Raw genomic sequence first — 144,179 nt, forward strand, 5'->3', positions numbered from 1 at the left:
GAACCACCATCATAGACCCAGACCCAAACCCAACCACCATCTCCCATCACCCATGGCGACCAGATCTGAGTCAGCTTCAATTGCCTCTGTACCCGCTAGATCTTAACAACCCAGATCAGAGCCTACCAGATTTTGACCCAGATGGACAATTCGGAGCTTAGTATGATCTCAGAGAAGCAACTGTGGCAATCTCATCAACTCCAGAAACCGAATGTGTATGTGTTTTAGAGAGAGAGAGACAGAGAGAGACATTTGAGAAAGCATTAAAAATGATTTAATTTGGTTTGTTGATGAACAATATCCTCAATCTATATATATATGGGCAAAACTGAGAGAAAATTCAATTATATTTCGAATTGGAATATAATTAGAGTCTAATTTTGCGCCACGTGTCGCATCTAATCTAAGTTTTTAAATTTTTGTACCAAGTTAGCTAATTCAGAATAAAAATTAGAATTTAATTAAAGTTTAATTTTGTACTATGTGTCTCATCAAATTTAAGTTTTTAAATTTTTGTACCTAGTTTTTTTTTTTTTTTTTTTTTTTTTTGTGCCAAGTGAGTTAATTCAATGTAGAAAACAAAGAGTTCAATATAAATAAACCATAAAAAAACCTAATCATATATATAACCAACACATAGAGAAAATTGAATTAAATTCAAAATTAAATTTTTGCTTTTGTTAGCTTTCCATACAAATTAAATTGTTTAGATTTTTGCTGTTATTTTCTTTTTGAACTAATGAACATATTTTTTTATACTATTTTTATTTAGATATTTTGTATACCAGGATCTTGAACGTAATAAATTGTAATTGAGCTGAACGATCCTATGCACCTATCCCTATTCAATTTAGAATATATTATTAGACCAATTTATTCTTTATTTTGTATTGTATTTAATAGAATTTCATGGACAATGATTGTTGTGGGGGGTAAAAGACTCGGAGGCCCATGCGAATGTCTACATTTGGGCCAAGGGCCTAGCCCAAGGAAAGACCCCTCCTCGGCCATGAGGAAAATCCTTCTCGGCATGGATATAGCCGAGGATAAAGGAGACAACCTGCCACTAGTAGTGACACTCTATATCGTACCACGAAGCAGGAAAAGTATTATAGCAGAAAATGACAACGGAGAAAAGGGAGGTGTCTAGGGAAAAGGCTGCCATTATTGTGTTTATGACCTTGTGCCTGACATGGCCATACTTCCCTGTCCTTACAACCACTCCCAACAACTGGAGGGAAGGACGGATGGGACAAGCACCTACCCTTGAGACCCCATTCAGGAGGAAGAAATCTACTATAAAAAGGGAGTAAAGAGAGACAGAGAGGAGGGGACCCCCCAACACACGAGAGGGACCAGAAAGGGCTCCCAGAATCATGTCGAGGACCAATTCTCCCAGATGAACTCAGTCCATCTCATCCTAATCGAGTAAAACACCATGGTAACTTTTGTTCATATACCAAAACCTAGCTCTTTGGCCCACTCTCTACAAATTCATTGTACCGGGCTCGCTGGTCTAAGGTCCCACGCATCTTGGGCCAAACCAGAAAAATCGGACCCTACAATTGTGAATTAATATTGTATATGTAGTATCTAATAGTGATTTTAAAAATTATAAACATAATAGCAGAGTAATGAGAAACTTGGTGTAATTAATATAATGAAAATTACAAGAAAAAACTATTTTAATACCTCTAACTAATATCTTATATGTTTTATAACTTAACCTAACATCAATAGCACCACTATAATTCATCATTTTCGTACGTAAGCACGGGTTACATATTAGTACTCAATAAAATATTGAGACTGATGCACACTCATTTTAGTAGTTATAATTTTTTTAAAGACGATATTTTCACTATGCTGATGCTAATCCTTACTTTGTCATTGGACAAAAAATAAAAAGAGACCTATCTATTTAAAATCATGCTATTTTCTAAATAAATAAATAAACAAAAAATCATGCTATTTTGTTTACTTACAAGTTATTGCCAAAATTCAAAATCCTGCGAGTTCCATAATTTGAATGCCAATGTTAGTAGACATTTATATTGGCAAAAATATGCTATAACGTTTGTTCTATTTTAATTCGTCACCTTATATTACACGTGGAGTGTGGGAAAAAAACAAAACCAAAATGTTCTGCCTCCTCCCCTCCACCAGCCAGCTTTTATAGCCCAACGAACAATACAAGTCTAATATAGAGGTCCAAATGTACCAAGTTTCCTATGTTACTAGCAATTTAAATTGCTAGTAAGAGAAGGAATTTGGTCCATTTGGACATCCATATGAAAATAATTGTCTGTGTATAGAAATTTAGAGTGTGTGTGAAACAGGGAGTGAGAGTGGATTTATTAATTATTATTTGAATCTGAGAGTGAGTCTTTGGTGCAAGAAGTGGAGTTAAAAGAGTTGTAAGAAAAGGAATACGAAGAAAGTGACAATTTTGCAAGGATTTTTTAGTAGTAGTTTGTGAACTTGTTCAACTAGATGATGACGTTAACTAAATGCTAAGACCAATTGAAAATTCATGGCCGTTTCATCTTTTGATCAAACAAGAAACAACGCCACCATCTATTACAATGTAGAGCAGTACTTTTAACATTACTTAGAAACAAGAAACAAACCCACTATCTTTTGTTGGATTTTTTTTCAAAAAAACACAAATTTTCAAACAATTTCGTTTGTTAGCATCTTTTTCAAACTATTTAGGAAACTAACATCTTGAGTCTATGAGATTCGAGTTCATTGTAGTAACTCGAGTATCAAAAACTCGATTTCTATGAAAATTCATGTGGAACTCGAGTCTCTAAGACTCAAGTTCCATAGAGCTGAAGGAAGGAGTGTAAAAACTAGAGAGTGAAAGAAAGAGTGAACAAAGAGTGAAGAAGTGAAGAAGAATGAGTGAACAGAGAGTGAAGAGCAGAGTGAAGAAGAAGAAGAAAGAAGAAGGATCTAACCGAAGAAGAAGAAGAATCTGACTGATATACTTGAGCAAACTTGATCTTCCTCTACGACCATGCGTTGCTGGGTTTTTCTTTGCTCTTCTTCTCCGTATCCAAGTGCATTGCTGGGTTTTTTTCTTTGCTTGCTGGGCTTTTCTTTGCTCTTCTCTCTCCGTTCTTGCTGGGTTTTTTTCTTTGTGCTTGCTAGGTTTCTTTGCTCCTCTCTCAGTATGGAACTCGAGTCTCTAAGACTCGATTTGCTACAATAAACTTGAGTCTATAGGATTCGAGATGTTAGTTTTCTAAATAGTTTGGAACGTTGTTAACTAACAAAATTGTTTGAAAATTGGTGTTATTTTGAAGGAAAAAAAAACCATCTTTTGTTCCATTTTTTGTATTCATAATTTGAGCTTTGGATCAGAGTTGAGTCTCATAATAAACTAAAATTGCACTAATATGAGATTTAAATTAGCAATCGTGTCAAGGGTTCTTTGAGCATGTGAACTATGAGGCATTCATCCGTGCATCTAAAGTTTTTTTTGTCCATTTTAGCATAAGAACCCACTTAAAAAAAAAAAAAAAAAAAATACATAGACACTTTACAAAAACACCTATATCAATTTATCTATTACATACACTCTTTTATTTAAATAATATTTTTCCTCACTTTTTATTATTATTTCACACCTACTCCCACCTAACACTCTTTCACCTTTTTTTTTTTTTTTCCTCTCTTAACGTGCCTCTCTTTCTTCTTCTTCTTCTTTTGCAATTTGGGTTTGATTATAGATGATGATTTTGGGTTTGCAATCTGGGTTTGATTTTGGGTAGAGAAAACAAAAATTTTGGGCGGAGAAAATGGTGATTTTGGGCAAATTTGCAATTGTTGCTTATTCTTTCGCATCTTCTTTTTTCTTTCTTCTTCTTCTCCTTTGATTATTTATATGAATTTGTATACGTGTTTGATGATTTTGGATCTAAATTTAGAACGAGTTTGATGATTTGTATAGATTTGTAAAGCATGTTGCTGGATTGAAGAGAAGGTAAAGGAGGAAGAGGGTAGAGGAAGAGAGAGCATCAGACGGGAGAGAAAACAAAATAAAATAATCATTTAGAAAGCTACAATAACTGTGTATATTTGCACGGTTACTGTAGCAATATTGGATATAAATAATAATATAAATGGACTGATGTGGCTAGATCAATTTTTTCTATTTTACACACACTAGGGCAAAATTGCAAATGCTCACTTTTCCAAATTTTGCACTAAATTACAGTAAAATTAATGGGATCTTCTCAAAAAAAAAAAATTTTCGAGTTTCAATCTATAGTGTCTACTCTTGAAAATTGATCTTTATCATCAAACTGATACCAAATGGTTTTTGGAGTAAGCGTGAATTAAATCTTAGATATCTTATTTGACTATAAAAGATTTTACCAATTGAGTTAACTTGGACTCACGTAATCTTCTCAACTATTACATAAGAGAGATTCCTTGGGCTTATCTGCTGTATTAAAAGCATTAAAAATGTATTCCTAAAATTTAAAAAAAGAAAAAAAAAGAAAAAAAGAAAAGAAAAAAGAAGGATGGGACGTTCTTCAACCCTCACTTGGATATTTTCCGGAGCACATGCATGCATAATGGGCAAGGGGCTTGGCTGATTTATTAACAGATCTGGATTAGTTTCCTAAAAAATATAAAAATCGAGTTGAGTTATATATTATATATAGATTACATTAATAAACAAAATTTCAGCTTCTGGAAGTATAGCTGGATGATTTGCGAGGAGAATTTGCATTCCCACCCAAAAAAAAAAAAGCACAAACTAAAGTATTATTCAAGTGCACTAGAAATTAGAAAATGTTGAATAGTCGTTTAAGAAATGAAAATTTACTAAACCTTTCTCCCTAGTTATCTATTACCAATCAGTAAGTAAACATGAAATATATATATATATATATATATTTTTTTTTTTTTTGATGAGAAGACTGCAAAAACTTTTATTAAGAACTAGCCTTATCACACACGCTTTACGCGTGAGATGAAACTCTTTTTTTTTGGTTTATTATTATAATTTTTCATTCATCACAATTTGAGGTATACACATTTAATATTATACATTTGGGTTTAGTGTCATAATTTTTCATTCATAACCAAATTTTCTATAACACCTTTCATATAGTTCAAGTATCACAAAAGATCAAAGAGTATATAAATTTTGTTCAAAGACTTACCAATTTTGACAGAAAAAAGTCTTAACTTTGAGAAGCATTCGGCATATGAAACAGTGAGTATGAAAGAAGATAGTGTCAATTAGAAATAGGATGAAATAATGAAGAAGAAATTGAAAGAATATTATGGATTTGAAGTTTATATATAGAATCTAATGTTTTTAGAATTTTTCCTTATGCATTCCACAATCTTGAAAAGGGGAAGAGAGCAACAAAAAAAGGAGAATTTTTTTATTTCTATTTTTATTTTTCATGGAAGTTTTTTTATTTGTTTTTTTGGGGAACTGAGGGTATTTTTTTTTTTTTTGGCTTTGTCCGTGGGTAGTTTTAGTTTTAGTTATAATTTTTTTTCAAAGAACGTGGGGTAGTGGGAAGTTCTGGCCCTTCTTGGAGCTGTGAAGTGGGAAGTTTTTATTTTTTTATTTTTAATGAATGTTGGTTAGATTTACAGTTTAACCTTATTTTATATCTTAAGAATAAAGATAAGTTAATTAAATTAGGGGTATTTTTGAAAGTAAAAAAAATATAATAACTAACTTTCTGAATCCTTTTAATGTATAGAGATGAAAAGCTACGAGTACATCGTGGTTAAGAGCTTGTTCAATAAAACAAGGATTTCTCTTCAACCTATTCAGAGAAATTAGCAATGCCTAGAGCATGAAATATTTTATTTGGTAAAAAAATATATTTTATTGTTTAATAGGAACAAAACAATCATAGAGTTTTCTTTTATGTGTAATGTGAAAAGCAATTTAATAGTTACTAAACTTATCACACTTGCTTAGTGTGTGATGAGGCTTTTCTTTAGCAAAAATAAAATAAAAACTTGTAATTTGAAAATCAATAGGAGAGTGACCTTATTTTTTAGGCAATATTTTAGTGAGACTTAGAGTTGTATTTTTACTATCGCTTAGTTTTGTCTCTACTTAAACATAGTTGGAGCATTTCAAATACCTGAATATAGAGTGTTCCTATTTTGTAGGTAATTTTTTAGTACAAATTAGACATGTATTTTTACCTGATTATCCTTTAGTTTTATCTCTACTTAACCCTAGGATTGTTGGGGGGTATTTTGTAACCAAAAAAAAATGTCTAGTCCAAACAGTGGCAACTCCAAGATTATTTTTTAGAGGGGTTAATAGTGTTGGAACTAGAAATTTGTTGTGGGAGTAAAAAATAAATTGATTTTTTTTTTTTTTTTGTATATACAACTTTCATATTATATACAATAATCTAAAATAGTATTCTAAATATTACATACAATATAGTCTAAAAAAATTATTAATAGTTTAAAGATTGGTAAGACAACTACCATTAAATGCATAAATAAATATAATTAACTAACTAATAATATATTTTTGTCAAATTAATAATAATTTATTATATTTAATATCAATTATATAAAAATATATGATAAAAAAGAATAGTAAAACACCTGGAAGTAGAACTGGGAGTAAACATAAAACTAAGAAAAAATAATAAATGATATAAGTTTTTACTTTTGAAGTGTATTTATTTATTTTCTAGAGAGAATGTTTATTTATTTATTTATTTTTAATGAATGAGCAATTTTAAGAGTATTGCTACTAACACAACACTTTCATAGCAAAATTTAGGTGGCAAGTTATTAAAGGTATGTAAAAAAATGATGTAAGTTGTGGGCCTAGATAAAAATCAATTACAACTTGCCACTTAACCTTTATTGTAAATTTATTGTGAAAAATAATGTGAAAACAGTATTAAGATGATCATATTCAAGCTCATTTCAGCAAGGCTTAAACAAAACTTAAAGTTAGGGAGTTCAAAATTTTATTTTTGGAGGTAAAAAAAAAGTTTTATATATACTAAAATTAAAAATTGGCTAGGGGGTTTATTTGAACCACTGGGTTGGCTGTAGTGCCGCCCTTGAGTCTAAACAAGTCTCTTAAATATTAGTGTAGATAATATAAGTGGAATAATTTTCTTTCCAAATTTGGAAAATTAAAAATTAGGCTTCCCTTCATGTTCAAATTCTCTTCTCTCCCTGTAAATGTAATTATCGATTTTTTTTTTTAAATTTAATTTTTTAAAATGGGTCCCCTAAAATCTTTTCCCTCCTCCTTTAAAAGAAAACAAAAAAACACAAGGTTATTTAAATACCACAATCCCCTTTCCACTCTTCACAAATACACGGTTGAGCAAAATTATTGAGCACTGTGGGAGCAATAGTATCTCATTTCACATAGATGATGTGTTTTATCATGACATTTTATATTGGGAGCTCAAGGCATTAAGGTTAGCCACGTTCAAATTCCTTTCTCTGTATTCATCCCTGTAAATGTAAAATACAAATCTGCTTATACGCATTTCTTTAGAAAACAATCTGGCTAAATTCTGTGTTTCTGTTGCAAAGAGAAATTCAAAGGAAATACCCACTAATTTCAAGTCACTATATAACACATTGAAAATTACTTTTCATCTTCCTTTATAATAGACCCATGTGCAGACTTGTAACACCCTTCATTTGAAACAGTTAAAATGTTAACAAACCCTTTTTTTTTTTTCATGAATTGGAAACTATAAGATCATGAGCACTCAACTGAGACTTCTTGGGAAACAAATTAATATGAAAATCACAAGATTAAGGTGCATGATGTTGGCAACTAGAAACAATAGCAAGCTTTGGAGTACCCATATTTTGTATGTTCAGAACTTCGTTGTTATGTCAAGACGTTTATAGCTCAACCAGTATCTCCTGGTGTTTCTAACAAAGACATATAGGATTTAAATCCTCCCTCCCTATCGAATAATCAACAAAAGAAAAAAGAAAGGAAAAGAAAAAAAGAGAGCTTTTTATTTTTTTTATAGGTATTTAGTGGAGGAAGGGGAGGCAGGTTCCGACTTCCGAATCCTTGATTTTGGGAACCACAAAGGACACCAATAATTCTGGACAATCACTTGAACCCCAACTTTGTTGTTATCTTGGGAGAAAAAGAAAAAATGTTTAATCTCTCCCTGAGCTATTTGTGGTTTATATGTTTGTTGAAATTAATAATCAACATGGTCATTGGTTTGTGAGCCACTTAGCATTTCCAGCCTCCCATAAACAAGGGATATATGGTGAAGATGTAGCTCTAATCCTGTGTGGGTATGTGATTTGTAATTACCTATCAAAACAAAGTGAGATATATAACTAATCAGTGTCATAGGCTAATTCTTTGACGAGAGAGCTTTAGCAGAGATATAGTTTATTTTATGAACAATGTGATGGTTGAATTATGTTTATGAAGCAAGGGATGGGGAAACTACCGTAAGTTTGCTTTGTGCTTTGCTGGTTACTTATTTATTGTGATGTATTGCCAGGAATGAGTAATGCAAAGCGCTTTGTATGGGCCTTTATTCGATCCAATGTGTGTTTGGCTAGCTTATTTGCTTTCACACAAAAAGTAACTTTAAGCAAATAAGTTGACTTATTATGAAAAGATAACTTATTTGCTTAAATTCACATTTTGTCTTACATTTAAGCAAATAAACTTAGCCAAATATTATGTATGCTTTTCTTTTTTTCTTGTTCTTGAGTCATCCTACAGCTTTTAGACCTTGATCCTCTTTGAAAATAGGCTATGAAGTAATGTTACTCATCTTTTATTCATAAAATGCAAAGAAAGAATGAAAAAAGTGCTACAATTTTGGTAGTGTCAATAAACTCTTAGTCTGGGCCCTTCTTCATATCAGAATTTTGTCTTCACAATAATTTTACTAGTATTCTTTTCTTGTCCTTGAGTCATTCAGCTACTTATCAATATAATTGTGTACTTTTTTAAACCTTGATCCCAAAAGTAAAAGGGAAAAAATGGACAAAAAAGTATTGTTGAACATCTATTCTTCTTGAAATTCTGGGGAAAAAAAAAAAACTAACAGTACTAGTTACTAAAAACTTGTTTGCCTGAGTCCATGTAAGACAATGGTTTGATTGCAGACCTGGTTTGAAGATGATTGTTGGATCTCTGCATCATAAATGCTTTGAAGTCAAGGATGGGCAGCTGGTTCTCCATTTGTTGCTACATTCTGTTGGTACCTAAATTGTTAGAGGCTTTTACTCAAAAGTTAGAGGCTGCCCCGTGTGCAAATTCTTTTATTTTTCCATCTCATGAGTTTATCTGGAAGAAAGTGTAATTGTCACAGTTTTCTCTATTGTTTGTTTAGGTGAATCTTTTTCTTCGACGAATGCTATTATTCTTATGTCTATGTTGTTGGGGTATTCCACTCCTAAAGATTTAATTTTTTTAAGGCTTGTATTATATATATTTACTAGATTATGCGTGCAGGTTCTGTGTTTTAACTGCTTACCATCATTATAATGATCTAAGCTACATTACTTTTTAGTACTTGAAGCTCTTTTCACGTGTTTTTTTACTTGAATTGTGCCTCAGATTGATGCACAACCTTTTAGATTAATATGCATGGAAGGCTACAGAAAGTTTTTTGAATTGTCCTGTCCCAGGCTAGTCCTCAGGAAATCAAGATCATCTGTCACAAATTGTTTCTAGGAAAGCAGATTTCTTAGTGAAATATGGAAAATGATTCATTGAGCTCTCATGATATGTAGTTCAGTATAATTTTCTTTTTATTCTTAGAACAAAACATCTGCTGAATATGAAATATTGGAGTTTGGCTATAATATGTTTTGTTTTCTTTACAAAAACATCATTACTTTTTTGAGTTAACGTTTTTTGTGACCCTTTAAGAAGATTGGATTCTAATGCAGCTAGAATGGTTCCAAGCAGTCTAGACTTGCATTCTCTTAAGCACAGTGTCTAATAGTTTTGTTACATATCCACATAGTGAACATCCACATATTTTGAAACACATGAAAAGAACCAAGAGATATACTTCAATTCAAGAACCTAAGATTTATGTCTTAGCTATTTACAACAGAACCTAAAATCAGAGAACTCATCATGAAATTATTAATAGAATTGAAGGATGAAGTGGTAAAAAAACTGAATTATTCTGGTATCCTATTTTGTAATTAACTATGCTTAAGAATTATTCATAACTGCTAGCAGGAAATGCAATGCTCCAAATAAGCAAATTCTTTGGACAAAGCATCAATACCAATACAATCCCTTCATTGGCCTTGCTTCAGCAACTCAGTATTGGCAGAGGTATGTTACTTAGGATTCCTTTATATACGTTACCATATTTTTTTTTTTTTTCAATTAAGCTAACGAAAACTTGTGGATGGTCAAAGCTATTGATAATAGTGGTATTCTTAACCTTCTTGTATGTCGAAGGTAAAACCTCCTCTAAACTTTAGGGTTGATGAAATGGTCACCAGATATAAGCCTTGTTAATGGGATTTGTCAACATGACAATGGCAAAAAGAAGCTTTGCATGGACATGTAGGTGGTGACGAGAATTAGTTTGGAGGAACCCCATTGACAAGACTTATAACTGGAGGAACCAAATTTAAATTACTTTTTTAAAGGAATATATTTAATTCTTGGCCCCTTAAATTTAATTATAAGTGCATTATGATCTCAAGGAGAATAGGAAGAAGAAATTCGAACTATTAACCGCTGCTTCATGAGGAGTAGTCCCCAATGTTGTTAAAGAAGTGTGCTTAAGAGCTCAAAGTTCAAAGCTCCAAGGTCTAAACGCTTCATTTGGTTGAAGAAAAGTCAATTAATAAAGCATGCCTCAGGCACACTTTTCTAATGCTTTTTGAAGGTATGATATTTATTTATTTATTATTATTCTAAAAAAAAAATATGAATCACTAAATTAATTTCTCAAAAAAGGAAATGACACGGAGTCATGGACCATTGACTTGTTAGAAAAATACTATTCTTAAGGTGCTGTATTACACACACACATACACAAAAGTCTATATATCAAAAGATATGAAGAATAATTTACAATTCTTGTGCTTTTTGGCCTTTGCCTTTTGGAAGTTTTTGATTGAACCATATACTTCCTTTAATCATAGCTATCGTAGTTGGTTTTCTTAAGCACAAGACCATTATATAAAATGTTACATATAAACTTTCTATAACTAGTTTATGTAAAATTTGAACTTACAAACTTTGTACAATTGTACTATCTAAATAAGCTCATAGGAAAATATATTACTATTTTGGTTATTTATTTATTTTTTATATATTATTGCTATTAATATTTTTATTAGAGGTTATTTATATAATATTTGAAAAATGTGTGTTTTACTTCAATCAGGTGTGCTCTTGCGCATTTTGTCTAAGATCCAAGAAGTGTATGCACTTGATTCTTTTACCAACATTGGTGGTCCCTAACACGTTATGCTACCTCTCGGGGTAAATGAAAATTTTCTTGCAGTGATATATGTTTGAAAAATTAACATTAGATACAAAATAACTTCTGACTCTAGCCACGTTTGGGAGGTTGCTGAGTAGCAATGTAGGATTACAAAGGAATCCATTATGAGTGTCTCTCTCAGCTGCTCTAGGTTGGCCTTCATCAAAATAAATTGGACATTGACTATGAGATGAAAATGGACAACTTTTGAATGATTTTTTTTGCTGGCATAGTACACTGTACACACATCTTTAAAATCTTAAGACATATGTAGGTTTGTCATCTAAGAGCTAAATGAACTCACCTTAGTCACTCTAGGATATATTTAGATATCGTTTATTTTGTTGAAATTGAAAAATTACTACTGAAAATACTGTAAATAAAGGTAAAAGTTAGTTAAAATAATATAATGGAGCCCATAAATAGTACCAAAAAATGTAATAAAGTCTATAAATAATATAAAAAATAAGTTAAATAATGAAATAATTTTAATTTTTAATTCTAACACAAACGCAGCATCGATCCTTAATTTTGTCGGGTGCACTGCACCATGTGGGTCCAGCCCATTCTTTTGCTTAGCTTATTAAAAGGGCTTGTTGGACAAGCTGCTGAGAAGTCAGCAAATAAATTGAGCTTGCTGAAGAAGCTTGCCAAAAAGGAAGAATAGAAGTCATCTTTTTCTTTTCTCTAATATCAAGTACAAAAGTCAAGGCAAGGAATTAATCTTTTTGCTCTGCTCTTCAGACAAGCAATTTCTGAATTTAATATGCCCATTTCTGCTTCATCATCTAAATTCATATTAGACATGATGTTCTTCAAGGTAATCATGAATCTGCTTTTTTCCTCACAGAGTTCGTTCAACCTCCCTTTTGAAGCTCCACATAGTTGTCATTTGATCCTGTGTGTAAAGCATGAGGTAAAATAAGGTGAAGATTGGCTCTTTAAATTTGTCATATAAGATATAACCGTATGTAGATTTCCAGGTTTTGAATTCTGTTCCTTTTTAGTACTGGCACTTGAAACCGTATTATTATCCTTGTTGTTTTTGTTGTTCTTGGAGGTTCAAAAACCCATTGAATTGCAGATTTTTATCGGGCTTGGCATTGCTTTTGTAGGAAATAGGCATTGCATGGTATGTGTATGTTGATGTATTTTTTTTCCCATAATTTCAAATATATATTGACATATGTTGACATATTTATTTTATTTTTAAATATATACAACGTACATAATAAACACACATGATAAAGGGAAATTGCTGACACAACCAAGCAAAAGAGGATGGCATCATAGTTCCTTTCCCAAAAGCTAATTCAGTATGTTTGAAGGTTTTCCCAGAATCTGGAATTTTGATGAGGAAGCCACTATCCTATTGTAACTATAAAATAATTCCAAGGTTCAAAAGACTTTAAAAAAATAATAATAAATAAATAGGCCCTTCCAAATCTCTAGACAAGTAATCAGAGAATCTTTAGGGCATATCATAGGTCACATCTATGTGGAGCTTCAATCTTTAGTCTGACTGATTATTGCCAATAAAATAATTTATTAAAATTTAAAAAGAAGGACTAAATATTGGAATACACAAGGTGAGTAACCACTTTTGATGGTGTTGAGGTCCTATTTCACATTATCAAGCAGTTTTTGTTATGATTTTTGTATGATTGGATGAATGCCTTGGGTAAAATTGCAAGTGTATTTTGTCTTAGTTTTCCTACTTTTGAATTTCAGCCATAGATAAAAAAAATAACAAAATAAAAATTTAAAGGTACATATACACACATTGACACGCACACACTACCACAGGGGTCCACGAGGCCAGAGTGGGCTCAGTAGTATGGCTGTAAACAGACTGAGCCAAGTCAAAATTAAAAATTCAGACTTGTTAATTTTATTTTATTTTGAACACAAGTCAAGCTTGAGCTTGTCACCAAACAATATTACATGTTCAATCTTGATTCATTTTCTTGTCGAACTAGTTTAAGGTGTTTATGAGTTACTTGATTAACTTTTTATTTTCCATATATAGTAAAACAATGACTAAATTGTTTTATTCCTTCACAAACTTATGAATTTTTACTACATATGGACCGTTTTTATAATCAAATAAACTACAAATAATACTTTGATGTCATATGAACTTATTTACAAACTTATACAATCTAATTTCAAGTCGTATATTTTTACAACAACATACATATAAAAATATAATATTAGATATAGTTATTTTTTTTTTTTGGGTGAGGAAAAGATATATTTAAATTGAGTTTCATGTTCATGAGCTTGTTCAAGAACACATTATTATGATTCAGATTGGCTTGTTTAATAGTCATGTTTATACTTGGGCTTGACCTTGGGATGTTTGCTAGACAAATGAACATAAACTAGCCTTTTTCCAAGTGAAGCTCGAGTTGTTTATAAATAGCTTTGTTTGTTTACCGCCCTTCTCAAGTTAGGTTAGCCCCGGAATAGGATTAAAAAAAAAAAGTTCACTTTTAATCTCAATACTAGGATCACAAATTTTTTTAATCTTTTAACTTTTTAGCTTTTCTCTCTTACATTTAAGTGCTATTCCACAGTGCAATAGCCCTTGTTATTGGCTATTGCACCAATTTTAAATTTTAAATCCAGTTAAGCCCCCATTAGAATTAAGTTAGGAGCTCTTTTGCTTTTGCCAAATCTAGGGAGACTCTTTTCTATTGGCTTGCAATGCTATACCTATGAAACTTTGCAAATGCTTTTGTATACACATAATGCATAAATATAATAAATTGACTTAAAATTTCTTTTACCATGCCTCAATAAGCAAACCCAGCTCTTGTTCTTTATCATGTAGTTTTACTCAAAACATGTCAAAGAGTAAACCTATCATGAGGTTAAAGTGCCCATAATTTCATGCAAGGCATTGGGTCCATATTATTATAAATTTTTCTTATATTTATGTGTGTGCACGTGCACTCTTGCATTTTCATTTTTATTTTTTTATTCAATGACTTGCGTTACTGCTAAAATTTCTTTCTTTCTTCAACTGTAACTCTTAGAAATGACCTGTGTGAATACATTCTTCTGGAATCTTTTCCTTATTTCCCCCCCTCTCCTGTATACCTACCGAGTTAGCCACATCCTGGAGCTGTTTATTAATTACTTTTATATGGGAAAATAGGTTGCATCTAAGTGTACCCTAGTTTGAGAAACCTTATACAAAATTCTGTTAGTGCAAAAAGAGAACTAGTTATTTACTTATATGATATATATCGCTACCTTGGAAAATGACTTTTTTCAATCTTCATCCACAAGGTAGTTTACTGGTTGCATCTTAAGCAGTTACTTTATATATCAACTTGAGAGCAGTATGAATTCTAAATTGAAAATAATAGCAAATCTCCATAGGCATATTGAATGAATATCTTTCATCTTCTATTCAAGAAAATTCCATTCATGACATGATGAGGCAAACAGCTAGAATCAAATTGAATATTTACATAAACTTGATTTGAGAAACAAATGAAAGCTAAGTACTTAAAACATTCCTGTCATTAGGTTAAGGGCTGATATTGGCTGGTCTCTCGGGATACAGAAGCTCTTTGGTTTCCCAACTGCTTGCCTGAAACTGGGATGCACTTTACAAGCCAACCAATTGGCCATGACAAAGCTGCAATTCCAATGCAAACACCCCATTGCCCCCAATCCAGTCTCTCAGTATTGGCAAACCTCTTCAAAAACTCCACCATCACCAGTTGAAGAACTATGGTGATCCCAACAATTGCCATAAATAGCTTGTTCGTAAGTATCCCTTTGAATATATTCTTCTTCTCCAGTTTCCTTGCGTTAAATTCATTAAATACTTGGCAAAGGACAAAAGTATTGAAAATGAGGGTGCTCTTAATGCTCTCCTTTACACCAAAGATGGATTTTCCCTTAAATTGTAAAACCAATAAGATGGTTACTTGATACACAGCCTGTGCTATGAGATTCCTCCACATGATTCTGGTTATAAGTGGCTCCGATCGACCAACAGGTGGCTTTGCCATAAGATCATTAGTGGGTTTCTCAGTTGCCAAGGCTAAAGCTCCCAATGTATCCATTATCAGATTCACCCATAATAGTTGGACTGCAGTTAAAGGGACCTTACCAGAAGAAACAGCTGCAACAAAGTTGATAACAAGGGCAGCAACATTCACTGTGAGCTGAAACTGAAGAAATTTTTGAATATTAGTGTATACACACCTTCCCCACCTCAATACTGTCACCACAGAGGTAAAATTGTCATCCAAGATGACTATATCTGAGCTCTCTTTTGCCACTTCAGTTCCTTGGATCCCCATTGAAAGCCCAATGTCTGCTTCCTTTAGTGCAGGTGCATCATTAGTTCCATCACCTGTGACTGCAACCACATGACCTTTATGCTTCAAGCATTGTACCATAAGAAGTTTGTCAAAAGGAGATGACCTGGCCATTACAAGGATTTTGTCAACTTTTTCCATTCTCTCTTCAGGTGAGTAATTTCTAAATTGCACCCCTTCAACTACAGCTTCATCATCCAAATCCTCATAAGGATTGAGAATCTTGCATTCAAGGGCAATAGCCCTTGCTGTATGCACATTGTCACCAGTGATCATTTTGATATTCACTCCAGCAGCCCTGCAAGACTCCACAGCTGCACTGACTCCTGGCCGACATGGATCCTTCAAGCCAAGTAACCCTAATAATGTCAGCCCATTTTCTTCAAGCTTCTCAAGTACTTGTCCACTTTCTTCTTCAGCTTCTTTGTAGGCAAATGCAATGCATCTTAGGCTTTTTTGTGCCATATTCTTAATAATAGTCTCAAGCTGCAACTTTTCTTCCTCATCCATTACTTTCAGCACCCCTTCTCTATCATAATACGTAGAACACATGGCTAATGTCATTTCAGCAGCTCCCTTCCAATGAGTATGAATGGTCTTCTCATTGTTCCTCTTCACCAAAACCCCACTTCTCTTTTTCTCTGAATTGAAGGCCTCTACCTGGATTATGTTATAATTCTGCTTTACTGCTTCAACACTTGTATTTAAATTAAACACAGCCCAAGAAAGAATTGCTTTCTCAGTTGGACTACCAGAAATTTCAGGAACTGATGTAGAATGTGGTTTGTATACTGTACCAGTTGTGTTTAAGCTAACTGCTTGTTGTAGTAGTTTGAGAATATTACCTGCCAAACCCGCAAAAGTGTCATCTTTCACTGCTTCCTTTCCAAGCCAAAACTCTGTAACTTTCATTTCATTTAGTGTAAGAGTGCCTGTTTTGTCTGTGCAGATTATTGTAGCCGAGCCCATTGTCTCGCAAGAAGATAGTTTTCTGACCATAGCATTATCAGCCATCATGCATTTCATTGAATAAGCCAGAGTTAGAGTAACAGCCAGAGGTAAGCCTTCTGGAATAGCCACCACAATGATAGTAACGGCAGCAGAGACAATACTCACTACTACATTCATCACATCATTAAACTTTGTCTTTCTGCCAATGAATTCCTTGTTTCCTTTGTCATCTCTAGTGTTCCCTGTGAAGTACCGAATCAACATAACAAGAAGAACAAGTGCTGCCACCAACAGACCAATCTTCCCTATATAAGAAGTTAGCTTGTTGAGGCGTGCTTGCAATGGCGTCTCCTCATTCAAGTCACGATTTATAGAACTCATCATCTCACCCCATGCAGTGTTCATGCCCACAGAAGTGACGAGCATGAAACCATAGCCATCCGTGACCTTTGTGCCTGATAACATAAAGGGATTCCCTTGATTGATCTCAATGTGGTCACTTTCACCAGTCATGCTAGACTCATCCACCTTCAAAGAATGCCCTTCCAAGAATAACCCATCAGAGGGAACTTGATCACCAATCTTTAAGCACACAATATCACCCACAACAACATCAAATATCGATATAGGTTGGCGCCTCCTATCTCTCACAACTTCCACTGTTATATCACTACTCTTTGTTGAAAGCTTCTGAAATTGCTTTGATTGTTTAAAGTCACTCACTGCAGACACAGCAACCACCAAAAAGACAGCAAGAATAATACTCCCACCATCATACCACCCATCTTCCCAGCCATCTTGCTTGATCCCAAAGCCAAGAGAGAGCACAGCACATGCCAATAATATTAAAATAGTCGTATCTTTAAATGCATCGAACACAAATCTTAGAAACATTTTTGGTGGTGGTTTTTGGTATTTGTTGGCACCAAAGACATCCTGTCTATGAATAAGATCAGCCTCACAGCCATTGATACCGTTTTTTACATCAGTTTCAAGAATTAAAGCAAGTTCTTTAACCCCGCCAAACTCACTCAAAGACTCAAAGTTTTTGTCCCTTACCGTATCGCGGAGCTTCTTTGGATCAACAGTAAGCAAAGAAACGGGTTTGTTGTCACGTGGGGAGTCCTCGTTGATACGCTGCACGTCAATGGCAACGTAGGAAAGGGTGCGCAAGAGAGAGCCATCCTTGTCAAGGACTTTCTTGGACAAAGAAAAAAGGAGCCTGGTGAAAGATATGGCCGTGAAAGCCATCCTCCATCTCCGTTTGTGGGTCTTGGAGACTGACCACAAGTCTTCTTGTCCTTCATCACCTATCTCGCTAGGCTTTCGAAACCTCAAAGTAGACATAACAATGAAACCTAATAGATATTAGAGAGTGAGTTTGTTACTGTGTACTCGTAGTCCAAGAAGAACAAATAAGGTTTTTTTTTTTTTTTTTTAATGAAAATACAAATAGAGCTTGGGATAATAAAAGGGTTTGAGAGAGAGAGAGAGAGAGAGAGAGAGAGCCAATGCTAAGAGCTTATGGTGAATTGTACGGTGTGTGACAATTTTCTTTGTTTATATATAGCGTAAGCTAAGAAGTTTCACTGTAGGTTCTTAATAATTTCTGTGATAGATCTTACTACGCGTTATATGGTTATATGTAACTTTCATGAAATTTACAAGATAAGATTACTCTGTGTAATATGTAACTTTCCTGGAATTTACAGGATAAAATTACTCTGTGTAATATGTAATTTTTTGTAATATAAGCTCTTTAATAATTGAGTTAGATTTTTTTTTTTTTTTTTCATTTTATAAATGATTATTGATTTTTTATTTTTGTAGATAAGGTTTACGTGGTGTGTGTGACTCTTTGTTATTTTATTATAGGAAAATAAGGATGTATTCAATATTTTTACCATTTATGGTTTTGTAAAACATAACTGTATTTTGAAAATAGAATCTTAATTGATTGAAACTTTTTTTTTGTAATTTTCCGAGTAATTATAGCATTCACGCCTTCCTTGCGTAGCATTAAAGGAGAAAAAGTGAGTCGTTGGACTACGTATTGGGTCACGGGCAATGGGTGCACATTAAAATATCTATGTATATTGAATGCTTTCTATTTAATTAATACGATCAAATTTGAGTGAACTTTTTACTTTTATGGAAAATTGGTACACAGCCGGGTTTTTTTTTTTTTTTAATGAAAATACAAATATAGCTTGGGATAATAAAAGGGTTCCAGAGAGAGAGAGAGAGCCAATGCTAAGAGCTCATGGTGAATTGTACTACGTGTGCCAATTTTCTTTGTTTATATAACGTAAGCTAAGAAGGTTCACTGTAGCTTCTTAATAATTTTTGTGACAGATTCTACTACACATTATACGGATATATGTAACTTTTCTGAAATTTACAAGATATGATTACTCTGTGTAACTCTTTGTAATATAAGCTCTTTAATAATTGAGATAGATTTTTTTTTTTTATATTTATTTTATAAATGATTATTGATTTTTTATTTTTGTAGATGAGGTTTACACTGTGTGTGATTCTTTGTTATTTTATTATAGGAAAATAAGGATGTATTCAATATTTTTACCATTTATGCTTTTGTAAAACTATAACTGTATTTTGAAAATAGAATCTTAATTGATTGAATATATATATATATATATATATTTTTTTTTTTTGGTAATTTTCCGAGTAATTGTAGCATTCACGCCTTCCTTGCCAAAGAGAAAAAAGTGTGAGTAGTTGGACTACCTATTGGGTCATGGGCAATGGGTGCACATTAAAATATCTATGAATATTGAATGCTTTCAATTTAATTAATACAATCAAATTTGAGTGAACTTTTTACTTTTATGGAAAATTGGTAACACACCCGGTTTTTTTTTTTTTTTTTTTTTTTTTTTTTTTTTTTTTGCGCTGGTTATATTGATTTGCCCTATTTAGTTGTTATTCTTGGTTTTCAAATTGGAACATTTCTTTCTTTCTTATTTTTTTTTATTATAATTCAATAGCTATAATACTAGGAATGAATGATTTAAACCTTGGTTTTGTTCGAAAAAGAGAACAAGCAATACTACTGATTTACAAAGCTCTTAGCATTAAAAAATTTCTTCCAAGAAAATTTCTGAATATACCTTTGAAGACTTCTAATTAATTCTGAATTGTTCGGACTTTTCATCAATTGAATTGTTCGGACTATGAATATAAATATGTTAAGCGCTCTATTTTGGCATATATATTATTAATAAGATTCTACCCCCACCCACTGCGAACCAGATCGTGACCTAGATGGACTAGTCAGAGCTCAGTACAATCTCAAAGAAGCAGTAGTGGCGACCTCAGCAACTTTGGAATTCAATGTGTGTATTTGAGAGAGAGAGATTCAGATGAGAAAGTATTAGCAATAATTAAATTTAGTTTTTTTTTTTTTTTTTTGGGAGAAAGTAATTAAATTTAGTTTGTTGATGAATAGTATCTGAGAGATTCATATGAGAAAGCATTAACAATAATCAAAGTTTTTTTTTTTTTTTGAGAAAGAAGTTAACTAATTTATTAATCAAAATTGGCTAAATCAGCCTGAATACAATGGTGAATGTCTGGTGGTACATCTTCCATCCAGACAGTTAAATCAACTTCCCTAACAGCCCTTCTAGCCAAAGCATGCGCTACACTGTTCCCTTGGCGACGTACATGAGAAAAGCCAATAAATGAAAGATTACTTGACAGAAGCTTAATGTCTTGAAGGATATGCCCGTGTAAAGCTAGAGACGGGTTTGGTTCATTTAGCTCTCTGCAAATCACTTTTGAGTCTCCCTCCAAAATTACTTTAGTTAAGCCAAGGTCCAGTGCAAAGGCCAGAGCTCTCCTCGCCACCAATGCTTCAACTTGGGCCACCGTCGTTGGGAGTGGCAGTTGCTGTGTCATCGACGCCATAACAGCGCCGTCTTCATTCCTGATGACAACGCCGATACCAGCTCTTGCTTGCTGGGGAAATATTGCTCCGTCGTAGTTGATTTTGTAGAGGCCTTGGTCTGGTGGCTTCCATCTGACATGGTTCCTATGCTGAGGCGTTCCAGCCGATTTATGGACGAGTTGGAACTCGTTCTTCCTATCTTTGGATAAGGCGTGAATCTGCTCCAGAGGACATGTCGTTTCATTGAGTCGAACTTGGTTTCTCCTGTTCCACACAGCCCAGCTCGTGAAGGCCAGCAGCGCCACATCCATCTTCTCTTCAAAGGCTCGTGTAAAGATTTCTTTTACACTTCTTCCTGACATCTCTGAGAGCCACCGCCATTGAGAATCTGCATTCCACATCACCTGCACATCACCACAAAAGAAAATAGCATGTGAGCAAAACTCCTCCCCTGTTCTGCATATTTCACACCGACCCTCAGGGATGATCCGTCGACGGCATAAATTTGCTTTCACCGGTAGCGCTTCTCTGCAGGCTCGCCAAACAAAGTTTTTGATCTTGCTTGGGACCTCCAATCTCCAGATTTTCTTCCACAATCCATCGGCTTGCTCTGTTCTCTGAGGTTGTGTAGAATTCTCAAAAAGAAACCTGTAGCCTGACTTGACCGAGTAGTTGCCGGATGGTGTAAAAGGCTATATCAGCACATCCGATTGGTTTGTGGCACATAGGGGAATATTTTTGATGGTTTCAGCTTCTTGTTCATTGAAAACATGGTCAATGATCTCAGTTCTCCACCTTTTTGTTACCGGATTTATAAGCACCTCCACATTCGAATTTTCCTGTCCATAAATAACCGGTGTAGTAACCTTGGCTGAAGATTTTGATGGCAACCAATTGTCCCCCCAAATCCTTATCTTCTTCCTGTCTCCCACTCTCCAAATAGCCCCTTTTTGAATAACTTTCCTTCCTTTTAGAATACTTTTCCAAGCATAAGAAGCGGACGGGGAGTCCTTGGCTTCTAGGATGGAACATCTTGGAAAGAACCTAGCCTTAAAGACTCGGTAAAATAGGGATTTATCATCATGGAGAAGGCGCCAAGCTAACTTGGCAAGCATCGCCTCGTTGAACATTGTCACATCTTTAAAACCCACTCCCCCTTGATCTTTATGTAGGCACAAATCCTCCCATTTAATCCAGTGTATCTTTCTCCTATCTCCCCTTTGCCCCCACCAAAACTTCCTGATGAGAGTCTCAATTTCGTGGCACAAAGTAATGGGTAGTTTAAAGCAACTCATCGTGTAGGTAGGGATAGCTTGGATAACTGATTTGATGAGTACTTCCCTTCCAGCTTGTGATAAAAGCTTACCCTCCCATCCTTGTAATCTCTTCCAAATCCTCTGCTTCAATTGGTCAAAACTAGCTCTTTTATTTCTCCCTACCAAGGCCGGCAATCCCAAGTAATCTTCATATTGCTTCAACTCATGAACCCCAAGAGTTTCCATTATTTGCCTTTGCGTGTCGGGAGGGGTAGACTTACTAAAAAAGAGTGCAGTTTTGTCTTTATTCAATTTTTGCCCCGACACTTTTTCATAAGAGGAGAGAATATCCATCACCTTTTCACACTCCTGGGTGGTAGCCCTACAGAATAAGAGGCTATCGTCTGCAAAGAACAGGTGAGTTAATTTAGGGCCATTGCGACAGATAGACACCCCCTGAATGTCACCCTTATCTGTTGCTTGTTGAATCAATCGATGTAGTCCTTCCGAGCAGAGCAGAAATAAGTAGGGTGATAGGGGGTCACCTTGGCGAATACCCCTACTTGGTCTGATATCACCACTAGGTTCTCCATTGATCAAGATTGAGTATGTGACTGAGGTGATACACTCCATGATCAAGTCTATCCACCGATCATTAAACCCCATCTGAGCCATCACCGCCTTCAGGAAAGACCACTCCACTCGATCATATGCTTTGCTCATATCAAGTTTGAGCGCCATGTACCCTGAACTTCCGGAGTTGTGATTTTTCATATAATGCAATGTTTCGAAGGCTACCAAGATATTATCTGTGATCAAACGCCCTTTGAGAAAAGCGCTTTGATGTTCTGAGATAATGTTGGGGAGGACTCTTTTCAACCTGTTGGCAAGAACTTTGGAAAAAATCTTGTAAAGCACGTTACACAAGCTAATAGGTCTAAACTGAGTAACATACTCTGGATTCTTAATTTTAGGAATTAAAGTGATGAAAGTATGGTTTATAGAGTTAGGAAGGGAACCTGAATTCAAAAAACCAAGCACATCATGGATTACATCACCTCTTACCAACTCCCAAAAATTCTGATAAAATAGTGGCGGCATCTCGTCCGGTCCAGGTGCTTTAAGTGGAGCCATCTGCTTCAAAGCCAACTCAACTTCCCAAGGTTGAAAATTTTCAGTCAAACTTTCATTCATTTCAGCTGTAACTACCCGTGGAATGGAGTTTAAATCAGACCCTTCAATTTCTGGATTGGTGGATGAGAATAGTTGCTGAAAATAGTCCATGAACATGCCTGAAACTTCCTCTGGTTTTGTACACCAGATGTTTGACTGGTTTTTGATTCCTGTGATGAGATTCTTGCGCCTTCTTTGAGTTGCCCGACAATGGAAATATCGAGTGTTTCGATCACCATCTTTGATGTGCAAGGTGCGTGATCTCTGTCGCCACATTCTTTCCTCTTTACCCATTAAAGAATTGATCTCTTTCTTTAGCTCAATTAATTTGCTTGAATTTCCACCCTGGAGGACCACTTTTTCTGCCTTCATTAGTTCTCTTCTTTTTTTTTCCAACTGCTTTCTTACATTACCGAAGCTATCCTTGCTCCAATCTGTCAGTGCCGTCCCACATTTCTCAACCTTTCGGATCACCCTAGTGTTCCCTGCCTCCTCAAAGTTAATCTGCCATACCCCTTCCACTGTTTCGCCACACCCCTTATCACCTAGCCACATTTCCTCGAATCGGAAGAGCTTTTTCCTCAGTGAGCAATCCAAGACCGACTACTCAATCCAAAGAATTTTATGGTCTGAAGTTGTGCTGTCAATATGATGAACTTGAGTACCTAGGTGTTTGCAGAACCATTCATAAGACACCACAGCTCTATCTAGCCTCTCCCAAATCGAAATTCCGTTGTTGCAAAGTTTACTCCATGTAAAGGGAGAACCCTTAAAGCCAATGTCCATCAGTCCGCATTCATCTAGTGTGTCACGGAAGAGCTGCATCTGTCCTGGTGGTCTAGTCCGCCCCCCTAGCTTCTCACTCTGCTTTAGGATCTCATTGAAATCCCTGGCGCACAGCTAAGGCAGTGAGTTTTGGCTATGAAGATTGCGGAGTAGCTCCCATGTTTCCTGTCGTTTGTGAGTTTCCGGTTCGCCGTAGAATCCGGTAAAGCGCCATGCTTCCACTGTGTCCTTGTTGATGATAACGTCTATATGATTCAAAGAAGAAGAAACAACATCAATTAACAAGTCATTCTTCCAATAAAGAACCAAACCTCCACCTCTGTTAACCCTCTGAACAACAAATTTTTTGTCAAAACGGATCTGGTCTTTTACAAAATCGAGCCTAGCTTCATCTGCCAGTGTTTCGGCCAAGAACACGACAGTGGGAGCTTTTGCGGTCACTACCTCCGCGAGTTCTTGAACTGCTAGTTGGTTCCCGAGCCCCCTGCAGTTCCACACGACGCAACTCATTGCGCTTGGCGGGGCTGAAAATCAGCCTCCGCCATAACCGGGTAATTTTCTGCAACTCCATAAGAGACCAAGATTTTCTTGCGAGGTGACTCACTGATATCAATGGCCATGTCAATGGGGCGTTTAGAGCCAATCGGATCTTCTGTGGTGGCAGCATTACCAGAAAACTCACGGACCAGTCGCTTCCATTTTGTCTGAGATGGTTTCTCCACAGACAGGGGAGCTTGGCTGTAATTAGTGGCATCTTGGGGTGAACGTGCATGGGCCCTGTGACGTGGCATGTCTCTTGGTGGGGTCTCAGCATGCCCCTGGTTGAGTGCCAGCTCAGACTTAAGATTTTCAGAGTTGGAAGGCTGGGTGTGTACGTGAATAGGTGCAACATTTTCGGTATAACCCGAACTATTTTGCTGCTCGTAAATCCCCAGTTCTGCGTCAATCTCATTTAATTGCTCCTCAAAATCAATTCCCTGATTTCCGTGGACCTGGGCATCAGGAATGGAAGTTACCGTTACTGACTCTTGATTATGGGGATTTGAATCTTTGATATATATATATATATATATATATAGAGGTATTGTTCACATGTTAACTTTGAACCGTAAAGTATTGAGTTTGATGCATGCTTGTATTAGAAGACTAGCTATTATCTTATTGAAACATTATTTTCACTAGATTGATGTTAATGCTTACTCTATCATTGGACAAAAAATAGAAAGAGATCAATCTATTTAAAATCACGCAATTTTGTTTAGTTATTAGTTAATTACTGTACTAAAAATGCAAAAATCCTGCGAGATCCATAATTTGAATGCCAAGTTCCAACCCATACATTTATGTTGGCAAAAATATGCTATAACGTTTGTTGTATTTTAAAATTTTAATTATTCACCTTATAATTCCGGAAAATTACATATTGGAAGGAAAAAAAAATTCTGGCTACCCCTCTCCCCCAGCCAGCTTTTTATAGCTTATCGAACAACACAAGTCCAACATAGATGTCCAAGCAGTTGTGGAGTCAAAAAATTTTCTCAAGGGGGCCAAATCAAATGTATCATTATATTCTAGTAGTTTTAATTCTCTATATAAGTGTGTATGACTTTATTTTTAGAAAACAACAAAAATCTTTTGTTAAAGACTAAAGAGATTTACTTATATATTTTTACTAGGGTAAATTGCAAATTACACCCCTAAAGTTTGGGGGTGATTGGATTTTATACCCTGAAGTTTTAGAATTTAGATTTTACCCCCTGAAGTTTGGGGTGTTTGGATTTTACACCATGACGTTTCAAAACTTAGATTTTACCCCCTAAAGTTAAGGGTTGTTTGGATTTTACACCTCCAAATTTTGAAACTTTAGGGTGTGAAATCTAAACATCCCAAAACCTTAGGGAGTAAAATCCAAATACTCCAAAATTATAGGCGGTAAAATCCAAATTCTGAAATATCGGGGTGTAAAATCCAAATATCACCAAACTTCAGGGAGTAAAATCTAAATTCTAAAACTTCAAGGTGTAAAATCCAATCACCCCTAAACTTCAGAGGTGTAATTTGCAATTTACCCTTTTTATTAACTTTTTTTTGAGAGAGAGTTTCAACCTATAGCGTCCACTCATGATGATAACTCTTTATCATTAGACCAAAACACCAATCAGTTTTTGGTGTAGACAGAGATTGAACTCCAGATCTCTTATACAACTATCAGAAACTTTACCAGTTGAGCTAACTGGAATCCACTCATTTTTATTAACTTATACTTTAAATGCTCATAAAATTAATGACTTATATATGACAAAAAAGTCAATATTAAAAGGAAAAAATAAAAGAGATAACAATAAATTAAAAAGCATATATATATATGTAGGGATGTTGGGCTTGGTAGTCCATCATTTGTATATACTTTGGGCATGAGGCCCAAACCGAGGACAAGGGGTCGCCCGAGGAAGGAGAAATCTTTGTTAAACAAGACCAAGTTAATGGATATAGGTTAGTTTTGATTATAATGGCCCCAGGGGATGGGTCGAGGATAAATACATCCTTGGCCTACTAATTCTAATGTCCGAAGAAGTTGTATGTTGCTTAGGGTAGCATCACAAGAAATCTCGTTGATGTTGATAAGCATTGCAGAGATGTCAAACAGGGAGGTGTCCTAAAATATCTGAGGAGAAAGCTGCTACCTCCACATTAAATGTACTACAGCTAACTTCTTGACCGCATTAATGTGGAGGTGATATCTGAACAGTGTATTTCAGCTTTACAGCTACTACACGAAGACTTATAGGAGCAGCTGATAGGATAAGTATCAACACCAACTATCTGGTACGCACATGGAAGGTAGGGATCAAAGAGAGAAACAATATAAAAGGAGGGGAAAAAGAAAGAGAGGGGGATAGGAACATTCAGGAGTTAAACTTGTAACCAGACTTGAGAAAGATATATATAAACAGAAATCCTCGGACTTTGCCAAGGACGATTTTTTCTTCATGAACTTATTTTTTCTTTTCATTCTCTAATCATTTGAATCCCTTCTAATGTTTGTTTGATACACTAAAACCCAGTTTTCCAACCCATTCTCTACAAATTCATTGTTTTGGGCTTTTTGAGCCTTAGTCCATTCACATAGTGGGCAGAGAATTCAAATCTGGTCCTTACAATATATATATTTAATGAAAGGGGCCCATCACCTAAAATTTACTTAATATTTTAAAATTTTAACATTAAATAGAGGGGGGAAGGGGCATTTTTGGAAAATCAAGGGTACCTTTTATTTATTGTATTAGTATAAGTGTTAGCATATATAAATATTAGGATAAATACTATTACACACACTCTTTAATAAACATGACTTTATGTATTAAACAATAGAAAACATAAAATGAGATCAAACCAAACTGGTGTACTAAATGGAAGAAAGAAAGAGAAGGAAAAAAGGGTTAGCTCAAACAAATTACAAAGCTAGCATGAAATAGTGAGTTTTTGCCTCACCAAATTGATCAAACCAAAGACACTATACGTAAATAGAGATCCTCGCTCTTTTATATAGATAATAGATTTTGTGAACTTGTTCAACTAGATGATGGCATGATGCTAAGTAAATGGCAATAACTAAATGCTAATGCTAATTATTGTTTTACATGCTAAGTTACATTCCGTTGTACTTGTACATACTCCAACTAAAATCGTGTTTTCAAAACACGATTTCAACTTTGTGCCACTTACACACAGTGTGTAATTATCACCACTTCTAATTAAATGTTGAGACTAATTGAAAATTCATTGCCTTATCTCTGATCAAACAAGAAACAACCCCCATCTATAATAATTTACACTAGTACTTTTAACATTACTCGAATATGAGGTATTCATTGTTGTACAATCATGTAATTGACCCACCACTTACAAATCATTTGTTCCATTTTTTTGTATTCATATTATGAGCTCTAGATTAGAGTTGCTCTTGTAATAAACTAAAATTGCACCTTAAATTAGCGACCATCTGTCATAGGTTTTCTAAGCATGTGATCTATAATAAGTTTCCAAATTTTGTGCCAAATTACAGTAAAATGAGTCAGCATCTAAAATATTTTATGGGAAAAATTAATAGATATCCTAAGAACATTGATTTATGATATATTTGTAGAAATTCTTTTATCAGGAAAGAAAAAAGCAAATAATTTTTTTGACAGTTTTTTATATTTTCCATAAAAAATGGTATTTAAACTTTTTAAAAATGATTTATTAACAATTGCTTTAAGAGCACCTGTTAATATAACCCACATTTTATTTTTAGAAAACCCCCATATTTTATTTGGTAACAAAATATAATCACTAATTGTGAAAAATAAAATTATATTATTTCCATGACCTTATTGTTTAATAAGAAAAATGATAGATTTTTTCTTTTCATGTGTAATGTGAAAAGCAATTTAATAGTTTTAAACACTCCAAATTCGGGAAATAAAAATTAAGGTTTCCCTCCATGAACAACACCCCCCCCCCCCCCCCCCCCCCAAATCTCCCATTAAAACAAGATTATTTAAAATTTTAAAGTTTAAAAAACACTCCATTCCCTTTCCTCCCCTCCCACATTTTTTTTTTGAACGTGGCTAACCTTTATGCTTTGTGAATGAAAAATAGAAATCTGCTTATTTGCATTTCTATAGAAAACAAGTTTGCTAAATTCTGTGTTTCTGTTGCAAAGAGAAATTTATAAGAAAGGCCCACTACTTTCAAGTCACTGTGTAAACACATTGAAAATGAATTTTCATCTTCCTGTGTAATGGACCCATGTGCAGACTTGTAACACCCTTCATTTGAAACAGTTAAATTGTTAACAAACATCCCTCCTGTTGAACACAGTTCCAGTTCCAGGCCTGTGAAGAAGAAGAAGAAGTATATGTGAAGAAAACGCACCGTTTCATTTTACATAATCAAACGCACCGTTTTCACTTATGTGTTGACTCTCTCAGCCTTCAGGTGCTTTAATGAAACGGTGCGCATCACTCTAATCTGTGTCAACTGGCAGTTCAGTCTTGGCGCGAAACTCAGTTAGAGCAGTGAAACTAATTCAGCTAGTGCAGTGTAAACTAACTCCCCAAATATCAGGAGCTTAACTTAATGGCTTAGCTTAATCCTGTTGTATATAAACCACTCTGTGGGCATCAATGTAATGTATGCAAGAATTCTTTGGAATTGAATAGAAGTTTCTACATTCTTCTCTCTCTCGTTCCTTAACTTTCTTGCACTTTCTCTTCCTTGTGATTGTTCATATACACTTGTTCTCTCTGTGATCTTTACAGAAGCTTAGTTCTTTGTTATTGAATCTTTCATCATGGTATCAGAGCACGCAACTATTGCCGCGAATCAATCTTCAACAACGGCTTCGTCCTCATCTACTTCTTCAATGTCATCTGGTACACCAATGAATCTGGTAAATCAGCCTATCTTACTTCTGTCTAATATGTTAAATATGATGACAGTGAAGTTAGATAATGCCAATTATATAGTTTGGAAGCATCAGATTACCATGGTTCTTGAAACTTATCTAATTCCTGAGAAATTTATTAAGGATCTGTCTGGATCATATACTACAATTGTGAATCCAGATTTCTTGATCTGGAAATCAAAGGAAAAAGCTTTGCTTACCTTTATAAGTTCAACTTTGTCTCCATCTGTACTAGCAATCACTGTTGGATGTGCTTCTGCTGTTCAAGTATGGAAGGTGCTTGAAAATAGGTTTTCCTCAGTGTCAAGGTCTCACATCATGAATCTTAAATAGTGAGCTTCATAATTTGAGGAAAGGAAACGATACTGTTGATGTTTATCTTCAGAAAATAAAAGTTGTTAGGGATAAATTGCTTGCTGTTGGAGTATAATGCATTCTGATCTGCAATCAGAACTAGGAGCACTCAGCTTGGGTTTGATGAACTTTCTACTATGCTAAATGCAGAAGAAGAGTCTCTCAATAAAGGATTAGATGTTAAAGACTCAATCTTTGCCTTAGCTGCATTGACTAATCAGAAATCTAATGGCAATGGCTATAATCAAAATCAGAATAGAGGAAGAGGCAGGGGAAACTTCAATAATAGAGGAGGCAGAGGTGGTAGAGGATCAAATGGTCAATCTCAACAATTCAGTCCATTCAATCATTTCCAACAAGGTTAATCCAATTCTGGTGGTGCAAAATCAGATAGGCCTATTTGTCAAATTTGTGGAAAACTTGGTCATTTGGCTGTGAACTGCTATCATATGATGGACTATGCCTATCAAGGCAAGCACCCACCTGCAAAGCTTGTAGCAATGGCTACTGCCTCAAATGCCTGCTTCACTCAAGATCAACCTTGGCTTGCTGACAGTGCAGCCACCGATCATGTGATTGCTAGTCTCAACCAGCTTAGCTTCCCTAAGCCATACACCACTCAGGATCATTTTACTGTTGCTAATGGTCAGACATTACCTATTACACATATAGGTACAGCCCTTATTCCCTCTTCTTCTTCTGGTCTTCAGCTTCATAATGTACTTAGAGTTCCACCCATTGCCTCTAATCTTGCATCTGTTCAAAAACTATGTCATGACAATAATTGCTGGTGCTATTTTGATGAAAATATTCTTTCAATCCAGGCCCTGGACACGGGGAAAATTCTCTACCAGGGTAGGAGTGAAGGTGGTGTTTACCCCATCTATCCTCATCAGGCTTCTCAACTTTTCTTGTCACCTAAGGCCTGTAATACCCCTTCTAGATCATCTGTTTTTAATAAGACTCTTTGGCATAAGAGACTTGGTCATCCTAATGATCAAGCTCTCCATTGCTTATTTCCTAATATTAGATCTGTACAGAATAATAATGTCAAGGATCACACTTGTACTCACTGCTTGTATGGTAAAATGCACAATCTTTCATTTCCACATTCTGATTTTAAAGCTTCTTCTCCCTTTGAACTTGTGCACTCTGACTTGTGGGGTCCTACACCTGTTGTTTCTGTCAATGGTTATAAGTATTACATTTTATTTGTTGATCATTACTCTAGGTTTAGTTGGCTTTATATGCTTAAATCCAAATCTGAAGCTTTTACTAAATTTGTTCATTTCAATGCTATGGTTGCCAATCAATTCTCCTTGAAAATCAAGACCTTTAGGTCTGATGGAGGAGGAGAATTTCCTTCTAAAGAGTTTAAAGCTTATCTGTCCAACCATGGTATTGCTCATCATATATCATGTCCTTATACACCTCAACAAAATAGGGTTGTAGAGAGGAAACACAGGCATATCATAGAGATTGCCATTACTCTTTTATCTCAGGCTTCTTTATCATACTCCTTTTGGACTTTTGCAGCGTAGACTGCTATTTCTTTGATTAATGTGCTTCCCACCTCTGTTCTTGATTGGCAATCTCCTTGGTCTACCCTTTACTCCACCTCACCTGACCTGTCTCAATTTAAAGTCTTTGGTTGTGCTTGTTATCCCAATCTTAGACCTTACATTGATCACAAGCTTGAACCTAGGACTAGGGAATGTATCTTCATTGGATATCCTACTCACTCTAAAGGCCATCTTTGTCTTGATCCTCACACAAAACATGTTTACACAATTCCAGTTCCAAGCCTGTGAAGAAGAAGATTATATGTGAAGAAAACGCACCATTTCATTTTACATAATATTGGGTAATCAAATGCACCGTTTTCACTTATGTGTTGACTCTCTCAGGTGCTTTAATGAAACAGTGCACATCACTCTAATCTGTGTCAATTGGCAGTTCAATCTTGGCGCAAAACTCAGTTAGAGCAGCGTAACTAATTTAGCTAGTGCAGTGTAACTAACTCCCCAAATATCAGGAGCTTAACTTAATGGCTTAGCTTATTTTCTACATTCTTCTCTCTCTCTCTCTCTCTCTCTCTCTCTCGTTCCTTAATGGCCTGTTTGGAAGTTTAGAGAGGGAGGAGAGTAGAGGGGAGTAGAGGGGAGGAGAGTAGAAGGGAATGGTTCCCCTCCACCTTGTTTGGATATTTTTAAAATTAGTAAAGGGGAAGGAAGTAATTAGCCCTTCCCCTTATTTGGATGTTTTAAAAATTAGGATGGAGAGGAGAGGAGAGGAAATGATTAAAATAGACAAATTTACCCTTATTTGAAAATGACCTTGCAACATTGGTCCATTATTAATTTAGAAAGTGTAAATTGGGAAATTTATCTAGTCAATAATTTATCTATTCTACTCTCCCTCCAAATCTCTCCAATTTGGGGGAATTAAAAAAGAGGGGTTAGAGGTGGTTGAAACCCCTCCAAACCTCTCCAAACTCCTTCCCCTCATTCCTTAAAAAACTTCGAAATAATGTAATTGAATTACTCTCCCTCCCTCTAATCTACTTCCCCTCTTTTAAAACTTCCAAACAGGCCATAACTTTCTTGCACTTTCTCTTCCTTGTGATTGTTCATATACACTTGTTCTCTTTGTGATCTTTACAGAAACTTAGTTCTCTATTATTGAATCTTTCATCACCTCTCCCCCCCCCCCCCCCCCCCCAACCCCCCTTTTTTTTTTCATGAATTGGGAACTTTAAGATCATGAGCTCTCAACTGAGACTTTTTGAGGAATGAATTACATGCAGAACACAAGATTTAGGTGGATGATATAGGTAGTCAGCAACATTATCAGGCTTTGGAATACCCATATTTTGTATGTTCAGAACATTGTTGTTATGCCTATAAGTTTGTAGCTTAACCAGTACCTCGTGTTAACAACGAAGACATTCAGAATTTAAATTCTCCCTTCCTAACTAATGAATAATTTTTTTTTTTTTTAAAATAACTTTGTTATCTTTTTTTTTTAGGTAAATAGTGGAGAGATAATTAGGGTTTGAATCCTTGATTTTGGGTACCATAAAGGACACCAATAATGCTAGGCAATCACTCGAACCCCAACTTAGTCAATATCTTAGGAGAAAAAGAAAAATGTTAAATCACTCCCTAATTGTGATTTATATGTTTGTTAAAATTAATAATCAACATGATCATTGGTTTGTGGGCCACATAGAATTTCCTGCCTCCCTTAAACAAGGGATACATGATGAAGATGTGGGTTTAATCCTGAATGGATACGTGATTTGTATTTACCTACAAAGTGAGATAGATTTAATCAGCATCATAGGCCAATTCTCCGAAGAGAGAGCTTTAGCTGGGATATAGTTAATTTTATGAACAATTTGATGGTTGAATTCTGTTTATGAAGCAAGGGATGGGGAACCTACCATAAGTTTGCTTTGTGCTTTGCTGGTTACTTATTTATTGTGATTTTTAGCTAGGGATGAGTAATGCAAAATGTTTTTTATGGGCCTTTATTCGATCCAATGTGTGTTTGGCTAGCTTATTTGCTTTCACACAAAAAGTAACTTTAAGCAAATAAGTTGACTTATTAAGAAAAGATAACTAATTTGTTTAAATTACATTTTGTCTCACATTTAAGCAAATAAACTTAGCCAAACTTATGTATGCTTTTCTTTTTTTCTTGTTATTGAGTCATCGAGCTGCTTTTATACCTTGATCCTATATGAAAATAGGCTATGAAGTAATGTTACTCATCTTTTATTCATAAAATGCAAAGAAAAAATGAAAAAGTGCTACAATGTAGGTAGTGTCAATAAACTCTTAGTCTGGGCCCTTCTTCATATCAGAATTTTGGCTTCACAACAATTTTACTAGAATTCTTTTCTTGCCCTTGAGTCATTCAGCTACTTATCAAACTAATTGTGTACTTTTGTAAACCTTGATCCCAAAAGAAAAAGGGAAAAAAAGGACAAAGAAGTATGTTGAACATCTATTCTTCTTGAAATTCCACGGAAAAAAAAAAAAAAAAACTAACAAATTGACAGTACTAGATACTAAAAACTTTTTTGCCTAAGTCCATGTAAGACAATGGTTTGATTGCTGGCCTGGTTTGAAGATGATTGTTGGAGCTCTGCATCATAAATGCTTTGAAGCCAAGGATAAGTAGCAGGTTCTCCATGTGTTGCTATATTCCTTATTCAGCTTGTTGCATTGTGGTCTGTTGCTACCTAAATTGTTAGAGGCCTTTTCTAAATAAAAAAAATAGAAAATTGTTAGAGACTGCTTCATGTGCAAATTCTTTTATTTTTCCATCCGGTGAGTTTATCTAGAAGAAAGTGTAATCATCACATTTTTCTCTATTGTTTGTTTATGTGAATCTTTTTCTTTGACGAAAGCTATTATTCTCATGTCTACGCTGTTGGGGTATTCCACTCTTAAAGATTTAATTTTTTTAAGGCTTGTATTATGTTTATTTACTTGATTAAGCATGCAGGTTCTGTGTTTTAACTGCTTACTAGTGGCTCAGATTGATGCACAATCTTTTGGATTAATATTCATGGAAGGCTACAAAAAGTTGTTTGAATTGTCCTGTCCCAGACTAGTCCTCGGGAGATCAAGATCATCAGTCACAGATTGTTTCTAGGAAAGCAGATTTCTTAGTGAAATATGTAAAATGATGCATCAAGCTCTCATAATATGTATTCAGTATAATTTTCTTTTTATTCTTAGAACAATACATCTGTGGAATATGAAATATTGGAGTTTGGCTATAATATGTTTTGTATTATTTACAAAAACATCAATACTTCTTTGAGTTCGCATTTGTTGTGACCTTTTATGAAGATTGAATTCTAATGTAGCTAGAATGGTTCCTAGCAGTCTAGACTTGCATTCTCAAATCACAGTGTCTAATAGTTTTGTTACATAACCACATAGTGAACACCCACATATTTTAAAACGCATGAAAAGAATCAATACATATACTTCAATTCATGAACCTAAGATGTAGGTCTTAGCTATTTTGATTCAGTTCTCAAAAGAACCTAAAATCAGAGAACTCATCAGGAAATTATGAACAGAGTTGAAGGACGAAGTGGTAAAAGAACTGAACCTTTTATTCTAGTATCCTATTTTGTAATTAACTATGCTTAAGAAATATTCATAACTGCTAGCAGGAAATGCAATGCTCCTAATAAGCCTTCCATTGCCCTTATTTCAGCAACTCAGTATCGGCAGAGGTATGTTTCTTAGTATTCCTTTATATATGTTAGTATGTTACCTTTTTCTGCCTTTTTCTTTTCAATTAAGCTAACAAAAACTTGTGGATGGTCACAGCTATTGATAGTGGTTTTCTTAAACTTATTGTATGACAAAGATAAAACCTCATCTAAACTTTATGGTTGATGAAATGGTCACCAGATACAATGGGGTTTGTCAACATGACAATGGCAAAAAGTAGCTTTGCATGGACATGTAAAAAGTCATGAGAATTATTTTGGAGGAATCCCATTGAATTGTCTTATAACTGGAGGAACCAAATTATAACTACTTTTTTGAAGGAATATATTTACTTCTTGGACCCTAGAATTCAATAAGTGAATTATGACCCATGGAGAATGGGAAGAAGACATTTGAATTGGTAACCTCTGCTTCACGAGAAGAAGTCCCCAGTGTTGCTAAAAAATGTGTGCTTAGAGTTCAAAGTTCAAAGCCCCAAGGTCTAAGCGCTTCATTTGGTTAAAGAATCTTCATTTAATATAGCATGCCTTAGGCACACTTTTCTAATGCTTTTTGAAGAAGCACAAAGGAATGCTTTAAAAAAAATATATGAATTACTAAATTAATTTCTAAAACTTAAAGGAAATGGCACGGAGTTGTGGACCATTCACTTCTTAGAAAAAAATATATTCTTAAGGTTCTTTATTGAGCACACACTCAAAAATGTCTACATAAAGATACAAAGAATAATTTACTATTTTGGTGCTATTTGGCCTTTTCCTTTTGCATTTTTTTTTATTTATCAAACCATACACTTCATTTGATCATAGCTATCATAGTTGGTCTTCATAAGTACCAGATGATTATATTAAATGTTATATTTAAAGTTTAAACTTTCTATAACTTGTTTATGTAAAATTTGAACTTACAGACTTCGTACAATTGTACAATCTAATTAGCTCACAGGCAATATACCATTTTGGTTTATTAATTTTGTTTTTAAATTGTATGCTAATGTTTTTATTAGAGGTTAATTTATATAATATTTGAAAAATGTATGTTTTACTTCAATTTGGTGTGCGCCTGCGCTTTGTGTCTAAGCTTCAAGAGGCTTATGCGCTTAAGTGCACTTGATGCTTATAACAACAATGGTGGTCCCTAACACACATTATGCTACCTCTTGGGGTAAATGAAGAATTTAAATTGTAATGATATATGTTTAAAAAATTCACATTAGATATAAAATAACTTCTGACTCTTGCTGTGTTTGGAAGGTTGCTGAATGGCAGTGGATTACAAAGAGTCCATTATGAGTGTCTCTCTCAAGTGTTTTCAATCTGCTCTTCAGGCAAGCAATTTCTGAATTTACAATACTCATTTCTACTTCACTATTTAAATTCATATTAGACATGATGTTTGAGAATCATGCACTAAATAGTCATAGCTTTGGAGTGTATCTCTAGTGATCATCTTGATATTGACTCTGGCACTTTTACCTTATGCTTTACACAAACCATTTATCATGTTGCAGCCAAGATGCTTCTGTTGCTGATAACTGTTTGACACAGGTCATTCAACAACACTAGCCTTGATAGGCAGAATATGTTTGCAAGGTTTTTTTTAAAGGTAATCATGAACCTGTTCTTTTCCTCAAAGAGATCATTCAACCTCCCTTTTGAAACTCCACATAGTTGCCATTTGATCCTCTGTAAAGCATAAGGTAAAATAAATGAAGATTGGCCCTTTAATTTTGTTGTATAAGATATATCCATATGTAGATTTTCATGTTTTCAATTCTGTTCCTTTTACTACTGGCACTTGAAAGTGTGTTATTATCCTTTTTATTTTTGTTGTTCTTGGAGGTTCAAAAATCCATTGAATTGCAGATTTTTGTCATCTTGGCATTGCTCATTGTCGCCATTGTCCTTATATTTAAAGCTGGAATGGACAGCTTTTCTAGGAAATGGGCATTCCATGGTATGTATATGTTGAAGTATTTTTTTTCCCTTAAATGTTAAATTCAAATGAGCATATCCAGTTTCTCAAAAGAAAAAAGAGCATATCCAGACATTTTCTTTTTCTTTTTCTTTTTTTCCATTTTTTCTGAAATATATACAACATACACGTCATAAAGGGTAATTGCAGACACAATTACGTAAAAGAGGATGGCATCATAGTTCCTTTCCCAAAAGCTAATTCAGTAGGCCCTTCCATTTCTCTAGACAAGTCACAAGTGGATAGAGAATCTTTAAGCCATATTGTGGGTCCCATCTATGTGGAGCTTCACAAGGGTGGTTAAATAGGGTTTCAAATGATAGTCCAAACATTTTTTGTAGTACCCTCCCCCATTATCTATCTATCAAAAAAAAAAAAAAAAAAATTTAGACATTCTATATTAATAGTTTTAGATATCAAAGTTATTTTCATTCACCATCCTCACCTTCTTTCTCTTTTTTACTATTTTTGATAATTTGATTGTTGGGGGTTAAATCCAAGATGGCTTCGTTGGAAACACCAAGAACTATTAATCAATTGAGCTACAAGTCTCTTGGTTCTCTCTTTTCGTCATTTTCACAAATTCACATTAGCATGATAGTATTCCTACGTATATAAATCTGGTTTATAATTTTTCCCCCTTTTAATAATGGTTATACTTATACCATGAATCTGATTGATTTTGTGTATAAAATAATTTACTAAAAGTTAAAACAAAGGTACTAATTGGAATACACATTGTGTGTAATTACTTTTGATGGTGTTGAGCATCTTATTTCACATTAAAACAAAGAAGTTTTTGTTAAGATCTTCTTATGATTAGATGAATGGCTTAGGTAAAATTGCAAATATGTATCTTTTTTTAGTATGTTCCTAATGTTTGAATGTCAGCCAAAGACCCAAAAAAAAGGGAGAATAAAATGAAGGTGCACAAGGGATTGAAAGTTAAAAAGTTCACTATTAATCTCAATACTTAGATCAGAAATTTAAATTTTTATCTTTTTAACTTTTCTCTCACATTAAAAGTGCTATCGCACCATGCAATAGCCCTTGCTATTGGCTATTGCACCGATTCACATCTAGTTAGCCCCCATTCGAATTATGTTAGGAGGTCTTTTGCTTTTGCCAAATCTAGGGAGACTCTTTTCTATTGTCTTGCAATGCTATAACTATGAAAGTTTGCAAATGCTTGTGTATATATGTTACACATAATGACCAACTTATTCAAATTAAATACAATAAATTGACTTCAAATTTCTTTTACTATGCCCCAATAATCAGACCCAGAAATTGTTTCTTATTCTTTAGGTTTTTACTCAAAACATGTCAGAGAGTAAATTCTTCATGAGGTTAAAGTGCCCAGAATCAAAGCAGGGCGTTGGGGGCCATCTTTGTAGAATCAATTTCTATATCTTCCTTTATATGCATGGTTTTGAGATCTGAGACCATCCTGTCTAGAAAGAATAATTCAGAACAGTTTTGAAATGCTTACCCTTTATCTTTTTACAGTGAGGAGTGTAAATGATTCATTATGTGGGATCTTTTTTATTAGAACAATGCCAAACTTAATGTATCTTCATCTTGAATGACCTTCTCAGAGGATTAGTCTCATCACTTTCCTTAGTAGGACAATGCACATCATGGTCATCTTAATTTTAGGCTGTGCACTTCAATGATGGTTTTCTCTCATTCTTTTAATGGCTATGAAGTTCACACTGGACATGACAACATTTATCTGTCAAGCTACTAATAAAAGGAACAATCATTCTTCTATTATAATGATGGTTTTCTCTCATTATTTTAAGCTTTTTCTTTTTTCTTTTTCCTTTTCTCCTTTCAGTGGGATAGGGAAGTTTGGAAAAAAATATAGTAACACAAATTTAGCCATAACTTTTGTTACAACTCTCTGGTTATGCGTGTTTGAGAAAAAGTGATGGGTTTATGTAAAATCGGCAGGTAGTCAATCACAAACTATCATGTAAGAAAGTTGTGGCAAAGTTTGTGGTACTACAACTCAAAGTTTGGGAGTGCAACACAAAATAATGTCATAACAGTGGCTAAACAGTAAGTATTCAGTCAAATTACATGCATTAGCACTATAATTCATCTCTACTATATATTACAAACAATTTGATCTCATTGACTAATCTTTCATATTATTACAAATGTTTTGCTTGTATTTTTAATTTTTTGATTCAATGTCCTGTGTTACTACTAAAATTTATTTCCTTCTTTCACTGTAACCTGTCTGCCTGCCTAGTTGGCCACATACTGTAGCAGTTTATTTATTTATTATTTACTTTTATATGGGAATATAGGTTGCATCAAAGTATGCCCTAATTTGAGAAACCTTATACAGAATTCTGGTAATGCAAAAAGAGTACTTAAAACATACTTGTCACTTGATTAAGGGCTAATATTGGCTGGTGCTTCAGAACATAGAAGCTCTTTGGTTTCCCAACTGCTTGCCTGAAACTGGGATGCACTTTACAAGCCAACCAATTGGCCATGACAAAGCTGCAAGTCCAATGCAAACACCCCATTGCCCCCAATCCAGTCTCTCAGTATTGGCAAACCTCTTCAGAAACTCCACCATCACCAGCTGAAGAACTATGGTGATCCCAACAATTGCCATAAACAGCTTGTTCGTAAGTATCCCTTTGAATATATTCATCTTCTCCAGTTTCCTTGCATTAAATTCATTGAATACTTGGCAGAGGACAAAAGTATTGAAAATGAGGGTGCTCTTAATGCTCTCCTTTACACCAAAGATGGATTTTCCCTTAAATTGTAAAACCAATAAGATGGTTACTTGATACATAGCCTGTGCTATGAGATTCCTCCACATGATTCTGGTTATAAGTGGCTCCGATCGACCAACAGGTGGCTTTGCCATAAGATCATTAGTGGGTTTCTCAGTAGCCAAGGCTAAAGCTCCCAATGTATCCATTATCAGATTCACCCATAATAGTTGGACTGCAGTCAAAGGGACCTTACCAGAAGAAACAGCTGCAACAAAGTTGATAACAAGGGCAGCAACATTCACGGTGAGCTGAAACTGAAGAAACTTTTGTATGTTAGTGTATACACACCTTCCCCACCTCAATACTGTTACCACAGTGGTAAAATTGTCATCCAGGATAACTATATCTGAGCTCTCTTTTGCCACTTCAGTTCCTTGGATACCCATGGAAAGCCCAATGTCAGCTTCCTTTAGTGCAGGTGCATCATTGGTTCCATCACCTGTGACTGCAACAACATGGCCTTTCTGCTTCAAGCACTGTACCATAAGAAGCTTGTCAAAAGGAGATGACCTGGCCATTACAAGGATTTTATCAATCTTTTCCATTCTCTCTTCAGGTGAGTAATTTCTAAAATGCACCCCTTCAACTACAGCTTCATTACCCAAATCATCATCAGGATTGAGAATCTTGCATTCAAGAGCTATAGCCTTTGCTGTATGCACATTGTCACCAGTGATCATTTTGATATTCACTCCAGCAGCTCTGCAAGACTCCACAGCTGCACTGACTCCTGGCCGACATGGATCCTTCAAGCCAACTAACCCTAATAATGTCAGCCCATTTTCGTCAAGCTTCTCAAGAACTTGTCCACTTTCTTCTTCAACTTCTTTGTAGGCAAATGCAATGCATCTCAAGCTTTTTTGTGCCATATTCTTAATAATAGACTCAAACTGCAACCTTTCATCCTCATCCATTACTTTCAGCACCCCTTCTCTGTCATAATAAGATGAACACATTGCCAGTATCATTTCAGCAGCTCCCTTCCAATGAGTATGAATGGTTTTCTCATTGTTCCTCTTCACCAAAACCCCACTTCTCTTTTTCTCTGAATTGAAGGCCTCTACATGGATTGTGTGATAATTCTGCTTTATGTCATCAATACTCGTATCCAAATTTAATACAGCCCAAGAAAGAATTGCTTTCTCAGTTGGGCTACCTGAAATCTCAGGAGCTGATGTAGAATGTGATTTGTAAACTGTACCAGTTGTGTTAAAGCTAACTGCTTGTTGTAGTAGTTTGAGAATATTACCTGCCAAACCTGCAGAACTGTCATCTTTCATTGTTTCCTTTCCAAGCCAAAACTCTGTAACTTTCATTTCATTTAGTGTGAGAGTGCCTGTTTTGTCTGTGCAGATTATTGTAGCTGAGCCCATTGTCTCACAAGATGATAGTTTCCGGACCATAGCATGATCAGCCATCATGCATTTCATAGAATAAGCCAGAGTTAAAGTAACAGCCAGTGGCAAGCCTTCTGGAATAGCCACTACAATGATAGTGACAGCAGCAGATACAATGCTCACTACTACATTCATCACATCATCAAACTTTGTCTTGCTGCCATTGAATTCCTTGTTTCCCTTGTCATCTCTTGTGTTCCCTGTGAAATACCGAATCAACATAACAAGAAGAACAAGTGCAGCCACCAACAGTCCAATCTTCCCAATATAAGAAGTTAGCTTGTTGAGGCGTGCTTGTAATGGCGTCTCCTCATTCAAATCACGGTTTATTGAACTCATCATCTCGCCCCACGCTGTGTTCATGCCCACAGAAGTGACAAGCATGAAACCGAAGCCATCCGTGACCTTTGTGCCTGATAACATAAAGGGATTCCCTTCCTTGATTTCAATGTGATCACTTTCACCCGTCATGCTAGACTCATCCACCTTCAAGGAATGCCCTTCCACGAATAACCCATCAGAGGGTATCTGATCACCAATCTTTAAGCACACAATATCTCCCACAACAACATCAAATATTGATATAGGTTGGCGCCTCCCTCCTCTCACAACTTCGACTCTTATATCACTACTCTTTGTTGAAAGCTTCTGAAATTGCTTTGATTGTTTAAAGTCACTCACTGCGGACACAACAACAACCAAAACGACAGCAAGAATGATACTCCCACCATCATACCACCCATCTTTCCAGCCATGTTGCTTGATACCAAAGCCTAGAGAGAGTACAGCACATGCCAATAATATTATAATAGTTATATCTTTTAATGCATCAAACACAAATTTTAGAAACCCTTTTGGTGGTGGTTTTTGATATTTATTGGCACCAAAAACATTCTGTCTATGAATAAGATCAGCCTCACCACCATTGATACCATTTTTTACATCAGTTTCAAGAATTAAAGCAAGTTCTTGAACTCCTCCAAACTCACTTAGAGACTGAAAGTTTTTATCCCTTACCATGTCACGAAGCTTTGTTGGATCAACAGTAAGTAATGTAACAGCTTTGTTGTCAAGTGGGGAGTCCTCGTTGATACGCGGCACGTCAATGGCAACGTAGGAAAGGGTGCGCAAGAGAGAGCCATCCTTGTCGAGGACTTTCTTGGACAAGGAAAAAAGGAGCCTGGTGAAAGATATGGCCGTGAAAGCCATTCTCCATCTCCGCTTGTGGGTCTTGGAGGCAGACCACCAGTCTTCTTGTGTTTCATCACATATATCAATCTCGCTAGGCTTTCGAAACCTCAACGTAGACATGACAATGGAGCCTAATGGAGAGAAAAGAGAGTGTTTGAACTGGAAGACTAAAAAACAGAGTTTTTTTGTTTATTTAGTTATTTTGTGAAAACACAAAGAGAGTTTAGGGTTGTTGCAAAGAGAGGCAGAGTAATGCTAAACGCTAATGGAGAATATGCAATGCTTGTAACAATTTCATTCGTGTATGTATAGTACTTGTTACGAGAAGTTTCTCTGCATATTATTTTAGAGATATTGGGGGGAAAAAGGAACGGATTCATGATAACTTCTTAGTAATTGGGACAGAGATTCCACTATTTGTTGACTGATATTTAGGTGGAGTTGGAATAACGTTTTTGAGCTTGCATTACCCGTTTGTGTAATTTTTTTGTAAGTTTCGTATACTGTTCATGGAACCTGTAAGTATTTTTTTAAATAAAAATATCTAAATAAATAAAGAAATTCTATGTGTTTTTAAGTATTTAGAAATTTTGTCAAAATTTACAAAATTACCTAAGGTAACTCTTTGTAATGTAATTTCCTTAATAATTGGGATAAAAAGTAGTAATTAGGATTTATTTATTCAATAATTTTACCTTTTTTATTCTCAAAAAAAAAATTATATATATATATATATACATATATATATATATACATATATATATATATATATATACCTTTACACTTTTGCAATGCATGAATTTATTTCTAAAATATATAGAATCCAAATTGATTGAGACTTTTGTATTTCTCTTTTTGACGGCATTTAAAAAAATAATAATAATAATTTGGTTTGTGGTTGTATTACGTTTATGGTGATTATATGGTTGTACTATTTTTTCTTTTTAATAATTGTTTGTACTACTTATTTGGTCATTCGCAATCGGTGCATGCCTTAAAATATATTTATTATAAGTATATTGATTATTGAATGCTTTCAAATTAATTAATACAATCCTTTCTAAAAAAATAATAATAATTACTACGATCAAATTTGAGTGAACTTTACTTCTTTTTTTCCCTTCAGAATCAAGGGAACCTTAATTACTTCTTGCTCAAGCAAAAAAAAAAAAAAAAAGTAAAAAGTGAACCTTACCTTTTTTTTTTTTTTTTTTTTTGAGAATAAAAAAATGAACCTTACCTGTATGGAGATATTGCAAGTGTAACACCCCACTTTTTTTTTTTTGCTGGTTATTGATTTGCCCTTATACTTAAAAAGTTTTTTTTTTTTTTTTTAAGAATATAGTTATACTTAGTTTTTAAATTGGAACATTTATTTTTTATTTTTGATAATTCAATAGTTATGACAATGGGTCCAATTTTTTATTTTTGATAATTCAATAGTTATGACAATGGGATAAAAGTGATTTAACCCTAATTCAACTAAGTTACAAATTTCCTAGTATTAGATTTTTTTTTTTTTTTTTTGAATGAGAGAAACTTTCTTAATATAGCGTTGAATGACTTTTGATTTTTTTGAGAAACAAGTGGCTTTTTATTAATTTTGAATTGTTCAATTGTGCCCACTATAAATATCTATATATAAAAAGTGCAAAGGTGTAAAAGCTATAATATTAGCTACAGTACCTTTTGGTTTGTTCAATATGTACTGTTCATAACATAATTGGCCTTTTTTTAAGTATAAAATAATAATATATTAATACAACAAATTGTTACAATATTTTTATAATTGTTGAAGTTTTAATTTCTTATAGATCAAAATAAAATATCATATTGGAACCAATCACAACTAAAAATAAAGATATTGTTAAAAAAGAAGTGTCACATCTACAATATTTCTTATAACACTTTCATAACAAATCATTTGCGGTAAATTGTTATTGGTTCTAATTTAGACTTACCAATGAAATTACCTTTTTTTTTTTTTTTTCCCCTACCAATAACAACTCGTAACAACCTATTACTTATAATTTGTTGTGAAAATATTGTAAATATAGCATTTCTCTTTTGAAAATTTTAAGACATTTTGTTGTCATCATAATATATTCACAACTGTTGAAGTGACAATTCTTTACAAGTCAAAATAAAATATAACAAAATTATAAAAGTATTAGGAAAATGTTGTACCATTTTGTTATGTTTCTAGGATTTTTAATTTTTAATTTTTTTTTTTTTTAAGTTTAGTTTTGTTGAGCTAAAATTCACTAGTTTACATGTAGTTTTCTTGGGTTGTTATTTATATTTTTTATTGTATTTTTATCTTTATGCATCATTTTAAGTGAAAACACATAGTTTTAAACCAAAAAAATAAAAAATAAAAAACTTAGGATAAAAACACTTTTCTTCCTTTATGTTTGGGGTAATTTACAATTCCTCCTTAAACTTTAAAATCAAGTAATTTTTCCATTAATATTTTGGAAAAGATAAAATAATATGTCATATTGTTATTCTCTCAATTAAACCCTAATGAAATCTTATGATTTTTAAAATATATCCATTGTGTAGTGTCTAAAATATTCTCACTAAATTTTAACATTCCAAAAATTTTCTTCATGTATTTTGAGTTTTAGATGGTAATAATACTTAGAAAGTATGAATTGTGATATAAGGTGTTTTATTTATTACCTAGAGAACATTGATTTTCTAGGTTTAAATCTTCGAAACTTATAATTTATCTAATGGAAAATTCGATGACACATGCCTTTTGTTATTTTTTTTTCTTGCCTAAAATGGGTATTTATTAAAAACTAAGTAAGCTAAACCTTGCACCTAGACTAATGTAAAATGATAAAGAAAAAAGTATGAATGACAAAATTTTCATTGTGTATATTTGAAGGTATTTGATGAGAAGTTTCAATTGTAGCCTATAACATCATTTATTACGAAAATTTAAATATTGTGACAATGTCTTAGCAAAAATTAGTCGCCTATTTTTAGAAAATGATGATATTCGTTATTACTCTTAGAAGTTTTTAGTAAATGGAGATTACCTTTAACAAATAAGTTCTCATAAACTATTATTAGTAAAATATATATATATATATATATATATATTTATATGTTAAATAGCTACCATAACTTTATGTGTGATTAACTATCAAAATTATTACACGAATAATATTAACTTTGTATGACATACATTTTTTTTTTTTTTTATGCATATAGTTTCATACTTCTTCAAATAGAAAATTTATTTTATATATATTGAGTCCAAATTTGGTAAGGGTGAGATATAAAACTTGTGTTTACATCATATAATAAGAGATTACTACATTAGTTTTTTACTTACTCAATACATCTTATCACATCTAATAACATTTCTTAAAACTCCCAATTTGGTTGGATTTTCAAATAGATGTTAGAATTGATTAAGTGTGGTTGTTTCTATTTTTTAATCTATAATATGGTGATATGACATGTTAGGATTGGAAGGTGTAAAACTTGAATTTACACCACATTTTTATTGAATTTAATCTCATATATATATATATATATATATATATATTATATTATAATAAGGTGTGACCTCAATAATTTGATAGAGTATTATTACTTTTTATATTTGAATTATCTCTAAAAATATAAACTTTTTTTTTTTATAGTCATTGACTTTTTTTTTTTTTTTCATAAATACTATATAATTTTGACTTATAGTATCTGTTTTATGATGATTACTTTTTATATCATCAGATCAAGACATTAATTGATATTTATTTTCTCACAAACAAATATATATGACATCAATTTCTCTTTATTAGTTTAATTCAATAATTTGTTATTTTAGATGAATGAGGTGAAAATCTAATTCTCTTTTTATATATATATATATATATATGTATTATAAATAAATGGAAACTAATCCCTCAAGTTCGAAAGTTAGCCTTGCATCATGTATCACAATATAAAATCAGATTATTTTCCCCTTATAAAAAAAAAATAAAGAAATGGTGCGGTTTCTTTTAAAAAAATTAACCAAAAAAACAATGGGGTTTTGAGTCTTTTGACTTTTTTACCCCAAAGATGATGGAAACGATGTTATTTTACTTACATGGCTAACAGTTTTTGTGGGGTGGGAGGCAAAGACCGATATTTAAGTTTCCAAGAAAGTGCTTCACACATTGACACACGTATATTTTTAGATTAGGCTAAAATGGAATTTTTATATTGTATATAAAAAAAAAAAAGGTTTTACCTCCCTTTTTTCTTAATAATAGGTATTAAATGGTTTTTTTTAAAGGTATTAAATTATATTTTCATATATAGTTGGTGTTTTTTTGGGGGGGGGGGGGGGGGGGGTTATGGTTTTAATAATTTTTCACCTCCATTTTTATCAAATTCTCAATTTCAATAAATATGCAAAAATTTTCATTTCATTTCTTGCCACGTCCCGTTTTATTTAAATTTTTTTAAAAAAAAATTTTAACTTTAAACTCAAATGAATTTTTCACTCTTTTTGTCCCAATTTTACTTTTGAGTTTTAGTGGTTTAAAAAGAAAGAAAAATTAAAAAGGAGAAAAACTAGTGGTGAGGTGAGGCGTGCACTTGTATTAACAGTGTGCTAAACCCTACAATTTCAGACAAAAATTATTAATATAATTTACTTTATAGATTATAAATTTTTTAGTAAATTTAAAAAACTATCTCAGTTAAAAGATTATTATAAAACTTTCACAAAATTTAATAGAAGTTTCATTATTTATTTTTAAAAAATTATTTTGAGAAAACTTATGTTACTACTTAATATGGTTAGCCTCCATTACTTTGATCTTTGGGAATTACATACTCCTATGGTTTTTTTTTTTTTCAGGTGTCGCAGGTGATTTTTAATTATAATCCTTTTTAATGAGCAATTTCAATAATATTGGTCATATTTATATTTTATTTTACACTCATTTATTGATTAACATTTGCATTACAAGGACATACTCTTAGAATTATATTTAATGTATATCAATACTTTATAACATATTGTGGGGCCCGACAACAGATGGACCAAATCCACCTGTTCACAAGAAGGCTTAAGACCCAAGCCGAAGAAGATAGTAGTCCAAGCCCAATAACGCAAAGCATCAATATGCCAGAGAAGCCGCCGAGGAGGGTATAGCCCTCGGCTGGCCCAGAACTACACTAAGGAAAGGGGCAAAAGTGGCATAAGGATAATCTTGTAAGAAATCTGAAATATCTAGGAAAGGCTGCCCATACTACCTGCCCTAGACAGAGTTTTGCCTCTCACAGAGTCGTGTTACTTTAGCCTACTCAACCACTCCCCAACAACTCGGGTCTAAAACTGACGGGACAAGTATCAGTCTTGAAAGGGTCGACCCTACACGTGGACGAAGGAAATTGAACACATGCGAGTATAAAAGAAAAAATATGTAACCTAAAGGAGGGGCTTCTCCAGTCCCACGAAAAGGAGAAAAGGCTTCAGAGGCAAAGATATTGGAACCATGCATAAATATCTTAACAAAACCTCAGCCGGGGAAACACGACTTAGCCTTTCGATCCCACTCTCTACAAATGATATTGTATGGGCCCATTTACGTGCGAACCCAACTCAACTGCGGTTTAACGCAAATCGTGTGCTTACAATTGGCGCCCACCGTGGGGCAGCTTGCGTGTTAGCTCGAGCGGTGACGAGGTTGAGTTTCTGTCGAACAAGGGACTATGAGGACGCCTGTATCACCGGCGACACATTGTTGCTATTCCAACATAGGCTCCCACTAGGGGCTATGTTCCACGGTGTCAACGACATGGGCAAGCCTAGGGGCTTCAAACATCAGGCCGACTTCCTCCACCTTATTCGAGGAGCAAAACCTTCGGAAGAATAAGCAAGTAAAGAAGCATACAAGTTTTGGACAGAACCAAGGCCTTGTATGGTCCTCAGACCCAAGCCTCTGGGAAAACCAACTACTTAAAAAGAATCATACAAGTTTTGGACAGAACCAAGGCCTTGCATGGTCCTCGGACCCAAGCCTCTGGGGAAACCAACTACTTAAAAAGAAGCATACAAGTTTTGGACAGAACCAAGGCCTTGCATGGTCCTCGGACCCAAGCCTCTGGGGAAACCAACTACTTAAAAAGAATCATACAAGTTTTGGACAGAACCAAGGCCTTGCATGGTCCTCGGACCCAAGCCTCTGGGGAAACCAACTACTTAAAAAGAAGCATACAAGTTTTGGACAGAACCAAGGCCTTGCATGGTCCTCGGACCCAAGCCTCTGGGGAAACCAACTACTTAAAAAGAAGCATACAAGTTTTGGACAGAACCAAGGCCTTGCATGGTCCTCGGACCCAAGCCTCTGGGGAAACCAACTACTTAAAAAGAATCATACAAGTTTTGGACAGAACCAAGGCCTTGCATGGTCCTCGGACCCAAGCCTCTGGGGAAACCAACTACTTAAAAAGAAGCATACAAGTTTTGGACAGAACCAAGGCCTTGCATGGTCCTCGGACCCAAGCCTCTGGGGAAACCAACTACTTAAAAAGAATCATACAAGTTTTGGACAGAACCAAGGCCTTGCATGGTCCTCGGACCCAAGCCTCTGGGGAAACCAACTACTTAAAAAGAAGCATACAAGTTTTGGACAGAACCAAGGCCTTGCATGGTCCTCGGACCCAAGCCTCTGGGGAAACCAACTACTTAAAAAGAAGCATACAAGTTTTGGACAGAACCAAGGCCTTGCATGGTCCTCGGACCCAAGCCTCTGGGGAAACCAACTACTTAAAAAGAATCATACGAGTTTTGGACAGAATCAAGGCCTTGCATGGTCCTCGGACCCAAGCCTCTGGGGAAACCAACTACTTAAAAAGAATCATACGAGTTTTGGACAGAACCAAGGCCTTGCATGGTCCTCGGACCCAAGCCTCTGGGGAAACCAACTACTTAAAAAGAATCATACGAGTTTTGGACAGAACCAAGGCCTTGCATGGTCCTCGGACCCAAGCCTCTGGGGAAACCAACTACTTAAAAAGAATCATACGAGTTTTGGACAGAACCAAGGCCTTGCATGGTCCTCGGACCCAAGCCTCTGGGGAAACCAAGTACACAAAAGCGCCATCGGAGCTCCCTAACTCCTAGTCGACTGCTCGGATGGATTATTTATAAATCATCAGCCTTGGACGACATTCACGCGCTTATCACAGAATGTCCAACTGATATCCCGGTTAGTTTCTTAAGTTTGATTTATTACAAATCATCGGTATAATGCCTGATAGTGCTGACAGATGAGATTTGATTAGATTATGCTTCAAAGTAGCTTTATCACAAATATTCTCAAAGCAACACATACATAGAGCATATTCGTTCATAAAGTTGTGTTGCCCATTAGATCAACGCTTAAAACATGTAAATCAATTTCCATTTTTATTACGATGAAGAAATAGTACAGTGTACAAATGAAAAGCTGGAATCAGCCCACGTCAAAGCTTACTACATAAGCAAGAAAAGAAAATACAAGAAAGCTGGAGAAAGCCGAGGAGGTATGTCGGAGGAAAGGTTGGCTACAGCTCCGAGACCTTATTCTTCCCCCGCACCCTTACATGCCCATAACTCAGGCAGCCAAAGAGACCCAACTTGAACCTGACACCGTTGAAGAAAAGGTGCAGGGAGTCGGAGGTGATGGGGCTTTCTCTAAATATACACCTGCCGCAAAGCAGAGGCGCTGATGGAGGAAAACCCTTCTTCTGCCATACCAAAGTGCTGGCATGAACAGAGCCTGCTTCGGATTTTGGCTAAAAGAGGGAGAGACGCCGTCCTCCCTCGGTGGAGATGGAGTATTCTCCTGAACTTGTGCTTCCTGTGTCCATACCTTACTGTTATAAGCCTCATGAAGACATGGCGCTTCTGCGGCGGAGACATTTCTTTCTTCCCAACCCTCACTTTCAACATGTTATGCCAATAAGGGAGAACTCCGGATATGGAAGCTGTGATGTGGGAGAAAATCTGAAGGATTTGTGCGTATATAAAGCAACTTTCTCTCCTTCCCATTTATTGGAAAAGACAAGGTGATGGCAGTCAACTCATGTGGCGTCCCGAGAAACGCTACAGACAAAACAGTCCTGGCTCAACTTCCAACATCAACTGCAACCACAAGATTAAAGAGCCTCGTAAAGGCGCACTTCGGTCACCGTGACATCAAAGAGTACCACGTGGCCAGAAGTTGCAGAAATATCTCTTAATTCATGAGCTAGGTGGATTCGTGACCCCGGGGCCGCTTTGTGTAAGGGCCCAGGTACTTTGGCCGATGCCGAGCAGTGGCCATGGCCGAGGACAACCACTGTTAGGCACCTCGGGAAATGCTCAAAGAAAAGGGAAGACCAAAAACTGATGCAGACATTGGTCTTGAACAAAACCTAAGGCTTGTATGGTCCTCGGACTCAGGCTAAAAGCGAAGACCAAGAACTGATGCAGACATTGGTCTTGAACAAAACCTAAGGCTTGTATGGTCCTCGGACTCAGGCTAAAAGGGAAGACCAAGAACTGATGCAGACATTGGTCTTGAACAAAACCTAAGGCTTACATGGTTCTCGGACTCAAGCTAAAAGGAAAAATCAAGTACATAAGATAAAACGCATACGTCCTGAACAAAACCAAGGTTTTGCAAAGTCCTCGGACTCAGGCTGCTCGGGAAGTCAACTGCCCGAATGAAGAAATTTCTCGGCTTAAATACTGGAAAAGGTTAGGGCTCACGTATCATGGAGATGGCAGAATGACCTAATGATCGCCGACCTAAGGAGGCTATTCATCAGGTGGGTAACGTGTCCTCGGATAACTACTTCTTACACCTTATCGAGCATTTAATGCCCATCACGGCTAATTTTAAGATAAGTCTCACTCCTCACTGGTCGGATTGTTATGTTGAATAATAATCTTGTTAAAGTTATCGTGGCATCTTTTTAGGAACGATTACCTTGTCCTTAGTTATTATTGATTCAAATGCTATACTACTATGCCGAGCAGTGCTTTCACATTTGTTAAAATATATAAACAAGACATACGAAATAGAGTAACAATCACTTTTATTAATATGAAAAATTGTTACAACATACAAGGAAGGGCTTAAACAAGCCTATACAAAAAATATGAACTGCTAAAACAGTAACAACATCCGTAACACAAATAAGTAAACCATCAAGTGTCTTCTGAACTCGCCTTCAAAGTCTCTCTGAAATCTATGCCTCAGAACTGTTCATATCAGGAGAAGATCCTTATACAAAAATAATGAAGGAGAAGGAAGAAGAATTAGAAGACATGGAAGCACTTCAGCAAGCTCTTGTCACTGAAGAATGCAAGGGAAAAAGAAGATGGAGGACATGAGCGGGAAGGAGGAGAAGAAGAGGGAAGCAATGAAAAGAAAGTAAAAGGAGCAAAAGAGGGAGAAGGGGAGCCATATTAGGTATGCTCATGAGAGAGCGGATGGAGATGACAAGGGAAGTTTCCGACCCAGTCACACCGGAAGTAAGGTGTGATGAGTCCCTGCTTCGGATTTTGGCTAAAAGAATGGGGAGACAAATCTTGAGTCTCCGCCATCCTTGCCCTGACCGAGCCATCTCAAGTTTTGTTAGGGCATGGCGTTTCTGGGAAAGGAAGGATTCATTCATGGCCAACTACTATGGTGGATGTGTTATTGGATTAGGAGTAACCAGATGGAAGAATTGAACTATAAGAAGGGCCTAAGGGATTCAGATATGCAAGAATCACCTCTGGATCTCTCTCTTTATATAAGGGAGTAAAGCAGGGGCACGTAACCCGCTCTGATCCTCAAGAAAATCTGCGAATAAATGCGCATTTATTCCATTCCCCCACGTTATCAGTAACCATAAGATTTGGGAGGCCTCGTAAAAGGAAGATATTAAAAGCACACTACAAATAACCGAACGGTATAAACGCATCACGCGCAAATCGAGGGAAACATCTCGTGGACCGGCACATTCCTTGGGGAGGTGAAAAGTCGCCGACGTGGTTCAAAGGCCGAATTTAATGAGCCTCTATAAATGCTCGGTATTATCAAAACCCTCCTATCCAACTAAGGGGTCGGACAGCATGGTTTTGAGGGGCTATTGTGGGGCCCGACAACAGATGGACCAAATCCACCTGTTCACAGGAAGGCTTAAGGCCCAAGCCGAAGAAGATAGTAGTCCAAGCCCAATAACGCAAAGCATCAATATGCCAGAGAAGCCGCCGAGGAGGGTATAGCCCTCGGCTGGCCCAGAACTACACTAAGGAAAGGGGCAAAAGTGGCATAAGGATAATCTTGTAAGAAATCTGAAATATCTAGGAAAGGCTGCCCTTACTACCTGCCCTAGACAGAGTTTTGCCTCTCACAGAGTCGTGTTACTTTAGCCTACTCAACCACTCCCCAACAACTCGGGTCTAAAACTGACGGGACAAGTATCAGTCTTGAAAGGGTCGACCCTACACGTGGACGAAGGAAATTGAACACATGCGAGTATAAAAGAAAAAATATGTAACCTAAAGGAGGGGCTTCTCCAGTCCCACGAAAAGGAGAAAAGGCTTCAGAGGCAAAGATATTGGAACCATGCATAAATATCTTAACAAAACCTCAGCCGGGGAAACACGACTTAGCCTTTCGATCCCACTCTCTACAAATGATATTGTATGGGCCCATTTACGTGCGAACCCAACTCAACTGCGGTTTAACGCAAATCGTGTGCTTACACATATATAAAATGAAATTAAAGTTTTTAATTTTTTGTTCACTTTTTCTATTCTTACCAAGAGTTTTATAGCTTAACTAGTTGGCACTTCTAATGTTTAATTTTAAGACATTCTCAAGGTTCAAATACCCTCTTATTAGTTGTAAATATTGAATTATCAACTAAAAAAATGTTAAAAAAAAAAAAAAAAACTTCTATTTTTATTATTATTTAAGAATCAACTTATTTTGGCACTCCTGGGGTTTTTAAGACATTCTCAAGGTTGAAATATCCTCTCCTTTGTTGTAACTATTGAATTATCAACTAAAAAAATTGTTAAATAAAAAAAGCTTCTATTTTATTATTATTTAAGAATCACCTTATTTTATTTGTGACTCTTAAGCTTTTGAAAGTTAAAAATTTTCTAAGCCATTATTTTAAAACTATCAAAATAATAGCTTATTAGCTTCAAACATGGAAAAGGTAGAAAACGTATATCCGCTTCAAACTACAGAATTTTATGGGTCAAGTCCAAGTTAGTATGGTAGATCAAAAATATGATTTATAAAAGAAACAGCAAAATAAAAAAGAAAAAGAAAAACTATTGGTGCTTCCCTCTTTTGTGGGTCGTGAGAAGAAAGCGTGTTTCAATCACATCAAGGAACGGATCTGGGCTAAAATGCAAGGGTGGAAGGAGAAATTGTTGTCTCAGGCCGGTAAGGAAATAATGATCAAAGCGGTGGTTCAATCAATCCCAACGTACTCTATGAATGTCTTTCGGCTTCCTATTGGTCTCCTTAAAGATATAGAAGCTATGATTCGTAAGTTTTGGTGGGGGTGTTCTGAGAATTCTAGAAAGATCCACTGGGTTAAATGGGAGACTCTTTGTTCTTCAAAGTCAATTGGAGGCATGGGCTTTCACGACTTACGTATGTTTAATGATGCCATGTTGGGGAAGCAAGTTTGGCGCTTATTTCATGATAGGACCTCGTTGGTTTATAAGGTGTTTCGGGCAAAGTACTTTCCTTCCGGTAACATTTTTGATGCGGTAGCCTCTCCGGTTGGCTCCTTTGCTTGGCGAAGTATTATACAAGCTAGGGAAGGTGTTTTGAGTGGAGCTCGATGGAGGGTGGGGGATGGGCGAGATATTAAAATCTGGAGTGATCGTTGGCTGCCTTTTGATGGTGGGGGAAGGATTTTATCTCCACAAAGGGACCTTTCTCTGAATATGGTCAAGGATTTGCTGCTGCCTGGTTCACATCTCTGGAATGAGGAGCTTCTTGATTTGAATTTCTATCCGTGGGAAGCTGAAGCCATCAAAAACATCCACGTTAGCAACCATGAGGCAACTGATGCTCTGATATGGCCTCACACTGATGATGGTGTGTACTCTGTTCGGAGCGCGTATCGCTTATTGGTAGCATTTCAGCATCAGAATCAACCCAGCTCGTCGGATGTGGAGTCCGGAAAGGGGTTATGGAATGGAATTTGGAAGTTGAAGGTCCCTAACAAAGTGAAACATCTTCTGTGGCGCGCGGTTCGTGAGGCATTACCAACGAAATGCAATCTGCAAAGGCGTCAGGTTTTAAGGTCTGGTATTTGTGATGCTTGTGGCGACTATGGTGAAGACGTGATTCATGCTTTGTGGCTATGTGATGCGGTGAAACCAATCTGGATGTCAGATGCTCGGTTCTCTTTTCTTCGTGCTTATCATTTTTCTAACTTCGGTGATCTGTTTCAGTTTTTATGTAAGCAAGGTTCCTCTAATCTGGTTGCTATGTTCGCTATGGCTGCTTGGGGTATCTGGGAGAGGCGAAACAGAGTGAGGGAGGGGCAGAGAACTTGGGGTCCAAATTTGGTGATGCACCGAGCTTCAGAGCTTCTGCAGGAGTATCGGGATGTTCAACCGGTGAATCCACGGATGGCTACCCGAAGTATGGATCTGCGTTGGAAGCCCCCTGATTCAAGTGTGTACAAATTAAATTTTGATGGGGCTTTATTCCTGGAACAGAGGTGCTCTGGCTTAGGGGTGGTTGTGAGGGACTCGGCTGGGCTTGTTATGGCTGCGTTAAGTCAGAGAGTGCGGCTCCCAGGTTCGGCCGATGTGGTGGAGGCTTTGGCAGCTCGAAGAGCCATCTGCTTTGCTCAGGAACTCAGTCTTCACAATGTGGTGATTGAAGGTGATTCTCTGAAAGTTATTGAAGCCATTAACGATACTATACCAGTGCAGACTTTGTATGGGCATATTATTGATGAGATAAGACTGTTATCTTCTTCTTTTATGTGTAATTTTATGCATGTTAATCGGAGGAGCAATAAGTTAGCTCATGCACTTGCTAGACGAGCAGTTTTATCTGCTGATATCGATGTGTGGATAGAAGAACTTCCACGGGACTTGGAGAATATTGTTTAGTTTGTTTTTCCAGCAATAAAGTTTCTTTTACCTTTTCCTAAAAAAAGAAGAAAGAAAAGAAAAGCAACCTAGGATTCATCCATACATACATGTAGTATTTTTAGATTGAAATATAATAAACATACATACATATAATATATATTTTTGTACAAATATAATACACAAAACGTTTAATACATGTTTTCTTTTATTACTTTAAATTATAGAATATATATATATATTTCGAAATACTTTTGTTTAATACTGTACATAATTTAGTTAAAAAAATGTATGTAGATATAATATAATTTGTGATATGCATATTTCACTAACCATAACAACAATTTCCATGTATTTCAAATATTATACCCATTGATGTACAAACAGGGACAACAAATGTTTTATCTAGTGCACACTACTATTACTTTTGTGGGGTTTGAAAGACGTCTTGATGGGCAACTCAACCCAATTTATTGAAAAGAGGAGCTCTCTAACTCAAACTTGCGACTAGGGGTGTTCACCAAACTGTATAAACCACACAAACCACAAAAACCGCACAAAAATCGCCCGCAAAATGGCATAACCGCACCGCATTGCAAATAATAGTGCACCGCACCGCACCGCACCACATGGTACAGTGCGGTTTGCGGTTTTATAATAAGAAAACCGCACAAACCACACCGCACCGCTCCCTCTCTATATATTAATATATTTATTTATTTTTAATATTAAATATATTATTAATAGTTTAATAACTCTAGTTTTCAAAAAAAAAAAAAAGTTTAATAACCATAGTAAGTGTTGACTAGAAAAGCCAATCCAAAATAAAGAAAAACTAGCTTAATAATTTAAAACTTGGCCCAAAAAAAGGGAAAAATTAGTTTTGGGCTAAGTAAGAAAAGCCCAAAATTTGAAAAATATACCAATTTCAAACCACATCTTATACATAGTATCGCACATATGACCGCAAAAATAAGGTGCAGTGGGGTTATGATTTTGGCTAAACTCTAAACCGCACCACACCGCATCGCACTGCACATGTGACCGCAAAAACAAGGTGCGGTGCAGTTATGATTTTACCTAAACCGCACCGCAAAGTGCAGTGCTAAAAATGGCCCAAAACCACACCGCACTGCACCGCGAACATCCCAAATTGCGACCTATTAATTTTAAGATGAAGGCATTTGTTATAATGGACAATAGTTATCATTTACACTTATAATACTCAATAAAATACTACCATCGCTTTTTCTACCCAAAAAAACAAAGTTTCCATGTGTGTGTTTCAGACAAAAGAAAAAGGAAAAGGGAAAGAATCAATGCTGTTGCATAGAAAAGTTTTCACTACAAAATACGCGGGTCTATAGCCGCTTGTTTTTTAGCCGCGTTTGCAACGCGGCTAAAGGCTGTCTATAGCTGCTTTTTTTGAAAACGCGGCTTAAAGTGTCGGTAAATTTACACGCAAAAATCGGCTCCTAAAATCTTGATGAGAAAGGAATATCTCAATTTTCTATAGTTCTCATATAATAATAATAATAATAAAATAACTTTTTGGTCAGAACGTGCTTGGAAATTCAGTTGTGTTTCATAATTCATACTGCTTTTCAAATATATAAACTTTCAATGATTCTAAGTGTAACCCACAATGTCTTTCAACTACTAGTGGATGGTGATGTATGAATCGCAAACTTAATCTTTACATTCCTTCTATAGTAAGCATAATGTCTTTCAATGTTGGCATTCTATCATTTTTGATTAGTAGTTTTTTTTTTTGTTTAAAGTGAGAAAAAAAGGATAAAAGCTAATTTAGTTTCAAATTTTTAATTTTGATGCTGATTTAGTAAAATGTGAGACAAAAAAGAAAAAGAAAAAGAAAAAGAAAAAGCTGGAAACTCTTGAACAAACTTGCTTGAGAAAGGCAATATCGCAGAATCCATTACGGTCAAGTCTATGAGTGTCTTGCACTCTTAGAAATGGAATTTTGGTGTTGCTAGCTCCTCACTCCACCCCTCTTTCTTTGGAGAAGTTACAAAGAAATGGGTTTAGTCCAGTTATTCTTTAATAGCCAACGAAAAAGGCCTTCTTAAAAAATGTTTGTATATCCTCTTTTTTTTTTTTTTTTTTTTTTTTTTTTTTTTTTTTTTTTTTTTTTTTTTTTTTTTAGAGTTCAATAGTTGAGAGAGAAGAAATTTGAACCCTAAACATCTCTATTGGAAACACATGAATGTGTTAATTAAATTACAAAGCTTTTGGCATCTATATATGCTATATTGCTATTACTAGGGTTGTAGGCATGCCTAATCTAGATGAGTATAAAGGTGCTTGATTAAGTTTGGTTATTCACTTTATTATTGAGTTCAAGATGAGCTCGACCTTAAGACTGAATGCAAATTTTATATTCATGATTAGTTCGTTAATTTTCAAAATATTTTTAACTTGTTAATGAGTTAGGCTGAGTTAATTAATTGAGCAAGTTATACAAGTTTGATTTAAGAAAATTATCTTCTTTAGTGTCATACACTAACCATGTTAAGAGCCACTCCTTCCTAAAGGGGACTGATGAGAATTGTAGAAAAATGTATGAGAATATATGAGATTTGACTAAATTTGAAGCAATCACCCTCCATTAAAGAGATTGAGAGAGACAAAATGCATTAAGGTAACAACTTTTAGAAACTTTTTTTTATGAAAAAAAAAAAAAAAAAAATTGACAACTTTTTATATTTTCCATTAAAGTAGTATTAAAAATTTTCTAAAATGACCACCACACAAAGTTCTTATAAGGTGGGGGTAAGGGCCGGAGTTCAAATCTCCAAAAGAGAGATTCACACATATATAATCTTAAATTTCTAACATTTCCCTCCCCTTCAAAAAAAAAAAAAAAAAAAAAAAAAAAACCCTTGTCCTCAAGGTTTATTGTATTCTTGAATGTCAAACATACCAAAAACTCCAAGGCAATTAATCACAAGCTCATAACTTAGCAAACACGACCTTTAATTTGAGCTAAGCCAGCAAACTGACATCTAAAAAATGTATTGCCAAGATCAGTAAAATTACATAATAGTTGCTCTGTACCGTAGAAAATTAGGTGAGCCAATTTTCAATGCAGCCTATGGACTCAATGTAGTCTCTAGAAATAGTTCAGCAGCACGCACAAGATCAAGTGAACAACCACATAGTTCAGTGGCTCATAACATTACGACAGGATTTGAAGTCACATCAACCATCAGATGACTCCATTTAATCTCGGAGGAAACAGCTTCATCCTTTAGAACAACTTCATATATAGATTATAGACAAGGGAAAAAACTCTTGTTCCCGGTGCGTTACACACACTTGATTTTTAATAACTGAAAATGTGATTTAAACCAGGGCCGGCTCAACCTAATTTGGGGCCTAAGACAAAATATATATGTGGGGTCTTTTTTATATAAATATTAATTAAATAAAATTATTTAATATAAATCAAATTGAGGTTAATTTGATGTATTAAATACACAATTAAATGAATAATACTAACTAAAACTAAGGTTTATTCATATAGAGAATTGAATATCATAGTTGAAAAATTAATTTAACAAAAATAATTTAAAAAGAAAAAGAAAAAGAAAATTAATTTATCTTGGATATATAATGATACATATATAGTTAATTACATTTATAATCTATGATATTAATTGATGTGTGGCTTTGTAGTAGATTAGTTTACAAATATTAAAATTTCAAACTACTAGGGAGGATTAATCATTATTGATGATCTAACACATTTGCAAATTTTTTTTAAAGCCTTATTAGAAATAAAAGAAGAAAATGTTAAAGGTATTACAAAATGTTCACAATATAATGTGACAATAATAGTGAAGGATGAGCTTTAATAATGTAATTAATGGATATTTAAAATGCTTTTTTGTGATTGGTAACATGTCAGTTTGTAAATCTATAATAAAATTTGTGATATCCCTAACATCACTAATAATAAAAAGTGCACAACAATTTGAAAAAATTCATATTTTTTATAAAAATTTTGACATTTTATAATGAGATGGAGGTATTTTTTTGTAAAGGGTAAATATTTATTTGTAGTGGGGGCCTTAGGCCTAGGCCTAACTTGCCTAGACTTTGAGCCGGCCCTGATTTAAACTCATATTTTCAGTTTATAAAAACAGTGTAAAATAGGCATCCCATAATAAATAATTCTGTGTTGAATTTTTTAGTCTTGCCAGCCTTTTTTCATTGTAAAATACAGTGTTGAATTTTATAGTCTTGTCTTGCCAACCTTTTTTTTTTTTTTTTTTTTTTTTTTTTTTTTTTTTTTTTTTAACTATATAAAAAGGACCAACAAGTTATTAGGAATAGTAACTTTTAGTGATTTAGTCAAGCTTTGCCATCTATGTTTTTTTTTTTTTTTTTTTTTTTTTCATTTTTCTTTTTTCAAAAACTATTTTCTATTTTCTAGACCAAAAAACTTGTTTGGTAACTTAAAATAAACAAAAAACAAAAACAGTTTCCAAATTTTAATTTTCAAAGGAAACTGAGAACAGCTAATGACTTGTTTTCAATTACGAAAACACAGAGAAACCAAGTGAACTTAATGAAGTCTAGGCTTTAAGTCTTGGTTGATGAAAAAAAAAAAAAAAAAACAAAACAAAAGCACAATAATAAAGTCTAAAACTTGTGGCCAAACCCAAACCCACCACTCTCTCCTCCCTCCCTCTAATTTCCTCCTATCATCCATGAAATCTTCTTTAGTTCATAGTCTATGTTAAATTACCGATTCTCCCAAAAGTTTAAACTATTGGAATATGATAAATTTAATCATTTAACCACACGATTCTAATACTCACCCTCACGTGCAGGCCGAAACTACTTTTTAATAGGTGGTGTCTAACACGTGGAAATTTAAATGAGAAGTAGAGTGGAAGAGACAAGAATTGAACTCAGGATCTCATGCTTTGATACCATTTAAATTTCCATGTGTTGGGCCTCACATATTAAAATGTAGTTTTGTCCCACATTTGAGGGATAGTGTTAGAATTGTGTGATTAAGTGTTCGTTTGGCATGATTAATTTTACCAATTTATTTTTACTATTCAGCTTATATTTGCTACTATTTATGAGTCTCATTACACTTTTTGATATTATTTATGAGTCTCACTATATTATTTCAGCTAACTTTTACTTTTTTTTACAGTACTTTCAGTAAAAAGTTTTCAGTTTCAGCAAAATAAGCGGATTCCAAATAGACTCTAAATGATTAAATTTACCATATCTCAATAGTTTAAACCATGTTAAATTACCGATTGTTTTAAAAGTTTAAGTTATTAGGATATGATAAATTTAATCATTTAACCATACAATTTTAACAACCTAACACGCAAAATTACCTGACATGACAAGCTTGAGCAATGAACATCAATTACCAATGATATATGAAGAAACTACCCAAGCCTAAAGTTAAATGAGATTTCATGTTTAGGTTTTGGTCTTATGTTTGAAAGATACAATGACAATGTGTTTAGACTTTAGTGAGCTTGTTTTAGTCTGGCAACAAATACATGTGCCTGCTATGTTGGCATGGGATTGTTTATATTAGACACATATATTTACATTTTATTAATAAAAAGTTATAGATTAGCCTAAAAAACGCTGTATATTGGTTCATCACTTAGTTAATAGTCTAAAACTAAACTTTTTTTTTTTCATTCTTCCCAAAAAAAAAAAAAGTTAATAGGCACAAGAAATGCTTACTTTTGTTTTTAATTTTGGAAACACAATAAAACCGTTTTTTATTTTTATTCTCAAGAAAGGTTTTTGAAAACAAAAGACAAAAATTATTACCAACATAGCCTTCTGTGTTGAATTTTATATTCTTGCCAGCCTTTTTTTCATTGTAAAATTCTGTGTTGAATTTTATAGTCTTGCCATTTTTTTTTTTCTATTATCTATTTCTATTTCTATTTCTATGGGGCCATAAGGAATGGTAACTTTTAGTTTAGTCAAGTTTTGGAAGCTTGCTACTTTCTAAAGTGGCTTTGGTTTCTTTCTAAAAAAATAATAATAAAAATGTAGCTTTGGTTTTGGTGAATTTGGTGAGCTGGCTTTTTTATTTTATATACCTATTTTGGTTTAGGAGTTGTTATATTGATACAATAAATTGTCATAATATTTTAACAATTGTTGATGTGTCAATTTCTTATTAGTCAAAATAAAATAAATTAAAATAGTAAAATATGAGACCAGGATCAACCACAACTGACATAAAGATATTGTGAAAATATTGTGATACAGGTGTAAATTCCTTATAGATCAAAATAAAATAAAATAATAACATATCAGATCGGAATCCACCACAAGTAAAAATAAATGTATTATATTATGAAAAGTTCATGACATTTTGTTCTTTTTTTGATAAAATGACATTTTGTTGTTATTACAATATTTTCACAACTATTAAGGTGTAAGTTCCTTATAAGTTAAAATAAAATAAAATATCAGATCCATCACAGATGAAAATAAAGGGATTGTTAAAATGTTGTAATATTTTGTAATGTTCCTAGACTTTCCTTTTGGTTTAGTAAAATTTGGTGAGCCATTTCACAAACAGTCTTCTTGGGCTTTTTTTAAAGAAGAAGAAATTTTTCCACCTATAGTAAAAGTAGAGATTGGCCCCTTTATGTTTGGGTATTTTCATTCCTCTTTAAACTTTAAAACCGTGCAAATACTCTCTACTATTATTCTTTCAATTAAACTATAAGGTCCATAACGAAATATTATAATTCATAAAATATTTCATTGTGCAATCCTAACTACTAGATTATATAATTTATGCTCTATTTGTTTCAATGTAAAATATTTTTAGGTGTTTGATGTAACATGTAAAATCAAGAACAAACCACCAAAACCAGTGGCACCGGTTATCGGACCATTAACCTAGCCACTATATGAAACCAGTAGTGAAAGTACAAACTAAAGTACTAATCAAGTGCTCTAAAATGTGCTTAACAGTCATTTAAGATATGAAAACTTACGAAGCCTTGAGTTAATTATTACTACCTTGGTAATTAAACATGAAATATTTAACTTGGTAACAAAATATAATCGCTTATGGAAAAAAAAAAATCAAAATTTTCTTTGAAAATTACCTTATTGTTTAATATATAAATCATATATTTTTCTTCTCATATATAATCAGTAAAGCAATCTAATAATATAAATGGAATCCTAAATCCTAATATTCATAATACCAATAATCATTTGGATCAAGGTTGTCAAAAGCGGGATCCTACGTAGGATCATGAGAGGTAGGTAGGATCGTGGATCGTAGGATCGGATCGTGGATCGTAAGATCCTACCTATTTTCAAATTTTAAGCAAAAAACCTAATGATAGTGACTTTGTATGTTATATAATCACTTAAAATATGAATTCATCCATTAAAAAAAAAATTGCATCATAAAATGTAATTTGCACGCACTACATAGTTCTTATGTTATTCTAACGAAACAAAATATTTTTAACTTTTGACATAATGTATCTAAAAAGTTCAGTACATGTTTAATTAGCAACTAAGTACCAAAATATTATCTACACATATGGAAAATGTTTTCCAAATTCTAAGTTCCAAATCCAAAATAAGTTAGGCTAGTTAGCATATAAAAACTAGCTAACTACAAATTTACAATATGTAATCCAAAAGAGAATTCTCAATCTAAAGTAAACTAGCTAATTACAAATATGAAATCCAAAAGAGAATTCTCATTCTAAGGTTCTTCTAATCTAATCACTGTCATTATCATATCCCATTTCATCATCTAAATATTTTAGGTTTTGTTTTTAAAAACGTTAAACTTAAGTATTATAAGTTTTTTTGAGATTTTATGTTGACATAAGGGTAAATTTGGAACTTCAATTCATTATTGGGCTTCTAATAACCCATTAGGCTTGTGGGTTTAGGTGAATTATCTTACTCAAATGAATCCCACTTAAAAAAAAAAAAAAAAAAAAAAAAAAATTCAAGCCAAATGGTAGGATCGGTAGGATCGGTGGGATCCCATACGATCCTACGATCCTATGCGATCCTACACGATCCTACATACGATCCTACCATTTTTGCGATCCTGCTACGATTTTAAACTTTTTGGTGAGGTGGGATCGTAAAATCGTACGATTTTATGATCCGAATCGCGATTTTGACAACCATGATTTGGATGAGTTCCAGTTGCAAGGGCTTCATATAGAACAAAATTTCTCTCCAAATTAGTTTGGAGAGAAACACTTCAAATTTTTCATATATTTCTTTTTTGGATGTGAATTTTTAAAATCTTACGGTTGAATTTCATGTTTCTTATATTTTTAGCATGCATATCAAATTTTATTTAAATTAGATGTTATTTATTATTTGATCAATAAACTTATTTTTTATAAACAATTTTAGACCACAAAAACATGAAATTTTAACATTTGTTTGATGACATAGCAATTAATATTTGGTGTTCTTGAAATTTTGCAAGTATGAATGATATAATATGAACATGTGATTCAACAATTAGATTTTCAAAATTCACACTCAATATAAAGATATATGAGGAGTTTGAAAAGTTTCTCTCTAAACTAGTACAAAGATATTATGTTTTCACATATAAATATTTCTAATAATCTTTTTTTTATTTTTTTTATACAAGATAGAATTTCTACTCTAACCTAATCTAAGTATATATGTGTGTGAAGTTCCTTCTTGGAGGCTTTAACCCCGGTCCTTACCCCTCACACCCCACAAGTATTTATACTTGTGAAGTGACCACTGCATCAAGGGTGTGCGGTGATAAATATTATTAGAGGTTTTAACCCCGGACCTTACCCCTCACACCCCATAAGTATTTATACTTGTGAAGTGACCACTGCATCAAGGGTGTGCGGTGATAAATATTATTAGAGGTTTTAACCCCGGTCCTTACCCCTCACACCCCACAAGTATTTATACTTGTGAAGTGACCACTGTATCAAGGGTGTGCGATGATAAATATTTCTAATAATCTTAAAAAAAAAAAAAGAAAAAAAAAAAAAGAAAGAGAAGAGGTTTCCTCCAACCCTTTCCCCTTCTTTAAAAGACTTCAAAACAAGGTTAAATAAACACCCATCCCTCTCTACTCTTCTCCTCTACATCCAAATACACCATTAAGCAAAATTATTTACTTTTTTTTTTTGAGGGGGAAACAAAATTATTGAGTACTTCATCAACAATAGTGTCTTATCTCACTTATTATGAATTTAATTAGTGGAATTCCAAATTATGTGGGAGGAGAGAGCAATACTCTTGGAATATTGGATAATTTACTCAACCTCCAGGTTAGCCAAGTTCAAATTCCTTTCTCTATACTCATCGTTGTGAATAAAAATTATGAATCTGCTTATATGCATTTCTTTAGAAAACAATGTGGCTAAACTCTGTGTTTCTGTTGCAAAGAGAAATTCATAAGAAAGGACCACTATTTTCAAATCACCGTATAAACACATTGAACCTGACTTTTCATCTTCCTGTGTAATGGACCCATGTGCAGACTTGTAACACCCTTCATTTGAAACAGTTCAAAACGCTAACAACCTTTTTTTTCCCCATGAATTGGGAACATAAGATCATGAACACTCAACTGAGACTTTTTAGGAAACGGATTACATGCAGACTACAAGATTTAGGTACATGGTATAGGTAACTGGAAACATAAGCAGCCTTTGGATTACCCATATTTTTGTATGTTCAGAACGTTGTTTGTCATCTTTTTTCTTTAGTTGAATAGTGGTTCGAACCCCAGATACTAGACATCACAAAGGGTGCGAATACTACTGGACTATCGCTTGAACCCAAACTTTGTTGTTACTTAGGAGAAAATGAAAAATGTTAAATCCCTCCCTGGGCTATTCATGGTTTATATGTTCTGTTAAGATTTACAATCAACATGGTCAGTGCCTCATTGGTTTGTGGGCCACATGACATTTCCTGCCTCCCATAAACAAGGGGTAGATAGTGAAGTGAAGACATGGGTTTAATCCTGACTGGGTACGTGATTTGTATTTACCTATCAAAACAAAGTGAGATAGATAATTAATCAGTGTCATAGGCCAATTATCCTATGAGGGAGCTTTAGTAAGGCATGGTTAATTTTATGAACAATGTGATGGTTGAATTCTGTTATGAATCAAGGAAAGAGAACCTACCTTAGGTTTACTTTTTGCTATGCTGGTTACTTCTTGTTTATGATGTTTAGCCCGGGATGAGTGCCAATGCAAGACGCTTGGTATGGGCCTTCATTTGATCCAATGTGCATATGGCTGGTTTATTTGCTTTGAGTCAAAAAGTGGCTTAAAGCAAATATTATTTGCTTAAAGTCACTTTTTGTCTCACCTTTAAGCAAATAAATTTAATTAAATATTGTGTACACCTTATTTTTTTCTTGTTCCTGAGTCATCCAGATACATTATACCTTGATCCTGAACGAAAATAGGCTATGAAGTAATTTTACTCATCTTTTATTCATAAAATGCAAAGAAAGAAAGAAAAAGTGCCACAATGTAGGTAGTGTCAATAAACTCTTAGTCAGGGCCCTTCTTCATATCAAAATTTTGGCTTCATAACAATTTTATCAGTATTCTTTTCTTGTCCTTTAGTCATTCAGCTACTTATCAAACTAATTGTGTACTTTTGTAAACCTTGATCCCAAAAGAAAAAAGGAAAAATAAGGACAAAGAAGTGTTGTTGAACATCTATTTTTCTTGAAATTCCAGGGAAATAAAAAAAAAACATTAACACATTGACAGTAGTATTTACTAAAACCTGTTTGCCCAAGTCCAAGTAAGGCAATAGTTTGATTGCAGACCAGGTTTGAAGATAATCATTGGAGCTCTGCATCATACATGCTTTGAAGCCAAGGTTGGGCAGCAGGTGCTCCATGTGTTGCTACATTCCTTATGCAGCTTGTACCATTGTGGTCCGTTGGCACCTAAGTTGTTAGAGGCTGCCCCATCATGTGCAAATTCTTTTATTTTTCTATCTCATGAGTTTATCCAGAAGAAAGTGTAATCATCACATTTTTCTCTATTAGTTGTTTAGGTGAATCTTTTTCTTTGATGAATGCTATTATTCTCATGTATACATTGTTGGGGACCTTGGGGTATTCTACTCCTAAAGATTTAGTGTGTTTTTATTTTTATTTTTATTTTATATATAATTTATTTATTTATTTTTTTTATGACTTGTATTATGTATATTTACAGGATTATGCATGCAGGTTCTGAGTTTTAATTGCTTACCATCATTATAATGATTTAAGCTACATTACCTTTTAGTACTTTAAGCTCTTTTCACATGATTTTTTACTTGAATGTGGCTAAGATTAATGCACACTAATACTCAGGAAGGCTACAAAAAGTTGTTTGAATCTAGTCCTCAGGAAATCAAGATCATCTGCACAGATTGTTTCTAGGAAAGCAGATTTCTTACTGAAATATGCGGAATGATGCATCAAGCTCTCATGACATGTAGTTCAGTACAATTTTCTTTTATTCTTAGAACAAAACATCTGCGGAATATGAAATATTGGAGTTTGGCCATAATAAGTTTTGTTTTCTTTACAAAACATCAATGCTTCTTTGAGTTAGCGTTTGTTGTGACCCTTTATGAAGATTGGATTCTAATGTAGCTAGAATGGTTCCTAGCAGTCTAGACTTGTGTTCTCTGGAAAATCATTTCACCAGTTGTCTCTTAATCAGTGTCCAATAGTTTTGTTACATAACCACATAGTGAACACCCGCGTATTTGAAACACATGAAAAGAATCAAGACATATACTTCAATTCAAGAACCTAAGATATAGGTCTTAGTTATTTTGATTCAGTGCTCAAAAGAACCTAAAATCAGAGAACTCATCAGGAAATTATTAGCAGAGTTGAAGGATGAAATGGTTAAAGAACTGAGCATTTTATTCTGGTATCCTATTTTGTACTTTTCTATGTTAGAAATATTCATGACTGCTAGCAGGAGATGCAATGTTCCTAATAAACCAATTCTTTGGACAAAGCTTCAATACCATTACAAGCCTTTCATTGCCCTTGCTTCATCATCTCAGTATTGGCAGAGGTTTGTTTCTAAGCATTGTTTTATATATGTTACCTTTTTCTGGCTTTATTTATTTATTTATTTTTATAATTAAGCTAACACAAACTTGTGGATGGTCAAAGCTATTGATAAGTGGTATTCTTAACCTTCTTGTATGTTGAAGATGAAACCTCCTCTAAACTTTAGGGTTGATGAATGGTCAGTTGGTCACCAGATATAAGCCTTGTCAATGGGGTTTGTCAACATGACAATGGCAAAAAGCAGCTTTGCATGGACATGTAGGAAGTCATGAGAATTATTTTGAAGGAACCCCATTGACTAGGCTTATAACTGGAGGAACCAAATGTAAACAACTTTTTTAAAGGAATATATTTATTTCTTGGCCCCTAGAATTCAATGATAAGTGAATTATGAACCCATGGAGAATGGGAAGAAGAAATTCGAAGTAGTAACCTCTGCTTCATGAGAAGAAGTCCCCAATGTTGTTAAAAAAAGTGTGCTTAGAGCTCAAAGTTCAAAGCCCCAAGGTCTAAGCGCTTCATTTGGTTAAAGAATAGTCATTTAATAAAGCATGCCTCAGGTACACTTTTCTAATGGTTTTTGAAGAAGCACAAAGGCATGCTTTAAAATATATATATATATATATATATATATGAATCACTAAATTAATTTTTCAGACTTAAAAGGAAATTGCACGGAGTCATGGACCATTGACTTGTTAGAAAAAAAAAAAAAAAAAATTTCTTAAAATGCTTTATTACACACACACACACACTCAAAAATGTCTACATAAAGATACGAAGAATAATTTACTATTCGGGTGCTACTTGGCCTTTGCCTTTTTGGATTTTTTATTTATTTATTGAACCATATACTTCATTTGATCATAGCTATCATAGTTGGTCTTCATAAGCACTATATGATTATATTAATTGTTTTATATAAACTTTCTATAACTTGTTTATGTAAAATTTGAACTTACAAACTTTGTACAATTGTACTATCTAAATTAGCTCATAGGCAATATATTACTATCTTGATTTATTATTTTTTTTTTATATTATATGCTATTAATATTTTTATTAGAGGTTATTTTATATAATATTTGAAAAATGTGTGTTTACTTCAATTAGGTGTGCGCTTGCGCTTTGTGTCTAAGCTCCAAGAGGCTTATGTGCTTAAGTGCACTTGATGCTTTTACCAACACTGGTGGTTCCTAACACATTATGCTACCTCTTAGGGTAAATGAAGAATTTCAATTGTAATGTTACATGTTTGCAAAATTCACTTTAGATATAAAATAACTTCTGACTCTAGCCATGTTTGGAAGGTTGCTGAGTGGCAGTGGATTACAAAGAATCCATTATGAGTGTCATTGTCAACTGCTCTAGGATGGCCTTCATCAAAATAAATTGGACATTGACTATGAGATGAAACTGGCCAACTTTTGAATGTCTTTTTGCTGGCATAGTACACTGTACACACATCTTCAACATCTTAATACATATGTTGGTTTGTCCTCTATGAACTGTATCTGAACTCTCCTTTGCTACGCTAGAGCCTTGAACTCCTATAACTCAATTGCTTTCAGAGCAGGCATGTCACTGGTTAAGGCCTTTGACTTACACAAATATGGAGTTTCTGCTTCAAGCATGTGCCTTCTAAGCTCTGTCCAAATGGTGGGATCTATCATCATAAAGGAATTAATGTTTTCAATCTGCTCTTCAGGCAAGCAATTTCTGAATTTACAATGCCCTTCTGCTTCACCATCTAAATTCATATTAGACATGATGTTTGAGAATCATGCACTAACAAGCTATAGCTTTGGAGTGATTGTCTCTACTGATCATCTTGATATTGACTCTGGCTCTTTAATTACCCTATGCTTTACACAAACCATTGATTATGTTGCAGCCAAGACGCTTCGATCTGCTAACACTGTTTGACTCAGATCATTCAGCACCACTAGCCCTGATAGGCTGAATAAGTTTGCAAGGTTTTCTTAAAGGTAATCATGAACCTGGTCTTTTCCTCACAGAGATCATTCAACCTCCCTTTTGAAGCTCCACATAGTTGCTATTTGATCCTCTGTGTAAAGCATAAGGTAAAGTAAATGAAGATTGGCCCTTTAATTTTGTCATATAAGATATATCCACATGTAGATTTTCATTTTTTGAATTCTGTTCCTTTTTACTAGTGGCACTTGAAAGTGTGTTATTATCCTAGTTGTTTTTGTCATTCTTGGAGGTTCAAAACCCCACTGAATTGCAGATTTTTATCAGCTTGGCATTGCTCATTGTCACCATTGTCTTTATATTTAGGCTGGAATGGACAGCTTTTCTAGGAAATGGGCATTCCATGGTACGTATATGTTGATGTATTTGTTCCCCTTAATGTTAATTCAAATGAGCATATCCAGTTTCTCAAAAGAAAAAAAGAAAAAAAGAAAAAAAAAGAGCACATCCAGACATCTTTTTTTTTCTGAAATATATACAACATACACGTCATAAAGGGAAATTGCAGACACAACCAGGCAAAAGAGGATGGCTCATAGTTCCTTTCCCAAAAGCTAATTCATTATGTAGGAGGCTTTTCCAGAATCTGGAATTTGATTAGGAAGCCACTATCATAGTAACTATTAAAAAATCAAAGGTTAAAAAAGAAAAAAAAAAAAATAGGTCCTCCCATTTGTCTAGACAAGTAGACAGAGAATCTTTAGGCCATATCATGGGTCCCATCCATGCAGAGGTTCAAAATGGAGGTTAAATAGGGTATCAAATGATAGTTCAATAGTAATTTTGTAGTAACCTCATCCATTGAAGATCAATAGCTATGTCATCAATAAGTTGTTTAAATTATAAGTTTTTATAGTTTAAAATTATGCATAAAATATAAACTTATAAATCATATAGTAAATAATATCCAATTGACACAAAATTTGACATGTGTATTAAAAACGTAAAGAACGTGCAATTCAATAGTTAGATTTTCAAAATATGTAGTAATATTTATTTTATTGAGTAAGGTTGTAGCCTTTGATTACAACATTTTGTACCTAAACTTTATCATTTCATAAATTCACATTACCATAATAGTATTCCTATGTATATAAATCTGGTTTATTATTTTTTCCCCTTTCCATAATGATTATACATATAAAATGAGTCTGATTGATTTTTGTGTATAAAATAATTTATTAAAAGTTAAAACCAAGGACTAATTGGAATACACAAGATGTGTAATTGCTTTTGATGGTGTTGAGTATCCTATTTCACATTATCAAGCAGTTTTTGTTAATATCTTCGTATGATTAGATGAACGGCTTAGGTAAATTACAAATATGTATCTTTTTTTAGTTTTTCCTAATTTTTGATTTTCATCTAGAGACCCAAAAAAAAGGGAGAATAAAATGAAGGTATATATATATATACATACACACTACCACAATGGATTGAAAGTTAAAAAGTTCACTATTAATCTCAATACTTAGATTAGGAATTTAAATTTTTATCTTTTTAACTTTTCTCTCTCACATTAAAAGTGCTATCGCACCATGTGATAACCCTTGCTATTGGCTATTGCACCGATTCTCATCTAGTTAGCCCCATTCGAATTACGTTAGGAGATCTTTTGTTTTTGCCAAATCTAGGGAGACTCTTTTTTATTGGCTTGCAATGCTATAACTATGAAAGTTTGCAAATGCTTGTGTATGTATGTTACACATAATGACGAACTTATTCAAATTATATACAATAAATTAACTTAAAATTTCTTTTACCATGCCCCATTAATCAGACCTAGAACTTGTTTTTTATTCTTTAGGTTTTTACTCAAAACATGTCAAAGAGTAAATTTTTCATGGGGTTAAAGTGCCCAGAATCAAAGCAGGGCGTTGGGGGCCATCTTTGTAGAATCAATTTCTATATCTTCCTTTATATGCATGGTTTTGAGATCTGAGACCATCTTGTCTAGAAAGAATAATTCAGAACAGTTTTGAAATGCTTACCCTTGATTTTTTTACAGTGAGGACTGTAAATGATTCATTATATTTGATATTTTTTATTAGAGCAATGCCAAACTTAAATATCTTCGTCTTGAATGATCTTTTCAGAGTATTAGTCTCATCACTTCCCTTAGTAGAACAATGCACATCATGGTCATCTTAATTTTAGGCTGTGCACTTTTACTTATCAAAAAAAAATTTTAGGCTGTGCACTTCCCTTACTATTTGATATCATTAACTGCTCTTTGATATTATTACAATTGTTTTGCTTATATATGTGTGTTACTACTAAAAGGAAGTTTCTTTCATTTTATTTATTTATTTTAAATTATTCAGGAGAATGCCTAATATGTCACTGTAACTTTTACAAATGACTTGTGAATAGATTTTTCTGGAATCACTTCCTTAATATTATTCTTCTTTCATTCCTTTACCCCCCCCAAAAAAAAACTCCTGTCAACCTACCTAGCTGGCCACATATTGGAGCTTTTTATTTACTTGTATATGGGATAATAGGTTGCATCAAAATATATCCTAGTTTAAGAAACCACATACAGAATTCTGCTAATGCAAAAAGAGAACTAGGTATTTTCTTATATTGCGACCTTGGAAATGACTTTTTCAGTCTTCCTCCGTAAGGTAGTTACTGGTTACATCTTAAGAATTTACCTTATATCAACTTGAGAGAAATATGAATAGTAAATTGAAAATAATAGCAACTCTCCATAGAAAAGTTGAACTAATATTTTTTTTATTTTATAAACTATTCAAGAAAATTTCATCCATGACATGATGAGGTAATAGCTAGATATTAAATTGAATATTTACATAGAAACTCTTTGGTTTCCCAACTGCTTACCTGAAACTGGGATGCACTTTACAAGCCAACCAATTGGCCATGACAAAGCTGCAAGTCCAATGCAAACACCCCATTGCCCCCAATCCAGTCTCTCAGTATTGGCAAATCTCTTCAGAAACTCCACCATCACTAGTTGAAGAACTATGGTGATCCCAACAATTGCTATAAACAGCTTGTTCTTAAGTATCCCTTTGAATATATTCTTCTTCTCCAATTTTCTTGCGTTAAATTCATTGAAGACTTGGCAGAGGACAAATGTATTGAAAATGAGGGTTCTCTTAATGCTCTCCTTTACACTGAAGATGGAATTTCCCTTAAATTGTAAAACCAATAAGATGGTTACCTGATATACAGCTTGTGCCATGAGGTTCCGCCACATGATTTTGGTTATAAGTGGCTTGGATCGACCAATAGGCGGGTTTGCCATAAGATCATTAGTGGGTTTCTCAGTAGCCAAGGCTAAAGCTCCCAATGTATCCATTATCAGATTCACCCATAATAGTTGGACTGCAGTCAAAGGCACCTTACCAGAAGAAACAGCTGCAACAAAGTTGATAACAAGGGCAGCAACATTCACTGTGAGCTGAAACTGAATAAACTTTTGAATGTTTGTGTATACACATCTTCCCCACTTCAATACTGTTACCACAGAGGTAAAATTGTCATCCAAGATAACTATATCTGAGCTCTCTTTTGCCACTTCAGTTCCCTGGATCCCCATGGAAAGCCCAATGTCTGCTTCCTTTAGTGCAGGTGCATCATTGGTTCCATCACCTGTGACTGCAACCACATGGCCTTTCTTCTTCAAGCACTGTACCATAAGAAGCTTGTCAAAAGGAGATGACCTAGCCATTACAAGGATTTTATCAATCTTTTCCATTCTCTCTTCAGGTGAGTAATTTCTAAATTGTACCCCTTCAACTACTGCTTCATTATCCAAATCCTCATCAGGATTGAGAATCTTGCATTCAAGAGCTATAGCCCTTGCTGTATGCACATTGTCACCAGTGATCATTTTGATATTCACTCCAGCAGCTTTGCAAGACTCCACAGCTGCACTGACTCCTGGCCGACATGGATCCTTCAAGCCAACAAACCCTAATAATGTCAGCCCATTTTCTTCAAGCTTCTCAGGAGCTTGTCCACTTTCTTCTTCAACTTCTATGTAGGCAAATGCAATGCATCTCAGGCTTTTTTGTGCCATATTCTTAATAGTAGTCTCAAGCTGCAATCTTTCTTCCTCATCCATTACTTTCAGCACCCCTTCTCTGTCATAATAAGATGAACACATGGCCAGTATCATTTCAGCAGCTCCCTTCCAATGGGTATGAATAATTTTCTCATTGTTCCTCTTCACCAAAACCCCACTTCTCTTTTTCTCTGAATTGAAGGCCTCTACATGGATTGTGTGATAATTCTGCTTTACTTCATCAATACTCATATCCAAATTTAATACAGCCCAAGAAAGAATTGCTTTCTCAGTTGGGCTACCAGAAATCTCTGGAACTGATGTAGAATGTGGTTTGTAAACTGTAGCAGTTGTGTTTAAGCTAACTGCTTGATGTAGTAGTTTGAGAATATTACCTGCCAAACCCGCAAAAGTATCATCTTTCACTGCTTCCTTTCCAAGCCAAAACTCTGTAACTTTCATTTCATTTAGTGTAAGAGTGCCTGTTTTGTCGGTGCAGATTATTGTAGCGGAGCCCATTGTCTCACAAGAAGATAGTTTTCTGACCATAGCATTATCAGCCATCATGCATTTCATTGAATAAGCCAGAGTTAGAGTAACAGCCAGAGGTAAGCCTTCTGGAATAGCTACCACAATGATAGTAACAGCAGCAGAGACAATACTCACTACTACATTCATCACATTATTAAACTTTGTCTTGCTGCCAATGAATTCCTTGTTTCCTTTGTCATCTCTAGTGTTCCCTGTGAAGTACCGAATCAACATAACAACAAGAACAAGTGCAGCCACCAACAGACCAATCTTCCCTATATAAGAAGTTAGCTTGTTGAGGCGTGCTTGCAATGGCGTCTCCTCATTCAAGTCACGATTTATAGAACTCATCATCTCACCCCATGCAGTGTTCATGCCCACAGAAGTGACGAGCATGAAACCATAGCCATCTGTGACCTTTGTGCCTGATAACATAAAGGGATTCCCTTGATTGATCTCGATGTGGTCACTTTCACCAGTCATGCTAGACTCATCCACCTTCAAAGAATGCCCTTCCAAGAATAACCCATCAGAGGGAACTTGATCACCAATCTTTAAGCACACAATATCGCCCACAACAACATCAAATATCGATATAGGTTGGCGCCTCCCATCTCTCACAACTTCCACTGTTATATCACTACTCTTTGTTGAAAGCTTCTGAAATTGCTTTGATTGTTTGAAGTCACTCACTGCAGACACAGCAACAACCAAAAAGACAGCGAGAATGATACTCCCGCCATCATACCACCCATCTTTCCAGCCATGTTGCTTGATACCGAAGCCAAGAGAGAGTACAGCACATGCCAATAATATTATAATAGTTGTATCTTTTAATGCATCTAACACAAATCTTATAAACCTTTTAGGTGGTGGTTTATGGTATTTGTTGGCACCAAAAACATTCTGTCTATGAATAAGATCAGCCTCACTACCATTGATACCGTTTTTTACATCGGTTTCAAGAATTAAAGCAAGTTCTTTTACCCCTCCAAACTCACTTAAAGACTCAAAGTTTTTGTCCCTTACCGTGTCACGAAGCTTTGTTGGATCGACAGTAAGCAATGTAATGGCTTTGCTGTCCAGTGGGGAGTCTTCGTTGATACGCTGCACGTCAATGGCAACGTAGGAAAGGGTGCGCAAGAGAGAGCCATCCTTGTCAAGGACTTTCTTGGACAAAGAAAAAAGGAGCCTGGTGAAAGATATGGCCGTGAAAGCCGTTCTCCATCTGCGCTTGTGGGTCTTGGAGACGGACCACCAGTCTTCTTGTCCTTCATCACATATAGCTATCTCGCTAGGCTTTCGAAACCTCATCGTAGACATGACTGGAATGGAGACAAATAGAGAGATAAGAGAGTGTGTGTGTGTGTGAACACGAGGACTAAACAGCACAAGGAGAGTTTATTTACTTATGTATATTTTGTGAAAATGAGTTTAGGGTTGTTTGCAAAAGAGAGGCAGGATGATGATAAGAGCTAATGGAGAATGTGTATAACTTGCAACAATTCCTTTGTAGTTATAGTACTTGTTATGATCAAGAAGAGAAGTTTCTCTGCGACTTCTTTTTCAGTTTTTTTATTTATTTTTTCTAGATAGGTAGATAATGGGAGAAGGAATGTTACAGGTTCACAGTAGCTTCTTAGTAATTGAGATATAGATTCCACTACGTGTTGACTACGCGTTGAAGGCTATTAAGAATTTTCATTATAATTTACAGGATTATTCCATGACTTGGTATAATGCTTGAATTTATTTCTAAAATAGAATCCTAATTGATTGAGTGTTTTGTAATTCTTTTTAGAAGTAAATTAGTAATTGCAGTATTCACGCCTTTCTTCTTAGCCAATCATAAAAAAGTGTGACTAGCTAGTTACGGTTGCACTATTTTTTTTTTCCCCTTTTTTTTAATATATAATTCATGGTTGTGCTACTTTTTGGATGACTCATATGATCATTCGCAATCGGTGCACGCCTTAAAATATATTTTATTATGTGTATTGAATGCTTTCAAGTTAATTAATACAACTTTATCAACAAAATAAAAGTTCATTAATACAATTTTTTTCTAAAAAAATAATAATTAATTATTACGATCAAATTTGAGTAAACTTTACTTTACTTTACTTTACTTTTTTTTTTTTCTTCCTTCTGAGAATCAAGTGCACCTTTACTTCTTTCTCAACCAAAAAAAAAAAAAGTGAACCTATACTTTTTTTTTGTTGAGAAAAAGTGAACCTATACTTATATGGAGATACTGTAACAAACTACTTTTTTTTTTTTTTTTTTTTGCTAGTTATTTAGAGGACTGGCAGTGCTACAAAGTTACAAATTTCCTAGTATTTGAAATTTTTTTTTTTTTTTGAAAGAGAAAATTTCCTAATATACCTTCGAATGACTTTTGATTTTTGGAGAAACGAATAATTTTTTTTTTTATTAATTCCGAGTTGTTCATTTGTACACCCACTATAAATATAATATATGTTAAGCCTACCTTTTCTAGCTACCTGTCCACTATTTTGGTATATAATTTTTTGATAGTACTATATATATATATATATATATATATATATATAGAGAGAGAGAGAGAGGTGCTACCTCATTACTTTGATAGAGTATCATTACTTTTTATATTTGAATTATTTCTAAAAATATAACCCTTTTTTAAAAAAAAAAAAATTGTTGAAAGATAGTTATTTTATTTTATTTTTATTTTTTTACAAATACAATCGAATTTTAACTTATAGCATCCCTTCATAATGATTACTTATTATATCATTAAGTCAAGATACTAATTAATATTTCTTTTCTCACACAAACAAATATATATGGCATCATTTTCTCTTTATTAGCTTAATTCCATTATTTGTTATTTCAGATGAATGAGGTGAAAATCTATCCTCTTATATTGTTTTATATAAACAGAAATTAATCCCTCAAGTTAGAAATGTTATGTTTGGTAACTATTTTTTTCCCTTATTTTATGTTTCCAAAAACAATTTTCTATTTTTAAGACTAAAAAATTTGTTTGGCAACTCAAAATGGACAGAAAACAAAAATTGTTTTCAAAACTCAATTTGTGAAGGAAACTGAAAAAATGTAAAAGACTGTTTTCAGTTTTTAATTTTTAAAAGTTAATGAAAACACGCATTTAATTTAATGAATCTGTCTCATTTAATGAGTTAACAATTAGTGTTCAAATCCTAAGAACAATATATTTTAGTATTTTTTATTTTTTCTTCAAAAACCTATTTTTTTTTTTTTAAATTTTAACTAACCCAACATGTTTTTTATTTAAAAAATACAAGAGAATTGTTTTTTCTTTATATTCGCCAAAAAAAAAAATTTTGAAAATAAAAAACAAAAACCGTTACTAAACATAACCTAAGCTTTGCATCACCTATCACGACATTAAATCAGATTTTTTTTTTCTTATAACAAAATAAAGAAACGATGTGGTTTTATTTTATTTTATTTTTTTTAACCGAGAAACCGTAGCCTTTTGACGTTTTTTGCCCCATAGATAATGGAAACGATGTTATTAATTACATGGTTTTGCCCTAACAAGTATTAAATATTTTTTTAAAAAAATAAAAATGTATTAAATTATATTTTCATATAGTTTGGACTTTGACTCTTGGACCATTTATTAGTATCAGACTTGACTTGTTGACCCTACAAGCAAGTCTTTTTACGTAGAAGGATAGTTGCTGAGAAAAGATGGTTAAATTCAAGTCTCAGCACAAGTATTTTGGCTTAGAGTTGAAGGTATCTATGGCCATGGTAAGTAGAAGGTTGTAATGAACACTAAAGTTTGACCAACATTTCCTGCCTTTTATTATTATTATTATTATTATTATTATTATATATTTTTTGAGATAGATGTAGTTACATTTTTTTTTTAGGGAATGATAGATGTAGTTACTAGTTAGTACTTAGTATTACACATTTCATATTGATAAATTAACCAATGTTTAAGAAAGAAAGGAAAAAAATAATAATAAATTAACCAAGGTGTAGACTTCCTATTTCATTCCTTAATTATGATGCATAAAATTTTACTCGTGTCCCCAAATGATGAACAAATTAAAGGATGAGCATTTCCCCAATCTCTCTCTCTCATTTGATTTTGATTTTACTTTTATTTATGGTTTTAATTTCTATTTTATTATTCTACCATTTTTCGCCTTTATTTTTATCAAATTGTCATTTCATTTCTTGTCTCATCTCACTTTATTAAAATTATGTTTTTATTTTAATTTTTAACTCAAATGAATTTTTCACTATTTTAATATTTTTGTCCAACTTTTACTTTTGACTTTTAGTGGCTTAAAAAGAAAGAAAAATTAAAAAGGAGAAAAAAATTAGTGCTGGTGAGGTGAGGCGTACACTGTTGTATTAACAGTGTGATAGACCCTACAACATCAGACAAAAATTATAAATATAATTTATTTTATAGATTATAATTTATTTTTAGTATATTTAAAAGGCTATTTTTTTTTTGAGAAGAAATTTAAAAGACTATTTTAGTTAAATTTTATTATAAAAATTTCATAAAATTTAATAGAAGTTTCATTATTTATTTAATTTTTTTTTTTAAAGAAAAACTTATGTTACTTGTTAGCCTCCATTGCTTTGATCTTTGGGAATACATATAATTTTTTCATCAGGTGTCGCAGGGTGGTTTTTATTATCATCCTTTTCAATGAGAAATTTCAATTATGAATTTTATGGGTCAAGAATTTTATGACAAGAAAAAGGTAGAAAACATAGATTTGCTTCAAACTAAAGAATTTTATGGGTCAAGTCCAAGTTAGTATGGTAGATCTAAAATGTAATTTATAAAAGGAATAGGAAAAAAATGAAAAAGAAAAATTATTGGTGCTTCTCTTTATGTAAAGTCGAAGGACTAGCTAGGATTTGATTCTCCAAAAGAAAAAAGAAAAAGAAAAAGAAAAAGCACAGAAAAAGCAAGCTAGGATTCATCCATACATAAATGAGGTATTTTTAGATTGAAATATAATAAACATACATACATAGATACATACATACTTACATATATATAATATTTTTGTACAAATATAATACACAAAATGTTTAACACATGGTTTTTTTTTTTTTTTTTTTTTTTAACTTTTAATTTTAGAAAATATATATTTTACAAAATACTTTTGTTTAATACTATACATAATTTTGTTAAAAAAAAATGTATGTATATATAATATATCAATAAAAAAAATGCATGTATATATAATATATGGTATGATATGCATATTTCACTGACTATAATTTCAATTCTATGTATTGCAAATGTTATAACCTTTGATGTACAAATAATGACAAAAAATGTCATATCCAGACTCTAGTGCATAAAACTCTTACTTTTGTGGAGTTTGTTAGATGTCATAGTTGGTGGGTAGTCTTACCCCAATTTATTGAAAAGATTAACTTGCTAACTTAAACTTGCAACTTGTTACTTTTGGGGTGAAGGCACTTGTTACCACATGCACAATAGTTATAATTTATACATTTAAATTATAATACTCAATAAAATACGACCATTGTTTTTTCTACCATAAAGACAGTTTCCATGTGTGAGTTCAGACAAAAGGAAAAGTAAAGAATCAATGTTGCATACGAAAGCTTTACACGCAAAACTGGGCTCATAACAACTTGATGAGAAAGGAATATCTCAATTTTCTATAGTTAAAGAAATAGGTTTCCTATATTGACTTAAGTGGTAAAGATGCAGGGGTTCCAAATTTCAATTAGCTCAATTAATAAAACCTATTGCCGTTGAATAAGATATTTGAGGTTTAATCATCTTCTACACAAAAAATAAATCAATGTCTTGGCCTGATAACAAAGAGTAAGCATTATAAAGTAGATATCATAAGTTTGAATAATATCATATCTGAAAATGAGCAATTTCCTAAAATCCATTACTTCTTCAATTAAATCCAATGTCATCACAATTATCACAAATGCTATCCAAAATAACAACAATGCAATCACATAAACTTTTTCTCTTCCTTTGTGTTGTTAGACTAATAATTTTTTCAAAATTTTTTGTTCAATTCAACTAAGAAAGTAACGAATTTTGGGTATTTGTTCATTTTCCAAACATAAATAAGAAAATTGATTGGTAATTTTGGGTATTTGTTCATTTTCCAAACATAAATAAGAAAATTGAATGGTTTCAAAGATGAATGTGAAAATTTTGAACTACGGATGCCAGATATAAAGGTGGGAAAGTGCTCCCCCCTCCCCTAAAAAAAAGAGGTAAAAAATGAAGAATGAATTAGAATAACTATTATAGATTCAAATGGTATATGGTTGGAAGTTTATTTATTTATTTTCTTTTTGGTCAGAATGTGCTTGGAAGTTCAGTTGTGTTTGATACTGCTTTTCAAAAATATAAGTGATTCCAAGTGTAACGCATAAAGTCTTTTGAATACTAGTGGAGGGTAATGTATAAATCATAAATTAAAAAAAAAAAATTCAAAAAGTTTCAATGTATGCCGTTTGTTCTTGGTTTTTGGTATAGGTAGGAATTGAATCCAGGTCTCTTATTTGATAATAAGAGACTTTACCAATTAAGTTAACTGAAACCCGCATATAAATCACAAACTTAATCTTTACATTCCTTCTATAGTATACACAATGTCTTTCAATGTTGTTGGCATCCTATGCTTTGTGATTTATTTATTTAAAGTGAGACAAAAAGATAAAAGCTAATTTGTTTTCAAAATTTTAATTTTGATGCTAATTTAGTAAAATGTGAGACAAAAAACAAAAAGCTGGAAAATCTTGGACAAACTTGCTTGAGGAAGGCAATATCGCCTAATCCATTACGGTCAAGTCTATGAGTGTCTTGCACTCTTAGAAATGGAATTTTGGTGGTGCTTCTCCCCCTCACCCATGTTTCTTTGGAGAAGTTACAAAGAAATGGCTTTAGTACAAGTTTTTTGAATGTCTCTGTGTGTGTATATATATATATATATATATATATATATTTAAGAGTTCAATAGTTAGGGGAGAATAGATTTGAACCATGATATCTATATTGGAAACACATGAATGTGTCAATTAAATTACAAGACTCTTGTCATCTATATATGCTATTACTAGGGTTCTAGATGAGCATAAAGGTGCTTAATTAAGTTTATGAGCTTGAGCTTAAGAGATTGAACTAACCAATGAAAAAGCTCTTTTGAAAAATGTCTATATATACTTTTTTCTAATAATTTGATAATTGGAGAAGAGGATATTTGAAATTTGAACATCTTTGCTAGAAACACAGGAATGCATGTGCCAATTAGACTACAAGACTCTTGACATATTCTTCTAAAAAAAAAAAAAAAAACTCTTGACATATGCTATTACTAGGGTTGTAAGCATGGCTAATCTAGATGAGTATAAAGGTGTGATAACACCTTAAAATGTATACTTGTTATATATTTATGTGGATGTTATCTCCTTATTACTATGTTTAATTTGTATAATTGAGCTATGATTTTCATTAATCCTTATTGTAGGGTCCATTTTTTCTGGTCCGGCCCAAGATGCATGGGACCTTAAACCAGTGAGTCCAGTACAATGAATTTGTAGAGAGTGGGCCAAAGAGCTAGGTTTTGGTGTATGAACAAAAGTTATCATGGCATTTTACTCGATCAGGATGAGATATGCTGAGTTCATCTAGGAGAATTGGTCCTCGACACGGTTCCGAGAGCCCTTTCTGGTCCCTCTTGTGTGTTGGGGGGTCTCCCACCCCCTCTGTCTCTCTTTACTCCCTTTTTATAGTAGATTTCTTCCTCCTGAATGGGATTCCTAGGGTAGGTGCTTGTCTCATCCGCCCTTCCCTCCAGTTGTTGGAAGTGGTTGTAAGGACAGGGAAGTATGGCCATGTCAGGCACAAGGCCATGAACGCAATAATGACAGCCTTTTCCCTAGACACCTCCCTTTTCTCCGTTGTCCTTTTCTGCTATAGTACTTTTCCTACTCCGTGGTACGATATAGAGTGTCACTACTAGTGGCAGGTTGTCTCCTTTATCCTCGGCTATATCCCTGCCAAGGAGGATTCTCCTCATGGCCGAGAAGGGGTCTTTCCTTGGGCTGGGCCCTTGGTCCAAATATAGACATTCGCATGGGCCTCCGGGTTACCCCCCACACTTATTATTTATCTTGTTACATAATTTCTTGAATAAGATGTCATTCATTGTGTGTAATTTCCTACTTTTAGGATATCATGTGAAGAAAATGAGTTTACAAGAGTTTGTGAGAGAATGGAGGCGAAACTAGAATTAAAGAGGAGCTAAAGGACCAAGCTTAAATGTCTAAGGAGGTGCAGCTGGAGTGCTTGAGTCATTTACCATGTTTGGAAGGTTCAAATAAGGAAAAAAAAAAAAAAATCAAAGAAGCAGAATCTGAAAAGGAAAAATTAGATTTGAGTACTGATCAGTATTTTGGGCATATCTCTCTCCTCAAAAATCCAATTGACTCAAAACTACATGGGCTGGAACCGTGACTTAATTATCTACAACTTTTCAGTTTTGAGTTTTTCAAAATTCACAATTTTTGAAAGCCAAAATTAACTCACAAGTTGCTGCTATAAATTTGGACGAAAATTAAATAGTAAAATTTTTTATTTTTCTTTAGACACTTTTTACATTAGGCTTTTGAAGAGAGGCGGTGGAGAAAGAATTTAGAGGGAAAAAACTTGTATTTTATTTTCTCTAATGGCAGCCTAAACTCTTTGCTAGGGCTAGGGGTTATGTTTCTTCTATACGGCATGAGTATTCAATGTGATTATTTCTAAGATTTTAGACAACAACATATTTGATTGTTCAGTTAGATTTTTATTTTTTATTTTTTATTTAATGTATTAGTTCTTCAATGCTTTCAATAAGTTCAATCATGTTTTTATTATTGTTTAGATGAATTTCTAATAGTTTCAAATAGAAATCAGGTTTTAAAGTGAAAGAGTTTTTCTGAAAACTATTATAACCCATTATTAATCTAGATTATCATGCTTTCTTGAATTGTCTCAGTTCAACTGAATCATAGGTTTTTAATTGTTTAAGATCAATTATAAAATATATATTTTCTTAGATCACAAAGAATTTCATATTGATATAGGAAAACAACCTGATGTCCTGGCATTTACATTATTGATTTAAATCATTTTTTTATTTTATTTTATTATTATTCTTGTTAATGATTACCAAGTAAAAGTATTTTTCATCTTTACCCAATTTTTTGTTTAATTATATTATCTTTGAATTTACCCCACTCCTTGTGGTTCGACCTCGGTACTTCGAGAATTATATTGCTATGATCTCGAGCTTAACACTAAATTAACCTGATGCAAGCAAGGTACTTAATTAAGTTTGATTATTCACTTTATTATTAAGTTAAAGATAAGCTCGAGCTTAACACTAAATTCAAATTTTATATTCATGCTTGGTTTGTTAATTTTCAAAAGATTTTTAACTTATTAATGAGTTTGATTGAGTTAATTAATTAACTTAATACAAGTTTGAGTTAAGAAAATTATCTTTCTAACTTCTTTAGTGCCATACACCAGCCATGTAAGGAACCACTAGTTCCTAAAAGGGATGGATAAGAATTGTAGTGGGATGTATGACAATTATATGGGAATTGATTAGATCTGAGGCAATCAACCTCCATTAGAGAGATTAAAAGAGAGAAAATGTATTAAGGCAACAATTTGCAATATTATTTAATGAATGGAAATATGATTACAATTAGGTATTTATAGAACCATAAAACTATTCTATTGACCCACATGACCTTATCCTCACTACAAAAAATGAGGGCTATAGCCGCGTTTTTTTAACCACATTTACAAAAAACGCAGCTACAGCTAATCTATAACCGCATTTTTACGAAACGTAGCTTAAACTACAGACCTATAGCCGCATTTTAGTTTATAAGTGTTTATAGCTGTGTTTTTTTGGATAGGGCCTATAGCTGCATTTTTAAAGTGTGGCTATAGGTCTAGCCGATTTATTTATTATTTTAAAGAGGACCTATAGCCGCGTTTAAAAAACTTGGCCATAGCCAACCTAAAACTGCATTTTTAAGAAACGCGGCTTAACATCTTGACCTATAGTCGTGTTTTTAAAGCGTGGCTATAGGTCCAACCGAATTTTTTATTTTATTTTATTTTATTTTTTAAAGAGGACCTATAGCTACGTTTAAAAAACGTTGCCATAGCCAACCTAGAGCTGCGTTTTTAAGAAATGTGACTTAAAATCCTGACCTATAGCTGTGTTTTTAAAGTGTGGCTATAGGTCCAACCGATTTTTTTTTTAAAAGATGAAATCTTGAACTAAAGCTACGTTTTTGAAGTGTGGCTATAGGTCCAACCAAATATATATATATATATATATATATTTAAAAAAAAAATCGTTAAAACCTATGCTCATCTAACCCTAAGCTTATTTCTTCTTCTTTTCAAAACCTGTCGTTCACCCACTCTCTCTAATTCCATCTCTCTCTCTCTCTCTCTCTCTCTCTCTCTAGCTCCCACCTATCACTGCCGACCTCCTCTCCTTGGATCCCCGAGCTCATCACCGTGCTGCTACCTTCATCCTCACTATGCCACCGCCAAAGTAGTTCATCCTCGCTATACCATGCCGCCGCCTTCATCCTCACTATGCTGCCATTAACATCCTCACTCTCACTTGTCGATTCCGACGAAGTCCAGCTCTCCATGTACAATAATAATTTCAACAAGTATTAAATGTGATTATCATTCTTGGAATGGTAACTAACTAACTAAATGCAATATTACAACAAAGGAAAAGTTAACAAATGCCCTAAAAACATTGGTTTAAGGAATATTATTTTAAACTTTTTATGAAAAAAGAAAAAAATAATTTGACAACTTTTTATATTTCCTATTAAAGTGGTATTAAAAATTTCTTAAAATAGTTTATTAAAAATGCCATAAGAGCACTCATTAAAAGGACCCTTACAACAATTATTATCTATGTGCCTTTAGCAATTACTAACATTTCCCCCCCCCCCCCCCCTTCAAAAAAACCTTGCCCTCAAGGTTTTATTGTATTCTTCATTAGAGGTGATAGGCCACTACACCAATACTCCAAGGCATCTTGACTGTCAAACACACCAAAAGCTCCAAAATAATTAATCACAAGCCCATAGTTTGATGATATCGCAGAAGTTTGAAGAAAGGACACATGATGCTCTCTTTGCTAGAATAGAAATTAAATTGTTAATTTCGCACACCGTGTGAAATAAGCACCCCGTAATAGACAATTCTGTATTGAATTTTAGAGTCTTGCCAGCCCTTTTACATTGTAAATTTCAGTGTTGAATTTTATAATCTTGACTCTTGACAACCTTTTTTTCATTGTAAAATTTATATTGCCCACAAACCTCTCCAATGGGAATCCACTAGTGGCAAGGCATGTTTGCCACCTAGCTAGAAGAATATGTTCAACCATGAAGGCAAGTGCCATAAGGAGTCCATTGTTTGCATTACCCACTTTGTCTTTATATATTACAGTATATATCTAAAATCTAAAGTGTAACATTTATTGTTGCTACACTTATATTGTGCCACCTCATCCACCATATCATTGGTCATTTTTTTTTCTTATTTTTTTTTATTCCTAAATTCTATTGACAATATATATATATATATATATATATTTTAAGGACTCAATTTTTAACGATCCCAAATTAGTTTATTGGGTTTGAATGTTTAAAAGGCCCAAACAATAAATTTGTAGAGAGTGGGCTAAAAGGTTAGACCTTGGTGAACGGACAGTTGTTAGTCATGGCGTTCACGATGATCGTACAGAGATGAACTGTGATTGCCCAAGAAGATTTTCTCCTCAGCACGGCCTGGGTGGCTCTGGTTCTTGGCCCTGGTCCCCGCCCCCTTTCTGGTCTGCTTCCTTATCCTTTTATACTAGCCTTTCTCCTCCCTCCAACGTCCATGTGTAGGTTCAGCTTTCTAGGGCTGATACTTGTCCTATCAGCCCAAACCAAAGTGGTTGGGGGTAGTTGTAAAAAATGAAAAGTATGGTCCTGTTAGGCGCAGAGTACTTAATTGCAGTAATGGCAGCCTTTCCCTTGTCCTTCGTCGCCACACTGTTCAGGAGTCCCTTCCCCATCAATGCGAAGGTGTTAGTTTTTTCTTGAACCGTTCCTATACTGTATTCGCCCTTTCTTCTGGGAGCGTTTTGGGGACTGCTTCTGATGGTGTGCCGCTCCTTCCTTTTAGGTTTTGGGATGCCGAGGACAGGATCGTCCTCGGCTATATCTCTAGGCCATTTGGACTTCCGTTGCATGTCCTCGGCAACGCCCCTCCTTGATGCGGGCCTTGGGCCCTAATGTAAAGTGGGTTGGGATCACAAATTCTCTGGCCCCACATATATATATATATATATATATATATATATATAAAGCTCTTTTGTGCCACATCATTAGCATCATTTCTTATTTTTTTAGTTTTTGCAATTTTTACTTTATTCAACCTTTCATCTTCCTTAATCATTGTCTTTTTAGTTCAATTTTTCATCTCCTCCAATTATTATCTTCTTAAATTTTTTATTTGATTTCCTTTATATATTTTTAAATTTCTCCTTTATAACTTTTTAAATTCTACCGTTTCACTTTTTTCAACCTTTCATATACTTTTATCCTAACTCTTCCATCTTAATTTTCTTATAAATTTCTTTTTAATTCATTTCCGCCTCTCTCCCATATTCCTTTGGTTTAATATTTTAAGACTACTTTTTATTACATTTTTTATTCAATGTTTTAAGACTAGTATTTGTTTCATTTGGTTCAATATTTCAAGATCTCTCTCATACACAAAAAACATTTGCATATCCATTCACATTTTTCACTTCTACTATTTTATATACACATGCTCACAGCCTTTCATGCCCATCTCAAATACACTTCGACAAAAAATGATGTTATTTGCCTTTAACCTTTCAACGACACCTACATAACTCTAATATTGTAGTACTATTTGTATCTAGTCTGTATGAGTAGGCTATGACTAAGGAAGGGGGTTTGCGTTTTTTATTCAATGATGGTAGCTTACAATTTTGATGTTGAAGTCGGATGTTGTGAATTTTGTGAATGTTGTGATTGATTTTGAGTCTTTGGGTGTTTGAGATTTTTGTTTGATAAAGTTATGAATTTATTTTGTTTTATAACTAAAGAAAAACAAACATTCTAATTGATTATTTATGAAGTTAGCTATTTATATATATAAATTATATATATATATATATATATTGTGTTAGAACTCATACTTTGTAGATTTCTTTGTACGTTTTTTACTGTTATTTTGTGCGATGATGATTTCAAAGTATTTTTTGCTTTAAAAAAAAAAAAATTATACGGAAGTCCAACTAAAGACAATTAAATTTTGATAAATGGATGTGTTTTTAGCCAATTTGTCTCTTTGTTTAATCATTTTCTCTTTATATGATATTGTAAGGACTCAATAAGGGCCCAAACAATATTATTTGTAGAGCGTGGGCTTGAAAGGTTAGGCCTTGATCACCGGGTGGTGGTTAATCATGGTACTCATACAGAGGTGAACTATGTTTGCTCGAGAAGTCTTTCTCCTCGGCATGGCCTGGGAGACTCTGATTCTTGGCCTTTTTCCCAACCCCTTTTTCTGGTTGCTTACTTCTCCTTTTATATTAGCCTTCACCCTTCCTCCAACGTCCACGTGTAGGTTCAGCTTTCCAGGGCTGATACTTGTCCCATCAGCCCATACCCAAAGTGGTTGGGGGTGGTTGTAAAAGCTGAAAAACATTGCTCTGTCTGGCGCAGAGTATTTAATTGCAGTAATGACAGCCTTTCCTTTGTTCTTTGTCGCCATATTGTCTAGGGGTCCTTTCTCCATCAATGTGGAGTTGTTCAGCTTTTCCTTAAACTGTTCCTATACCGCACTTGCACTTTCTTTCAAGAGCGCGTTGGGATGCCGAGGATAGAATCATCCTTGGCTATATCTCTAGGCCATTTGGACCTTCACTGTACGTCCTCGGCAATATCCTTCCTCGGCTCGGGCCTTAGGCCCTAAAGCAAAGTGGGCCGGGGTCACAAGCTCTTTGGCCCCACAGATACTTACAAATGATTTCCTTAATTTCATTGAGATAATGAATTAGGTATATGTGATTAAGGCCTCCATATTTGGTTGTAAAAATAGAGTGGTTGAGGAAGTGTTTGAGAAGTTGCTTAAATTTATGTAATTTTAGGATATAAAAGTATTTTATGCTTTAAATTCTTATTTATAGATTTCAAAATCATTTAATCAATTTAAAAAATAAAATCTACTTTTAACAAAAAATATTATAATATGTTATATAGTCTTATAGTGTTATATATGTTTTTTTAAAATAAAATATGAATTAGAAAATCAAGTTTCAAAGTATTAAACAATATTGTAGACAAACATAAATATTATACAATAAAATAAGTATTATATGAAGGTCTTAATATATATATATAAAATTTCAAATAAAATTGTAAACTAGTCTACGCATCGCGTGGGACATCATCTAGTTATTATCAATTGCCAAAAATGTTGATCAGTAACATATTCCCTCTCATCTTCAAAATCGTGGGCTAGATAGGTTGATTCAAGTACATGTGGCTCCTTTAAGTCGGTGTTGATTCTAGTGATCTTTATGTGACTTTTTATGTTTTTGCGCTCTCCATAATAGACTTTACATAATAACTGGGAAGATACTTAAGAATATGCTAATCTAGAGAGAGTAGCCATTTTTCCTCTGCAACATCTATCTTCCAAAGCATATTTGCAATGTGGATTCTTGATTCTCCCATCATGTGAATTACGACCTCTTGCACTTTAGATTCTTGGATCACTGACACTTGGAATCTTAGAATGAACTTGTTGTTGTTGTAGCTATTGTTGAACCCTAGATGTCTTGGATATACTTGAGGTGCCAACCAATTAATTAAGCTATAAAACTCTTGGCACTAAAAATGTAGAAGTGATTAATGGCGTAGCATGTAATAAGAGAATTAATTAACATAAATAATAATGTCTTGAACCTTGTTTTCCCATGTCATACTACCATAAACCAAAGAAAGAATAATGCCTCTCCCTATGCAGCTTTCTATAAAGGACTTTCATTCTAAAGTTGTTGAGAAGCTAGTACTGGTGGTGCTAGAATAATATAATTAATGTGACCCAAATTTTTAAACAAAAATTTATCTTGCACATCTAGTCTAAGAATCTAAGAGGAAATCCATCCCTCTTAACGTTTATAGCATAATAAACAAAAGTTTAAAATACCATTAACGTCCTACGGATTTAAAAGAATACATGTGAACTTCCCTCATATTTTTTGAAATCAAACTTTAGTCCACGTCAAAGGATTCGGTTAACAGGAAATATAATTTGAAAATATGAACACTACCTTTACTATTTTAAAACAACAATTAGGATTATGTTTCGTGTTAATGAATACATTGAAATATAACATGTGCTTAGGATAGAGAATATAAGTTTGAGCTTTTGGAGTAGAAAGAAGAGTGCACTTCGGATTCCCAATTACAAAACTAATGGTATTTCAAAAAAAATCTCTTATTTTAAGAAGATTATTAACTGTTTTCATATCTTTCATACTAGGAAGAAACCTGCAACATGCGAAATCAGCTGGAGGGTTATTTACAATCTAGTAAAATTTTCTAGCGAAACCAAGGAACATTAATAAGTCAAATTTAGTGAGCTTCAAGCCTCCGGCGCTTAAGAGAAATCGAACTATGTAAGTTGGAGTTATTTAAAAATTAGAGTACGATTATTTTCTTTCTTTTTGGTTAGCAGTAGCACCAAAAGCAATAAGATTTCTAAGCGCGTCCTTCACAATATAGTTACATAACCTAATGAAAACGAAAGAATCAATTAAAGTGCAAAGAAAAAAAAATATGGGAACATTTCAGGCAGGCGACATTATGCAGCTACGTAGTTTCCTAACATTCCAAAACAAAAAATTTAAAGTTTTCTCAAAAGAAAGAGATAGATTCGATCCCTACCCTAAGGCATTTTGAAACATTCATTAGTTTATTTTCTCTTATGTTCCATCGATCATGCTACGTACCGCGTGAAAATAATTTCGGGGAAGTTGCTTCAAAGCATAAAGCCACTTGAGGGAATCACTTACTTCATAAGTTCTTATAGAAATTTGAGTTACATTCTTCTATTTCATGATCACTGGTTTAAGCTTATTTTAATTGGCAAGAGGATGTATAACTGTTTTTTTTTTTTTTTTTTTTTTTTTTTTGAAAAACAGACTAACTGCTAAACATACACTCTTTAATTACAATCTCTCATCAAGTTCAAAGTAGCACTACAAAAGAGAATAACTCTTGTATAACTGATACGTTAAATATAGTGCAAACTACATTGGTCAGCTAATTTGGGCGTCTTGCACTCTTGAAATATAAGTTGTTGGATCGGAATAGAAAATCACTAGGTTAGTGTGTATATAATATTTTTTTTAGTGCACTACTTGTTGTAGAGTTTGGGGCTTTCATATATATATATATATGTATATAGCTTATACTATAAGTACTTTGTTTAGCCATAATTAATTAAAAAAAGGAATATGATCATATGGTGCTCCTAGAAGTTGCATGGGAAAGAATAAAGGTACGAACTTTTATGTAAAGGTATATGGTAAGCATTCCGATTTAGATCTATTACTCTTCACAAAAGCTCATAGCAGCGAGATTCGTGCGTTATTCATGCATGTTATGCTACCGCAGTTTCCTCCTGCTTTCTGTTCACCTTCGGAAAATCTTCTCTATAAAAGTTATTCATCTCTGGATTCACGTTGAAAGGCACAAATTCCTCTATTTTATGTCATATCTGAAGACAGGTTATTCTAATATACTTTCCCAAGATAGGTTAAATCCAAGATACTTTCCCACATTGATGCTTCATCAATGTGTTATCATGCATTCCTACGTGCTAGAACTCAGGGATGGAGTTTAAGGGCTGATGGCCCCTGGGCTTTTCAAAAAAAAAAACCCTTCTACTTTAGAATTTGGCCCAATAAGTTGAACTTGCCCCCTCCTAAAAAAAGAAAAGAAAAAAAAGGTAATAACAGTCCAACAACAAAAATTTAACAGTCGTTTACCCAAAAAAAAAAGAAAAAAAATTAAACAATCGTAATTAGTAATCCTAAACATTTACCAAAATTTTACTAAGGTCATCATCATTCATCAGATTATATTAAAATGTATTAAGAAACAATCATTTTTTGTCTTTTCGTTTGCTCATAGTTTGTTATACTAAATTGATGTTATTTTGAATTTTCATGAATTTATTTTTTGTTCATACTTCGGGCCCCTAATCGAAATCTTGGTTCTGACCCTGTTAGGACTAGTTAATCAAAAAATTTAACATGCATTGATGTCCCGCCAAATAATTAATTTACCCACATTAATTAAACCCTCAGCCAATCAAACAAATTAAAGGCAGTACTAGAGCACCACCAAAGTGGAGCTTACATACCGATAGCAGACATACTCAGCAGCTGCTCAGCTCACAGCAGCAACTATATATCTCCTGCTCAGCACAGCAACTCTTGCTCATCTTCTATCAGATTAGCATTAGTTTAGTTCATTTTCAGATTAGTTGCAGATCAGTTGGGTTGTTATAATTAGTTATTAGTTAAGTTAGTTCTATCAAAGATTTGTGAATGAAAAATCTTATAAACTTAGCAAAGAAGAATACAATCTCTGTTTATATACACAAAGATAAGAGCAAAACTGAAACGAACAGCTCTAACGGCCTAAACAACTAACTAACTAACATTTAATCACAGCACGTGCTAGTCACGTGATTCATTAAACTGTACAAACAAGAACTAAGCTAAGCTACAAGTCGTTTTTGCAGAGTAACAAGAATCTGTCTGTCGTTTAGCTCTGTTTCTTCCTTTTCTTCAGCTTTTCATCCTTCTCTTCCTCAACTAAACAAAGCCTTTCTTGCTTGTCATTCTGATAAGTTCAAAAGTTAGTTAAGTGGATTTTTCACATGTGCACATTGACCTCTATATTAGGGTTATATATAGCTTTTCAATAAAGAATTTTACAAAATAATGTGATTTACAATTCGTAAATTGAAGATTTTTTCGGTTTAATATTTGCCAAATTTTTTTTTGGTGATTCTAGTCCTTTCTCATCATTACTTATTTTGTTAGGGTTAATATTTTTCTTGTTTTTTATTATTATAATTTTTTCTATTTTATTTATGATTTTGTTTGTTCTATTCATCAAATCTTTCATTTTTATTTTCTATCAATGAATAAGTTGTCCGATCCATAGATCAAATTTTAATATATAGACGATCGATCTGTGACTTATTTGATTATGAATTATTGATTTTTTTTTTCTTTTTGAGGTTTTTTAATAATCAAGACAATTATATTAAGGTTCTATGCTCAAATGAATGTAAGGTGAAATAAGTGCAAAGCAAGTAGGATATGATTTTTCTCTCAACTTGATTAGATCCTAGTCTTGTGTTTCATTTCGTGCAGAACCCTTTTCTCTTTTTCATTTCATTGCTGCAAGATTGTCCCCAAGATTTTCTTTCATGGTATCGTAGCTATACCCATACAGCCATACTGAATTCTCTGATAAGGGCATCAAATTTTTCATCCTTTACCGCTTACACTTGTTCAAATGCATCGATGACTCTCTCACAACAGGCACCAATTCTACTGCGTTCGAATACTATATATCTCTAAAAGGTGAAATCCCTTCAACTTTTCCCGGAGATGCTCTAGTCCTTTCCTTTAAATGAAAATCATACGAGTAGAATGAGATTGAACTACTTCAAAAAGGCCTAATGGTAACTGCGGTAATAAATAGTAGATTATAGGACCATTTATATATATCTTAGAGATTGAACTGGGCAGAGGAAGTGACATTAATTCACTGTAAGAGAGGCAACGAGTCATCGACCAACGAGGTGTCGGTAGGTTCAGTTTGCAATGAAACAAATTTCCGGAAATCAACGATGCCAAGGCCGACTCATCAATAACTTTGAAAGCCTTAGGCGAAAATTTTAAGTGGGATTTTTTATATTTAAATATTAATTAAATAATATTTATTGATCTAAAAAAAAATCTATTAGACATTTATAATGAGAAAATATTTATAGATAAATAAAACACAATTTATAATTAAAAATGATAATTTAACAAAAAATAAAATTTAAAATATAGAATAATAGAACCTATTTATTTCAATTTTTCTAAAACCGTGACCATTTTATACTTTAAATTCTAAACCTATACAAATAAAATTAATTTATTATTATTAGTATCACTATAATACAAATGAGTTTTTTTTTGAAAAAGTAATACAAATGAGTTGATATGATATACATCAAATTATTAATTGGTGTGATAAATTATAATAGTTGATAAAGTAAAATTTGCATTAAAATAAAAAAAAAAAAAAGGTAAAAGACATGGTGGGTGTGTGCATATACATTGAGTGTGAGTGTGTGTGGCTGGGTTAGTATGTGGCCGTCGGGCGTGTGGGGGCCAACTGTGAAGTGTGAACAGTGCACTATGGGCTTAGGGCTAATGGCTTGTCAAAATCAGCATGTGCTCATGTGCATGTGTGCACTGTGCAGAGTGCAATGTTGTGGGCAGTGGGCCGTGCAAGAGAGCAAGACTAGTGTGTTATCCTAAGAGGTTATCAATCAAGCAGATTAAAAAAAAAAAAAAATTAAATATTTAAATTGAATAAAAAGCAAACTTTTCAATGTTAAATATCAGAAAGATAGAAAGGGAGAGAGTGGTTACCTTTGCTATGCTCACACCGTCCTTGTACAGGGATACCCCGAGGTCATTGGGCCTCGGACTCTAGCCTCAAAACACTATAAGGGACAGGGACCCAGACCCTTTGGGCCTTGGGCCCTGCCCTTAGGATGTAACACCTGGCCCTCTCATCATCAAACTCATGACCTTGATCCAAGCACTTCTCAAGACCTAGTATGAGCCCAATAAACATAACGGGGTCATGTCACTCGCAGCATCGAAAGCGAATCATACAACTAATTGATCTTAGCTTGGTTGGGAGTAAGATTGCTCGACAAAGCAGCGTCTTGGCTTCTCGGTGTTGCCACAAGTGATATCTCTGCCGAGCAGGCTCTTGGAGGTGGGAATCAGTCCCAATGCCACTACCTCCACGCCCACCTAAACACCCACTTAAACACAATGGAATTGGACCATCATTTCCACTTATAAACAGAGATAATCATGGCATTCCCACTAATCTCGTACTGTAAATAAGAAACAAGGATGAGAAGAAAGGGGTTGTTAATTTTGGAGAAAATACTAAGAAAGAGAGGAAACACTCAAAGATAGTAAAGGAGTAACTCTGTGAGGAATACTTGGGGAGGTAAGAGCGTATTGAGGTCTACCAAGCATAGAACCACCCGCAATAAAAAACCCAATAGCCCACAAAACAAATAGATTGTGAGTCCAAATAGAAGTTAGGCCCAACAGCCATACATTTTGGGTACGCACCTCTTCAATCTTGAATTTGCTGTAAATGACAGTAAACAAAGAATGATTTCAAGCTATTACAAAGAATAACTGAGCTTATAGAAAAAGATCAAGAATCAAGATGAAGAAAAAAAAAGGTAAGAATATAGATGGAGAGGTAGAGAAATAGAGAGATGAGAGTTTTTTTTTTTTTTTTGTTTTAGAAATTTATAATCTCTATTTTAGCATATTTCAAGACAATTACGTTGTATTATTAATGAATTTGTCTGGTATTAATTTTGATTTTAGCATATTTCAAGAATGAGTTAATGAATTTTTCTCCTAAAATTTAATTTTGTTAGCAGACGTTTGACTATTTTTGTTTTTTCCCTTTTTAATCTTCTGCATTTTAGGATACAATGGGACATTTTTAATGCATTTTATTGACCAATAAAAGTATTTAATTTTTTTTGGTTATTAAAATAAATAAATAAATATTTTTTTTTTTTACAAGTGGGGGCCTTCTTTTATTTGAGTGCCTTAGGCGGTTGCATCAATTGCATCTATTGTTTAGCCGGCCCTGAATGATGCCTTCACTGTTAGGCCACTCACCATTCCTGCTCAAAAAGAAAAAAAAAAAATACATTCAAAAGAAAGACATGGATTCCTTAAGGTTGCATTTAGATGTTTGAATTTTGATTTGGATTTTAAAGTAATGGATTTCAAATCTATAAATTTTAAAATTCCTTATGTTTTATACCTATGATTATTTTGAAATTATAAAATTTAGAATCTATTGAAGTATGTCTTAAGGTTTCTAGAAGTTATTTTTAAATCCAATGATTTTAAGATTTAAAATTTTTGGTGTATTTGTCAAGTTCAAATCAGTGAACTTTTTTAAACTATTCAAACAAGGTATTTGGATTTTAATTATCTAATTCAAATCCACATGTCGAAATCTTGCACCATAAGAGTATTTCCATCCGAGAATGCAAATGCAAAATGCATCCTCAAATACCCCAAAATACACAAAATCACCCCACATTCGGAATGCAAAATGCAAGAAAAATTTGCAGCTCACTACAGTAGCACAATATGATCTAAACATACAACCAAACTATAGTAGCTCTATCCATTATTTCTTCTTCTTCTTCTTCTTTTTTTTTTTGTTTTTTGATCTCTCTCTCTCCCCAATTCAAATCGGCGGCAACTTTGGGTCATGGTGGTGGAGCACGAGGATGGCTGTGTAGGTTGTGATGGGTTGAGATTGGAAATGGTTCTTGGTTTTGATTTGTGTTGGTGTTGGGTTACAGTGGTCATTGTGGCTGAGGTGGGGTTGTCAAAGGTGTTTGGCTGGAAGTTGTGGATTTGTAAAATCTACAAGTAAAATGGGATGGATTCTAGTGGTTTTATTAGTTGGTTTGTAAAATCGGTGGTGACTTTATACCATGAGTTTTTGAAATTGGTGGTGGTGTTTTACCATTGTTGATGTGGCTAAAAAATTATTATTTTAATAGGATATATTGTAAAATAAAGATTGAGATTTAAGGTGTATTGTTAAATGAGATTTATTAAAATAAAAAAGGTATTGTTAAGTGAGAATATAAAAATAGATAAAATGGTGTTTTGGGGAGATTCCTTTTTTTTTTTTTTTTTTTTTCATGCTACCAACTACTGTTACTATATGAAAATAATTTCGAGGGAGTTGCTTCAAAGCATAAGGCAAATATTTTAGGAAATCATTATTTTTTAATGAATGCTTTTGGGAATCACTTTTTTTGTTTTAAATGAATGCTTTAGGGAATCACTTGCACTTATAGAAATGTGAGTCATGTTAAAGATATATTAGCCCATTAGCATAGGCCCAAGCTTAATTCTACTTTATGTGCAAGTCAAGTCTCCTATTTGTACTAGAAGTCTATTAGTTTAGAGTTTAGTCTACTATATATACGCATGTTATAATTTATTGTAACACAGGATTTGTACTACACTATAATATATTATTGATGTAGCCCTTTAGGGTTTTCTCCGTGGGTGTAGGCCGTTAGGCTGAACCACGTAACTCTCGTGTGTTATTGTGTTTTATACTTTATGCTTTCGCTTCCGTATCTATACTAGCATGCATATTCAACATGGTGTATTAATGCTAATATTTAACATGATATCAGAGCCAGGTTTCGATCCTGGGACCCCTGCTCTTACTCCGCCTGAAGATCTTGCACAAGACATTCCATCTTGTCACTCAACTTGGGTAAGATCTATTCTTGCACATTTACTTGACTATCATTGTTACACTGCCCTTGCTACATTACATGAGCCTCACACCTATCGTAGGGCTTCCACTGACCATTTATGACAGATTGCAATGAAAGAAGAACTTGATTCATTATCTAAAAACCATACTTGGGATTTGGTGACACTCCCCCTTGAGAAATCTGTGGTTGGTTGTAAGTGGATCTATAAGATTAAGACTCGCTCTAATGGGTCCATTGAGCACTACAAAACTCATCTTGTTGCAAAAGGTGTTACACAGGAGTATGGGATTGATTATGAAGAGACCTTTACTCTGGTTGCTTGTATCTCATCTGTTCGTGCCCTCTTAGCTATTGCTGCTACCAGTAAATGAGATTTTTTCAGATGGATGTCAAAAATGCATTCCTTAATGGGGATTTAAGTGAAGAAGTTTATATGCAACCTCCTCCTGGTCTCTCTGTTGACTCAAATAAGATTTGTCACCTTCGACGTGCACTTTATGGCCCTAAACAAGCTCCACGAGCTTAGTTTGCCAAATTCAGCTCTACCATCTCTCGCTCGGGTTACATGACTAGTCATTATGATTCTGCCTTATTTCTTTTCATACTAACAAATGCACTATTTTACTTCTCCTGTATGTGGATGATATGATCATAATTGGTGATGACCTCAGTGGCATTCAAGAACTCAAGGATTTTCTCAGTCAGCAGTTTGAGATGAAAGATCTTGGACATCTCAGCTACTTCTTGGGTCTTAAAATCACTCATTCTACAGATGGACTTTATATTACTCAAGCCAAGTATGCTTCTGAACTCTTGTCTCGAGCTGGACTCACTGATAGCAAGACTATTGACACTTTAGTTGAGCTTAATACGCATTTGACTCCCTCAGGAAGAAAACCATTGTCTAATCCCTCTTTTTAGAGACGCTTGGTTAGCAGCCTAGTTTATCTCACTGTCACTTGTCTAGACATTTCCTATGCTATTCACTAGGTGAACCAGTATCTGTTTGCTCCACAATCGACTCACTATGCTGCTGTTTTGCGCATTCTTTGATACCTAAAGGGCATTCTATTCCATGGTCTTTTCTACTCTGCTCAGTCTCCTCTTATTCTCCGTGCATTTTCTGATGCTGATTAGGCAGGAGATCCCACTGATCGCAGGTCCACCACTGGTTATTGCTTTTTTCTTGATTCTTCTCTGATTTCTTGGCGAAGTAAGAAACAAACTCATGTGGCCCGCTCTAGTACTGAAGCAGAATATCATGCCCTTGTTGATACCACATCTGAGCTCCTTTGGCTACGATGGCTTCTCAAAGACTTAGGTGTGTCTACATCCTCTACTACTCCTCTTTATTGTGACAACCAGAGTGTCATTCATATTGCTCACAATGATGTCTTCTATGAACGGACTAAACACATCGAGATCGATTGTCATTTTATCCATTATCATCTTATCCATGGTGCTCTTAAGCTAATCTCAATCTCCTCTAAAGATCAACTTGGAGATATCTTCACCAAGTCACATCCTAAGGAACGCTTTCATACTTTGGTTGACAACCTCAAGTTGATCTCACATCCACCTTGAGTTTAAGGGGGGCTGTTAATGTGTATAGTGTTGTGGGCTTTAAGCCCAACTAGATTACTTGTATAGCACACATTCTTGTACTACACTCTTACTTGTACTGCACTTATATGCCTCATATATAAAGACACTCGTGTATATTCTTTCACTGAGAAATACAATACTATTGAATTTAGTATTTCTAACATGGTATCAGAGCCACCTTCCTATGGCCATGATTTCTTGTCCTTACGGTATATTTAAGAGCAATCTTTGTTTTTTTCGGTGTTTTTTTTCATTGCGTTCATCTTCTTTGGCTTCCTACTACTGCCGTCAAAACTCTCCGGTATAGTCAAGCCACTGTTAGAAGTCGCATCAACACTGCAAGACCATTGCCTTCCTCAAACTACCGTCACAAAGCCAAACTTCATTCAAGGGATCTTCTCAACCGTATCAAATCTCAAGATTTCATCAAGTTTCCATCTTGAGTTTGAGAGGGGGTGTTAAAGATATATTAGCCTATTAGCATAGGCCCAAGCCTAATTCTACTTTGTGTGCAAGCCAAGTCTCCTACTTGTACTAAAAATCTATTAGTCTAGGGTTTAGTTTACTATATATACATATGTTATAATTCATTGTAACACAAGATTTGTACTACACTATAATATATTATTAATATAGCCCTTTAGGGTTTCCTCCGTGGATGTAGGCCGTTAGGCTGAACCACGTAACCCTCGTGTGTTATTGTGTTTTATACTTTATGCTTTTGCTTCCGCATCTATACTAGCATGCATATTCAACATGATGTATCAGTGCTAATATTTAACAAGTCACGTTAATTCTTCTATTTCATGATCACTGGTACAAGAGGATGTATGATTGATACATGCAAATATAGTGCAAACTACTTTAATTTGGTGTGGACGTCTTGCGCTCTTGAAATATAAGTTTTGGACTAGAAAATCACTAGCTTAGGGTGTATATGATATTGTTTTAGTGGACTAGTTTACATTTGTCGAAGAGTGTTGGTTTTTCAAAGCTATATCAGTAATTAATTTGTTTAGGCATATAATAAATTAAAATAAATAAATATGGTTATATGAGACCTAGAAGGTGGACTACAGTCTTTCTTCTCCCAAAAAACAAAAAAAAAAATCTATTGCCCCTTCACAAAAGCTCACAAAGAGATTCATGCATCTTTTTATGTTACAATTTCCTGCATGCACATGCCTTTTACCTTTAATTGGAAAATCTTTTCTATAAAAATTATCCATATCTGGTTTCAAATTGAAAGGCATAACTTCATTCATTTTATATCATACATTTCAAAGGAAGATAAGTTAAACTCATATAAAATTGCACGCGTACAAATTTTCTTATATTTTGACAAATAATAAGAAAGTTAAATCCATGATACTTTCCCACATTGATGCTTCATCATTGTGTTATCATGCATTGATACATGCTAGGACTAGTTAGTCAAAATGTTAACATGCGTAATGCATTGATCTCCCGCCAAATATAGGCGATTCACCCACAATAATCAAACCTTAAGCCAATCAAGCAAAACCACTACTAGAGTACCACCAAAGTGAAGCTTAATTATTGATGTTGTGGAAGTCTAAAGAAAACAAACATTAATTTATTCAATAAATAAAAAAAAAAAAAAAAAAAAAAAAAAAAAACTGTTAGTTTCCGGTAGTAAACCTTGAATTCATAAAAGGTCTCTTAAATAGACAAGGTGATAGATCTGAAATCCACAATAATAAAAACAATAGACAAAGTTTGAATCTTTATTAATAATAATCTAAATTACCTTTGGAGGTTTCAATGCAATTATCTCCAACTCAGCACAGCTCCTCTAGCTCTTCTTCTAGCTACCAGCTCAGCTCAACCAGAATAATTAGCAATTTAGCATTAGTTTAGTTCAGTTTAAGATTAGTTGCAGATTGGTTGGGTTTTTGGAATTAGTTAAGAAGTTAGTTAAAGGGATTTTTCCGATGTCCTACATTAACCTGTATATATATGAGGTATTCTATACTCAAGCGAATGTAATGTGAAATGAGTGCAATTCAAGAAGAATGATTTTTCTCTCAACTTGATTCTTTCCTAGTCTTGTGGTTCATTTTGTGCAGAACCACTCTCTCTTTTTCATTGCTGCAAGATTGTCCCAAGAGCATCAATCTTCATCCTCTACTGCTTACACATGCTCAAATGCATCAATGACTCTCTCACAACAGTCACCAATTGTACTGCTTTCGAATACTGTATCTGTAAAAGGTGAAATCCCTTCAACCTTTCCCAGCGATGATCTAGTCCTTGCCTTTAAATGAAAATAATACGAGTAGAATGAGATTGAACTACTTTAAAAAGACCTAATGGTAACAGCTGTATATAGTAGGTTATTGGGCCATTTATGTATATTTCAGAGATTAAACTGAGAAAAGGCAACAAGTCAAAGGTGTTGGTAGTATCAAGATCATCACAATATAAGTGCCTGTGGACTGTTGGAGATAAGGCACTACAAAAAACGTGGCTATAGGCCAAATCGTCCTATAGCCACGTTTCTAAAAGCGAGATTCACATACATATATACTTAGATTAAGTTAGAGTAGAATTTCTATCTTATATAAAAAAATTAAAAAAAAAAAAAATCATCACAATTAGAAGTCAGTCACAAAACAAGCAGACCAAGTGGAGATTGAAGTTAAGCAAGAGGAGGAATCAGATTTGTATTTGACAGAAACAACATGTAGCTTAGTGTAATGGTAAATACAGTTAATGCAGCGTAGGCGTGTAGAAGCAGAATCTATAATACACAATTACTACAACTCTTCCACGAAACCTAAGTTCTATAAGAACACTAGGCTAGTAGACAAAATAATAGAGAAAACCTCTCTAGCAAACTTTTATTAATAAACACATAATAATAATCAACCTCTCTATAAAGAATATTTATAAGAATAGAATTTCTTCTACTCCTTTTTGAAAAAGAAATAATAAACATACTTCTACTTGAGAAATGAAAAACAACTTAACTGGGAAAAGAAAAACAAATATAATCCTAATTCAACTAGAAAAAGGATTTTAATTAAACTTGTAAAAGCAAATAAATCCTAATCCCACTAGGAAAGAGAAAACAACATAAAATATTAAAATATTTTATTCTCCCTTAACCAATCTACATCATTCTCTCGAGGTTGGGGAAAACTCGTCGTCGAGTTTTGTGGCAATTTTCCACGATCAATTGGAACCCCGAATAATCCTCTCCATCCTATTCTTCCATGCAAGACAAGATGAATCAATATGCTACTTATCAATCTTTTCTCACTCATAATAAATCTTGATGTACAAATTTTTATTTTTGACCTCTTTTGCCATGGTGGGATATATGAAGCAAGTACTAAAAACGAATCCATGCACACATCCATAAACTTTATATTGCCTCCTCCGCAAAAATTACTTTAAATCACTTGTTCACACCTCTATCAATTCTTGTTCAATAAAATCCTCCCGAAAGGGATCAATAAAGTTTTCCATTAATCTTTCCAAATTAATATTAAATATACTATCAGGAAAAATTTTGTTGAGGAGCTCATCAACTCCAATGAAATCATAGTGTTTGATGTGGTCAAGTTCAAACTTTAGTAGATTGAAACTTCGTTCATCAATAGAGAACTCATCTACTGTTGAACAAACCAATTGTACCAAAGTATGATTGTAATCAATAAAATCAATAACCTCTTGTTTTTTAATGTTGAAAGTCTCACCAACGGTGTGAGTTATGGGCTCACCTTGTATGTATATGACTTTATTTTCATTAAGCTCAATTCTATCTCCTTGACTAAAATCTTCAGGATAGTCATCATAAATTGGTGGAGAATCCAAATTTACTACACAAACTCTTTCAATGTACTCATCATCTTTTTTGATATCATAGTCCTCCTCCTCGACATCAAAATACTCCTCCTCCTCCATATAACATGGATTTGGATGGCAGTTTTGAGGTTGGTTTTCAACGGCTAAGGCGGCAAGCTGCTTTGAAAGCACATCAAACCACTCCTCTGTTCGTTGAAAGAACGCCTCTAATTGTGCATTGCATGCAATCTCATTGCATTCATACATGTCATTTATGGCAACAAGTCTTCCCCCACATGCTCCTTTTTGTGCCATGGTAGGAACCTAGCCTTGTTTTAATACTAACTGATACAACGTAGACGTGTAGAAGCAGAATCTATAACACACAATTACTACGACGCTTTCCACGAAACCTAAGCTCTACAAGAACACTAGGCTAGTAGGCAAAATAATAGAGAAAACCTCTCTAGCAAACTTTTATTAATAAACACATAATAATAATCAACCTCTTTATAAAGAGTATTTATAGGAATAGAATTTCTCCTACTCCTTTTAAAAAGAGAAATAATAAACCTACTTTTACTTGAGAAAGGAAAAACAACTTAACTAGGAAAAGAAAAACAATTAAAATCTTAATTCAACTAGGAAAAGGATTTTAATTGAACTTGTAAAAGAAAATAAATCATAATTCCACTAGAAAAGAGAAAACAACATAAAATATTAAAATATTTTATTCTCCCTTAACCAATCTGCATCAACAGTTTTAATACACACGTGCCACACGTGTTATAGTCTGTTATTTCTATTTCTGGTTAGTGAAGTTAGTTGCTCTATTTTGGGGCTGTGTATCAAATTGTATATAAACCTTTTCTTCGATAATTAACGAGACTGAGAAATCATTTTCACGAAATTCATCTTTGATAGGTAAGAGCAGCTTGCGATGATATAAATTAATGTCGGGTGATCAATGATGCCTTCATTGTTGGGCCACTCACCATTACCTCTCACTCACGCTTACTACGCACATGGTACATATTTGACTAATTTTAGACCACACTTTTTACTGGATATGATTAGCAACCATAGAAATTGTAATTGACTATTTTTCACTTTTATATTACTTTCATACCAGTTCACTATTTTTTTTCCATCACTCAAGCCTCAGTAAAGTTGTGACAAAGTTGAGGTGTGATCATAATTTTTTTCTACATTTTTCGGCCATATGTCTCTTTCTCTCCCTTATTAAGGAATATGCTACATGCTGATCATGTGCAATTTTTAATTAGAACCATTTTTCCCAAAATTAAATTTAAATATATGATTACATTGGAATACATTCAACATAAATAGTGTATGTTTTTTTAAGGATAATTAGATTTAATGTTAACAAAATTTTTAATTTAATTAGGAAACATCAAATTGTATTTAAATTTTGTTCAATTGGTTGATACGTCATGATTGATGTATAATGTATAATAACAATGATGCTAGTGGTAGGTTTATGTGTAAAAATATATTACTCCAATTATAAATTACTAGTTTAATAAGTTACAAAATAACGTCTGTAACATTATTTTAAAGCTAATAATTGTTTCCAAATGCCCCCGAGGACAGTTTATGGTGCATTTAATAAACACAACGACTAGCTGGTCAAACAAGAAGGCTAGAAAATTTAAAAAATTCTTTTTCCAATATTCTAAAAAAGACAGTTTGGAATATTGAAAATTACCAGAAAACATAAAGTTTTTTGTCAATATTTTTGTCCTCAAGAAAATGAAGATTTACAACTAGAATTTGAAAAATACTAAAGAATTGTGCTATTTAAGAAATCAAAAATTTTACTCCCTCATGAAATTTTTGAAGATCTCTAGCAAAGTATCGAAACCAAGGGCGGCTAAGGATTAGGAAAATCCTACTCCAAAGCTACAAATATATTTTATCTTTGTAATGGAATACCGAAATTGACAGCCATTATTAATCATGAAGAATGGTATATTGAAGATATAGAATGGAAAATCACTAACCAAATGAGTTTTCAAACTCTGCAGCAAATCATTGGAAATAATTCCCCGCAAAATATTACTCTCTTATTTAGCAAGAGATTTAGAGTGAGGAAAATATTTCACCTCTAATAACAAGTATAGTAGGATAGAGAATCAGAGAAAAATTCTTCCAACCATATTAAATTTGGTTTTTAAGGACAACTAAGGAAGAAGATTTTGCTTAAGACAAAAATAGTTAATTCACCCAAATTTGCTTATGTTGATGAAACAAATTCTTGGGTGCAAAGCCTAGTTAACTTATCTGACAGAGCAAAATAATTAAAGGGACAAACTTCAAAAAAATTGGTGGTAACAAATGATACAAGGCTATTTTTTACTTTATAACCGATCAACTACACACTAACTGCAAATCAAGTCAGAAAGGCTAAACATTTGCTAGAAGACATGACTACAAGAAAAAAAAATTTTGATATACCATATGTGTTCTTCTTACCAGCAGATGACATCGATTGAAATACATTAAATCAATGATAGTGTGAATCTTGTTTCTCTAGATGAAGAAGAATATGACAATCTCGTTAAACAGATGGAGGAATAAAATAAGTATGTGAGAAGCGTTGTTAACTTTTGCAAACAATAAAGGTGCAACTATGTACTTACGTAATTATTTACCCATGCTACCTAATGTACAAACTTTTGTTTCAATCTATCATGAAAGCTTTTTCTTTTTTAATTTATACCAATCTATCATGAAAGCTAGGCACAAATGTATAGTCTTGAATCATTCTTACCTTCTAAATATTCATCTAAGACACCTAATGTACTACATGATTCTTTAGTGTTTGTGGTCTTGCATCTCATTTTAGCTATATAATTAAAGAGATTTCTTTCTTAGCCAAAAAAATAAACTTTCTCACTTCTTCCATTGCTTCTTTTTCATCTACCTCTTTGTTTGTGTTATTGGTATCAAGGCCTCCTATCAATTTAAACAATGAAAAAACTACTACTTTTGAGAGTTTTGTAAGAGTACGAAGTAATCTATCTACTATCTTCTAGAATTTGTAAGGTAAATTTGTCTATATAAATCTTTCATGTTTTACTAATTCTTATATATATATATATATATATATATATATTTTGTTACCAAGTTTAATTTATACATTCTTGACTTGTGTGATGTTTCATTTCCAGCTATTGTAAAACCTATATACGTATAATTGCTTTAGGTACCAACAATCTAAAATGGCATCATATTTTGATGATAAGCTAGAATATATTAGTTAAATTCATGTATAAACTCTAACCTTTTTATGTAATTTCTCAACACACACACAAAAAAAATAAATGCACAAGTTGAGCCTTGGGCAGTGCAATAGGGCCTGAATATTAGGCATAAGACAACTCATCTTAGAGATGGACTCTCTCACAATACTAAAACACACTACATCTACCCAATGCAACCCTCCACACTTGTCTACATATACTGTGAAGCCAACAGATGTGTTCCTATCCTAATGTATCCAATGCCAGTATGCCACCCATCCTGCAATATTAGTTTAGTTGCAGATCAGTTGGGTTGTTATAATTAGTTATTAAGTTAGTTAACTGGATTTTTCACATGTGCACATTAACCTCTATATTAGGGTTCTATACTCTTCTTTTGATTATCAAAATAATTATATTAAGGTTCTGTACTCAAACGAATGTAATGTGAAATAAATGCAAAGCAAGAAGAATGATTTTCCTCTCAACTTGATTCTTTCCTATAGTCATGTGGTTCATTTTGTACAGAACCACTTTCTCTTTTTCATTTCATTGCTGCAAGATTGTCTCAAGTTTTTTTCTTTCATTGTATCCTAGCTTAGACCCATCTGACAATGGCACCAAATTCTTTATCCTCTACTGCTAACAGAAAATTCTTAAATACCTTCGGAGTATGATAAAATGGTGCTCTTTTTTTTTACATTCATGATGAACTTTATCATAAATTTAATGAGTAGATCAAAACTCACCATAAATGTTAGAGAAGAGTGTACCATTAGTCCATATTCGGAGAGTATCAAAGAATTATTAACACTTGCCCAAATGCATTAATGACTCTCTCACATCAGGCACCAATTCTACTGCTTTCGGAATATATCTATCAAAGGTGAAATCCCTTCAACTTTTCCCAGCAATGGGCTAAACCCTCATGTTAAGAGTAATCAAATGACCTTAATTTTAGTCATTTCCTTAAATGAAAATCATAAAGATAGCAGAATGGAATTGAAAAAGGCCTAATGGTAATTGCGGTGATAAATAATAGTTTATGGGACCATTTATATTTTATAATTCAGAATATTTTAGAGAGAGAAGTGAGAAAAGGGCAGCGACATTCACAAGAAGGGAGGCAAAGACCAAGAAGGTGTCGGTAGGCGCAGCATGCGATGAAACAAATGTCGGGTGGTTACTCACTGTTCCCGCTCACTCTCACCTATATCTTACATTTTCCCCACGTGTCTCACTCTCTTATTAAACAATATGCCACGTCCCAACGATCATGTGCCATTTTTAATGAGAACTTTTTTTTTTTCAAAGTTAAATTTAAAAATATGATTGCATTGATAAATACGTACTGTACAACATAAATAGAGCATCTTTTATTCTTTTATATAGTTGTAGCCTTGGAGGGGGGAGAATTTATATATTGGACATTTCGTTAGAAACATAAATACATATAACAATTTTTTTTAGATAGTTACAATATGATATTAATCCCTCAGTTCAATTTTTTTTTTCTTAGACTCTCAAACATTTTGTGTATATAGAGTTATCAATTAAATTATAAGACTCTTGGTAAAAAAAAAAAAAAAACATAAATGCAGATAAAAAGAGGAATCACTAACCGAGTGATTTTTTAAGCTCTAGTAGCAAATTAATGAAAACAATTCCTGCCATGATTAAAGCATTACTCTCTTATTTAGAAAGAGATTTGAAATGGGGAAAATATTTCACATTCTGGATAACTAGTGATGTAAAACAGACCGTCATGACATTCTTGAACTCTCACATGCGTCTGAAATCAACACGTAAGGTAAAAATGTACTAGTAGAAATTATGGGTCTCAGAGTCAGAATCGCATGAAATTTGACAGGCTAAAGCAAAACGGCCTTTTGAGCTTGTCGCTTTGCCACGAGGTACCCATGAAAATGGCAAATTCCTTCATTTAGGTCTCGAAAACTGTGATCTTACCATTTATAATAATTTTTGTTTCTTTAATAACTTTTTGCTCAAAAGTCAGAATAATGTTCCGCTTGTTTTGGGACGATCCATAAGATTAGTAGTTTATGATTCTACATTTAACTCAATTTTGCCCTTTTTGGTAAATTTCAGTATTTTGTCACATAATCGCGTAATTAGTGCGAATTAGGATTTCAGACATTTTTTCTTAGTATTTATATGTTTTGTAGCTGTCAGAGGCAAAGGGGATTATTATCAATAAACACAAACATTTTGTCAAATTCTTCTTTTGGTAGATTCCAGTTTATCTCCTTGTGGATTCAGGAAAACCCCTCATGGATTCGAGATTTACTACCATAAACTAATAGTTTAGCTTATGTTCCATCAAGAGAGCATTGTGTGGGCTTTCTTCTGGCTTCTACGATATCAACTAGTTCAGTAGGATGGAGAATCAAAGAAAAATTATTCCAACCATATCAAATTTAGTTTTTAAAGGAAATAGGGGAAGAAGAATTTGTTGAAGACAAAGTAGTTAATTCACACGAATTAGATTATGTTGATGAAAAAAATTGTTGGGCACAATGCCTAATTAACTTGTTTGATATTGCAAAAGAACTAAATTAACAAACCTTTTAAAAATTTATGGTAAAAGGCTATTTGGTACTTTGTTACTAATCAACTCTAGATCAAGTCAAAAAATCAATTTCTAGAAGACATGGCTACAGGAAAAAATCTTGACATGCCATATGAGTAATCCTTACTAACAAACGACATCGAATACTATAACGACTGCTACAGCCCTATTTGTTTGCCATATTAGATGAAGAAGAATATCAAAACTTCATCAACTAGCTGATAGAATGATAAGATAAGCATACGAAAAGCATCATGAACCTTTGCAAACAATATATAGATAACTATGTACTTGTGTAACTATTTATCTATGCCACCTATTGTACAAACTTTTGTTTTATTCCATCATGAAAGCTAGACACATATGTATATAGTTGTGATTCACTCTTAGCTTATTAATTTAAGACACCTGATGTACTCACATTAGCTAAATATAAGATATGTCATTCTTTGTAAAAAAAAAAAGCGCAACAAATAAAAAGCATAGCTATCTTATTCCTTCCATAGCTTCTCTTTCTTTCAGATGTCTCTTTGTGTTTGTGTTTCAGTCCTACCTACTGAGAGTTTTGTTAAAAAAAAAAAAGAAAAAAGGTGTGAAGTAACCTATTTACTATTTTCACGAGTTTGTAAGGTAACTTTATGTCTAAATAGATCTTTTAAATATGTTTTACTATAAGTCTTATATATTCTTGAATACAATTATTGTGTGCTATTTCATTTCCAATTGTTGTAAAACTCATTATGCATGTAATTTGCTTCAAAGCCCATTTCTCCTATCAACCAGTTTAAGCTGAAATTAGGCTAGTCTTTGGCATTAGGGACTTGGTTTTAAGTATCATGAAGCATATTGATGATCTTAGGTACCAACGACAATCTAGAATGACGTCATATAATAATGATAAGATAAAATGTATTAGTTATAATAATAGTGTAAACCCTAAGCTTTTTTTAAAAAAAATGTAATTTCTCAAATGTACAGATTAGCCAAACGAACCAATGCAAGGTGTATACAGTAGATGGCCTTCTTTTGAATATTCTGATTTTACCTGGGACTCAATGGGTTGGTGGCACCATATAAAATATTCCTACTGTATTCAAAGCCTCCCATCCTATAATATGAGTTAAATCATATATAAAGATAGGTCCTATTATCGACAATATTGTCCACGTTTCAAACTTTGTTTTTGTTTACAACCCAATATTGAAGCCAAAATCTTTTTTTGGTAAAAGGTTGACAAGGCGATTCATTTTAGATATAGATTGGATAAAAGAGATAGGCAATTCATTTAAATAAGCAACGCAGCAGAGCTTCTTTACATCATCAAAAAAGTAAGTCTAGTTCCATGCTGAAATTGAACATTTGGACTTTGTGGTCACGACCCTAGGGCTAGGAGGCCCTGATTTGGACAACTCTTCGTATGGGGATATGAATGGGACCCACAAACTCAGTTTCTTTCATTTTCTTGGCCACCAAAGCAGCGGACAGGGTCCCATTAATTAGTACGGGCCAACGACAACGAGTTGCCTATTACTTCCGCAAGCACAAAACAGAGATAATGCTACCTCCCCACGCGCTCCCTCCTTCCCATCTAGCTAGAGAAATCACAGCAGTGGAGGCATATTGTTATATTGCTAAAATTTAACTCCACAAATACAAAAATCTTGCTGCAGCAGTGGTGCTAAATCTAAAAATTTTAGCTGCATTGCTACAATGCATATCTATAGATAGATGTGCACTGTTCATGAGAGCTAAAAATATATATATTATTTTATTCTCCCCACTTGCTCTCTCTTATCACCGTGCCTCTCTCTCACTCATTCACTCTCATCTCCATCTCTCAACTCCAGTCTGAAGCTCATCTTCAATGTCGCCTCCGCCGGCCTTAACGTCACCGACCCAAGCCCCGAGCCGCCGATCCACGCCTCTGCCGATCAGATCCACTTCTCTTCTGCTGATCAGACCCACGCTGACACCGTCCTCCCCAAGCTGCAAGCCACCATCGCCGGCCATCTCTCTATTCTCTTTGCTGTGATTGAGTTTTTTTTATGTTTTTTTTTTTTTTTTATGTATTTTCATATGGGTTTGGTGGCTGTGGTGGTGGTGATTGATTTTGGCTATGGTAGTGGTGATGGATGATTTTGATAGTGGGTTTGTGGATTTTGGTTGTGGTGGTGGTGGATGATTTTGGCTTTGGCAGTGGGTTTTGTGGATTTTGGCTATGAGTTTTGTGGTTTATGGTTGTGGTTGTGGCAGTGGCAATGGCAATGGGTTGTGGTGGTGGTTGTCATGGTTGGTTGTCATGGCTGGTGAGTTTTCTGGGTTTTGGTTTTGTTCTTCTTCACTAGTTTGGCTGTTTTGATTTTTCTAGGTTTTTGTTTTGTTCACTGGTTTTGATGGGCACGGCGGGGTTGTGGTTGTGCAGTGATTTTTATGGGTTTGATGGTGGTTGTGGTGGTGTGTTGATGGTTGAATGAAATAGTATTTTATTATAGTGTTTATATTATTTTATTGTGTTAAAAGGTAAAATAGCTCCACTGCTGTAGGGTGTGTGAAGGTAAAATAGATAAAGTGACTTTTTGTGTAGCTAAAAAGCTAAAATTTTAGATCCACTACTGTGGATGCTCACCAGTGAGACAAGTAACAAAAATGGAGTGGATTCAATTCCATCTATACTAAAAATTGATTAGTATTTTAGTTTGATGATAAAGAATTGTTATTAAGAATGAATGCTATAGGTTAAAACTCTCTTAAAAAAAAGTAACAAAAATGGATGATATTGTCTTTTTAAAAACAAAATTAAATATTAAACACCAAAATGAAAATTTTGAAATGTTGAGGTTAAAATTAAAACAATCCCAAATTTCAAAGACTAAAAGTATATATTAGTATGGTAGTAATGTAGTTTTCATGAAATTTTAATATTAAAAAAAAGTGTAGTTTTCGTGAAATCTGGGTGAGGCACATAATGCAAGAGAACGCTACCACAGAATTACACTTTTGGTATTCAAAAAAATAAAAGCAAGCAGAGCATTCAAAATAGAAAGGCAAGAGCATCCACTGAATAGAAAGGCAAGAGCATCCACATCAGTGGATGCAAAGTCTTGCAAAATAGAAAAAAAACACTTTATTTTACACATTTTGACCAAAAAAAATACTCACATCAGTGGATGTAAAATTGTGCATAAATGTACAAGTGTTATAGTAACCGTGGTATATATGCACGGTTACTGTAGCTCTTGCATTTAATATTTTACTAAATTTTTCTCTCTCCTTCACCTCACTCTCTTTTTCTCTCTGGACCCTCTCACTCTCAGCTCACTCTTGCCACAGTCGTGCCACTGCCAATCACCATAGCTCTTGACAAAAGAAGAAGATGCAACCACCTACCCAGCAACACCCAACCACCACCACCCCATGGAAAACCAAAATCATACCAAACCCAACTCAAATAAACTCAAACCCACCGAAAAACCCATCCCAAACCTGATATTGTTACTGCCAATATCACTGCTGATGTTGCTGCTGCCACCAATCTACTACTGATAAGCTGGGCTTTGCTTGTGAGAGCAAGCTCAAAGGAAGATGAGAGATATGATGGATGAGAGAAAACTGAGAACCACAGATCAACGAGGTGCGATGTTGAAGGCATCAATCAGAGTTGGGTTGAATGGGTATTTGGTTTAGCACTGGGTACTTTGTTGATCAGGCGTCGATCAGGCATTGATCAAAGCTAGGTATTTGGTTAAATGGGAGGCATCGATTTTGTTGCACACTGGCTGGGTTGGATGAATATTTGGATTTCATTGATGGTAGCTAGGTTGAATGGGTATTTGGGTGGGTTGATGATGGAGGCTAGTTAATTGATGATGGTGGTTGAGTGGAATGATGATGGAGGCTGAGAGGCTGGGTGGGTTGATGATGGTGGTTGGGTGGGTTGTGTTAGGTCTGTGAGAGAGATGATAGTTTAAAAAAAATGAATATTTTATTGAATAAATGTTTAGAATAGATAGATTGATGTGGGTGTTTTGTAAAAGTAGGTGTGTAAAATAGAAAAGCTATGTTTTTTTTTGCAAAATAGACAGAAATTATACACTTATTGATGTGGTTGCTCTAACAATTAATGGTGAACAAGAAGGAAGAAAGACAGTATAATTGCATTAAAAAAAAAAAAAGAGGTTTTGACTTTTGAAAAGCTATATGTAAAAATTAAAAAATAAAATAAATAAAGTTGAAAGTTATTAATAAAAAAAATAAATAAAAAAATAAAAAAATAAAAAACCTAATCCAAACTGACGTACATATAAGCTAGTAAAGAAAGAAAGTAAATAACTATTTAATTAGAAAGAAAAATTATAATAAGCTTAAGAAAATTAAACTATTCAATAATAATTGTAGACCTAACATTGAAAATATTTATATTTGAGAATTGCACGACTGCACTCCAAGTTGATGAGTATTTTTTATCTATAATAACTTTGGTATACAAATGTACATTTAATGTGTCAATACAAAAATTAAATTTAAAATATTATAATGAATGCTTGGTGGATAGCTCATGTCAAGTAAAAATTGAGTACGTGTGTCGAGGTCCAAAATATCACAAGTATTGCATCAAGGCCCAAAACATTACAAAATTAAAGTTTACCGCCCATTTGGGCCTCCAAAAGAAGGGACAAGGCCTAAATCCACCAATCAAGGCCCACTTAAGATACATAGGAGGGGGTCCAAACCCATGAATGGGCAAGCTTTGGGCCTTAGAAGATAAAAGAAAAGGAAAAAAGGAAGTTTAGCCCAGCCCTTGTGAAGGAAATTTGCTAGGGAGCCCATAAACGGACTGGACTAGGATGCCTTGGGACTCCCAGAAGCCTAGGATCCTTAAGATATGTAGAAAGAAGTCAGCTGGGATTGGGACAACTCAAGGGAGTATGCTCATGGACACAAAGAACGAAGGTGGATATGTCCCATCAACCGCCCATGGTTCAGAAAAAGGCTAATGGCTTCGAAATCAGCACTTCAAAAAAGGAAGTCTGGTACCTCGGGGAATGTAGGAGGTGGACCATGAAGGAAGGTAGCTAGGGATCTTTCATCCTGACAGAGAGAAATCTACCCATTTAGAGAAAAATAACAAAAGGTGAGCAGCCAAAAAGGTGGGTCTGAAAAGCAGCATCTAGAAGCTTTGGAAATAGGAGATTGAAAGTTAGCCCTTAGGACCTCCCAAAAAAGGAAGGTCAGCTGGGAACTTTTGGGGGGTAAACCTCAAAAGGAGAAAATAAGGAAGAGACCAGCCACCAATGTTGTTAACACAATATTGATTCTAGTACCCAAGGCAACAAATGGAGGGAATTTGTGGTACACTAAAAACCCTAGGAAGGAACTATAAAAGGGGAAGGAGCCAATAGCAAAAACCATTCAGCAATAATGAATTAGAGCACAAAGACCATTTGAAAAACTCCACCTTAAAGAAATAGAAAAAGGGTAAAACACTATGAGGGATCCTAAGACAGGCACTAGAGAATACACTTGGATTCAAGAGGATTCAAACCTCACAAGTTTTGGAAGCTTATAAAGAGCTATTTAAGTCTGTGACTTTTGAACTTATTTGAACTTTATGACATATCCCGGTGAAAAGAAGGGTCCAATGTACTAAAACTTAATATAATGAAATATCATTTTATTTTCTGAGGATCCTTAACGTCCTTACTTGCTTTTTCTTTATTTCTTTACTATTCCTCAGCCATTTACTTTATAATATGTGTATATTTGCATGTATAAATATGTATGTGTTGTAGGATCCATGTTTTGTGCACAACTTGGTTCGTAATCAGCCCAATATAGCTGCGGTGAACCAAGCTCAATCTACCAAACAACAAGTATAAGGCCCAGGATCCTTGTTTCTACTTGGGCCTGGGTACTGTCCAAAAAAAAGAACCCACATTAAAAGGTGACTCCGCTGGGGACTAGGCAAAGAAAAAGGAATGAGCAGTCCCTTTATAAAGCATGACTCCAAGACCAAGGAATAGCAAGGTACCAACATGTCACCTGTGGCATCAGAACCCGTGGGAGGAAATGAAGTGGCTTCTAGGCAAAGGAATGAGGAGCCCTTGGTAGAACACAAAGTTGTCTCAGGGCAGAGGCATGAGATGCGAGGACCAGACCCCTTGGTCCAAATGGAAGAAATGGTGAAGGACCTTGAATAGGAGGTCCGTCTCCTCAAAGAAGGAAGAACCCAAGAGATTCAAGATAATGCCCCTCCCTTGGTCAACTAGGAAAGAGTCTAGCTAGAAGGACGGTCAGCAGTAGGAAAGGGAGCCAATCCCCAATATCTCACTTTAGCAGAAATGAATGCCCTTTTTGAACAAGAAAGGGAGAAGCTCTCAGGGATCCCCATTCTCCCGAGATCCCCCATTCCCAACAGAACTCCTCGGCAAGTCTTACCCCAAAGGATATGAACCCCTAAAATTCCACCCATTCAATGAGAGGAATGGGAGTGTTGTAGAGCATGTGAGCAAGTTCATTCACACCATGGGACCTGATGCAGGGGACTAGGAACTATGTTTAAGGGAATTTGCTAAGTCCCTAGTGGATAGGGCATATACTTAGTACACCACCTTGAGGCCCAGGTCCATCAAGACTTAGGATGAGATGATGGAGAGATTCTATGCAAAGTACTACCCAGGTGAAGATGAGGTCACTTTCCATAGCCTTCAGATGGTAAAGTAAAGGCCTGGGGAGGATCTTGTCTAGTTTATTAAAAGATTCGAAGATGTTTCTCTAGACTGTTATGGAGACCATGAAGAGAAGGAGCTCGTGGAGACTTGTATATCCAATATGCTCTTTTATTACAGATTTAGTCTATAGAACTTATGCATAACTTAGTTTGCCGACCTATTGCAAAGAACTAGAAGAAAAGCGTTAACCATAAAAACAAAAAGGGTACCAATTTCCTAGGCCATGACAAATTTAGTAGGAAAAAAGAGAAAAATACCTTAAGGGAAAGTGACCGAGGAGCCTCCTGTGATCTCGTGCACTGTGGAGGAGCTAAACCATGTCCTAGACAAATGGATTAGGGATGGGGTCGTCAGACCATTTACTGTATCCAGACCACCCATTGAAGAAGAAAGGAAGAACCCCTTGTTTTGTGGAATTCACAATTATGTCAAGCATTCCATCAAGGATTGTTGGACCCTCCGAAGGCTTTTTGACAAGAAACTCAGGAAGGGGACCATGAAGCTTACCCAATGGGAACCAGAGGTGCAAAGAAATCCTTTGCCCAATCACAAAGGAAAAGGGGTGGTAGCTGTGGTAATTCATGCAAACTCGGCCGATGTGGAGGCAAAGGAGTTAGAAGGATCCTTCCATCCAAACATAGTCAAGACCTTCCAAAAGAACCCCAAGTTCAGATTACTATTCAACCAACTGGGATTTGGACCAGAAGCAAAAAGGATTGCGATAGAGTCCCTTATAAGCATAGCAGCAGACTCAACGGTGGAGTGTTTCACGGCAGAATCTCACGTTATTCGGGCTTTCTTGGAAATAACTAACGCAATAACTTTCACAAATGAAGATATGGAGGTTGAGTATCCAGATCATCGCAGGCCCCTTATTTGACAGCCACCATAAATGGTGTTCAAATCAAGAGAGCACTAATAGACATAGGGGCTTCACTCAACCTCATTGCCCTGAGTACCCTAGAGGCTGTTGGCATGGCTGGTAAGAGGATCTTGGGGGCTCCTATGAAGATAACAAGATTCGAGGGAATTTCAAAATCTACCAAAGGGTACGTGCAATTGGCCTTAAGGGTAGGCTCAGTAGTAGCTCTGACTCGGTTTCATGTGATTAACTCAGAAGTCTCTTATCATATTTTGGTGGGGCGACCCTGGTTCCATAAGCACCGCCTCATTCCCTCGATGTACCACTAGTGTGTTTAAGGGAGACTAAATGGGAGACCTGTAAGGATCCCTACCAACCCAAATCCCTTCAATCAAGGAGAAGTGAACTTCATAGAGATAATGTTTTATAATGAGTTAGCACCAGATGATGAGTGTCCCACATTAAGGACCTTAGGCGCACCTGTTTTGGAAGAAAAAGAAGGAGGGGGTACTCACGACCTAAGGGATCTCCTGGACAGAAAAAGGCAAAAGAAGGAAGCTAGCTCCTTAGGATCCCAGGAATGTGTAGTAGTCCGAGAACCGGGGGCAGGTTGATATATCGCTTATGAAGGTGCACGGGACCTAAATGCACTTTGGAGGAGGGTCTCGGACCACCAGACTGCATGATGGCTCAAGAAGAGATCCTAGAGGATCCGGAGAGAGAAACACAGATTCAAGCTAAAGAAAAGTTGGAAGAAGTAAACCTAGGGGTTGATTCAAGATCCCCAAAGCCTGTTTTATCAGCAACCAACTATCAGCAAAGGAAAGAGAACAGTTAATGGAACTAATAAAAAAATATGTGGATGTATTTGCATGGACATATAATGAGATGCCTGGCCTGGATCTTGGGCTGGTGGTCCACTCTCTCAATGTAGATCTGGGAACTAAACCAGTAATCCAACTAGTTAGGATCTTCCATATTGAGATAGAGGATCAAATCACTCAAGAAGTTAAGAAGTTGCTGGTAGTAGAGTTCATTAAGCCTATCCAACATCCTAAATGGCTCTCCAATATAGTTCCCGTGAAGAAAAAGAATGGTCAAATCCAATGTTGCATGGATTTTCGCAATCTAAACAAAGCATGTCCAAAGGATGAATTTCCTTTACCCAATATTGATCTCCTCATAGACTCGACTACATGAAGTTCTATGTTCTCATTTATGGATGGGTATAGTGGATATAATCAGATCCATATGGCTGCCAAAGATGTAGAAAAGACAACATTCAGGACCCTGATTGGGAATTTCTATTACACTGTGATGCCTTTTGACCTTAAAAACGTGGGAGCCACATACCAACATACCATGACAGTCATCTTCCATGACATGATGCATAAAGAAATGGAAGATTATGTGGATGATATCATGGTGAAGTCAAAAACCAGGGCAGGACACCACCGAGTACTTAAACGAGTCTTTGAGAGATGCAAGACGTACAAGTATTAACACCCTATTTTGCAACCTGCATTTAACCTCACATGAAAGGTAAAAGGGTAATTTCACCTTGGAAATATGCATCTTAATTCTAGTCATTAGATCCTTAATCTCATTTCACCAAAATGATCTTGATGTTGTAACGATTAAATCGACTGGTCATAAGCCCAAATCGAACCACCAGATTGAAAATTATCATCAAATCAAGTTTTAATGGCTGAGATGTACCATCACAAATTGAGTCCAACTATATGTGATTATGAACAATTGATTTCAATTGGTTATAAGTATAATCAATTTGAGATCAATGATGTGTTATAATTTGATTGGTTAGGACACCACCGAGTACTTGAACGAGTCTTTGAGAGATGCAAGATGTACAAGTATTAACACCCTATTTTGCAACCTGCATTTAACCTCACATGAAGGGTTAAAGGGTAATTTCACCTTAGAAATATGCATCTTAATTCTGGTCATTAGATCCTTAATCTCATTTCACCAAAATGATCTTGATGTTGTAACGATTAAATCGACTGGTCATAAGCCCGAATCGGACCACCAGATTGAAAATTATCATCAAATCAAGTTTTAATGGCTAAGATGTACCATCACAAATTGAATCCAACTATATGTGATTATGAACAATTGATTTCAATTGGTTATAAGTATAATCAATTTGAGATCAATGATGTGTCATAATTTGATTGGTTAGGACTACATTATATGGTAGGGTTGCACACATCTAATTAACTAGATAGTTAAACATTAATTATTCAATGAGTAATTTGTGCAATTAGCTTTTAATTAGAGTAATTTTGGAACTAGTTAAGTCTGAAATGGAAGTGATTGGAGCCATTTAATGTTAATTGGGAGCTAATTTGAGACCTATTAATGTTAATTGTGTTGAAACCATTTTCTAACACATGACATCTGCTCACTATTTCATCAATATCTCTCAGAATATTTTGAATCTGTGAATGAGGTTAATTTCCCCAGAAACTAGACATCTGGGGATTCAATTTGAGCACAAGAATAAGATAATTTCGATAAGAATTGAGTTAGATATGATTTTTCGAAGTTGGCTCTACAGACTATTACAGCAGCTACGGGAAAACCGAACTTTGCTTGCTCCTCACTCTCATCAATCTCCACATTTAATGCACCAAATTTCCCCAAAGGCTAAAATGAAGTCTAGGTTCATGATTCTTTGTCAACTCTCATTAAATGGCCTTCCATTCATATTTCCCCCACCACTACTATATAAACTCCTCATCTCCTTCATTTCAAGGCACACAAAAAACCCCATCTTTTCCCCTCTCTTGAGTTCTAGTAAAGTTGAGTAGTCTTGTCATATCTTGGTCTTCATAAGACTCAAGGGATTGAGTGAGACTCACTCTTCCTCTCCTAACTCTTCTTTTCCTCCATCCTTAGGACCTTCCTCAAGAGTCTCCTCTTTCACCATATAGATCTTATATGAAGGTGAAATCCTTTTCCCTAACTTGTTTTTTGTGTTACCATGATGAGAATTTAAGATTAAAACATGATAGTAACTATTTAAATTCTTTTGAATATATTTGAATGTTCTTAAATGTTCTTATGTGTTTTTCATATATCCTTAGTTGTTCATCACATGTTCATGCATAACACCAGTTTTGATCCTAAATTCATATCAAAAATATGAAAATCATGTTTGTTTCATAATTCTTTCAAATTTTTGAATTTAAGATATCACCATCCACACACATTTACTAGAATTTATTTTTCAATCCAAATGCAATGCTCAATAAATTGAATTAGGGTTTATCACATGCACACATATTAAATTCAACATGTAAATTGATTGACATATTGGATGATGTGACATGAATGTTGGCCACCATAGTCTAGAAGACTAGTTTCACCAGGCAAGGTGGGGTGCCTAACACCTTCCCACCTTATAACATAGTCTCCGAGCTTAGATTAAGGGTTAGTAGATCAAATATTTATCCATGTAATTTTCAATTTTTAAATTGTAACTAGGAAACAAAGTCATGTATTTTATCTTAGATTGTATCTAGGACCAAAGTCATGTAATTTTCCTATGATCAATGTAAATTTAATTTCAAATTGATAAAATGAGGAATTTTTCAATTATTATTTTCTTATTTTTCCAATAATTAAATAAGTGGCGACTTCATTGTAAAACCCTTAATCTAAAGGGGAAAATATAACTAGTCGAACCTCCATTTTGAGAGGCAATAACACGACTCCACTCATTCACGTGGGTTTGGCCCAACATTCCATAAAAACGGGACGGGGGTGCGATATCTCACAGTGGCGACTCCACTAGGGATATTGAGGGCTAAGTTTCAATTAGATTATGGTGGCCAACCATATCATTGTTTGTTTATTGCTTTTTTTGTATATAATATGTCATTATATTCGCATGTTATACATCATTTGCTTGAATGAAATTTATTTTATTTGTGTGCTAGCCTGGAAGCTTGGTAGTATTAACCGTGGATTGTGGTCTTCCTGAGACTCACATACCCAGCGGTGAACCTACCATCCACCGCGACAAGGATCATCATGGTTATGCCATGGTGGTTCATAAGGACAAACTGTATCGTTAGGACCAACGCGGCGCTCCTAGCGTCACAAGTTTGGAGGTACAATGTCCTAGCTTGTGGGGACCTTTAACCTACCTTCTACCCATGTTGTAATGACCCATAGAACCTACCTTTAGGTCGGTCCATGTAAATTGTATTGCATTATGCATGTATTTGGCCGTTGTTTGAACCATGATGAGCCCAAGTCCAATTCTTGAGCCCATCATAATTGTTTGAACCATGTATGCTATAAATGAACTTAAGCCTGAAAGCCTATGATTGAACTCTACTTGGTATGGAAGCTCAAAATTGTTTCTTGAATGAGTCTAAGCCCAAGACTTGAGCCTATTAAAGTTTGTTTGTTTATTCCATGTTTCTATGTTTTTTTTTTTTTTTTGAATTAAAAAATTTCATGTATAAGCTTTTTTTGTGTATATATATTAAAAAAATAAAAAAAATAAAAAAACAAAAAACAAAAAAATTCAAAAATAAATTCAAGATTTCCAAATCTTTCCCAAAAAAAAAAAAAAGAGAAAATTTTTCAAATGAAAAAAGTCTTTGGACTAGGGGCATTGAGCCTTTAAGTCATTTAAAAAATAAAAATAAAAAATTCTTTGAACTATAGGCATTGGACTTCCTAGTGACTTTTTCAAAAAGACCCATTTTTTTCTTTCAAAGATTTCAAGATTCTTTAAAGTCTTCTTTTCAAAATGGTACATGAGGATCCCTTGGACAAAACTCTTTCTAAATTGTGATGTTTAAAGGCTTGAACAATCAACTTGTACTGAGAAAGGATTAATTTCATTTGATCCGTGTAAACACTTTTGCTAAATTACTTTGAATAAAAGAAGAAATGGTCTTACAAGGCAATCAAAGAAAATCTATCCATCAGAAATTCAAAAAGGTCATGCATTCATTCCAAATTTCTGAAAACTTTTGTGTCTCCAATAGAGCATTCATACCTTTTCTTTTAAGAGAAATTTATTAAAAGAGCTCAAGTCATTGTGCCTGCAAGCAAGCATTACTAGGGATAGGAGGCCGTCTTTGGTAAAACAAGATTATATCTTAACACCTAGAATGATCATTATCCATTGCTAGCCCATTTGAGCCTTTAAACACTTAGCCTCTTTTTCGCATGAACCCACCAAAATCTAAACCTAGGGTGGGAAAATTCAAAGTATGCATGCTTAAATGTCATGTTGAGGAGGAGTCGACCTTGTAGCTTTGAAGCTAATTGATAAAGCTCTCCTAGAAGACATGAAAGACAAGTAGAGAATTCATTAAGCTAAAGATAAGAGATCATCAAAGAAAAAGAGCTTTCACTCAATCAAGGAAAGAGAAGTGAAATTCCATCAATGTGAGAAAACAAAAAGTGCATTAACTTTGAAGAACCTAAAATTCATCATGCCAAGAAGAGTAGAAGGTTCATCCAAAAGAAAGTTTATCAAAAAAGGAAAAGATTCATCAAGCATAGAAAGGTGCGAGTGCACTGAGGCAAGAAAGAAGTCTAGAGAGTGCATCAAAATGACCAAAAGTCATTAAGTTGAGAAATACAAGGAGGGAAAAAGGTCCCCAAAAGTTCATTCAATCAAGAGATGAAAGACCAAAAAAAAAAAGCCCACTAGGCTGAAAACCCAAAAGGGCAGTCTAGGCAAAAGGTAGGGCCAAAGAAAAGAAAAAGAAGAAAGGGAAAATCCTACCGAGTTGGAAAATTGAGGATGCAACCTAAAAAAATGAGAATTTTACAAGATGAAAGTCTAGAGGTATGATTCAAGATGAATGAGCATAAAAACAAATGTTGATACAAGTGACCAATGAAGACTAGTAAGAAGATGACAACAAAGAAATGGGAAAACTCCTCCAATACTTGATTTTTGAGTAATGCATACTTGGGGGGAACATTATAGGGAATTTTGAGCCTTTTTATATCATTCATTTTATAACCTAAACCCAGCCTACATTACAACCCATGAACAAGACCTTCTTGAAGTTTTGCTAATTATAGGCACATCTTAAACTCTAATAATATTTTCTCTTGAATTAAAAAGGAAAAATGCTTAAAATTTTCAAACCCCACAGGATGACATGTTCGAGAAAAAAATTCTCAAATCCTCAAAATGACTCAAAAGAACTTCCAAACTTGGAGCACTCTCCTTGTTTGCACCCAACAATGTGATTCATAAATATTATCACATTTCATTTCTTATTTGCCTTTGGAGACTTAATCTGATGATGTTCAAAAGGATGAAGCAAATTTGAGTACATGAGTTTAATGATCTTGATCCTTCCTAATCAAAGAGATTTGTTTGATTCTTAAACACTTTGATTTGCCAAAATGGTTGTTCAAAGGATCACCTTTTGTTCCAAAAAAAAAAAATGGAAATTTGTTTTTTTCAAAAAAGAAAAAAAAGAAAAGAAAAAAGAGAAGTGAAATCTCATTTCCAAAAAAAAAAAAAAAAAAAAAAATCATTCTTTTTCAAAATCCAATTCTTTTGAACTACGTCTTGACTTGATCCTCTATGACGGAGGTACGTAGGCAGTCTTGCAGAGGCCCGGTCCCATTCACCCAAACAACCTTGGGGAACAAAGTCAAAATAATGTGACAAAATTGTTTGGGTGCATGTTAGGTTAAGCCCATTTGTTTGCATTAAGCATGTTTAAACTTGGTGCGTTAGCCTATTTATATTGTGTGCAAGTTTTCACGATAATTGGTTTCTAACAAGCTAGAGAAAGAAAGCCTTTTTGTAGGAACCAAGAATAGTGGACCATGATCTTCTTTCATGTTCCCTAATGGTCACAACATCAAATGAATTCAACTTCAATCTAAGCATGGAATATGCCCCAAACTAGGGGCATTGGTTAAGTACTTCCAATTCATTTCAATGAATAAATCCATTGCTAAATTGAAATTATCTTTTTGCAGGAATTAAGTAAGGACTTAGCAATCCGCATCAACTTCTAGCCAAAGTTATTCTTATTCAAAGGATAGGTTTTTCAACCAAAAAAAAAAACTCATCACGAATAAATCTTCGTCACCTTTACTCCATCTTTATCTTCATCTTCTTCACTTTTTGATAATGAAGAAATCTTCATATTTCAAAAAAAAAAAAAAAAAAAAAAAAAAGAAGGAAATTTTCAAAAAGGGCCTTGGGACTAGGGGCATTGGGCTCATACTTCTTAGGTTGCTTTCAAAAAAAAAAAAAAAAAATCATCAATCAAAATTTTCAATTCCTTGAAAAAATTCAAGATTTCCCAAAAAAAAAAAAATTCATTAATCAAAATTTTCAATTCCTTCAAAAAAAATTCAAGTTTTCCAAATTCAAAAAAAAAAAAAAAAATCTTCATTATATTCTTCTTGAGGAACAGAAAGCTATGATCCTCTTCCACATTTTCCAATGGTGCAACATCAAGTCAACTGTCCACCCTCAGCATTCATCGAAGCATGGAATATGTCCAAAATTAGAGGCATTCGCCAGGTATGCCAACTTCTTTTCAATGAATAACGCCGTTACTAATTGAAAATGTTTATTTTGCAGGTACTAGTGTAAAAGGCCACACACATCAGCATGAGCCAAGATCTAGAAATCCTAGGTCCTCTGAAAACATGAGCCAGGATCCAGAACTTTTGGTTCTCTGAAAACATGAGCCAAAGCCCAAAAAACCCTTGGTCCTCTGAAAACATGAGCTAAGATCCAAAAATCCTAGGTCCTCTGAAAACATGAGCCAGGATCCAGAACCTTTGGTCTTCTAAAAACATGAGCCAAAGCCCAAAAAACCCTTGGTCCTTTGAAAAACATGAGCCAAGATCCAAAAATCCTAGGTCCTTTGAAAACATGAGCCAGGATCCAGAACCTTTGGTCCTCTGAAAACATGAGCCAAAGCCCAAAAAACCCTTGGTCCTCTGAAAACATGATTCGAGATCCAAAAATCCTAGGTCCTCTGAAAACATGAGCCAGGATCCAGAACCTTTGGTCCTCTGAAAACATGAGCCAAAACCCAAAAATCCTAGGTCCTCTGAAAACATGAGCCAGAATCCAAAAACCTTTGGTCCTCTAAAAACATGAGCCAAGATCCAGAACCTTTGGTCCTCTGAAAACATGAGCCAAAGCCCAAAAAATTCTTGTTCCTCTGAAAAAACATGAGCCAAGATCCAAAAATCCTAGGTCCTCTGAAAACATTGTGAGAGTGCCTTTTTTTGTGACACTCAGGCCCAAGGATCCCGGGCCTAATAAGTGGTTTGGTGGACCGGGTCTTAATTCACCGCAGCTAACAGGCTATTTAAGAATCAAGTGATGCACAGGGGATGCTTCCTACAATACACGTAAAATGACAAGCAATGATATTCGTATTGAAAGACATATCAAAACAACAAGGTAAATGCAGAGAACGGGATCAACAAAGGAGCACAAAATAATGTTATAAGGATCTTTGAATCAGTGGGACATATTTCATTAATATGTTCTTTGTTATGGTTACAGAATGCTCACTAAGACGTGATACAAGGTTCAATCAAGCTCAAAAATTACAGTCTTGAATGGCTATTTCGGCCTTCAAAACTTGCAAAGTTTGATTCTCTTTGAATCCGAGTATGTGCAATAGTGGCTTTTTACAGGATACCGAGAAGCAATATTATTACTTTCCCTCAGTTTTCCCTTCTTTTACAAAACTTTACTGATAGTTTTTTCTCTCCAAAAATCTCTGCCTTTTCTTCGTAACCTACCCCTCCTTTTATAGTGAAATTCTGGCATCCTAGGGGAACCATTGGTTCCCCTGTTTCGTCTTATGGTTAACAGAGCCTGTTCCATGGCCATCACTCGACAGGTTCTATTTCCTGTTTTTTCATTCTTTCCCTCTTTTCAGCTTTGATTCCTTTGAAAGTCCATGGCTGGTTACCTACTTCGGGATGTGCTGAGGTATGCCCTTCTCGATCTCACCGTTTGGCAGTTCTCCCTTTTTGCCCTTTTTCCCATCTGGGCGGAATCCCATTCTGCCGACTTGAAAGTCGCCTGTTGCCATTCCCCTTTTCGTACTTCTCCATTCTGGTTCCCCGAGACGCTTCCCACTTATGCCATGAGAGGTCGCTGGTTATTTCTTCTTTTTTTGCTGAGTCTTTTGGCGCTTGTGGCTTCTACTCTGTTTCTTATTTTCTTTTCTTGTCCTTTTCTTTCGAGCTGTCTTAATCTTCCTTTGACTGTGCTTATGCACTTGGAAGGTTCTGCGCCTCTTGGTGGTTGCTGAGGATCCTGGCTATTTTCTTTAATCTCTTGCCGTGGGTTTCTTTTCCTTCTTGATGCTTCTTCTTTTGGGCTTCAAGCCTCCTGGGCCTGCCATTTCTTTTTCTTTCGTGGTCCCCTTGCACTTGCTTCCTTGGACTTGGCTTATTTTCTTTTGGGCTTGGCTCACTTCTTTGGGCTTCTCTCACTGTGATCCTTTTAGACCTCAACATTTAGCCCCCCGAGCTCGTGGGTTGCCTGAAACTCGCGCGTGAGTAATTCAGGTTTTCTAAGATTTTCGTAGGATCCCCCGCTTTTTTTTTTTTTTTTTTAAATTTCCCCTGGGTTCCCTTCTTTCTTACTCAGGATCCCGGCCTTTCCTGCTGCTTTTGGGTCACCTTAGTCCTTTACTGTGTGTCGTGTTCTCTCATTTTACAGTTTCCTCTTTGCACGGGACGTGGCAGTTGAGTATTTGGGGTAAAATTCCTTTACCCACTTTTCTCATTTCCCGTAACTTCCATTAATAACCGCTAATTAATCTCTTCTTCAAAATTAAATTTTTTGGCAATTGGCGCGTCTTTCCATACACTGTCTTCTCAACTGTTATATGCGCCTTTACTGTGGCCGTTTCACATTATCACTTTGCTTCTCTAAGTCTTTCATTCTTGGGTCACTTCTTTTTTTTTTTTTTTTTTTTTTTCGTCTTCCCCTTTTTTGTTCTTTCAATCCTTTTTTCTTCTCATTATTCACATTGTTCCAATGGCTTCTTCTTCTTCTCGAAAAAGGAAAGAGCGCACCCCAAGTCCTTCTGAGGGCGAAGGTTCTTCTGGTTCCGCTCCGAGTGATTCTCACGAAGTTACTGAACGTCCGGCCTTCCCTTTACGGGACCCCTGGTACTCTCCCAGTCCGTTTTTTCCTCAGGTATCTCATGGCGAGGCTCCTCCGTCTCCTTATGCCTGGATGTTTTCTGGCCAAGCAGGTTTTGCTGGTTCCACCCAGGTTCCAAATCCTAGAGAGATTTTTGACCTTCAGATTAGACAAGGAATTCGAGAGGCAGTGCCTATCTTTTTTGATTTTGTCCCAGGAAAATCCCAAGGTTGGCCCATCTGGGTAGACAAGGAGCTGTCTAATGTGGAGTTTGTGGGTCGCCTGGAGAGCACTGGTATCCTAAAGGCAATGGCTATTTCCAAAAATCTTGAGGGTTTTAGAGACGCCAAGGAGCTCAGGCATCTGGTACGCCGTTGGTGCCCTTCCCTTATTACTTTTTTTATTTTCTGTTGGTGAATTGACGATTACCCTAGAGGATGTGGTTAATAACTTCCTTCTCCCGGTGTTTGGTGATGAGAGTCCCTTTGATATCAACCTTTCTAAAGAGGATCTTGTGGTGGAAGATAAACTGTTTGGCTATTTTGGCGGTCATACTGCCTCTCCTGGTGGTAAGCCGGCTAGAATGGGGAGATGGGTGATGACCCTTTCTCGTGAGAAGAATAAGGAAGTGAGGTGGGCTGGTTTTCTGGCATTTTGGCTTAGCAAGTTCTTGTTCAGCGAGTTCCCTGGGTACGGGGTTAAGTCTTCCTTTTTTCCGTTAGCAATCAAGTTGGCTCGAGGTACCCAATATCCTTTAGCCCCTCTGTTTTTGGGTCATGTTTATTCTCAATTGGATCAGCCTCATGGAGATGAGGCTGAGAGTGATTCTTGTTATGTGATTACCTCGTCTCTTCACTGTGCTATCCTTCAGATTTTTATGTGGGACCGTTCTGCAGCTACTTTGGCCAAGTGCAGGAACTTGAAGTTTGTAAAGGATAAATTCCAAGGATCCCCTGACATAGTGAAAGGTCTTTGTGGCAATTTGACTGATGCTTTTCCTGTTATTTTTCGTTGGATTAGCTTGAAAGGTGGTGGCCTCAATCTTGTTGAGTTATTTGATCAAGCAGGGAACTTACATTGGAGATCTCCTCGTGAGTTTGGCCCTGGCTTTGCGTGTGATTCTGTGTTGTCTTCCTTTTTATCTTCTACAGGTAATACTTTTGACCTGCGTCGTGGTGATGAGGGCAGTTTGGCTTATCTTGCTTGCATTAGCCCCTCTTGGCTTCCTGTGCCCTCTTTGAGTGGTCCAAGATATACCCATTATTCAGCACACCGGGTGCTTCGGTAGTTTGGTTTTGACCAAGACATTCCTCCAGTTTTTAAGGACATAGTGCCATCCCTTCCTTCTTTGGATCCTTTCTTAAGGCTACAGGCCTTTTCTTATTGGTCACGGAGGAGCCCCCAATTTGCAGTACCTAACTCCCAGAGAGGAGTTTTTGCTTCTAGCGGCTACATTGGTTATTGGAAAAGAATACAGAAGTCTTTTGTCGACTATGTTGGCTCTGGTTTAGTTCGGGAAACCCCAAGTCTTGGTATTGCCTCTGCTCCGACATCCAATAGGCGTTTATCCCTTCCTACTGTTGGGATTGTTTCTGCTGCCGTAAGCAACAAGACTGGGTTCGCAGAATGGCATGCCTCCAGGGGAGGTTGGGTGACTTATGCACAAGATTTTCCTGGGACTTGGTTAGGTTGCAATCTCATTATTGGCACTTCCCCTGGAGTACCTATTAAGAAAGGTGCAGTGGAGACAATAGGTGCTGCTACCGCTTCGGGTAAAGGCAAGGATGTCAGGTCAGAAAAGACGAAAACAGTTGATGTTGAGGAAAGTACAGAGGGTGTGAAGATTGGTCCTAACACGAAAAGAAGAAAAACTGGGAAGTCTCAAACACATTTGGTATCCCAAGAAGACAAGGAGGTCGGGCAACCTTTGGCTTCAAGGACCCGGAAGAAGACCAAGGTAGAGTCTTCTTTTTCCTAGATTCCTATGACTGCTTTAGTCCATGGTTCTTTAGGATCCTCTGATTTTGTATCCCAGCCCCCCTTAGGACCCTCTAGGCATACTTGTAATAAGCAAAAGACCTCCAGAGAATCTGTAGAGAGAGAGAGAAGGGCAAGACCTCTTTCCTTCTTCTCTCTTTTTCACTTGTTCATATTGTTGCAGTTACTTCCTCTTTGCTGACGAGTGATTGTTTCCTTTGTAGTCCAAACGCAAGTCTGATTTCAAGAAGGGCAAAAGCCAATCTTCTGGTGATGACGTGGTATGTATTTTCCTTGTTCATGTTTCTTCGTTTGTTCTAGCACTGTGTTGTTTGTATCACCCCATTGTCTTCACTTAGTACTGCTTCCCCTTTCCCCTCTTTTTTTTTTTTTTTTTTAGGTGGAGGTGTCTCCTCCTATGACCGGCAAAGTTCTAAAAGAAGAAACTGTTACGGCCCTTTCTATTGCATTTCCTGTTATGGGGGAGGAGCCCCCTAGTGGTGGTCTGGCTGAGGAGATCGGGCAACCGATGCAAGATGCCCAGGGTTCTCAGAATCCCGAAGCTTCTAAGATCCCTGCATCTCAAAGTCCTCAGCTTAAGCGTACTCCTAGTCCCATCAGAACCATGTTTCCTCAAACATTGTCAGTTAAAGAGACTTTGGGAGACACACCTTTATCCAAACAAACAGGTGAGCCATATTTCCCTTTAAAATAGTGTTTCATCTCTATTTTTCTTTGTTCCCCATTTTTTTTTTAGTTTCTTCTTTCCTTTCTCCTTTTAGGTCAAGCCAGTGTGAGGTCTGCTCCCAGTGTTGCCTCCTCCTTGGAATCATAAAATTCAGAAGGTGAGCGTGAATTGTTCCATTGTGTTTCCTTTTTCTTCTTCCATGGCGAAGCCCCCTGCATCTTTTCCTTCCTTTAGCCATTTCGCCACAGGTTCTTCATCCTTTCTTCAACTTGCTTTATGTCCTTTCCCAGAATCTTCGAGGAAATCAGAGGATCAGGAGGAAGAGGTTCTGCTTCAAGAAACTGGTATTGGTTCGCTCTTCTTCTTCTTCTTTTTTGTCACTCCTTTCCTTCTTCTTTTTTAAGACTAAATCTGTTCTTCCTTTCTCTTTTCTTTTACGAATGTTGATACAGGCTTTAGAGATCCTGAGCCTGCTATTCCTGAGGGAATTGTGAGATTTGTTCAAATTGCCGATCTTCAGTCAAAGCAAAAGGCTGCAAGTTCTTCAGTCTCTGCAGGCGAGGACACAGCGATGGGGGACGCTTCGAGAGTGGCTGCCCCAGATCTTGATTCAAGGCTTTCCTCCTTCCTAGCTCGTTTTGACCTCATGGAGTTTAACAGCCTTCCTGCCAGCCACTTCTACTCTTTTGGGTCTTCTTATGGCAGCTTCCTGCGTTTCTCTATGCATGTTGAAGGCCTGCCGCTGTTAGAGAGTTTGCTCAAGAGTCACGGAGATTTCACCAGTGGTTTCAGGGGAGGCGTTTTTCTGGGTAATATTTTGATGGAGTTGCTATGTGCTGTGCTAGTTTCGTTGAGGGATTCTTCTGTGGACTCTTTATCTGAAGAAAGGCTTTTGGAGTGGAGAGGGGTGGTCCAAGACCTTCTAGAGGCCAAGTTCAATTTGTCTTTTTTGTTGGATCACTTGCGCTTGTTGGCTTGCGTGCTGTTTCAGAGGCAAACCTCCAAGAGCATAGATGTTGAGATTGCTGCTGTTGAGGAAACTTTGGCTTGTACTCACAAGGTTTTGCAAGATTTGAAGGTCAAGCGGTAGAGGATTCTTTCTTCTTCGACTGTGCCTGTCATTCCTCCAGATGGCTCCTTGTTGGCCGGCCTCCTTCCTTAGCTTTCTTCCCCCCTCCCCCTTTTTTTTTAAACTCGTATAAACAATTTGGGGTTGTATAAGTTTCCCTTTTTTTTTGAACACTGCTCTCTTTTTTTTTTTAGCTCTGTGTTTGTGTTTCAAAACTGCTTCTAATTTCTTAGTATGTGGATCTGCTTTTCTCTTTGATACATTGCCCTCATGTTCTTTTTTTTTTTTTATACATGACTTTTCTCTTTTCTTTCCTGAGTCTTGGACCATGGTTCCTACAGGTTTCACTGTAGGTTCTGGTCCAGGTACCCGGTGGTTACTTTATTGTGCAAGTACTGAACTGGGTACACTGGTATCTTTTCCTTCTTTCATTTTTTTTTTGTATGTATATTTTTTTTTTGAGATACGGTCCCAGTTCATAAACTTTGACAGGTTCCCCTTTTGCCAAGTGCTAGGCTAGGTATCTTGGGCATTTTACTTTTGCCTGTGATCCTAGACCTATGCGCTTGGAACTGTCTGTGGGGTATTTGAAATCATCTCCGAGGTGAATCCTGGGCCATGTGTAAAAGGGTATTACATACCTTTTTCTCTTTTTTTTTTTTTTTTACTCAGGTATCCTTCCTTAAATCTGTCCAAACTTGGACTTTGCAGTGTTAAAAAAAACTCAAATATTGAAGAAAAATGAATTTGATTAAAATATGGTCATCTTTTAAGGAACATAGAGAAAATCATTTAATATAGTACTGACCACAGAGTGTCAATCTATCATAGGTTCCTAAACAAAATCATTTAGACCAGAATTCATGACAAAAGCTTAAAGAGATAATAAGAGAAAAACAAAAACACTTAGCGGGTTGTGAAGCTGGCAAAAGGATCCTGACGCGCTGAGATCCCTTCGTCCTTATGCATAGTATTGTTTCAGCCATTTCCCATTTATGGGCTCTGTCAGGACTGTCCCATCTTCCTTGGTAAGGTAATAATACCCACTTTCATGGGCTGCACTGATGATGTAGGGTCCTTCCTATTTTGGGGTGAACTTGAAGGGTCCTGGTAGGTTCCTCCTTACGTGCTCCGCCGTCCTTAGTACCAATTGCCCTTCAGTGAACATCCTTGGGCGTACTGCTTGTGCATATGCTCTAGTCATTCTTTGCTGGTACCTCTGGCTTCTTTTCTTGGCTAGCTCTCTTTCTTCTTCTACCCCTTCCAGATCTGCCAGCCTCCTTTCATTGTTTGTGTTCTCACTTTCTTCTTGGCTTTCTTCAAGAACTACCCTTGGTGTAGGAATAACTAATTCCACGGGGCTGATAGTTTCTGTTCCATAGACTAGGGAAAATGGCGAGAATCCTGTGGCTGTCTTTACAAAGCCCCTACATGCCCAGAGTACATCTGTAGATGATCACTCCATTTCCCTCCATACTTATGCTTCATCTTCTTAAGGATCTTCAACATTACCCTATTGGTAGCCTCAGCTTGGCCGTTTCCTTGTGGGTAGTATGGGGTAGACCTCCCATGTTTGATGTGATATGCTTCAGTTAACCCTTTCATGTCTTTGTTTATGAATGGGGTCCCATTGTCACTGATCAATCTTCTGGGGTGCCGAACCTTGTAATGATGTGGTTTCGAATAAAATTTGCTACGGCTGCTCCAATGGCCTTTTTCAAAGGGATGGCCTCTACCCATTTTGTAAAGTACTCGGTGGCTGCCAAGATCCATATGTAACCGTTGGATGGAGGGTTTATAGGCCCTATGAGATCAAGCCCCCAAGTGTGAAAAGGCCATGGTGTCGTCATATCCTGTAGAACATTTGGGTGAGTGTGAATTGCATCTCCTAGGACTTGGCAGGCGTGGCATGTTTTGACTAGCTCCTTAGAGTCCATTTTCATTGTTGGCCAGTAATACCCTAACAACAATAATTGCTTGTACAACCTTCTTTTCCCCAGGTGACTCCCACAATCACCGGAATGAACTTTCCTAACTACTTCTCTAGCTTCTTTTGGCCCCAGGCACCTTAGGGGATCCCCACTATATCCCTTTTTGAATAAGATGCCGTTCTGCAGGAAATACCTGTCCGCTAGTTTCTTGAGCTTGTAGGCTAGTGTCTTGTCAGTTGGCAGGATCCCCTGAGCTAGGTATTCTATGAAAGGAACTCGTCAATCTTCTGCAACAAACACAGCATAACTTTCTTTCTTATCTATTGCCAAACGACACTCCTGACATTTTTCCTGTATAGTTGCTGCGTCCTTGTTCATATTTGGCCAGTAATACCCCATGCGTTGCATCCTTCTATATAGGCTGACCTTTTCTGCAACTCCACAAGCTTAGGTATGTAATTCTTCTAGTTTCAGCTTTCCTTCCTTCTCGGTGATACACCTGGACAAGATTCCACTTGACAGCCTTCTATACAATTCCCCTTCTATCTGAGTGTAATCCATTAGTTCTTTGATGTTCCTTTCGGGTCCTACCTTTTTCATCTTCTCTTTGACTTCGCTCCTCCAATCCCACTGTTTGGACTCTCTAGGGTACATCCCTTGGAGGATCCTCACAATAGAATGTTTCTGCCTTCCTATTTTTATCAGCATGTCTCTCCCATTGAATGGTATTTGGGATCCCAGAGTGGCGAGCGCATCAGCAAACTTGTTTTCACTTCTTTGAGTGTATTCTATGCTAAAGGTCTGAAATTCCAGCTCCAGCCTTTGTGCCCAAGTTCTGTAGGCCGCTAAGCTTTGTTCCCGTAACGTGAAGTCACCTTTTACTTGGGAAACTACAAGATTGGAATCTCCCAACACTCTCATATGCTTTACTCCTATACTGAGTGCTATAGTCAGCCCGGTTAAGTATGCCTCATATTCAGCTGCGTTATTAGAGCACGAGAAACCAAGCTTGAAAGACAAGGGTATGGTGTCCCCATTTTCACAACTTAGTACAATTCCTACCCCATTTGAAGTTACCGTAGCCGACCCGTCAAACTTCATGATCCATTTCTTTCTTGGGATCTCTGTTACTGCCACCTCACCAGGGATTTCTTCACTCATCGGCCTTCCTCCTTTCCTGGGAACTGAGCTAGCAAATCTGCTATGGCCTGGCTTTTGACAGCCTTGGGAGTTCTGATGCCTATGTCATATTGAGAGAGCAAGACTAGCCATTGTGTTATTCTTCCCGTGAGAAGGGGCTGGTGTAGGAGTGCTTTTATGGGGTGGGACTTGGTCACCAAAAGGATTTGGTGAGCTGAGAAGTACCTCTTTAGCCTTTGGGACGCGTAGATGATTACTAGGCAAGCTTTCTCTATTCTGGGGTACCTGGTCTCGGTATCCTTGAGTGTTCTGCTTACATAGTAAACAGGCTGCTCATTCCCCTAGTCGTTTTCTTGTGCCAACAAAGCTCCTATTACCTGGGAATTTGATGCTAAGTATAACAGCAGAGGTCGCCCACGTACTGGTGCCTGGAGGGTGGGCAAATGATTCATGATGCACTGAATTCTTTGGAAAGCCTCATGTTGCTCCGTTCCCCAGGTAAACTCAATTCCCTTTATCAACAGTTTGGATAGACCTGCTGTATCTGAGGCCAAATCAGGCAAAAATCTCCTAATATAGGAGACCCTTCCCAGGAAGCTTTTGAGTTCCCTCATAGTAGTCGGTCTTCTCATCGTGGCGATGGCTGTGGCCTTGGCTGAATCCACACTTATGCCTTTGTGATGTACTAGAAACCTAAGGAACTTTCCAACAGACACTCTGAAGGTACATTTCATGGAGTTCATGCATAGTTTGTACTTCCTGCATCTTTCAAAAACTTGCTCAAGTACTTGGAAGTGTCCTGTCCTGGTCTTTGATTTGACCACAATGTCGTCTACATAATCTTCCATCTCCTCATGTATCATGTCATGGAAAATGGTTGTCATGGTTCGCTGATACGTAGCCCTCGCATTTTTGAGGCCAAAGGGCATTATAGTGTAGTAAAAGTTCCCGATTGAAGTTCTGAATGCCGTCTTCTCTGCATCTTTGGCAGCCATGCGGATTTGGTTGTACCCACTATACCCATCCATAAATGAGAACATTGAGCTTCCTGCAGTTGAATCTACAAGGAGGTCGATATTGGGCAAAGGGGATTCATCATTAGGGCACGCCTTATTCAGGTTGCGAAAGTCCACGCAGCAACGGATCTGACCATTTTTCTTCTTCACAGGTACAATGTTGGAAAGCCATTTTGGGTGTTGGATGGGTTTGATAAAACCAGCTGTTAGCAACTTTTTGATCTCTTGAACTATTTGAGCTTCTACCTCGGTATGGAAGACCCTAGCCGGTTGAACTATTGGCCTCATTCCTAAGTCCACATTAAGAGAATGAACTACCAATCCTGGGTCTAAACCAGGCATTTCATCATAGGTCCATGCGAACACATCTCTGTATTTCTGAAGTAAGGTTACCAATTGTTCCCTTTCTTGTGCCACCAGTTGACTGCTAATGAAGATAGGCTTTCGGGATCCCGGCTCGATTCCCAAATCTATTTCCTTTAATTCTTCCTTAGGCTGAATCTGGGCTTCCTTGACTGGTTCTTCTAGAATTTCTTCTTGGGTTATCATACAGCTTGGTGGTCCGGGACCTTTCTGCATAATGCATTCAGGTCCCGCGTACCTGCACAAACGGTAGATTAGCCTCCCTCCGGGTTCTCGCACCACCACACATTCTCGGGATCCTGAAGAGTTGGGCTCCCTTTTTTGTCTTTTTCTTTCCAAAAGGTTCCTTAGGTCACGGGTGCCCCTCCCTCCTTCTTCTTCTTCTAGGATGGGTGCCCCTGGAGTCCCTGGGGCGGGGCTCTCATCATCTGGCTCCAACTCATCATAGAACATTGTTTCTGCAAAGTTTACTTCTCCTTGACTAAAAGGGTTACGGTTGGCAGGGATTCTCACGGGCTTCCCATTCAGTCTCCCTTTAATGCATTGATGGAACGTAGATGGAATAAGGCGATACTTATGAAGCCATGGGCGTCCCAGCAACATGTGGTAAGATACTTCTGCATTAATCACATGAAACCTTGTCAGGGCTACTATTGGCCCTACCCTTAAGGCTAACTGCACGTATCCTTCTGTTGATTCCACCGACCCTCCAAATCCTGTTATTTCTATGGGAGCCCCCAGAATCCTTCTGTCAACTAAGCTCACAGCTTCCAGGGTACTCAAAGCTATGAGATTGAGCGACGCCCCCGTGTCCACCAGTGCTTTTCTGATTTGGACACCGTTTTTGGTGGCCATTAGATAAAGGGGCCTACAGTGGTCTGGGTGTTCAATCTCCATGTTTTCGTCGGTGAAGGTTATTGCATTGGTTGTCTCCAGGAAAGCTCGACTAGCATGTGACTCTGCTGTAAAGCATTCCATTCCTGAGTCCGCTGCTATGCTCATGAGAGACTTTGTGGCCACCCTTCTTGCTTCTGGTCCGAATCCTAGTTGGTTGAATAGTGACTTGAACTTGGGATTCTTCTGAAGGGTCCTGACTGTGCTCGGGTGGAAGGATCCTTCGGCTTCTCCTACTTCTGTCGAGTTCCCATGAATTACTACTGCTACCACCCCTTTCCCTTTGTGGTTAGGCAAGGGGTTTCTCTGTACTTCTAGCTCCTTCTGAGTGAGTTCCAAGGTTCCTTCCCTCAGCTTTTTGTGGAAGAGTCTGCGAAGGGTCCAGCAATTCTTGGTGGAATGCTTGACATAATTATGGATTCTGCAAAATAAAAGGTTCTTCCTTTCTTCTTCAGTTGGTGGCCTAGACACAGTAAATGACCTAACAACTCCATCTCCGATCCATTTGTCTAAGACATGGCTTAACTCTTCAACTGTACATGGGATCACCGGTGGTTCCTCGAACACCTTCCCATCTGGCCTCTTCCTTTTTTCTCCTACTGATGCTGTCATAGATTGGGACACGAGCATCTTTTTTGTCCTTATAGTTTGTGCTGTCCTTCTAGTTCTCTGTAACAGGTCAGTAAACTACGTGATACACAGATTTTCAAGGTTGAGCCTGTAATCAAAAAGCATGTTGGCTACACAGGTTTCCACAAGCTTCTTTTCTTCGTGGTCCCCATAGCAATCTAGGGACACATCTTCAAATCTTTTAATGAATTGGACGGGATCCTCTCCAGGTCTCTGCCTTACCATCTGAAGGTTCTGGAAAATGATCTTGTCTTCACCAGGATAATATTTGGCACAGAATCTTTCCATCATTTCATCCCAGGTTTTGATGGACCCAGGTCTCAGCGTGGTGTACCAAGTGTATGCCCTATCCACTAAGGATTTGGCAAATTCCCTTAGACATAGTTCTCTGTCTCCTGCATAAGGGCCCATAGTGTGAATGAACCTACTCACATGTTACACAGCACTTCCACTTCTTCCATCGAAAGGATGGAACTTTGGGGGTTCGTACCCCTTAGGGTATGGTTTGCCAAGAAGTTCTGGAGGGAACGGGGGATCCTGAGAGAATTGCTTGGGGATCCCCGAGAGTTTTTTCCCTTTCTTGCTCCAGGAGGGCATTGACATCTGCCAGTGTTAAGTATTGAGGGTTGGCTCTTCCTCCCACTGTTGACCCTCCTTCTGGCTGCGTTCCATCTTGGTTACCAGCAGGGGGAACATTGTCCCTGATTTCCTGTGTCCTGCCTTCTTTGAGAAGATGAACTTCTTGCTCCAGATCCTTCAGCATTACTGTCATCCTGGCCATGAGGTCTGGTTCCTGCCTTGTGTGTCTTTGTCCTGACACAACTTCCTGTTCTACCAGGGGTACCTCACCTCTTTGCCTGGAAGCTACCTCGTTTTCTCCCACAAGCTTAGAGGCCGTAGGTGGCACATTAGTTCCTTTGCTGTTTCTTTGTCTTGGAGGCATGCTCTGTGAAGGGATTGCTTCTTTCCTCTTCTTTGCCAAGTCCCCAGTGGAGTCGCCAAAATGTGAGAGTGCCTTTTTTTGTGACACTCAGACCCAAGGATCCCGGGCCTAATAAGTGGTTTGGTGGACCGGTCCTTGATTCACCGCAGCTAACAAGCTGTTTAAGAATCAAGTGATGCACAGGGGATGCTTCCTACAATACACGTAAAATGACAAGTAAGGATATTCGTATTGAAAGACATATCAAAACAACAAGGTAAATGCAGAGAACGGGATCAACAAAGGAGCACAAAATAATGTTATAAGGATCTTTGAATCAGTGGGACATATTTCATTAATATGTTCTTTGTTATAGTTACAGAATGTTCACTAAGACGTGATACAAGGTTCAATCAAGCTCAAAAATTACAGTCTTGAATGGCTATTTCAACTTTCAAAACTTGTAAAGTTTGATTCTCTTTGAATCCGAGTATGTGCAATAGTGGCTTTTTACAGGATACTGGGAAGCAATATTATTAACTTTCCCTCAGTTTTCCCTTCATTTACAAAACTTTACTGATAGTTTTTTCTCTCCAAAAATCTCTGCCTTTTCTTCGTAACCTACCCCTCCTTTTATAGTGAAATTCTGGCATCCCAGGGGAACCATTGGTTCCCCTGTTTTGTCTTATGGTTAATAGAGTCTGTTCCATGCCTATCACTCGGTAGGTTATATTTCCTGTTTTTTCATTCTTTCCCTCTTTTCAGCTTTGATTCCTTTGAAAGTCCATGGATGGTTACCTACTTCGGGATGTGCTGAGGTATGCCCTTGTAGATCTCACTATTTGGTAGTTCTCCCTTTTTGCCCTTTTTCCCATTTGGGCGGAATCCCATTCTGCCGACTTGAAAGTCGCTTGTTGCCATTCCCCTTTTCGTACTTCTCCATTCTGGTTCCCCGAGACGCTTTCCACTTGTGCCATGAGAGGTCGCTAGTTATTTCTTCTTTTTTTGCTGGGTCTTTTGGCGCTTGTGGCTTCTACTCTGTTTCTTATTTTCTTTTCTTGTCCTTTTCTTTCGAGCTGTCTTAATCTTCCTTTAACTGTGCTTATGCACCTGGAAGGATCCGCGCCTCTTGATGGTTGCTGAGGATCCTGGCTATTTTCTTTAATCTCTTGTCGTGGGTTTCTTTTCCTTCTTGATGCTTCTTCTTTTGGGCTTCAAGCCTCCTGGGCCTGCCATTTCTTTTTCTTTCGTGGTCCCCTTGCACCTGCTTCCTTGGACTTGGCTTATTTTCTTTTGGGCTTGGCTCACTTCTTTGGGCTTCTCTCACTGTGATCCTTTTAGACCTCAACAAACATAAGCCAAGATCCAAAAATCCTAGGTCCTCTGAAAACATGAGCCAAGATCCCGAACCTTTGGTCCTCAGAAACACATGACTAGAATCTCCATATATTCTTGACCTCAGGTAAGCATGTCTTGTACTAAAAAAAAAAAAAATTGCATGCATGAACTACATTTGGACTTGATCCCCCCACCAAGAGGTACATAGGCAATCTCCCCTGAGATTCGGTCCACATTTTGATCCACTACATGACCATCTGCATTTTTACTTACATGCATCATACATTCACCACGGTTAAATACTGATTGCAAAGTTAGGTGTCTCTTTCATACATTGACATTCGCTTTTCAAGCTCTGCCAATGAGGGGCATTCTGTTGACACCCTATTTTGCAACATGCATTTAACCTCACATGGAGGGTAAAAGGGTAATTTCACCTTGAAAATATGCATCTTGATTCTGGTCATTAGATCCTTAATCTCATTTCACCAAAATGATCTTGATGTTGTAATGATTAAATCAACTGGTCATAAGCCCGAATCAGACCACCAGATTGAAAGTTATCATCAAATCAAGTTTTAATGGCTGAGATGCACCATCACAAATTGAGTCCAACTATATGTGATTATAAACAATTAATTTCAATTGGTTATAAGTATAATCAATTTGAGATCAATGATGTGTCATAATTTGATTGGTTAGGACTACATTATATGGTAGGGTTGCACACATCTAATTAACTAGATAGTTAAACATTAATTATTTAATGAGTAATTTGTGCAATTATTTTTTAATTAGAATAATTTTGGAACCAGTTAATTCTGAAATGGGAGTGATTGGAGCCATTTGTGAGAGTGCCTTTTTTTGTGACACTCAGGCTCAAGGATCCCGGCCTAATAAGTTGTGGTTTGGTGGACCGAGCCTTGATTCACCACAGCTAACAGGCTGTTTAAGAATCAAGTGATGCACAGGGTATGCTTCCTACAATACACGTAAAATGACAAGCAAGGATATTCATATTGAAAGACATATCAAAACAGCAAGGTAAATGTAGAGAACAGGATCAACAAAAGAGCACAAAATAATGTTATAAGGATCTTTGAATCAGTAGGACATATTTCATTAATATTTTCTTTGTTATGGTTACAGTATGCTTACTAAGACGTGATACAAGGTTCAATCAAGCTCAAAAATGACAGTCTTGAATGGCTATTTCAACCTTCAAAACTTGCAAAGTTTGATTCTCTTTGAATCTGAGAATGTGCAATAGTGGCTTTTACAGGATTATTATTAACTTTCCCTCAGTTTTCTCTTCTTTTACAGAATTTTATCGATAGTTTTTCACCTCTCAAAAATCTTTGCCTCTTCTTCGTAGCCTCTCCCCCCCTTTTATAGTGATATTCTGGAATCCCAAGGGAACCATTGGTTCCCCTATTTTGTCTTATGGTTAACAGAGCATGTACCATGCCCATCACTCAGTAGGTTTTATTCTCTGTTTTTCATTCTTCCCTTCTTTTCAGCTCTGATTCCTTTGAAAGTCCATGGCTGGTTACCTATTTCGGGATGTGCTGAGGTCATTCCTTTCTCGATCTCATCGTTTGGCAGTCCTCCCCTTTTTACCTTTTTTCCCATCCGAGTGGAATCCCATTCTGCCGATTTTGAAAGTCATCCGTTGCCATTCCCTTTTTCATATTTCTCCATTCTGGTTCCCCGAGGCGCTTCCCACTTGCGCCATGAGAGGTCACTGGTTACTTCCTCTTTTTTTCTGCTGGGTCTTTTGGCGCTTGTGGCTTCTGCTCTGTTTCTTGTTTTCTTTTCTTGTCCTTTTTCTTTTGAACTGTCTTAATCTTCCTTTGACTGTGCTTATGTGCCTGGAAGGATCCGTGCCTTTTGGTGGTTGCTGAGGATCCTGGCTATTTTCTTTAATCTCTTGCCGTGGGTTTCTTTTCCTTCTTGATGCTTCTTCTCTTTTTTTTTTCTTTGGGCCTCAAGCCTCTTGGGCCTGCCATTTCTTCTCTTTCGTGGTCCCTTTGCACCTGCTTCCTTGGGCTTGGCTTATTTTCTTTTGGGCTTGGCTCACTGTGATTTTTTTTTTTAGACCTCAACACCATTTAATGTTAATTAGGAGCTAATTTGGGACCTATTAATGTTAATTGTGCTGAAACCATTTTCTAACAAATGACATCTGCTTACTATTTCATCAATATCTCTTAGAATATTTTGAATATGTGAATGAGGTTAATTTTCCCAAAAACTAAACATCTGGGGCTTCAATTTGAGCACAAGAATGAGACAATTCTGATCAGAATTGATTTAGATATAATTTTTCGAAGTTGGCTCTATAGACTATTACAGCAGCTACGGGAAAACCGAACTTTGCTTGCACTCTCATCAATCTCCACATTTAATGCATCAAATTTCCCCAAAGGCTAAAATGAGGTCTAGGTTCATGATTCTTTGTCAACCCTCATTAAATGGTCTTTCATTCATATTTCCTCCACCACTATTATATAAACCCCTCCTCTCCTTCATTTCAAGGCACACAAAAAACCCCATCTCTTCCCCTCTCTTGAGTTCTAGTGAAGTTAAGTAGTCTTGTCATATCTTGGTCTTCCTAAGACTTAAGGTATTGAGTGAGACTCACTCTTCCTCTCCTAGCTCTTCTTTTCCTCCACCCTTAGGACCTCCCTCAAAAGTCTCCTCTTTCACCATATGGATCTTACATGAAAGTATAATTCTTTTCCCTAACTTGTTTTTTGTGTTGCCATGATGAGAATTTAAGATTAAAGCATGATAATAACTATTTAAATTCTCTTGAATATATTTGAATGTTCTTAAATGTTCTTATGTGTTCTTCATATATCATTGGTTGTTCATCGCATGTTCATGCAAAAACACTAGTTTTGATCCTAAATTCATATCAAAAATATGAAAAACATGTTTGTTTCATAATTCTTTCAAATCTTTAAATCTAAAATATCACCATCCACACACATTCACTAGAATTTATTTTTTCAATCCAAATGCAATGCTTAATAAATTGAATTATGGTTTATCACATGCACACACATTAAATTCAACATGTAAATTGATTGACATATTGGATGATGTGATATGAATGTTAGCCACCATAGTCTAGAAGACCAGTTTCACCGGGCAAGGTGGGTGCCTAACACTTTCTCACCTTGTAACATAGCCTCCGAGTTTAAATCAAGGGTTAGTAGATCAAATACTTATCCATGTAAGTTTCAATTTTTAGATTGTAACTAGGAAATAAAGCCATGTATTTTATCTTAGATTGTATCTAGGACCAAAGCCATGTAATTTTCCTATGATCAATGTAAATTCAATTTCAAATTGATAAAATGAGGACTTTTCAATTATGGTTTTCTTATTTTTACAATAATTAAATAAGTGGCGACTCCATTCTAAAATCCTTAATCTAAAGGGGAAAATATAACTAGTTGAACCACCATTTTGAGAGGCAATAACACGACTCTACCCATTCACGTGGGTTTGGCCCAACATTCCATAAAAACGGGCTGGGGGCGCGGTCTCTCACAACAAGCTATGCATGAACCCCCTGAAGTGTGCCTTCAAGGTATTTGTTGGGAAATTCCTTTGATTCCTCATATATCACAGAGGCATAAGTGTGGATCCAACCAAGGCCACTGCCATTGTAACCATGAAGAGGCCGACAGCAATCAAAGAGCTCAAAAAGCTTCATAGGAAAGGTCTCTTACATCAAAAAGTTTGTGCTAGGATTGGCCTCGGTAATAAGTGGGCTATCCAAACTGTTGAAAAGGGGAGCTAAGTTCACCTGGGGACCTGAATAACAAGAAGCCTTCTTGAGGATCCAATAGATCATGAACCATTTGCCCACCCTACAAGCGCTAGTACGTGGGCAGCCTCTGTTGCTGTATTTAGCATTTAACTCCCAAGCTATCGAGGCATTACTAGCTCAAGAAGATGACAAAGGAAATGAGCAGCCTATTTATTATGTAAGCAGGGCCTTGAAAGATATCAAAACCAAGTATCCCAAGATAGAAAGAGCATGCCTGGTAGTTATTTACGCGTCCCAAAGGCTGAACCGTTACTTTTCAGCTCACCAAATCCTCCTGGTGTCTAAGCCTCATCCTATAAAGGCACTCCTCCATCAACCCTTATTGACCGAAAGAATGGCATAGTGGTTAGTATTGCTCTCCCAATATGACATTGGCTTAAGAACCCCTAAGGCTGTCAAAAGTCAGGCCATAGCAGATCTACTAGCCTAGTTCCTCGGAGAAGAAGAGTGTCCATTAAGCGAGGATATCCCAAGGGAAGCGGCAGTGGTAGAGCTATTGGGGAGGAAATGGACCGTGAGATTCGATGGATCAGCAACAATAGCCTCAAATGGCATAGGGGTTGAGCTACGAAGACGGGGACACCATACCATTATGCTTCAAACTTAAGTTTCCATGCTCAAATAATGCTGCTGAGTACAAGGCATACTTGACTGGGCTGGCCGAAGCATTTAGTATGAGGATCAAGCACATGAGGGTCTTGGGAGACTCTAATCTTGTGGTCTCCTAAGTCAAAGGAGACTTTGCATTGAGGGAACAAAGCCTGGCATACTATCGGACTTGGGCACAGAAGGTAGAAGGAAAATTTCTGACCTTTAGGGTGAAGAACGCCTAAAGAAGTGAAAACCGGTTCGCTGACGCACTAGCCACCTTGGGATCCCAGATACCTTTTAAGGAAGAAAGCATCTTGATAAAGGTAAGCAAGCAGCAGACTTCCATTATAGAGACCCTTAAAAGGATGTTTCCGGAGGAACTAGATGAAGAAGATTGGCGGAGCGAGATAAAGAGAGAAGTAGGAAAGCTAAAGCGCGGGGGAAGTATTAAAGAATTGAAAGATTACACCTTGATAGATGGGGAGCTATACAGAAGGCTGCCTAGAGGGATCCCGTCTAGATGTATTAGCGAGAAAGAAGGAAAAATGAAGCTAGAGGAACTACACAACCAAATCTTCGGGGTTGCAGAAAGAGTCAATCTGTACAGGAGGATACAACATATGAGGTACTATTGGCCTAACATGAGCAAAGAAGCTACAACTATACTAGAAAAGTGTCAAAATTTCCAACTCTCGATGTACAAATAAGAAAGCTATGCTGTATTTTTTGCAAAAGATTGGAGGATCCCATTTACAGTATACCTGACTCAAGGAATCCTACTAGCTGACAGGAAGCTAGCCCACCAGTTCAAGAAGCTAGCTATCCGGTATTTTCTGTAGAATGGGATCTTGTTCAAAAGAGGGTATAACGGGGATCCCTTGAGATGCTTGGAGCCCAAGGAAGCCAGGGAAGCAGCAAATGAAGTTCACTCGAGGGAATGTAGGAGTCACCCGGGGAAGAGAAGGATCCATAAGAAACTATTGCAATTAGGATATTATTGGCCCACCATGAAGAAGGACTCTGGGGAGCTGGTTAAGACGTGTCACACATGCCAAGTACTAGGGGATACGATACATACTCACCTAAACGCGCTACAAGATATGACTTCCCCATGGTCTTTCCTTACTTGGAGGCTTGACCTCATAAGGCCCATAAATCCACCTTCAACGGCCACATATAGATCTTAGTATTCACTAAGCACTTTACAAAATGGGTGGAGGCCATCCCTTTAAAGAAGGCCACCAGAGCAATAGTTTTAAACTTTATTTGTGAGAACATCATCCCATGGTTTGGGATCCCCAAGAGAAAGATCAATGACAATAGTACCCCATTTGTGAACAAGGAAGTAAGGAGCCTAGTGAAGGCGTACCACATTAAACAGATGAGGTCTATGCCATATTACACATAGGGAAATGGTCAAGCCAAGGCTACTAATAGGGTGATACTGAAAATATTGAAGAAAATGAAGCATGAGTATGGGAGAAAGTGGAGTTCTCACCTGACAGATGTACTCTAAGCCTACAGGGGATCCTTGAAGACAACTACAAGATTTTCACCATTCTCCCTTATTTATGGGACAAAGGTCATTAGCCCAGTAGAGCTAACTATCCCCACACCGACGGTGGTCCTTGAGGAAATCCAAGGAGATGTGGATGACACACACGCCAAGGGAAGGCTGGTAGAACTGGAAGGGCTAGAAGAAAAATGAGAAGTGGCAAAAAGGAGAAGTCAGAGGTACCAGCAGAAAATGGCAAGGCATATAGGCAGGCAGTACACCCAAGGATCTTCGTAGAGAGGCAACT

The 144,179-nt window shown here is 35.5% G+C and overlaps 1 protein-coding gene and 1 long non-coding RNA gene across 6 annotated transcripts; one reads left to right on the top strand and one right to left on the bottom strand.

Annotated features, from left to right (window-relative positions):
• Positions 1–14,942: 14,942 nt before the first annotated feature.
• Positions 14,943–75,714, bottom strand: LOC126706342 (putative calcium-transporting ATPase 13, plasma membrane-type). 5 transcript variants are annotated; one of them, XM_050405760.1, is made up of 3 exons: positions 73,919–75,709; positions 39,842–40,918; positions 14,943–15,513 (listed from the first exon to the last, which is right to left on the bottom strand). In XM_050405760.1, the coding sequence occupies exons 1-3, from the start codon at positions 75,468–75,470 to the stop codon at positions 15,032–15,034; spliced, it is 3,111 nt and encodes a 1,036-aa protein (XP_050261717.1). In that variant the 5' UTR covers positions 75,471–75,709; the 3' UTR covers positions 14,943–15,031. The 5 variants fall into 5 exon arrangements, with proteins under 5 accessions (XP_050261717.1, XP_050261715.1, XP_050261713.1 ...); XM_050405758.1 differs by lacking the exon at positions 39,842–40,918 and having other exon boundaries at positions 14,943–15,873; positions 73,202–75,714; XM_050405756.1 differs by lacking the exon at positions 39,842–40,918 and having other exon boundaries at positions 14,943–15,099; positions 72,428–75,704.
• Positions 15,854–18,563, top strand: LOC126706345 (uncharacterized). Its single transcript, XR_007648558.1, has 3 exons — positions 15,854–15,990; positions 16,788–16,896; positions 17,026–18,563. It is a non-coding gene; the product is annotated as an uncharacterized LOC126706345 (long non-coding RNA).
• Positions 75,715–144,179: the final 68,465 nt, after the last annotated feature.

Source organism: Quercus robur, chromosome 11 (genome assembly GCF_932294415.1).
Source record: "Quercus robur chromosome 11, dhQueRobu3.1, whole genome shotgun sequence".
NCBI classification, from domain to species: Eukaryota; Viridiplantae; Streptophyta; class Magnoliopsida; order Fagales; family Fagaceae; genus Quercus; species Quercus robur.

Coding starts and splice junctions, on each gene's coding strand:
- LOC126706342 (XM_050405758.1), bottom strand. CDS start 75,470: ATGTCTACGATGAGGTTTCGAAAGCCTAGCGAGATAGCTATATGTGAT. Junction 15,874..73,201: donor CCATGTGGTTGCAGTCACAG/GTGATGGAACCA, acceptor TTGCAGTCACAG/GTGATGGAACTAATGATGCA.